The sequence below is a fragment of the Zingiber officinale genome, chromosome 4A, assembly GCF_018446385.1.
Source record: "Zingiber officinale cultivar Zhangliang chromosome 4A, Zo_v1.1, whole genome shotgun sequence".
Lineage (NCBI taxonomy): Eukaryota > Viridiplantae > Streptophyta > Magnoliopsida > Zingiberales > Zingiberaceae > Zingiber > Zingiber officinale.
Genome location: NC_055992.1, coordinates 117,350,535 through 117,494,713, shown reverse-complemented (window position 1 = coordinate 117,494,713; position 144,179 = coordinate 117,350,535). Strand labels below are relative to the sequence as shown.

The following is a 144,179-nucleotide window of genomic DNA, read 5'->3' as shown; positions in this document are numbered from 1 at the left end:
GGACACCGGAATGCTCCTGCCCGTGCATGTCATATGCAGCTTCTGCAGGAGGAGTTGTCCTCTGCTGACGCTGCGAAGATTGGGCTTTCGGCCCACCTCGCTGAGTCCCGGACTGACCAGACTGTCCTCCCGGAACAAAAACCCCGGAAGCAACATGCTGACCCTTCAGCGAACAGTCTCGGCTCTAGTGCCCAGGCAGTTTGCAATAATAGCAAACTGACTGTCCTAGGGTGCATGCAGAGATGATGTGATCTTGGGACCCACATCGAGTGCAGTGAAAGTCACCGGTGAATAGTTTCCGGTTCTGCTGAGAAGACCGGGAACGTCCTGATGAAGATCATCCTGACTTCTGGGGTCGGCCAAATGACCCAAAGTACCCTGACCCGTCTGAGTGTGATTGCTCTGCTGCTGCCCAGTAGTTTGTGGCTGCTAGATCTGTCCGGAAGTCCGATCAGTCTGCTTCCTCTTCTTGTCTACTTTCACTCTCTGATGAGCAGACTCAATCATAAGCGCTCTATCCAGTGCCTCAGTGTATAAAGCAATACCAAGACCGACAATCTTCACCTGAAGATGTCCATCTAGTCCCTGGACGAACTGAAGCATACGAGATCTGTCATCGGCAACCAACTCAGGACAGAATCTGGCCAATCGGTTAAATTCGGCATTATAATTCATCACTGAGCGGTTATTCTGTCTAAGACTCAGAAAATCCTGCCGTCGTGTCATCTGATATGCCCGGGGAAAATACTGACTCTCGAATGCCTCCCTAAATCTCGTCCAGGAAATATGCTGCTCGCCTAATATCGAGAGCTGTGTGTCCCACCAGATCTCTGCCTCATCTCGTACCTCAAGTACGCAGTAGTAGGCACGACTGGAGGGGGTGCCGGGTATACTGAAGATACAACTGATGGGAAGGCGTCGGATATACCGACGGTGGTACCAGTCGACGTAGATACCTCTGTAGTCGAAACCGTCGGGGTCTTATAATCCGACGTACCCGCAATACCCTGAGGAGTCTGTCCCTGAAGGATAGGGTTGACCCCAGCAAGTCTCTCTGGAGTCTCTGTCTCTGGAGAATCTATCGCCTTCTTACGTGGACGTCCACGTCTCGGTACCGCAACACGTGTATGTGTCATATCGATAAACAAAATGTTACCTAGACATCACTACAGGAATGAAAACTATATAATTACCAATTTACCTATTGCCGTCTGGAGATATCCTGTCACTGCTTAGCCCCCAAATAGATCCAATAGAACCTCGTCAAAATACGTCGGAATTCCGAAACGAGAAAATCGACGGAATTCGTACAAATCCGAAAACACCCAGATAAACTCGTAAACTCCAGAACGCGAGAAACAAGTATCAGAAATCCGCTCTGATACCAAATAAATTGGTATCAGATAAAATCCCAAAAATCCAGAATGCATAGCAAGTATCGTAACCTGCTCTGATACCAAATACATTGGTATCAGATAAAATCACAAATCACAAACACGGAAGCAGGTATACCTGCTCTGATACCAAATAAATTGTCACGCCCCAGGTAGGCCCTGTTAGAAAAATTTTCGACAGCATCTCCCCTGTACGGGTGACAATATGAATCCAGAATACATATATCTATACCTCGGCCACACACGGCCGGAACAATACAATACAAATAAGAAACAAACCACGCAGTTTATATCAACATTCCACACAGTTCAACAAATAATCAATCCACGCAGTTTAATATAGAAAGACGATAAAGAATCCTCAAAGATATATGTAAACATCCTACTCCACTACAACGAAGAAAACAAAATCCACGAAGTAATGAGAAAATCCGCAGCGGAAAACAAAAGTAGCAAACCCGAATGTTCAATGTCCACAATACAAACCCACAATACAAGTATATAAGCTGTAAAAGCAAAATATAATCCGACAAAGAAAATCCTCGCGATAATAGGGCTAGCGACTGGAATCTCCCGACGACCTCAACCTGAAAAATAGTAACAACGGGGTGAGTTCAAAGAACTCAGCAGGTAATCCAATAGATATGTACAACAACATATAACCACCAGTAACATCCTATGGTACAGTACACTAAACCATAGAGCCTACAGTACAGTTTCCTAACAGTACAACCTACGGTACAGTCTCCTAACAGTATAACAGATATGCATAGCTGAAATAAACTGTAATAACTAGCAATAGACATAAAATATAGTCTATAGCAAGAATAATAAGAAAATGCATAACTAAAATAAACTGTCCTCACCTGCGAGGCTTGTGCAACTGACTGTGAACATACACAGATAAAAATAGTCAGAGCAAAAGCATGTATCATGTATGCATGTCAATCATATGCAATCACCAAAATGCATCAATCATAAAGAATGCAATCCGTGCATATGATGCAATATGACATGGTCACCCCTGACGCCAGTCATTGGTCTCACACGCGATGGCGAGACCGAGTGAGTAGGGCTGTGACACCGTGCACTCTGCCATCACTACCCCTGATAAGTGACTGAGTGGACGGGATGCTGTCAGAGTACACCTATCCTCCTACCTCAGACATAGTGAGGGAGCGCAATGCTCTCATCTCCCGGTACTCGATGACGAGGAGGGATCCCGGCTGCAACCCCGCTGTATCGTGCTACCCATGAGCACCCCGGCGGTGCACCACCGAGCAACCTACCATACACACCCTGAGTGTTGTGCCACTACCCATGCAGTGGTCACGCTGTGTGCAGGTCCTCATGTAGCCGGCCAACGAGCTCAACAATAATGGAGTCGTCAATCGTCCATCATGCAATCATGCAATATGGTGCGTGCGGCTACAGTATGTCATACCTGAATATATCCTCCTCCATATACGTAGGTGCCAAAAAGGTAAACACATATATAACAGAGATATAAGCAACATAAATCCAACAACATATAACAAGTACCTACAGCAACTAATTCAGTGGAAAGTAACACTAAATGTACCTATCCATCTCCATAAACATATATATACATGACAAAAGATAAAAGCATCCAGTTCTAAAGTAAAGCAACTAACAGAAGAAGCATGTGATAGGTATCAACTAAGCTAAGACCAAGGAAGAGATAAACTACCATCTACCACTAGTAATTATATATAAACTATACATATCATAAGACAGTATTAAAAGATAAGTCAAAGGGTACCCGCCTCAAATAAAAGGTACTGATCTAGTTGTAAGAACAGGGGCCCCCCGTCCGATGGAGTCAACGCCACGTGGAAGTCAAAGTGGAAGGTGGCCGGCCGGAGAGGGGTGGGTTCGACCGGCCAGGCGGCCGGTTGGTGTCCAATTGATGGTTAAAGGCGCCCTGTCGAAAGTCAGGGTTCCGACGCTCAGCAGACAAGATCGCAGGGCCGATCGGACTGCACGCTCGGCCAAAGCCATCAGGTAGCATACTGCTAATAGTCTCCGCAAAGCACGTGATTGAGAATCTCCCTAAGTAAACCACCGTATACGTCCGGCCGGATGTCGCGGAAGCTGGCCGGCCGGACGCCCTCCAGGGAGTAAGGGCAACAGGACAAGTGACATCTTTTTCTGACAGCGGGTATGTTCCACATGTAGGCCATACTCCAAATCTTATGACAGGGGGTTCCGCTGTCCCATCGAGGACATGCTTGGACTGTAGCAGTATGGGTCAGGTAAGCTCACTGACAAGCCCTTACGGGGGTATGGGCCACGGACACGTGTACACCTCGGTATGTGTACACTCGCTTCTCCGCTGCCCTATATAAAGGCCCTCATCCTTCGCCGGAGGTACGCGTTCTAATATTTGGAGAGCCACTTTTTCACTGCTTGCTTGCCTGACTTGAGCGTCGGAGGGTCGTCGCTGGGAACCCCTTCCCGGCCCGACTTTTGTGCAGGCTCGACGGAGATTCGTGCGACCAGACGGAGGCCTACGTCATTGACTAGGAGAGCGCCACATGCCCAACGTCCGTTGGTTCAGCGATTCGGACAGGATCAATTTGGCGCCGTCTGTGGGAACGCTCCTGCATCCGAACGGAAACAATGGACGAGGCTGGACGACAGCACACAGTGACGCTTTCCACGGAAGAACTTGATGCTCTGATCGAGTTGAGGGCCGCCAATCTTGTGGAACAAAAACATAAGGCACTAGCCGAGCAGCCTGAGCAGCAAGTCACATCAGCCTCAGGTGGCCGAGCGGAAGCCCCACCGGCCACGGTTCCATTCCATCGAGCTCTATTCCGCACCCCTGAAGCCGCAGCAACTAATCGAGATCGAGGATCATCTTCGGATGAAATGCCAACACGAGATAGCAGAAAAGGAAAAGCCCCCCGAGCGGACGCATCACCCGAGCGAATCAACCGCCAATTTTCATATGCTATTCTAAGAGACCCTCTGCCCAAGCACTATGTGCCTCCGACGATTGGCGAGTACAATGGAACCAGCGACCCGGATGATCATTTAGGTAAATTCGATAACACTGCAACTCTGCATCAATACACAGATGGGGTGAAGTGTCGAGTTTTCCTCACCACCCTTTCCGGATCGGCTCAACGATGGTTTCGGAGGTTGCCGGACGGATCCATCACAAGCTTCAAGGACTTTCGAATGGCCTTCCTCTATCATTTTGCTAGCAGTCGGCGCTATCAAAAAACCAGCGTTAGTCTGTTTGCCATCAAACAAGAAGCCCGCGAATCGCTCCGAGCTTACATCCAACGGTTCAACAGAGTGGTCATGGACATTCCAACGACCACCTCGGAGACCATGATGAATGCCTTCACACAAGGCCTCGTGGATGGGGATTTCTTCCGGTCACTCATTCGGAAGCCGGCCCGAGACTACGACCACATGCTGCACCGGGCCAACGAATACATCAACGTGGAAGAAGCGCAAGCGGCCCGGAAAAAAGAAGCTCTAGCCGAGCGGGCTCCTCCTGCCGAACGGAAGCCGCACGCTGCTCATCAGCCACCCAGAGGACCATGGGTCGAAGGAATCCGCTCCCCCCTTGCTAGGTCCCACGTGCAAGAGGTAGCTGCCGCGCGGCCCAGGCCAAAGAAGAGATGGACCCCGATGTTCTGCTCCTTCCACCGGACGGACACACATAACACCAGGGATTGCCGTAGTCTTCCATTAATCGCCCACCCCATTCCCAGAGGTGGCGGTCGTCGGTCGCCATCAGCCGACAGACGACCGAAGCCTAGTGAAGCCGAGCGGACGGTAGCCGACAGACGACAACAACAAACTCCCGAGCGGCATCGCTCTCCGAGGCGGGAGAATCTCCGGATGTCTAGGGAGCGGCCTAGACCGTCCGCCCGGGAGGAAGAGAATAGAAACAACACTTCCCGGGGCAAGATCAACATCATAGTAGGTGGGCCGACCGGAGGAGATTCTAACCGAGCAAGAAAGGCGAGCGTCCGGCAGCTCCAGATCCATGCAGTTGCCTGCAGTCGAGAACGGGCGAGTGGACCCGAAATCAGTTTCAGGCCCGGGGACTTGGAAGGAGTTGAAGTGTCCCACGACGACGCTCTGCTCATCAAGCGGTAATAGCCAACTACACTATTCACCTTGTTTTTATTGACACAGGAAGCTCGGTCAACATCATATTCAAAAAGGCGTTCGATCAACTACAAATTGACCGAGCCGAGCTGTTGCCCATGACAACCCCCTCTACGGGTTCACGGGCAATGAAGTCCAGCCGGTCGGACAAATACGGCTGGCTATCTCACTGGGAGAAGAGCCGCTCAGGAGGACACGGACAGCAAACTTCGTGGTGGTAGACTCTCCCTCATCATACAACGTCATTTTGGGACGACCGGCGCTCAGCGAGTTCCGGGCGGCCGTCTCCACTTTCCACCAGAAGATCAAGTTCCCCGTCGAAGACAAAGTGGGAGAAGTACGGGGAGATCAACTGGCAGCTCGGCGATGTTACATTGAAATGGTCCGAGCAGAAGCAAATTCCGCTCGGAAGTCGCCACGGATCGAGGTGAATGCTATAGCTGAAAAGCCTCCCTCTTTAGTTTATGAAGAAAAAGAGGAAGTGCAGATACACCCAACCCGATCTAAGGCCACGACATTCATCGCGTCCGATCTGGAGGCGAATCAGAAAGAGGAGGTGATCCTATGCCTCCGGAGAAACCATGATGTTTTCGTCTGGTCGACACATGAGCTGCCCGGAATTTCACCAAGTATAGCGCAGCATGAGCTCCACGTCCGACCGGACGCTCGGCCAGTGAAGCAAAGAAAAAGGGACTTCAGCGCCGAGCAGAATGCCATCATCCGAGCAGAGGTGGAGAAACTCTTGGAGGCCGACCATATATGCGAGGTCCAGTTCCCGAGCTGGCTGGCGAATGTGGTGCTAGTTTCCAAGCCTGGCAACAAGTGGAGAGTGTGCATCGATTTCCGGGACCTTAACAAGGCGTGCCCAAAGGACTTTTACCCCTTGCCCCGAATCGATCAACTGGTGGATTCTACGGCCGGCTGCAAGTTGATATGCATGCTTGACGCCTATCAGGGATATCATCAAGTACCGCTCGCCCGGGAAGATCAAGAAAAAGTTAGTTTCGTGACGGCCGACGACACCTACTGCTATAATGTGATGCCGTTCGGATTGAAGAACGCGGGAGCCACTTATCAACGCTTGATGAACAAAGTGTTCAAGGAGCAGATCGGGCGAAATCTGGAAGTTTATGTGGACGACATTCTTATCAAGTCCGTCCGAGCGGCCGATCTCTTCAAAGACATGGAGGAAACCTTCCGAACGCTGCGGAAATATGGAGTCAAGCTAAATCCTCAGAAGTGCCTGTTCGGAGCAAAAGGAGGGCGTTTCTTAGGTTACATAGTGACCGAGCGGGGTATCGAAGCAAATCCCAGGAAGGTGAAAGCTCTACAAGACATGCCGCCTCCACGAAATACGAGGGAAGTGCAGCGTTTGACCAGTCGGATAACTGTCTTGTCCAGATTCATATCCAAAACTGCCGACCGGAGCCTTCCTTTTTTCAAAATCTTGCGCAAGGCCACTAAGTTTCACTGGGACGAAGAATGCGATCGAGCGTTCGAAGATTTGAAGGCATATCTGAACTCTCTCCCGGTATTAGCCAAGCCGGCTGCGGGTGAGCCACTTTATATCTACTTGTCTTCAACCGAACAAGCAATTGGCTCGGCACTGGTGAGGGCGAGCGGAGAAGAGCCTGTGTATTTTCTTAGTCATATTTTAAAAGATGTCACGCTATCTTAAAATTTAATTGGCTCCGTCCGATCTGTAATGCGATACGGCGATACTTCAAAATCAAAACATAGCCCAACTAGTTTGAATAGTCCGGATCCGGCTCATCAAATGGACGACGGAGTTAAGTGAATTTGACATCCAATACCAGCCCCGCTCGGCAATCAAAGCACAGTCCTTGGCAGATTTTGTGACTGAGGTGCAGAATTCAGAGCCGGAAGCTATGTGGAAAATATTTGTGGACGGATCATCTACTCGGCTTAGAAGCGGGATTGGAATATTGTTGCTCTCCCCTCAAGAAGAAAAGATGCACATATCCATCCGGCTGGATTATAAAGCTACAAACAATGAAGCTGAGTATGAAGCCCTCATAGCCGGCTTACAGGCAGCTCGGCATGTGGGAGCCGGATGGGTGACTATACATTCAGATTCTCAGTTGGCTGCTCAGCAGCTCTCTGGCACCTTTGAAATCAACAGCGCTCGGCTCAAGCTCTACGCTGAAGCCTTTGAGAAGCTTAAAGCCAATTTTAGAGAGGTCATTGTCCAGAAAGTACCCAGAGCGGAAAATCAAGCAGCCGATGAGTTAGCCAAACTCGCGAGCTCAATAACGCCGGTCGCCATTCAGCAGCCGATTGAACAAGTATTGTTGGTGGCGCACGTCGACCGTATGGAGGGTCTCACGTTTCCGAGCGACTGGAGGATGCCCATCATGGAGTTTCTCCGCTCGGGTGCTACACCGTCCGATCGGGATGAAGCCCAGCTACTAAGGAGGAGAGCCGGTCGGTTCACGCTCATTGGAGATCAACTATACAAGAAGGCTTTCTCCCGCCCGCTGTTGAAATGCGTGAGCTTGGAAGACTCGGCGTACATCCTCCAAGAAGTACATCAAGGATCCTGCGGAGGGCATCCGGGCGGACGATCATTAGCTAAGAAGATCCTACTAGCTGGATACTTTTGGCCGACCCTGCTAGCTGATGCCGCTCGGACCGTCGTGACGTGCTTTTCTTGTCAAAGGTATCATAATTTCTCTCACCGACCGGCGGAAGAAATGAAGGCCGCTACTGTGTCATGTCCGTTCGACCAATGGGGAATGGATATTGTGGGTTCATTTCCTATGGCGACCGGACAGCGGAAATTTTTATTGGTGGCGGTTGATTATTTTTCCAAGTGGGTGGAGGCCGAGCCGCTAGCCAAGATCACCGAGCAGATGGTCAAGAAATTCATTTGGCAGAACATCATCTGTCGGTTTGGCATCCCCCGACGACTTATTTCCGATAACGGGCAGCAGTTCATAGGAAAATTGCTTGAAGATTGGTGCAAAAGCTATGGCATCGAGCAACACTTCACATCTGTAGCCTATCCCCAAAGCAACGGTCAAGCTGAAGTAGCCAATCGGGAAATTCTTCGCATTCTGCGCGCTCGGCTCGACCATTTGGGAGGAAGTTGGGTGGATGAAGTGCCGGGCGTCCTATGGGCCATCCGAACGACTCCAAAGGAAGGAACGGGCGTCACGCCTTTTCATCTGGTATATGGCGGCGAAGCGGTGATTCCCGTCGAAGTCAGTGTTGAATCCGTCCGGATTCAGAATTACGATGAGGGCAACGTCGAGCGGAGGAACTTGGAGCTGAATTTGGTCGAAGAAGAGAGAGCTAAGGCGTCCGTTCGGCTGATGGCGTACCGGCAGCGGATGAAGCAAAACTACAACCGCCGCGTAATCCCCAGATCATTCCAGGTCGGCGACCTCGTCTGGAAGAAAGTCAAGCCGGTCGGCGACGTCAGCAAGTTGGAAGCTCCTTGGACGGGCCCCTTCAAAGTTATCGAAAAGCTCTGCTCGGGCACTTACTATTTGGAGGATGAAGACGGGAGGCAGCTGGATCGACCGTGGAACGCGAATCATCTCCAGCCATATAGAGCTGGGTAAAGGGTGCACTGATGTAACTCATTTTTGTGTATATTCTGGTCGCCCATGTCCTTGTAATGCAGGAAGCAAAAGTAATTTAAAGGATGGCTAATGTGTTCGCCGAGCGGCTGTGTTAAAGTTAGCCTTTAAGGCCGTCGAGCTCCGACGTTAAATATCGAGAGACGAGCCGACATCTATAAACCCTCCGAGCGGAAGGTCGTCGAGCTCCGACGTTAAATATCGAGAGATGAGCCAGCGTCTATAAACCCGCCGAGCGGAAGACCGTCGAGCTCCGACGTTAAAAATCGAGAGACGAGCCGGCGTCTATAAACCCTCCGAGCGGAAGACCGTCGAGCTCCGACGTTAAAAATCGAGAGACGAGCCGGCGTCTATAAATCCTCCGAGCGGAAGACCGTCGAGCTCCGACGTTAAAAATCGAGAGACGAGCCGGTGTCTATAAACCCGCCGAGCGGAAGACCGTCGAGCTCCGACGTTAAATATTGAGAGACGAGCCAGCATCTATAAACCTTCCGAGCGGAAGATGCCAACGAAAAGGATGCAGTTGCCCCAGAAACTTGCCTTCAATATCGTTAGATCATCTCTACGTTCCGCTCGGCCCAGCACCCAAAGGTACTTCATCGGTATTTAGCGAGCGATCTCTGCTATCAACGCGGAATATTAAGTATTCAACATATTACATATTAAGCCGAGCGGAAGGGCAATGCCAAATACTTAGTAACCTTTCGAATACCAGAGAGGTGATAATAGGCGAGCGGGAAACACACATATTCATCAGCAAAAGGACAGAGTACATGAAAGAAAAGCATTGCATTAAAACTAAAACTTTAGGCCGAGCGGCCTAAGTACAGAAAAGATCATTTTTTGGCCTAGCGGCCCAACTACGTCTACCGACGTCTACTCGATGCAGTCATAAAGGGTCTTGGGGATGTTATCCAAAAGCGCCACCTGATCGCCGGCCGGAATAGCAGTGGACTCCGGAAGAAGGCCCTTAGACTTCAGATAAGTGGTGGTGGCGGTCATAGCCAAGTCGAAGGCTGTGTACATCCGCTCGCAGATTTTCTCCGAGAATTCAGGCGAGCGGATGTAGCTCTGTATTAAGGCAGCGACTCGACTCGGCTCGACATCTTGATATTCTTTGAAAGCCGCCTGGGAACCAGTAAGGGCCTCATTCAGATTCTGAAGCTTCTCCGCGTCGGCCGAACGGCCCGCCTTCTCCCTGTCGAGCTGCTCCATCAGCTCCTTTACCTTCAGCTCTAGGCCCCGAGCCTCCACGTTCTTTTTCTCCAGATCGGAGATGGCCGTATTTTTTTGAGTGGTGGCTAGGGTTAATTTGGTGTCAAGCGACTTGACTTGTCGCTCGGACTTGGCCAGGGCGTAAGCCTGGTCGGCCGCCTTCTTCTGCTCGGCCGCCAACAAATCTTGAGCTTTCTTCAGCTCCTTTTGCAGCTCAGAATATGAAGGGCCTTGAGAGCCGGACGGACCGACTGCCGCCTTTAGTTGTCTCAGTTCTTCATCCACCATGGCTAGGCGGTTGGAGACTGCAATGTCCTCCACCCATCTCTGGCAAAAGAAAATTAGAGTTGTTAATGGCCGATCAGAAAGAATGCATACAAAACTTCGGAGAAAGCGAACTTACCCCCGTGGCCTCCTACATGTGGCTATTGGCCAAGTTTCGGAGGGGGATCAGCGCGATGCGCGCCCGAGCATCGGCCCACATCTCAGCTAGGGGCCCTTTCAAGGTAATGGTGTGCTCGGGCGCGGTTGGTCGGTCGGCCTCTGGCAGCAGCTCTTCAGTCGGGAGATGAAGAGTGACCCGAATCGTGTGGCCCTGACCGGGGGTCATCCGACCAGCGGTCGAAAGGGGATCAGAAGCCGGTGCAGAAAACTGGGAATGAATGGTTGAGTGCTGGACTGAGTGACGAGCGGGCGGAAGGGTGCTGACCGGAGTAGCCTCAATTGGAGCAGCCGGCTCATCCCATTCAGAAGGCGTCCGGTCGGACGAAATGGCTTCGACCTCTGGCGCCTTGCCCCGAGCAGTCGCAGTGACCCGCTCGGATGGTTGGACCGCGGAGGTAGCCGACCGAAGGGGAGTCTCCACTCGGCGCCTCTTTTGTAGAGGTTGCTCCTCTTCCTGACCGGAACCTTCCTCGGGGGCAGTTGGTTTTCCGATGGGGGTGGCTCCGCTGGCCACGTTCTGTTGTCGACTCAGCCTGAGTCCCGCTTTCTCCTTCATGGGATCCGACTGGCTGGATACCCAGCGCTTCTATTTCTTTGGCTGCCGCGGCTTCGAGCGCCGCCGCCTTTCTCTTCAGAATGCCGGCCATCACCGACTCCATGATGACGTCCGCTGCAAAGGAAAGGAGAAAAATCAGTTAGCAATCAAAGCAAACGCCGAAGTAAAATTCTTACCAAAGCCGGTCGGAAGAGGAGTCCGTATGGGACTCAGGCCGAAGATATACATCCCTCCTTCGTGAAGAAGCTTATTGATGTCGTAGACCGGCTAGCATATTTGCAGCATGGAGGTAGTCCGGTCGGGTCTTGAATTTCTTCAGCTCGGGAGTGGGGGGTAGGTTGACCTGCCACTTGGTCGGGAAGTTGGCCTGATCGGGCATACGGATGTAGAAAAAATAATCCTTCCAATGTTTATTAGAAGAAGGTAGTTTGTTGAAGAAGACTAAGCCGGGCCGAGCTTGGAACATGAAGGTGCCCAGCTCGGCATGCTTGAGATAATAGAAATAAAAAAAGACCTCCGGTCGGAGGGGGATGTTGTGAATCTTGAACAAAACAACAACACCACAGAGGAGACGAAAGGTGTTGGGTACCAGATTGCCGAGCGGAACACCGAAAAAATTACAAACATCTATGATGAAAGGATGTACAGGGAAACGCAGACCGGCGGTAAACTGGTCGCGGAAGACACAGAAAGCTTCGCGCGGCGGCCTGTGCGGCAGGGCAGAAGGACCGGCTAAAAGAAGTTCAAAATCTTCGGGGATTTCAAAATTATCGGTTAGAGTGTCAAAGTCACGCTGATCAAATCGTGACTGCATGGTAGTGTACCAAGAGCCAAGGGACTAGTCTTCAGGATGGGAAGAGCTAGCCATGGGCCGATCGGAAGAAATCAAAAAGGCAAAAAGGCAGGAGAAGAACAACAGCAAGCGAAAAGAGGTTTCAAGGATTGAAACTGGGAGAGAAATACGGAGTAAACACCGGAAACAAGAAAGAAAAGGTATAGAGCCTTACTGCGAGGAAAAAGGATCAAGGAAAAGGCGTCGGAGAGCGTCGGAAAGCAGGAATGGAATCGCCGGAGCACCGAAACACCAGAGACAAAGGTAGAAATCGCGAAAGCAAGTGAGGGGAATAGGAGAGAGCGAAGATTTTATATAGCGGGGGCCGGGCGGCCTCCGCCGTTGGATCCAGGTCACGGGAATCAAAGTGCACATCGCGCCGTCCATTTCGAATCGCCTCGATCCCATCAAAGCACCACACCGCTGCCGCCGTACGATGACGATAGTTCGCCACATGGCGTTCGGTCATTCGATGCATTTAATGAGCGCATGCTCAGCCTTAATGTCGAAGATTGGCACGGGTTATGAGGAGATCCGAGGAAGGTTGCTGTTGACTAACCTTAAAGGCCATCCCTGTGAAAAGCCGAGCGGATTAGGTGTGCCTGAAGGCGCCGCCCGGCTAGGCTAACAGTCCAGTCAGTCAGACTAATCGCCTCCTTCGACTAGACTTGAAGGGGAGGCAAGTGATCCGGTTGTAAGAACAGGGGCCCCCCGTCCGGTGGAGTCAACGCCACGTGGAAGTCAAAGTGGCAGGTGGCCGGTCGGAGAGGGGTGGGTTCGACCGGCCGGGCGGCCGGCCGGTGTCCAGTTGATGGTTAAAGGTGCCATGTCGAAAGTCAGGGTTCCGGCGTTCAGCAGACAAGATCGCAGGGCAGATCGGACTGCACGCTCGGCCAAAGCCATCAGGTAGCATACTGCTAATAGTCTCCGCAAAGCACGTGATTGAGAATCTCCCTAAGTAAACCACCGTATACGTCTGGCCGGATGTCGCGGAAGCTGGCCGGCCGGACTCCCTCCAGGGAGTAAGGGCAACAGGACAAGTGACATCTTTTTCTGACAGCGGGTATGTTCCACATGTAGGCCATACTCCAAATCTTATGACAGGGGGTTCCGCTGTCCCATCGAGGACATGCTTGGACTGTAGCAGTATGGGTCAGGTAAGCTCACTGACAAGCCCTTACGGGGGTATGGGCCACGGACACGTGTACACCTCGGTATGTGTACACTCGCATCTCCGCTGCCCTATATAAAGGCCCTCATCCTTCGCCGGAGGTACGCGTTCTAATATTTGGAGAGCCACTTTTTCACTGCTTGCTTGCCTGACTTGAGCGTCGGAGGGTCGTCGCCGGGAACCCCTTCCCGACCCGACTTTTGTGCAGGCTCGACGGAGATTTGTGCGACCTGACGGAGGCCTACGTCATCGACTAGGAGAGCACCACGTGCCCAGCGTCCGTTTGTTCAGCAATTCGGACAGGATCAGGTACAATCACGCCAAATCCAACGTCGAGACGCCTGTCTCGAATTAGAGTCCTGTGTCAAATAATATATATATATTTTATTTAGCTAAATCCAAATAAATAGCTAAATAAAATTCCTAAAACTAAATTAGGGCAAAACCCTAATCACACAACCTTATCCTATCTAATTAAATCTAACGGTCAATTAGGATTAGTTATCTAATCCCTAATCTCCCATTAGATTAGAAATCCAACGGTTGACTAGGGTTAATTACCTTAACCCTAATCATTCCATTAGACTAATTCTAAACTAAATAATTTTACACATAAACAACTAAGTATAACCCTAATTCCAATCTACACCTGTTCATGAAATCAAATCATATCTAAAACAAAGAACAAAACCTATACACCTTACCTCGATCAAGCTGCTGTAGATTGCTGAAACCAAGCAATCTGCTAGATAAGGTTGCTGCCAAAACTAGAAATGCTGCTGGACACCAAAATTACCTTCACAAATCCTCACTGGATTCACCTCACTGGATAGGTTGCTGCCGGACGTGAGGTGAGTAGCTACTGGAAACAAGGTACACCATAAACAGAACAGCAAGGTGCTTGATTCCACTCCACAATTCGGATCAAGAAGGAATCAAGCAGTAAGACTACTGATCAAGCATCAACCCCTCTAGTCTTTGCCCTCTTCCTCACAGCCCCCCTTCTGTTGATCCTTTGCCAAGATCGTTTCCACTAGCAACCAGATGAGTCGCTGGACTAAAGCACACCACCAGACACAGCTTCGTGCGACCCCAATTGATCGGAGTCGAAGGTAGAACCTAGGGCACAGGTCCGAAAAAGAAAGGGTCAATACAGAGAAGAAACCTATCCTAGATAAACCTTGAATCCACCAAAAATCCGGCGATGCCTTACCTCTAAGATCCCTCCTCGGTGGCGTCGCTCGATCCAAATCCGACGAGAAGGGAGACGCGGACTGCTCAGTGAACGAATCGTGTAGAAGGAACGGAGGGTCAATAGGCTGGGGACGACACAGATCGAGCACCTGTCATGCCCTAGCCACCTCGCTGTCGACACTCGGCTGTAGAATTCGCCTGATCAGACACGCGTTGGCCGAAGGCAACCTAGACTTTGTCGGTTCTGTCGAGCTCCGGCGATGTACTCCTCCGACCTCGGCGTCAAGTTGCCCACGAGAGAGAGACAGAGAGAAGAACGAGAAGAAGGGGGAATTCGGCGTCAGGGAAGAGAGGGAAGAGAGGAAGAAGGGTTTGGGAATCGGCGATGGGGTTGGGGAAAGAAAATAAAGGAAACATATTTATATATTAAAACATTTCCTCACTTAAATGGGTATTCCAAACAGGCTTTATCCGCACTCGCCGATTCGCCCCCTCAAAATCCTCCGTTCGAGATCCGAAAAATTCCCAGAAAATTTCTAAAAATTTCAGAAAAATTCTATAAGGCTATTTTCCAAATAACCCTATTAATTAAATTTTCCGAGATATCACAGATTGCCCTTATTTCTAAAATTGAACCTAAGACCATAGAAGAAGCCCTACCTGACCCAGGCTGGATCATTGCAATGCAGGAAGAATTAGCACAATTTGAAAGAAATCAAGTCTGGGACCTTGTACCTAAACCCATAGATAAATCAATAATAGACACCAAATGGGTTTTTAGAAACAAGTTGGATGATCAGGGTGATATAATAAGAAACAAAGCTAGACTAGTAGCCAAAGGGTTCAGTCAAGTTGAAGGCTTAGACTATGATGAAACCTATGCACCAGTAGCTAGACTCGAATCCATTAGGATTTTATTAGCCTATGCAACAAAAAAAGGGTTTAGGTTATACCAAATGGATGTTAGGTCGGCCTTTTTGAATGGGTTTATCAAGGAAGAGGTCTATATAAGCCAACCCCCAGGATTTGAAGATTTAGATTACCCAAATCATGTATTTAAACTAAAAAAAGGCTTTATATGGACTAAAACAAGCCCCTAGGGCATGGTATGAAAGATTATCTAATTATTTAATATCCAAAGGCTTTAACCAAGGACAAATAGATCCGACCCTATTTGTAAAAACTATAGAAAAAGACATCTTTATAGCCCAAATCTATGTTGACGATATAATTTTTGGCTCAACTAACTCGAAGTTTTTAAAAGAATTTGTTGGATTAATGGAAAATGAATTGAAATGAGTATGGTTGGGGAACTCAACTTTTTCTTAGGCTTACAAATAAAACAAAGCAAAGATGGAATCTACATTTATCAAACTAAATATCCTAAGGAGTTAATTAAAAAATTCTGTATGGAAAATTCAAAAATAATAAATACTCCAATGGCAACCAATATCAACATTGACTCTGACCTAGAAGGAAAACCAGTAGATCCAAAGTGTTGGTTGCTACTCGGAAAACCTATAGGTTTCACTGTACAAAAATTTTGTACAAAGGTCTGAACCTTTTCCTAGCTACCATGTGTTCTTTTAAATTAAATTTTGGATCGCCTGCGGAACTTAACACGTTTGATCCAAAACTTAATCTATTTGTTCTTTTAGGTTTTGACTTGGATCTCCTGCGGAACTTAACACGTTCGACCCAAATCACCTTAAGTTATTAATTCCATTAAATATTAATTTCCATAATTGGTTCCCAGTACTGACGTGGCGAGGCACACGGCCTTCTTGGATATGGGAGCAACCACCACTGACTAGACAAAACCTTTTATAGAAAGCTAATATTTAATTTCCTAAAATAACTTTAGGTTAACCAAAAAGAACAATCAAATCACAAGGAAAAGAAAAAACAAAAGAACACAACATCGAAAAATATATTCGAAATTCTAGAATCGTAAGCCTCTTGTATTTGGTATTATTTCCATAAATAACTAGTATGATGCGGAAAGAAAAATTACTAGTTATACCTTGTAGAAAAACCTCTTGATCTTCTACCGTATTCCTCTTCTAACCTCGGACGTTGTGTGGGCAACGATCTTCCGAGATGAGAAACCACCAAGCACCTTCTTCTTCTCCTAGCTAGGTTCGGCCAACACAAAGAAGCTTCACCAAGGACGAAGAACAAAACACCAACCAAGCTCCAAGGGATACAAGCTTTCTCTCCTTCTTCTTCTTCTTCTCCAAGTAGTATCCGGCCACCACAAGAACTCCAAGCAAGAGATAAGTTTCGGCCACCACAAAAGAGGAAGAAAGGAAGAGGATGATGATGGCCGTCCACAATAAAAATCAATGATGAAGAAATTCGACCACCACCAATGCGCCAAGGATGCTAGAGACGAGACTCGCTTTCTCTCCTTCTTCTCCTTCCTTGATCCGGCCACAAACAAGAGCTCCACCAAGAAGATAGGGTTCGGCCAACAAGAGGAGAGGAGAGAAAGGGGGCCGGCCACCACACCAAGGAAAAGAGGGAGAAAAATAATAGAGGTTGTCCACCATGAAGGCACCCCTACCCCTTCTTTTATATTCCTTGGCTTTGGCAAATAAGGAAATTTATTTATAATAAAATTTCCTTAACTTTCCTTGACAACAATTAATTAAGAAAAAATTAAATAAATTTTCCTAATTAATTGTATGTGGCCGGCCACCTCATCTAGAGCAAATAGGATAATTTTAACCAACAATTAAAACTTCCTTTTTTGTCTTTGGAAATTTTTAAAAAATAAAATTTCCTTTTAAAAATCCCTTCATGGTTGATAAAAAGAAATTTCTATAATTTTAATTTTTAACATGTGAATAATTCTTCAGAGAGAAAAAATAAAATATCTTTCCAATCTACAAATAAGGAAAGAGATCTAATCTCTTTCTTTTAATCTTTTTGTAGATCTTTTTAAAGAGAGATATTTTAATTTTAATTCTCTGTAATAAATTATATCTTCCACATAATAAAAATTAAAATTAAAATTCTTTTTAATTTAATGGGGGCCGGCCACCTAAGCTTGGGTTCAAGCTAGGGCCGGCCACCCATGAACCAAGGCTTGGCCGGCCCTAGCTTGAACCACAAGCTAGCTTGGCCGGCCCCTTTCTCATGGGTATGAAGGTGGGTATAGGTGGATATAGTACTCTATAAATAAGAGGCTACGATAGGGACCGAGAGGAGGAATTGGTTTTGGTCTCCCGATAAAATTAAGCATCCCGTGTTCGCCCCGAACACACAACTTAATTTTATCAATAATAATTCATTCCACTAGAGAACTATTATTGAACTACCGCACCAATCCCAAATTACATTTTTGGGCTCCTTCTTATTATGAGTGTGTTAGTCTCCCTGTGTTTAAGATATCGAATGTCCACTAATTAAGTGAGTTACTGACAACTCATTTAATTAATATCTTAGTCCAAGAGTAGTACCACTCAACCTTATTATCATGTCGGACTAAGTCCACCTGCAGGGTTTAACATGACAATCCTTATGAGCTCCTCTTGAGGACATTATCAACCTAGTATCTCTAGGACACAGTTTCCTTTTATAATCAACAACACACACTATAAGTGATACCATTTCCCAATTTATCGGGCTTATTGATTTATCGAACTAAATCTCACCCATTGATAAATTAAAGAAATAAATATCAAATATATGTGCTTGTTATTATATTAGGATTAAGAGCACACACTTCCATAATAACCGAGGTCTTTGTTTCTTTATAAAGTCAGTATAAAAGAAACGACCTCAAATGGTCCTACTCAATACACTCTGAGTGTACTAGTATAATTATACAGTCAAGATAAACTGATACCTAATTACACTACGACCTTCCAATGGTTTGTTCCTTTCCATTATGGTCGTGAGCTACTGTTTATAATTTATAAGGAACCGATAACATGATCTTCTGTGTGTGACACCACACACCATGTTATCTACAATATAAATTAATTGAGCAACTACATTTATCATAAATGTAGACATTTGACCAATGTGATTTTTATTTCTAGATAAATGTTTATACCAAAAGCTAGGCTTTTAGTATACACTCTAACAATCTCCCACTTATACTAAAAGACTAAGCTGCTATATCTGCTGCCATACATCTGATTCTCATCCCTTCAACATGCCTATCAAAAGCTCTTGCCTTAAGGACCTTAGTGAAAGGATCTATAGGTCATCACCTGATGCAATCTAGGCGGCAACAACTTCTCCTCGTTTATACGATTCCTCGTATTGGGTGGTACTTGCGCTCTATTGTATTTACTTGCCTTATAGACTTATGGTTTCTTCGAGTTTGCTACTGCACCACCATTATTACAATAAATTGTAATAATTTTTTGGACAAACCAGAAATCATATCTAAGTCTATCTTGAGGTTAGTGAGTCATTCAGCTTTTATGGCTATCTCATAGGCTTGCCATATACTAAGCTTCTATGGTGGAGTCAGAAAACACCTATGCTTATCACTCTTCCATAGTTATGACTTTACCTCCTAAAGTAAACACAAAACCCGAGGTTGACTTATTATTGTCCCTATCCAATTGGAAGTCAAAATCCATGCAACCCACAAGGACTAAATTAATCGCCTTGTAAGCTAGCATATAATCTCTAGTGCCTCTAAGGTACTATAATATATGCTTCTGCAGTTCACCGTCCTTGTCCAGGTAACTTTGATATCCGCCAACTATGCCCTTGGCAAAACAGATTTCTTATCTGCATAGCATTCATTAGGCTTCCGACAGCATAAAGAACCGCCTTTATTTCCTTTATCTCCTTTGATGTCTGAGAGACATATCTTTAGATAAAGTTACTCCATCCTAAAAGGTAAGAAACCTTTCTTGGAGTTTTGCATGCTTTAAAACGAGCAAGGATTTTTCCGATGTATGAAGCTTGGGATAAGTAAAATATTCTTTTCTTGCGATCCCTTATTACTTTGATCTCAAGAATATATACATTCTCCCAAGTTCTTTATATCGAATTGTTTGGACAACCATACCCTTACTTCTGACAACATTTTGATATTGTTTCCAACTACCAAAAATGTTATCTAAGTATAGTACAAGAAATACCACCACGTTTCCATCACATCTTTTGTATACACAAGACTTATCCGGTTACTAAATCCATAGATCTGGATTACTTTGATAAACCGGATGTTCCAAGACCTTGAAGCTTTGCCTCAGTCCATAGACTGATTGAGCTTACACACAAGATGCTCTTAGCCCTTTGCAATGAACCCTTCTGGTTGCTTTATATGGATGTTTTCTTCAAGACTTCCATTAAGGAATGCTGTCTTGACATCCACTTGCCAAATAGATAAAAGAATCCGGATAGACTTAAGCATGGCTACCAGTGAAAAAGTTTCCTTTTTCATCTAGCCTTGCTTTGAAAGTTTCTACCTTCCTGTCTATCCCTCTTTTCCTATTATAGACCTTTTTATACCCAAAGGCTTTTACATCATTTGGTGGTTCTACAAGCTTCCAGATTTTATTAGAATACATATATTCTAATTTTGTTATTCATTACTCTTTGTCAAGATGATGCATCTTTATCTTGGAGTGTTTCGTCATATGTCCGGAGATCAGGTTCATGTCCTCCAGGGATCGAGTCCAAAAACTCTCCCAAAACATGAATCTTTTTAGGTTGCCTAACAACCCTCCCACTACGATAAGGCACTTTCTGCAATTGTGTATCATTTGTGATACGTGTTGCAGTTTCCTTGTGGTATCTCATCTTGTACAGTTGGTACTAGATTAGACATGCCTTTTATTACTTCCTTAAGAACAAATTTTCTTATGGGCACCTGGTTTATTACATAGTCCTTTTCTAAAAATCGGTCATTGATGCTAACAATGACCTTCTGATTTTTAAGACTATAAACCTACTTTCATTTCACTAGGATAACCCACAAACAAGTGAATTCCTGTCCAACTTATCTTTGTCTCTCTTCTGCATATGTGCTGGACTACCCGAATCCGAATATGCTTCAAAATAGGCTTACGCCTATTCAGCAATTCTATATGAGTAGAGAGTTCTAACTTGGAAGGTACTATGTTCACTTTCGTTTTCAGAGTTTTATCCTTAAAACAAATTTGGTAATTTTATGAATAACTCATCATCTATCTAATTATTCCATAAGAGTCCTTTACCTTCTTTCTACTACACCATTCTGTTGGGGTGTACCAGATGCAGTTAGTTGGGATTGAAATCCAACTACTGATAAGTGACTCCTAAAATCTCTCAAGAGGTGCTTGCCACTACGTTCTTCCATAGTGACTTTTTACTTTAATATTTCTCCGCATCAACCTTGTACTCTTTGAACTAATCAAAGTACTTAGTCTTGCGGTACATTAAGTAAATTTATTTGTATCTTGAATAGTTGTCTATAAAATAGACAAAATATTCAATACTACCTCTTGTCTGGATATTTATAGGATCACACAAATCAGAATGAACCGATTTCAACATATCTTTGACTCCATACCCCTTGGACTTAAAAGCTTCTTGGTTATTTTCCTTCCAAGTAAGACTCGCAGGTTGGAAATATTTCCACTACCAATGAACCCAAAAGTTCATTAGCTACCAGTGAATCCTACTCAAGTATAACCTAGCTTTTAGATGCCAAAGATATAATTGGTTCATTTCCGAAGGTTGCTTTCTCTTAAAATTAGAAGATGTGTTACTAATTTCCATTTATTGCATCGTGGGAGTTATTGGATTATAAATTGTCAACCATCATACCAGAATAGATAACTTTCCTATTTTTCTTGATAACAACTTTGTTATCAAAATAGACACAATATCTATAATAGTTTAGAAACTGAAATCAGGTTCTTTCTAAACTTGGTACGTAAAGACAATTACTTAAAATCCATATTTTATTCTTATCAAAGGATAAACATCTCCCACTGCAATAGCTACCACTTTTACAGTAGTGTCCATGTGGACGGTGATTTACCTTTCATTTAGTTGTCGGGTTTCCTGGAACCCTGCAATGAATTGCATACATGATTAATGGCATCTTGTATCTACACTCCAGGTTCTGGTAGATAACACCACTAGACATGTTTCAACTAATGAATTAAATACACCTAAATTGTTCTTAGTTCTAAGAGGACAGTCTACCTTAATGTCCAAATTCTATTTCCAATCAATTATAATTGGGACCACTAAGTCTATCCTAAAGTATATCAGCTAGGGATTGACCATCATCCTAAGAATCACAAAAATATTTGGTTAAGACCAACTCCTTAAAAATCCCCATGAATTTTGTATGCCACGTTAGTGTGGACGTATACAAATTCAAAAAGGAAATTTTATTATTTAATTTTATTATCTCGTCAACCTTACTTTATGACGAATAAAATTAATAGTTGGTCTATCTTTAATCAAATATTTGGTCAAGACTTCTAAATTTAAAATAATATTGATTCCTCTAACAATACTATTTAAATTTACCAACACCTCAATACACCGTGAATTTTGCATGCCACGTTAGTGTGGACGTATACAAAATCAACATTTGTAAGAGGAGGGTTTTACCCATTAACTATCTTGTCAACGTAACTTTATGACAAATAAAATTATCTCAAACACCGTTAATTTTGTATGCCACATTAGTGTGGACGTATACAAAATCAATCATTTGTAAGAGGGGTTTTAACCCTTTAATTTTATTATCTTGTCAACCTAGTTTTATGACAAATTAATAGTTGGTTTCATTTGGTCACACAAATAATAACAGTGACTCCGATGGGGAGGATATTATTAGATGTGTCTAAGTGTATACCATTACTTGACACTAAGTCCATTAATAAGATTATGCCCTTCCGTTGGGGAAGATCACACGCCTAATTAACTTCCTATAGTCATCCAAAATGGAAGTCTGCTCTAGTGATCCACAAACAAGCTCATCCATTATGGAGGAAGGCACTCGAGCCAACAGCTTGTTTGCATCACTTACAAACCAAGAATGGAGACCATGGGATTTACTTAAAATCCCTCTCCCACTTAGTTATTTATTAATGAGGAATTTTAACTATGCTAGCCTACTAAACTTGTAAACTAACATGCACACACAATATAAAAGCAATAAATAGAAAATCTAATTTTCAACTATTATGGCTTTTATCTATGGTTGTCCTCCGTGTGTTGTCATCCCAAGCTGCTGTCATATTTGGCCACCGCCACCGGGTCTAGCTGTCGCATCCATCTTGCTCCTTGTTCCGCTGTGCCTCTGGTCCTTAGAAGGTTCCACGCTTTGCAAGATTCGATCCGTGACATAAATCGAATTTTACATTTTGATCCTATATTCCATAAAAGGAATGCACATGTATCTAGATCAAAAATAAAATCCTAATTAAAACTAAATACAGCTCCTGTTGTATTTTATAATACAATCATGCACACACATATAAATGCCCTTGACATGTCCAAGGGTCCAATCACACACATAATAACTAAAAGCCATAATAGTTGGATCCTGCATCCACAAAGTTAGCACATCCTACTATTAACCTGCCTAAATTATGTATGACATGTGCATAATTAAACTAATACCAAATACACAGAGGCAAAACCCTAGCTCTGATACCAATTGTTGGTTGCTACTCGGAAAACCTATAGGTTCCACTGTACAAAAATTTTGTACAAAGGTCTGAACCTTTTCCTAGCTACCATGTGTTCTTTTAAATTAAATTTTGGATCGCCTGCGGAACTTAACACGTTTGATCCAAAACTTAATCTATTTGTTCTTTTAGGTTTTGACTTGGATCTCCTGCGGAACTTAACACGTTCGACCTAAATCACCTTAAGTTATTAATTCCATTAAATATTAATTTCCATAATTGGTTCCCAGTACTGACGTGGCGAGGCACACGGCCTTCTTGGATATGGGAGCAACCACCACCGACTAGACAAAACCTTTTATAGAAAGCTAATATTTAATTTCCTAAAATAACTTTAGGTTAACCAAAAGGAACAATCAAATCACAAGGAAAAGAAAAAAACAAAAGAACACAACATCGAAAAACACATTCGAAATTCTAGAATCGTAAGCCTCTTGTATTTGGTATTATTTCCATAAATAACTAGTATGATGCGGAAAGAAAAATTACTAGTTATACCTTGTAGAAAAACCTCTTGATCTTCTACCGTATTCCTCTTCTAACCTCGGACGTTGTGTGGGCAACGATCTTCCGAGATGAGAAACCACCAAGCACCTTCTTCTTCTCCTAGCTAGGTTCGGCCAACACAAAGAAGCTTCACCAAGGACGAAGAACAAAACACCAACCAAGCTCCAAGGGATACAAGCTTTCTCTCCTTCTTCTTCTTCTTCTCCAAGTAGTATCCGGCCACCACAAGAACTCCAAGCAAGAGATAAGTTTCGGCCACCACAAAAGAGGAAGAAAGGAAGAGGATGATGATGGCCGGCCATAATAAATTTCAAGGATGAAGAAATTCGGCCACCACCAATGCTCCAAGGATGCTAGAGACGAGACTTGCTTTCTCTCCTTCTTCTCCTTCCTTGATCCGGCCACAAACAAGAGCTCCACCAAGAAGATAGGTTTCGGCCAACAAGAGGAGAGGAGAGAAAGAGAAGGGCCGGCCACCACACCAAGGAAAAGAGGGAGAAAAATAATAGAGGTTGTCCACCATGAAGGCACCCCTACCCCTTCTTTTATATTCCTTGGCTTTGGCAAATAAGGAAATTTATTTATAATAAAATTTCCTTAACTTTCCTTGACAACAATTAATTAAGAAAAAATTAAATAAATTTTCCTAATTAATTGTATGTGGCCGGCCACCTCATCTAGAGCAAATAGGATAATTTTAATCAACAATTAAAACTTCCTTTTTTGTCTTTGGAAATTTTTAAAAAATAAAATTTCCTTTTAAAAATCCCTTCATGGTTGATAAAAAGAAATTTCTATAATTTTAATTTTTAACATGTGAATAATTCTTCAGAGAGAAAAAATAAAATATCTTTCCAATCTACAAATAAGGAAAGAGATCTAATCTCTTTCTTTTAATCTTTTTGTAGATCTTTTAAAGAGAGATATTTTAATTTTAATTCTCTGTAATAAATTATATCTTCCACATAATAAAAATTAAAATTAAAATTCTTTTTAATTTAATGGGGCCGGCCACCTAAGCTTGGGTTCAAGCTAGGGCCGCCACAAGGCTTGGCCGGCCCTAGCTTGAACCACAAGCTAGCTTGGCCGGCCCCTTTCTCATGGGTATGAAGGTGGGTATAGGTGGGTATAGTACTCTATAAATAAGAGGCTACGATAGGGACCGAGAGGAGGAATTGGTTTTGGTCTCCCGATAAAATTAAGCATCCCGTGTTCGCCCCGAACACACAACTTAATTTTATCAATAATAATTCATTCCACTAGAGAACTATTATTGAACTACCGCACCAATCCCAAATTACATTTTTGGGCTCCTTCTTATTATGAGTGTGTTAGTCTCCCTGTGTTTAAGATATCGAATGTCCACTAATTAAGTGAGTTACTGACAACTCATTTAATTAATATCTTAGTCCAAGAGTAGTACTACTCAACCTTATTATCATGTCGGACTAAGTCCACCTGCAGGGTTTAACATGACAATCCTTATGAGCTCCTCTTGAGGACATTATCAACCTAGTATCTCTAGGACACAGTTTCCTTTTATAATCAACAACACACACTATAAGTGATATCATTTCCCAACTTATCGGGCTTATTGATTTATCGAACTAAATCTCACCCATTGATAAATTAAAGAAATAAATATCAAATATATGTGCTTGTTATTATATTAGGATTAAGAGCACACACTTCCATAATAACCGAGGTCTTTGTTTCTTTATAAAGTCAGTATAAAAGAAACGACCTCAAATGGTCCTACTCAATACACTCTGAGTGTACTAGTGTAATTATACAGTCAAGATAAACTGATACCTAATTACACTACGACCTTCCAATGGTTTGTTCCTTTCCATTATGGTCGTGAGCTACTGTTTATAATTTATAAGGAACCGATAACATGATCTTCTGTGTGTGACACCACACACCATGTTATCTACAATATAAATTAATTGAGCAACTACATTTATCATAAATGTAGACATTTGACCAATGTGATTCTTATTTCTAGATAAATGTTTATACCAAAAGCTAGGCTTTTAGTATACACTCTAACACAAAGTACTATAGGAGTGCCATAGGCAGCTTACTTTACCAACTGCAAGCCGACCCGATATACTATTTGCAGTAGGTATGTGCGCAAGATACCAATCCTGTGCAAAAGAGTCACACCTAACATACGTTAAAAGAATACTTAGGTACATTAAAGACACTCTAAATGTAGGACTTTGGTACCCTAAAACTTGCACCTTTGACCTCTTTGGCTATTCTGATTCGGACTATGTCGGGTGCAAATTAGACAGAAAAAGTACAAGTGGTAGCTGTCAAATTCTAGGTCAATGCCTAGTAAGTTGGTCAAGCAGAAAGCAACATTGTGTTGCTTTATCTAGCACAGAAGCTGAATACATAGCCCTAGGAGAGTGTGCATCTCAACTGTTGTGGATGATGCATACATTAAAAGACTATCAACTAGAATATAAAAATACAAAAATCTTTATTGATAATATCAGCTTAATTATTTTGACCAAAAATCCTATTCACCATTCTAGGACTAAACACATAGAGGTAAAACACCATTTTGTAAGGGATCACGTAGCTAAGGGTGAAAATGCATTCAACCATGTTGAGTCCAAATCAAACCTAGCTAACATTTTTACAAAACCCTTACCTGAACTTGAGTTCAGTGCACTTAGAAGGCAAATAGGAATGCGTTGGGTAGAATAGGTGTTTGTTTTTACTTAATCATCTTACTTTTACATGTTTTTTTAAAATTTCTAGGAAAAATAATTTTCAAAATTCCCAATTTCTTAGAAGTTTCAAAAATTGGACTTAGCCTAGGCTTTCCCCCTAGAAATCATGTTCCCCTAGATTTAAGCCAGAGCATCTCACAAACACTTAGGTATACCTTGATTGTGTTTGAAAGACATAGAACGGTGTGAGATGCATAGGGTACAGCTTGGACTCAAGAATGCTTATATTTGTACATCAATATGAGTCTGGGCGTTAAACACATAATATCATCAATCAAGTCAAATTTTCTAGCTCTAGTCAAATCTATCTGGACCAAATTGACTTAACTTGACTAATCAGGTGAAAGCTGTTGCCCTCTAGGCAATCAGCAAGTAGCTAAAGGTTTGACATAAAAGGATACTCAATTTTCAAATTAAGCATGTGTGATCTTTAGGGCTCTGATACCTCTAAAAGTAAAACTGGATAATTTGAAATCTATTGAACTTGACTCATGCTTGGACTTAAGGACCAACTAAATAACCTAAACCAAATTTTTAGCTACTTCACTCCCTCCTTGTCCTAAAATTTAATATTGTTTAAAATTAAGCTAAGTTTTTTAACCTAAGCTATAGTTTTCAAAATACAATACTTGCAAAGAGCTTACCTAAGGTCCAATCTTTATTTTCAAAATTTTAAAACTTAGCCCACAAAAATGTTTTCTTAAAAATCACTTGGCTCCAAATATTTCACTAACAAATTTTCAAAATCTAAACAAATACTTCTCTACATATAGTTTTACTAGCTTTTCCAACTTAGTTAAAGACTGTCAAAAGGTTCCACCTTCTAGTGGTTTTCTAATTTTAACTAAGTTTCCAAAGAGCTAACATCATCTTTTCACTTAACTAAAGGTAAGATATGAAGATTATAAAATGTTATGTGTTGTCAAAATCTTGTTACCCCTCTTTAAAAATCAAATGACTATTTTTGATTATTTTTGATATATGGCAAAGGGGGAGAGTAGCAAATTGCAAATTCAAATACTCAAATAATTATAAAATTCATATTTAAAATAATGAATATTAAAGGGGGAGTAACAGTTAAGGGGGAGCCTAAACTTGATGCTATACCTTAAATTCATAGAGTTTACTTTAGCAAAATTGCTAAGCTTGCTTTAAATGTTTTCATCTATTCGTTATTTGATATCTGTTTACTTAACTTTGAATTTGGGTTGCCATAATCAAAAAGGAGGAGATTGTTGGTGTGGGAAGCATCCGACGATCGAACTCGTGTTTTGATAATGGCAAAGGATTCAAAGTTAAAGTGTTTTGTGAGTTAACAAGTCTACTTGTTCAGGAAAGTCCTAGCTGCAGTTAGGCAAAGGGAAAACCCTAGGGGGTGGTAACCCTAGGTCATAGGGGGTGGTAACCCTATGCGGAAAGTCTTGGCAGGTCGATGGCTTCAGGCAAAAGTCCTAGGGGGTGGTAACCCTAGGTGAAAAGTCCTGGTGTGGCGAACCAGGTGAAAAACTGGACTAGCCGGGAAGCGGATGTTTAAAGCGTCAAGTGCTGAGCAAAAGTCCAGTCGATCTGGAGGATCGCACTGACAACAGGTAAATCTCCTGAGTGGAGTAGGTGATGATGCGTTCCCCGTAGAGGGAACAGTAGGCGTCGGGTCGACCTAGGGTTCCGGACGGAAATCCGAAGTCAGACCCGGATAGTCCGGAGACTGTCATTACTCTGTTATCATATTTTTCTGTTGTATTGTGCTAACTTTCGTTTGCAGGGTATGTGTTTGGGACTAATACTGTTGCAGGACCAAAGGAGCACAAGTTAACCTCGGATGAACAGTGTCCGAGGCGCCTCGATGGGGCTTGGAGGCGCCTCGGGTGCAAAGCTGGAGCTGGCTGGGAAGCACTCTGGAGGCGCCTTGAAGGAATCATAAGGCGCCTTGGATGAGGCATAAGACGCCTTGAGCAGATAAAATTCGACCAGTTCAAGCTTGATCCACGCGGGTGACTCGGCAGCATGGAGGCGCCTTGAATAGCCTTCAATGCGCCTTGAACACCCTTTATAAAGGGGTTTCAAGCAGCATCTTCATTCATCAGATTCTAAGTAATCCTCTTACTGCGTGCTGCTAAATCGACGACCCGGAAGTGCTACGACTTGACACCGACGACCCGGAGCTCCGAAACTTGTGATTTCTATACTGTTGTCGGTATAACTGTGTTTCTTTTTATTGTACTTATTTGCAATACTTGTACTCTATTCGAACTTATAGTTGTTGCCCACGGAAAGCGATCAAGGATCGCGGGCCTTCGAGTAGGAGTCGTCACAGGCTCCGAACGAAGTAAATTCCCCTGTGTTTGTGTGTTTGTTTTTATTCCGCTGCGTTTTAACTCCGATAGTTTTGCGATTCGAAAAGTGTGAAAGCCGCGAGCGCTATTCACCCCCCCTCTAGCGCGTCTCGATCCAACAGAGGCTTCTCCACCTGAAGGAGAATTTAGTGTGTTTCATTTCCTTGGATTAACAACCTCCTCGGTTGTAACCAAGTAAATCCCCTGAGTCTCTGCTTTTTCAGTTTATTTAATTATTTTATGCAAGTATTATTTTAATTCCGAGAAGGGTTTATTTTATTTTTGTGCAAGGATATTCAACCCCCCTTCTAGCCAGCCAACGATCCTAATAATAATGGATTAGGAAATGGAGTTAATGAGAGAAAAAAAAATTTGGGATTCAGTCGATCTTCCTCTTGGACGAAGGGCTATTGGGAATATGTGGATTCTAAAAATCAAGATGAAAGCAGATGGATCGATTAATCGATACCAAGCTCGACTAGTTGTAAAAGGATACACACAAATGGAGGGTATTGTTTTTGAAGAGAAGCTAAGTACATCTTAGGAGTGAAGATCACGAAAGATCGATCAAAAAGGCTTATATCACCAAGATACTTGATGTGCGTAGATTATATACTCTTTTATGCATGTTTTTACGCACATTTACATACTTTGAGCATGCTTGATCTATGCACTTTTATACTTCCAGCTTTCCTTTTAGCATATTTACTCTTTTGGTTCGGAGATATGCTTTTTGTGCATTTTCTATACACAGGAGTCGAAATTGGTGAAGATTATGCATCCTCGGGCAAGCTTGGAAGGAATTGAAGGGAGAGAGCATCAGGCCGTGTACCACACACGGTCGTGTAGTTTTAACAGGAAGGGAAGAGGACATGGCCGTGTGAATATCACACGGCCGTGTCTTGATTTGAAGAAATTAGAGCAGATGCCTTACATGGCCGTGTAGATCTACACGGCCGTGTGAGGTTTCCAGAGGCCAAGCAGGTGGTGGCCGTGTGCACCACACGGCCGTGTAGCATTTCCAGAGAACAGAAGGGTCCTGGCCGTGTGAGTCACACGGCCGTGTAGCTTTGGCAGAGAAGGAACTGGACATGGCCGTGTGAATCTCACACGACCGTGTCATGGGGCCGTGTGGCACCCGATTTCCTCCTCTATTTAAACCCTCCTTCATGAATTGAAAGGGGATCTCTCCCCCTTTGGGAGAAGGCAAGATTTGGTGGTATCCTCCCATTCTTGGGAGGATTTCTGGGCGATTCGAGGGAAGTTTTTGACGATTTCGACTCCGGAGCAAGGATTGGATCCGAAGACGAGGCTTCTTCGTAGATAAGTTTTCTCTTTCCCCCTTTTCTTGGTTTCTTGGATTGAGGATTTAAGAAATGCTTGTAATCTTTATTTCTACGGGTATTCTTCCTCGATTCATGGAGTAGATCTTGTATTCTAGGATTAAGGGAGTATTTGTATGATGGATTGATGTAATCTCTTATGGATTTGCCAATTTCTTGTTTCAATGACATTGTCTTGTTTGTATCAATTAGATCTTGAATGATTAATGGTGATTTGTGCTTAATTCTCATTCTTGATCGATTGTTTGGATTTCTTATGGACTTTGTAAAGATAAACTCTCACTCGATCATCCGAGGGATCCACGTGACAGGTGCAAGCCCGTGTAAGGACGCTTGAGAGATAATCTTGAAGAGGAAATAGGAATATTCAAGAGAGTAGGATGGATCTTGTGATTAGTTTCTTGTATCTTGATAGATTAATAAGTTGTGGGCTTCTATGTTGATATCCGAGGAAGGCATAGTAATAGGTGTGCTTCTGTGTAAGGACAACGTATGTTCACATCTAATTGATCATATTTAGATACATTTCTCAGTCCTTAGCTGGTTATCTATTGCAAGAGAGAACCGGCAACTTTCTACAAGTGTTTGGCAATTGAGGGATAAGAATTGGTGAACCATTTACATTCAAGAAATCTTACAAAGAAACTGAAACTCCTAGAATCTCCCTTTATCATAACCCAAAACACTAAACTCTTGTTTGTTGATCTTTAATATTAGATTTGTTTACCTTCACTTTGCATTTGAAACAATTGGATAGTTGTTTAGCTAATTCGCATTGAGACATTTCTAGTGCTTATTCCAGTCCCTATGGATTCGATAATCTTTTATATTACTTGCGACATTTCCGTACACTTGCGGAGCGTAACAAGTTTTTGGCGCCATTGCCGGGGACTGCGCTATAACATTATGAATTATCAATTGAGTTAGACTAAACATAACATTTGTTTTCCTTTCATATTGCATAGTTGTAACTAATCATTAGATTTCTGTTTTTACTTTCCGGTATAACTTTTACTTCTTGTTAATTCTTTTTGTACAAATTCAATTCTGCATTTTTGATTCTTTTATTTTTCTTTTTCTGTTGAATTGTCATTTGCTACCTTGTTCTTGTGTATGCGAAGATCTAACTTTGCAGGGGAATTCTTTCCTTTTGACCCTGAGATTGACAGAACTTTCCATAAAATAAGAATTTTGCAAAGGCAAATAGAAGAACAAGAATATCTAAACATGGTGTTCAAGTCACTAGGAGATTATGGAGCTCCGAAGTCTGCAAAACAAATGGGAGCAATTGTTTACCCTAATATACAAGCAAGAAATTTTATACTCATACCATCTTTTGTTTCCATGGTTCAGAAAACTCAGTTTGGAGGATTGGAGATTGAGAACCCTTATTCCCATTTGATGGAGTTTTATAGATATTGTTATACTTTGAAATATGAAGAAGTTTCATCTGATATTGTTCAGCTGCTTGCTTTTCCTTTTAGTCTGAAGGATGCTGCAAAAAGATGGTATAATTCTCTAAAGTCTCATAGTATCAAAACATGGGATGAGTTAGAGCAAAAATTCCTTGAGCAATATTTCCCTCCAAGGAAAACTACTTATTTGAGAAGTCAAATTTTAAATTTTAAGCAATTGGATGGAGAAAAATTATACCAAGCCTGGGAAAGATATTCTTCTCTTCTGCAGTTATGTCCACATCATGGAATTGAGAAATGGTTAATTATGCATTTGTTCTATGTTGGGCTTTCTTTCTCAAATAAGAATCAACTAGATTTAGCATCTGGAGGATCATTTTTGAAAAAAAAGTCTAGAAGAAACTTTTGAGATAGTTGGCAGAATTACGCAAAATTCCAATGATTGGGCAGAGCAAGATAGCTCATTCTTAACAATGGATATCATTAGAGAAAAGGATGATGTTGAAAAAGGGCTTATCTTGAATCCAAATGATTTCCAAACATTATTTCCTTGGTGCTGTGAATCATTATCAAAAATGTTTGGTGAAAAAGCATTTTCAACAGAAAAGGGGGTATGTCTTGGTGATCATAAGGAGGATGATCTGTCTTTAGATAATGAAGAGTTTTTAGAAGAAAGCTTGGCTAAGGAGGAGACTATGTTGATAGAACAAGAGCCAGTTTTACCAGAAATAGTACCACCTCAACTTGAACTTAAACCATTACCACCAAATCTTAAGTATGAATTTCTTGGGCCGAATTCTACTTATCCAGTTATAATTAATGCCCAGTTAAATGAGTTTGAAACAAAGAGACTGTTGGATGAGTTAAGGTTGCATAGAAAGGCCATTGGATATACAATTGATGATATAAAAGGAATTAGTCCATCTCTCTGTATGCATAGAATTTTACTTGAAGAGGGGTACAAGAACTCGATTGAGCATCAAAGGAGACTAAATCCAAATTTAAAAGAGGTAGTGAAGAAGGAAGTGATTAAACTTCTTGATGCAGGGATTATTTACCCAATTTCGGATAGTGAATGGGTGAGTCCAGTCCACGTGGTTCCAAAGAAAGGAGGAATGACTGTTATCAAGAATGAAGAAGATAAGCTAATTTCAACACGAACAGTGACGGGGTGGCGAATGTGCATTGATTATCAGAAGTTGAATAAAGAAACAAGGAAGGATCATTTCCCTTTACCATTTATTGATGAAATGCTTGAAAGATTAGCTAAACATTCCTACTTTTGTTACTTGGACGGATATTCTGGATTTTTTCAAATTCCAATTCATCTTCAAGACCAGGAGAAGACTACTTTTACTTGTCCTTATGGTACCTTTGCTTATCATCGGATGCCATTTGGGCTTTGTAATGCTCCAGCCACTTTTCAAAGATGCATGATGGCAATTTTTTCAGATTTAATAGAAAAAATTATGGAGGTTTTCATAGATGACTTCTCAGTTTATGGAAATGACTTTGATTCTTGTTTGTCAAATCTTTCTACTGTTCTAAAAAGGTGTGAAGATACAAACCTAGTGTTGAACTGGGAAAAATGTCACTTTATGGTTAAGGAAGGAATAGTTTTGGGGCATAAAATTTCAGAGCATGGTATTGAGGTAGATCAAGCAAAAGTGGAAGTAATAGACAAATTACCCCCACCCATCAATGTAAAAGGAGTTAGGAGTTTTTTAGGACATGTTGGTTTCTATAGACATTTTATTAAGGACTTTTCAAAGATTTCCAAGCCATTAACTAATCTATTGATTAAAGATGTTGAGTTTTGTTTTGATAGCGAATGTATTGAAGCCTTCAATAAAATCAAGAGTGCTCTTACAACAGCTCCAGTCATTCAAGCACCTGATTGGGATCTTCCTTTTGAAATAATGTGTGATGCTAGTGATTTTGCTGTAGGAGCAGTTTTGGGACAACGAAGAAATAAGATTTTACATGCGATCCATTATGCAAGTAAAACACTTGATGCAGCCCAAGTAAACTATTCTACTACAGAAAAAGAATTATTGGTAGTGGTATTTGCTATTGATAAATTTAGATCCTATCTAGTAGGATCAAGAGTAATAGTATATACTGATCATGCAGCTATTCGGTATCTACTTGGAAAGGAAGACGCTAAACCTAGGTTAATCAGGTGGATTTTACTTTTGCAAGAGTTCAACCTTGAGATTAGGGATAAGAAAGGAGCTGAAAATGTAGTAGCGGATCATTTGTCTAGAATATCTCAAAAGTCAGAAAATGAGGTGGATTTTGATTTACCTATTGATGACATATTCCCGGATGAACACTTATTAGCTTTATCAAGTGTGAAAACTCCTTGGTACGCAGATTTTGTGAATTTCCTTGCTAGTGGAGTGTTACCTCTGGATTTTTCTCATCAACAAAGGAAAAAGTTTTTTTCAGAAGTTAAGAATTATGTTTGGGATGAACCTCTCCTGTATAAGAAGTGCAATGATGTGATTTATCGAAGATGTATACCTGAAGAAGAAGTTAGAGATATCTTGTTTCATTGCCATTCTTCGTCCTATGGAGGACATTTGGGTAGTTCAAAAACGATTACGAAAATTCTTCAAGCAGGATTTTATTGGCCAACCTTATTCAGGGATGCTAAGTTGTTTGTTCAGTCTTGTGATCAATGTCAGAGAACTGGGAATATAACTAAAAGAAATGAAACGATGTTAAATTACATTCTTGAGGTTGAGTTATTTGATGTTTGGGGAATTGATTTCATGGGACCTTTCCCTCTTTCATATGGGAATAGGTATATTCTTGTGGCGGTAGATTATGTGTCCAAATGGGTAGAAGCTGTGGCATCTCCTACGTGCGATGCGAAAACAGTTATCAAATTATTTAGGAGTATTATCTTTCCAAGATTTGGGGTGCCAAAGGCAGTCATTAGTGATGGAGGATCACATTTTATAGAGAAACAGTTTGAAAACTTACTTAGAAGATATGGAGTGAAGCATAAAGTAGCAACACCTTATCATCCTCAAACTAATGGGCAAGCTGAGATATCTAACCGGGAAATTAAGTCCATATTGGAAAAGACTGTATCCACTTCAAGAAAGGATTGGGTATTGAAATTAGATAATGCTTTATGGGCATATCGAACTGCTTATAAAACTCCTATTGGGATGACCCCATTTCGATTAGTTTATGGTAAGCCTTGCCATCTTCCAGTTGAACTAGAACATAAGGCTTATTGGGCAATTACAAATTTGAATATGGATTTAAAGGAAGCAGGGGAGAAAAGGAAGCTTCAGTTGAACGAACTTGATGAATTAAGGATGGATGCATATGAGCATGCTAAATCTTACAAAGAAAGGACGAAGAAATGACACGATCAGCACATTCTTCGTAAAGACTTTAATGTAGGAGATTTGGTTTTGTTGTTCAATTCAAAATTAAAACTTTTTCCTGGGAAGCTTAAGTCAAGGTGGAAGGGTCCATATGAGGTAAAGAAGGTTTATCCTTTTGGAGCTGTAGATATTTGGAACAAAGATTTTGGGATAATTAAGGTAAATGGTCAACGTTTGAAAAAATATATTCATGGTACGAAAATAGAAGAGGTACAAAGGTTGTATTTTTCTGAACCTCGCCCTCCAGATTGAATTCTTTTAGCTAGTATAAATTCATTTTGTTGGTTTTTACTTGTTTTTTATTTTGTTTTCAGGTTAGGTGCAAAACAGAGCCCGGCCGTGTGCTATAAACGGCCAGGCAAAGGTTGCTGAGAAGGGAAGTGCTTGGGCCGTGTCATCCAGACACGGCTGTGTAGGATCTCCCGAGGAGAAAAAGGTCTAGGTCGTGTCCCAAACACGGCCGTGCAAAGAATCCCGAGGAGAAAGATGGAGAGGCCGTGTCCCAGACACGACCCGTGTCTGGAATCCAGAGAAGAAAGAGAAGGGGGCCGTGTCACAGACACGGCCGTGCGATGAGAAATGAATATGGCCGTGTGATATCACACGGCCTGATCCACATCTTTTTAGGGAATTAGGGCACGGGGTGCGGGCGGCACACGACCGTGTACCGCCGCTCGTTCCTCTTTCCTATTTTCCCATTTCTAAAGGTTTAAACTACTTCTTCTAATTTTTCTTTCTCATTCTTCTTAAGGAGATTTGATTTTCTTCCATGGAAAACGTGATTGAGGAGATTTCGGCCATAAGAAAAGGGAAGGAGAAGGTGGTTGCAAGAAAGGAGAGGAATGTTTGCTTTAAAGGTATTTCTAATGACTTTGGTATTGTTTTCTCTAGTGATGAGCAACGGTATAGACATTCTTCTTTATGTAAACGACCTCTTTTAGGCACTAGGTTTCTTGATGTTGAAACTTAAGAAACTTTGGGGTTTAAGGATGATTTAGTTTGGTTATTTGAAAGGATAGGATGGAGTGGTTTAGTGAACATAAAATATCCTACTTATCCTAGAATTGTTTTTGAATTTTTAAGCTCAATAGAGGTTGATAATGTTCAAGGTGGGGGGAAGGTTAAATTTCGTTTGTTTAATGAAAGTTATGAATGGACGTTGGGAGATTTTAATACTTGTTATGAATTGCCAAAGAATGATGTGTGTGTGATTTTGCCCCAATTTGAGAATTCACATTTTTGGCGACAAATTTCTGAACAACCGCTATTTGATCCTCATAATTCTAGAGTTTTCCAAATTATCAATCCTATTTTTAAATATGCTTACTTATTCATGAAAAATACTATATTTGGAAGGGAGGACAAAGAGGGATCAGTAAGACTTATAGATTTGTATTGTTTGTGGGCAATGGTCGAAAATGTTCAAATTAATTCTGGTTATTTCTTTCTTAAACATTTGGCAAAATTAGGGAAATCGAATTCTATCACACCTATTATTTTGGGGGGATTACTTACTCAATTGGCCTTAATATTAGGATGTGATTTGAGTGAATTAAAGGTGGTGGAGAGTTCTTGTACATTGGATTTGAATTCATGTTTAGCAATGAAAATGATTAAGCATGAAGAGCATGGATTTAGTTTATTCATTAAAAATGGTTTCCCTTTAAAATTGCCCAATCACGATTTCACTACAATTCATAATAAAGAGAATTGGTGTTTAAAGTTAGCTAGGCAACAATCTAGAGCTTTGTCATCTTTTACTCCAAGAAATGTTTCTAAGGGTAACCAAGAGATTCATAGTTTTATGTTTCAAGAACTTAATTCTGCTTTAAAGAATATTCATAGTGATTTAGATTCAACTAATGAATTTCTTGAGAATAAGAAGCTTATGGAGGAGGAACTATTTAAAAAGTTACAAGATTGTTTTAAGAGTGAAAGAGAATTGTGTGATAAGATTTCTAAAATGATGAATGCTTATAAGGCTAAAATGGAATTTCATGAAGATCTTAGAGGTTTTATGAGATTTGTGCAGGATGATATTGATAAATTGTTTGAGTATCATAATTTTTTCAGAAACGAAGTTAAATGGTTTGTTAAAGATTTTGCATTTTTCTTCCCTGATTTTCCTGATTTTCCACCTCCTCCACTATATTGATTTCATCGGGACGATGAAAAGTTTAAGTCTGGGGGGGTGTCATGTACTGTTTAGTTTGGTTTTCAGTTTTTAGTTTTTGTTAGTTTTTCATGTTGGTTCTTATTTTCATTACTTGTTGCTTTATTTTGCTTGTTTTTGAAATAATCATGGCAAAAAAAAAAAAATTGAGAACATCAAATCTTCACTTATATGCTTTCTTGGATTCAAGTGAAATGTTAGCACGATTATTGTCTTGATTCATGATGTTCGAATGATGCTAGTAGTAAACTTTGTGTAGTTCTTTTTTCTATCTTGGGAAGTATTAATAAGCTAAAAATCTTATGGTGATGAGTTTTAGTTTTGGTTCAACCTTAAGGATTTTATCTTCACTACACTTGTGCTTGATGCTTGAATAGTTGATGTCATTGAAATAGTCATGATTCATCTTGTTTGCTTAGTACTTGGTTTCCATGGTGATTTCTCAACTTTCATTTTGGTTACTGGATGAGGCTCAAATCATTAAAGCTCATTTGGAAAAATCAAAATATCCCAACATGTGTGCTAAAAGTACATTTGTGAATAAGTTTTGCACAATGCAAACACTTATAAAAAAAAAAAAGGATATAAAAAACAGTTGTCATGAGTGGAATCTAGCAAGTCACCCCTTTGAGACCGAGTTAGGTTACTGGGGAAATGATTGCTTAGCTTCCCTTGAGATTGAGCACACCTTTGAGACCTTGGGTTAGTTGAGAAATATGAACCAAGTGAATGGTGAGTAAGTGCCTATCACTGGTTACTTGTCTTTCACTGGAAATACTAGGAATTCAAATTTGATGACGACTTGACTAGGACATGGATTGAAACTTGAAGGGTGTTGAGTTACTTTTACACTGTGCACAAGATTCTTATGCTTGAACCATACTTTACTTGTTTTCATGATCACGCTTGTTAATGAAACTTTTTGATAGAGGTAGGAAAGTGCACTAGGTTTTATGAATGTGTTGTAGAACATATGAATTTAGACTGCAGCATTTGCTTGAGGACAAGCAAAGGTTTAAGTTTGGGGGTGTGATGTGCGTAGATTATATACTCTTTTATGCATGTTTTTACGCACATTTACATACTTTGAGCATGCTAGATCTATGCACTTTTATACTTCCAGCTTTCCTTTTAGCATATTTACTCTTTTGGTTCGGAGATATGCTTTTTGTGCATTTTCTGTACACAGGAGTCGAAATTGGTGAAGATTATGCGTCCTCGGGCAAGCTTGGAAGGAATTGAAGGGAGAGAGCATCAGGCCATGTACCACACACGCGTGTAATTTTAACGAGGAAGGAAGAGGACATGGTCGTGTGAATCTCACTGCAGTGTGTCTTGATTTGAAGAAATTAGGCGGATGCCTTACATGGCGTATAGATCTACAGTAGTGTGAGGTTTCGAGGCTAAGCGGTGGTGGCGTGTGCACCTGGCAGTGTAGCATTTCGAGAGAAAGGTCTGGCCGTGTGAGTCACTGCAGTAGCACTGGCGGAGAAGGAACTGGACATGGCCGTGTGAATCTCACACGACCGTGTCATGGGGCCGTGTGGCACCCGATTTCCTCCTCTATTTAAACCCTCCTTCATGAATTGAAAGGGGATCTCTCGCCCTTTGGGAGAAGGCAAGATTTGGTGGTATCCTCCCATTCTTGGGAGGATTTCTGGGCGATTCGAGGGGAGTTCTTGACGATTTCGACTCCGGAGCAAGGATTGGATCCGAAGACGAGGCTTCTTCGTAGATAAGTTTTCTCTTTCCCTCTTTTCTTGGTTTCTTGGATTGGAGATTTAAGAAATGCTTGTAATCTTTATTTCTACGGGTATTCTTCCTCGATTCATGGAGTAGATCTTGTATTCTAGGATTAAGGGAGTATTTGTATGATGGATTGATGTAATCTCTTATGGATTTGCCAATTTCTTGTTTCAATGACATTGTCTTGCTTGTATCAATTAGATCTTGAATGATTAATGGTGATTTGTGCTTAATTCTCATTCTTGATCGATTGTTTGGATTTCTTGTGGACTTTGTAAAGATAAACTCTCACTCGATCATCCGAGGGATCCACGTGACAGGTGCAAGCCCGTGTAAGGACGTTTGAGAGATAATCTTGAAGAGGAAATAAGAATATTCAAGAGAGTAGGATGGATCTTGTGATTAGTTTCTTGTATCTTGATAGATTAATAAGTTGTGAGCTTCTATGTTGATATCCGAGGAAGGCATAGTAATAGGTGCGCTTCTGTGTAAGGACAACGTAGGTTCACGTCTAATTGATCATATTTAGATATATTTCTCAGTCCTTAGCCGATTATCTATTGCAAGAGAGAACCGGCAACTTTCTACAAGTGTTTGGCAATTGAGGGATAAGAATTGGTGAACCATTTACATTCAAGAAATCTTACAAAGAAACCGAAACTCCTAGAATCTCCCTTTATCATAACCCAAAACACTAAACTCTTGTTTGTTGATCTTTAATATTAGATTTGTTTACCTTCACTTTGCATTTGAAACAATTGGATAGTTGTTTAGCTAATTCGCATTGAGACATTTCTAGTGCTTATTCCAGTCCCTGTGGATACGATAATCTTTTATATTACTTGCGACATTTCCGTACACTTGCGGAGCGTAACAATACTATAGCACTTCAATATGTTGGGTTGCAACATTATATCCTAAGACTCCTGAAAAAATAACTGAAATGAAGAAAAAATCATATGTCAATGCTATTAGTAGTTTAATATACACTATGTTGTGTATTCGGCCTAATATAAATTATGTTGTTGGCTTAATTAGTTGTTTCCCAGTCAAACCCAAGATCAAGATATTGGAAAGCAGTGAAAAGAATATTCAAATGTCTTAATGGAACAACATATTATTGTATCTATTTTTGAGGATCTAAGATAAGCCTGAAGGGTTATATAGAAGAAAATTGCGCGGGAAACCTTGATGACAGAAAATCCACATCTGACTTGCTAAATTGAGGTGTCATCTCATGGAATAGCAAGAAGCAGACTTATGTAGCCTTGTTGACAATGAAAGCTGTGTGGCTTGGCTTATATAGCCTTGTTGACAATAGAAACTATATGGATTGGCTTGTGTAGCCTTGTCGACAATGGAAGTTGTGTGGTTTACACACCGGATGTGAAAGAAGTTGTCTGGTTGAAAAGGTTTCTGAAGCATCTAAAGATTGATGAAGATAGTAGAAGTCTTATTACAATGTACTGTGACAGTCAGGCTGCTATACCTTTTTTCAAAGATCCCAAATATCACAACAAAGGCAAACATATAGAAATTAAGTATAATTTTGTAAGAGATATTGTTGACAAGAAATAGATAGCTCTTGAGTACAACCTGTAGGTCCCATGTGGCTGACAAAAGGGGGATAAATTGCCCTAAAAAGACAATAATACCCTTCTCGAGAATTTTGACTTTAATTAAGACAAACACTTTAATAAATGAATAATATATTGCATAAATTAAAAAAGACTACCGAGTTTTACTTGGTTACAATTGGGGAGGTTGTTAATCCAAGACGTTGAAAGCACTAATAAAATTCTCCTTTCGTTGTAGGAGGAAAAGCCGCTTACAAGCGTTGGAAGCACAAAACTTTAAAAATGGAATTGAAATTTGAAGTATAGAAAGTATTGTAATGAATCTCGAGCACTAAGGCTCTTTTTATCGGTTCACTAGTCGAAGTGACTATTTAATGACGTGGCGTGATTTGGGCGCCTGGGCCCTATTTGGCCACCCCCAGCTGGTCGCCCAGCTAGCCATCTCAATCCACTTCGCAATGGCAAAGGGATAAGAATTTATCCTCTCCTAGGCATCCGGACCTGCTCTGGGCGCTCGGACCACTACTGACGTGGACCCAAAGTTGATCCACTGCATTGAGGCGCGCTTTTGGCACCAAACTGGTCCAAGCACTAGGACGGTCCGGGGGTTTAGACCAACTGGTTTGGACACCCAAATCGATCAGTCATTCACTGACCGTCCGACGCATTCTTCAGTCGCTGCCATTTACTACGGATGCTTGGATGATCTTTCGGCCTATCAAAATTGAGCTCACCCGAACCCAACTCCGGCCTTCTCCTCAAGAAGTCTTCTGCTTTGGCTTCTCGTCCTTCGGAAGCGTCGCACGCATCCTTCTCGTTCCACTTGTATACTCTTCTGTCGTACCTCGTCCCTTGGATGCACCGAGCCCATCGACTTGCTTCCTATGTCATTCTTCTAGCTACTTGTGTCTTCCGCTCGATTTCTTGTGTTCCTAAGTTGCTGCACACTTAGACACATGGATGAAAACACCACATGACCTAACTTAACCAGGTTAATCAAATCAAAACATACTCGGAGTACTTAAAATCTTTCCCTTTTGATAAGCATCAATCCCAGTTAAAGTTAGTGTAAAATAGATATAAAAAATTTATTTAACAAAAAATATTGACATGAATCAAGCAATTTAAGTTCAACTAAAATTTTATAAATAAGTCCTAACTTTTCCCCTCTAATTTCCCTCCCTTTAATCATATTAAAAATAGGGGTAAATATTAAAAATAAATTTTAAAAAAATTCTAAGGGATACATAAATAGTGACTAACACTCTGAAAAATTTTAGAAATTACTTTCCAAATATTTGAATTTTTTTTACTTAAAAACCATTTTTTAAAAAAAAATAATTTTAAAATGTATTTTATTAATTGAAACGTTCTTAAAATTTTTGCCATGGTCAAACACAATAATCCATAATGGTGATAAAATTTTCACTAATAACCATGATTCATATAAGCTATTAAATTATTTTGTTGCCCTTAGGGCATAGCGCAGATGGTGGATGCATAATATCTCTAACGTAATGGCCAGGGGTCAATTCTCAAGAACTGATGACCAGGGGTGTAAAATACCGAAAATAGGCGAATATTGATAAGAGAATTTTTCGGAATTTTTGAAAATTTTCTGGGAATTTTTTGGAGATCGTATGGATGAGTTTACGGGGATAAAACTGGGCCCCGGGAAAGCATGTTTAAGGTACCCCATTTAAGTGAGGAAAAGTTGTTTTTCTTTTCCTTTTTATTTGCTTTTTCTTTTACTCTTATTTCTTTCCTCCTCCGCCGAATCTGTGCGTGCCCTAATCTCTTGACGCCGTCTCCTCCTAGTCGGCGCCGCACTTCCCCTCCTCCTCCTTTCCTCTCTTCCTCCGCCGGTTCTCCCATTCCTCTTCCTCTTCTGGCCGACGCCGTTTGAGCCCTAGCCATCTTCTCGGTCGCGGCTTCTCCACTCGACGGCGTCGCCAACCGCAGTGCCGCCTGCCTCCTCCAGCCGCTGTGCCCTAGATTTTTCTTGCCGCCGGTCGAGACTTCTTCCTGCACTATCCAGCGTAGCGACGCCAAGCGATTGTCGGCCGCCTCCTCTGTGCTCGTGCCTTTGCTAGTCACCGGCGCCTGTTGCCCCTCACCGTGGAGATCCCAGTGTCGCTGCTCCTCACTGTGCCATAGTTCTTCCTCTGCGCGCCATTGCCGATCGCCTCCTCTTGGCCTTGACCACGCCAGCGCTGAGACTCTTCATCACCGGCACAGCCACAGCAGGCTCCACCTTTCCAAGCTCTAGCACTGACCCTCACCACGATTTGACATTGACCCAGGGTGGTTGTGATTTTGCTGGCAGCCATATCAAGCATAGTCTAAATCCTAATTCAGCGGGCTCGTCGATTTGCCGTGAGCTATCGCCGGAAAGGGTTAGGTATTGTTAGATCAGGTACAACTTTAAATTTATCGGAGTTCTGGGTGATTGATCTATACTTAGCTGGCTGTTAATTTTGGTTTGATTTGGAATATAGGAATTATATTTGGAGAATTTTAGTTGGATGACAGCAGCTCCATTTGGTTTCGGCTACCCTTTCTGGCAGCAATTCATGAAGGGCTATGTGTAGAGATTGAGGCGAGTTTTATTCAGCTTTCGGGTTGATGTAGAGTGATGACACCTAGTAGTTAATTGTTCTGATTTGATTGAGGAGTTAGATGCTCCAAATTAAGATTTATAATTGGATTTGGATTTAGATTAGCTTCTCGGAGATTGGATCTAGCTAATTAATTTATATGTAATTAGCTAAATCGGTATACATGTATTACAGGACTTTGACGCGAGACGAGCATCTTGACATCGGATTGTACAGGATACGATCCTCTTATTGGAGGCGGGTACCTCTTGACTTATCATTTATGATATTGTCTTTGGATATGCATAGTACTTTATAACTACAAGCAATGAACATGTTTGTCTTTGGTATGTCACTGTTTGATATCCATAGCATGTTAGGTTTGTCGCCTGTGATGTATTCGTGCTTATATCACATGATTTGTTGCCATGAGTATCTTATTGCCATGAGTACTTTATTACCTTATGTATCTTAGTTTCTAGAGTAAGTGACATACCATGTTTTACTGAGATTAGGACTAGGTTCTGGATTAGTTTTAGTCATGTGTATCTAGATTATCTGATACTTAGGTTTTTATGCCATGACTGGCTTGTGTACCTATGTTTGTTTGTCATATATGGTTCGTGTACCTAGACCTTGTTCTTTGATCTGTGCATATTGTTGGTACATAGGTTGTAGAAGGGGGATATGTTTAGGATCTAGGTTGTTATACCAGAGAGGACCTGTATATCCTGGATCCGTGGATTTGACCTACTGATACTGTGGTACCCATATTATATATATATGGATTTTTCTATGCTGATCAGGATATACCATACTTGTTATGTTCGGGACATATGCTTTGATATTCTATCTGACCTGTGTACTCTAGATTTTGGTATGTGACCATCGCTTTTACAGTACCCATTTTGTATATATGGATATGGTTATGTTGATCAATTTTTGCTATGCATACTGACATGCATCATGATTGCATGCTGTGCGATTGTCGGCTCCACTATGGTTGAGCCCATCGCCAGTTACATATACTGCACACACCCCCACTCATGGTTTAGTGGTATATCAGGCAGGTGTGTGGCGGTTCTTTTGCCCGTTGGTCATATGACTCGGTAGCCGTGATCCGATTCCTCTGTTCGGCATTTAGTGTAGCGGTGGTATGGTGGACTCTGTTTGGCTCCGTTGGTCGGTGACTCAGTGTGGCCGTGATTTCCTCCCGTCATCGTGTCTGGAGATGAGCATCGAGCTCCCCATTTATGATTTGGGGTCACAGGACTACAACATCCCGTCCACTCGGTCACTCATCGGGGGTAGTGACGTCATAGTCCTACCCACTCGGTCTCGCCATTTGTGTGAGAGGATTGACTAGCACCGGGACCCATCATTAGCATCATATGCATTGATTGCCTTTATTAGTTTGTGTTTGCTGCATTTTGGTGGATGCATTTGTTTGACATGCATACAGGAGACATACTGCGTATCGGTTTGATGACCCTTTAGATCAGGATAGGAGTTCCTGGTGAGTACAGCTTCCTCAGTTATTTTTCAGTTTTGCATCTTTCCTATATATATGATTAGGAAGCTGTATTCCATGTTTATTGTTGTTAGATATATCTTACTAGGCATGTCTATTGGTATTCGCTGAGTTGTTGAACTCACCCCCGTGGACACTATCTTTTCAGGTACCAGGTTATTTATGGTGTCGCTTGGAGCATCCTGTCTGCTGGTCCCCGCGTCACATCAGAAGACATATCGCTGCCTTTCTGTTGTTTTATCTTGGTATATGAAATTTCTGTATTTCGATTTATGTTCTGATTTTGTTTCCGGGTGTTATGTTGTTGGTTGTGTAAGCCTAGCCGGCTAGCAGTTTTGTGTTTGGTTTATGTCAGTTTTTGTTGTGTTTTGGTTTTGGTACAGCCGAGGCTGAATTTGATATTAACTGCGTGGTGTTTGTTTTCTTTTATTGTTATGATTCCAGCCGCATGTGGCTGAGGTATATTATGTCTGTAGAAATGCTTCAGATTGTCACCGGTACAGGGGAGGTGCTGCCGAAATTTCTTCGGGCAGGGACTCCTCTGGGGCGTGACAAGGGGTTTACCCCACCATGCACCTATGACATGTATACCTGCATTCACCTCTCTCCATATCTGTGTGGTTAGTACTAAGGAGTCACTAAGGTAACGGATCTACTTTTTTTTAATTATTATTAAATTATTTTGTCTAGTCAGATGTAATTTCTATAAAAAATATTTAAAAATTGATTTTTTTGCTCAATAAATCTTATAACTTTTTCTATGTATATAAAATCATGATTTTATCAGTAGAAAAAATTAAATTTTCAAATAATGACTTTTTGAGAATTTCTAATATTAAAAGTTAATATTTTGATAAAAATTTTGTAGAAAATAAATTATTAGTCAGAAAATTTTGAAATAATTTCTGTTGAGAGAGGACAAAATATTTTATCAGACAAAAATTGAATATTTCAAAAATGAATTCGAGAAAAATTCATGAAAAATAATATATTGCTCAAAAAAATTTAAAAACTTTTTTATTAGTAGATCATATTACTATTTGTCATAGATAAAATTTAGAGTAAAAAATTATGATCAGAAAGTTAATGAAATAATTGATTTAAAAAAATAAATCAATCAAATTAATTTTCTAGCCTGCATAGAAATTAAATTATTGAGTTAAGCCAGACTTTGATATCCAAAATAAATTATTTTCTACTATATTAACTAAATATTTTGCAAAAGTAAATCAATCAATATATTTAAGAAAAATAAATTGACATGAATCAAGCAATTTAAGTTCAACTAAGATTTTACAAATAAGTCCTAACTTTGACCCCTCTAATTTCTTCCCTTTGATCACACTAAAAATAGGGGTAAATATTGAAAATAAATTTATAAAAAATTCTAAGTGATACATAAATAATGACTAACACTCTAAAAAAAATCTGAGAATTAATTTTCTATCTACTTTTGTAATTTGGCCACTATGGTTTTGTAAATACCAATTAAGTCTTTGATGATATTTAAAATTTCTTTATGGATCATGTAAAAAATTTGAGCATAAATTATTCTTTTCTAGAATTTCTATTTTATCTTTTAATTTTGTATTTTCAACTATTAATTTCTTAAATTCTTCTTTTAGGCATGTGTTGTCTATTTTGCTTTCTAAGTCAAGATTAACCTTTTTCAAGGAGACAACCTTGGTTCATAATTTACATAGGGATTTACTTGGCATTTTAATACACTCAAATATTTGAACAAGAGGAAGCTGACATACCTTACATACCATGTCAATTTAGTTGTCCGACGCTCCCGCTATCATGTTGCTTTCTTCTGACGTAACTCCCCCTTCGTCGATGCTCATCTCGGGCGAGCTTTCTTTGTTGTCTTCAGGTAGATATTTAGCTATTAATGATAGTTCGGCAATCTCCTCGTCTCAGACTCTTCTAAAGATGAATTAGTATCCATCGAGGAGTCGGATTTGACTTCTTTATGTAGCTTTAAGAATTTTTCCCACAGTTCTTTTGTACTTTTGTAGTTGTCGATTCTGTCGAGTTCTTGAGCATGCAAAATGTTCATAACGTGGAACTCAACCTTACCATTAGCCATAAAATTGTTGTGCGACTTTTCAGTTCATCGATGCTCCTCAAGTTATTTTCCTTCTTCGATTTTGGACATTTCAAAATCATACTTAATCATTAGTAAAATATTGAAATCAGTTTTAAAGTATATCTTCATTCGATGTTTCGAAATGTGAACTCCCCCTCTAACACTAGTGGGTAGATGTTAGCTCCGGCCATTTCTTATTTACTTCGGTCGATGGCTAGTCCTTCTGAAGAGTCCTGACTCTGATACCACTTGTAGGCGCCATGTGGCTGGCAAGTGGGGAGGTGAATTACCTTGAAAAGATAAGAATACCCTTCTTGAGAATTTCAACTTTAATTAAGATAAACACTTTAATAAAAAAAATATATTCCATAAATTAAAAGAGGCTACTAATTTTTACTTGGTTATAATCGAAGAGGTTGTTAATCCAAGACGTTGAAAGCACTTATAAAATTTGTTGGAAGCACAGAACTTTGGAAACAAAATTGAAATTTGAAGTACAGAAAATGTTGTAATAAATATCGAGCACCAAATCTCCTTTTATAGGCTCACTGGTCGAAGTGACAATTTGATGATGTGAAATGATCCGAGAGCCCCTAGGTGGTTGTGTAGATGGTTGTCTCATTCTGTTTAACAACTATAAAGGGATAAGAATTTATCCACTCTCGGACGCCTGGACCCGTTCAGAGCGCTCGAACTGCTATTGACGTGGACCCAAAGTTGATCCACTATGTTGAGGCGCCCTTTCGTCACCAAACTGGTCTGGGCACCAAGATCGGTCAACCATTTGCTGACCGTCCGACACCTTCTCCGGTTGCTGCCTTCTTCTCTAGACGTTTGGGTGATCTTTTGGCCTTCTAGAATTGAGCTCACGCGAACCTAACTCCGACATTTTCCTCGAGCATTCTTCTCTCCGACTTCTCATCCCTCAGAAGCGCCGCTCATGTTCTTCTGCTCCACCGGTGTACTTTTACATAGCACCTCATCCGTCAGATGCACTAAGTCTGTCAACTCACTTCCCGTGTCATCCTTATCGCTAGCTGTGTCTTCCACTCGACTTCTTGTATTGTTAAGTTCCTGCACACTTAGATACAAGGATCAAAATACCACAGGGCTTAACTTAACCCAGTTGATCACATCAAAACTTATTTGGGGTACTTATACCGTAATATTCTTGCAAATCCTTTTACTATGTCAATGACTAAAGAGTCATTTCAAGGATATGGAAAGTCTTTGTGACTTCATAAAATGTAACATGTTGTAAAATGTTATGATCTATTCAGTGTATACTTTGTTACCTTGTGGATTAACGTCTCGATGAGCATGTTTGCAGGTTGAGATTGGTCCACTCGCATGGATATTTGCTAAGTATAAATAGAGGTAAAACCGTTACTTATGAGATAGCTTATGTAGTTATGAATATAGACATACACATAAGTTAAGTCACCTTAATAATTGTGTCAAAATTAGATCATTTATGTAATGATCAAAGTAAATGAATCCACCATTTATTGAATCTGTTTAAGGTCAGATTGAAATGCATATGTTGTATTCAGGATTAGACATTAGATATGTCTAGATCGAAATTTGTACGATGTTAAATTTTTTAGAAAAACATGCTCTCTTTTTAGATAGCATTTGGTTTAGGGTTTGGGAATGAGGGAATGGATTTATTCCTAAACCTTGTGTTTGGTTGATGAGAATGAAATTAAAATTTTGAAATGAAATCTAAAAACTTGGCTATTGATAAAACTCACCTCCTCCATTGGGTTTTGATGGGAATAAGAATTAAAGTTTAGATGAAAATATCCTTAATATATTTATTCATTTTTTCTTTCATATCACTTTATCTCTCTTTGTTCTCTCTCGTCATACTTTCTCTCTCCTTATTCTATCATCACACTTTCTCTCTCCTCAATCTCTCTCATCATACACTCTCTCTCCTTATTTTCTCTCATAATACTTTTTCTCTCTTCATTGTCTCCCATCATACTTTTCTCTTGTTAGGGTCAATTTGTAACTAGAGGGGGGTGAATAGCTCGTCGCGCACTTGTTGACTTACTTCATGATGATGATATGCAACAGATATAACTCGAAGCAAAACTTACAACGCTAACACAAGGACTTACTTGGTATCCACCTCAAGAAGAGTAGACTAATCCAAGATCCACACACGACACAAACTCCACTATCAAAATACTCCTTCTCAGTAACTACCGGAGGTGGAGAAATCTCTTACAATCTCTTCACAACAAGATGCACTCAAACAAGATGAAAATACACAAGTGTATAAATAAAAACCTTTCCTTTGCTTGATCTTGTTGAAGTAGATCGCCCCTTGTCTCTTGGAAGTGTAACAACACTTATCCCCAAGAAGCTTCGAGAACTAGCAGAAAGATGGTGAGAGCTCGTGTGAAGATCGGGAAGAAGAGATGCGAAGAAGAAAGCTTGCCACGACTTTATACTCTGCTCTCCTAGGGCTCTCAATCGATTGGACTTGCTCCCAATCCATTGTCATGTCAGATTAGTGCCATCCCAGTCATCCATCGCTCACTTCCTGTGGAACGGTCATATCCCAATCAATTGGGGAGGCTTGAATCGATAGACCGATCGATTCAGAGTGCCTCTGTGCTCTCGCTGGAAAAGGCCTGAATCGATTGATCTATCGATTCAACCTTCCTCACGTCCACGCGAGAAATTCAGCTCCAATCGATCAGCTGATTGATTGGGGATGACCAATCGATCTACTGATTGATTGGGAACCCCTCTGTGCTCGCGACATTGCTTCCCAATCGATCGATTGATCGATTGGGCCAGCCTCCACTCGCACTACACTCCCAATCGATCGATTGATCGATTGGGCTCCAGTTCAATCGATCAATTGATCGATTGACCAACCTTTGACTTGCCTAATTAAAGTCTGAGGTTTCCAAACCCAACATCCAGTCACTCATGATCTGTGAGGACTCCTCATGCCTAGCATCCAGTCAACCTTGATCTGCTGGGACTTCTTCACTAAGTGTCCGGTCAAACTTTTGACCCACTTGGACTTTTCACCTTGTGCCAAGTATCCAGTCAATCTTTTGACCTATTTGGACTTTCCAACACTAGGTGTCAAGTTATTCTTGACCAACCAGCTGGATTTCCATGTGCCTAGCTTAACTCACCAGGTCTTTCCATCTGCCTAGCTTCACTCACTAGGACTTTCACTTGGCTTTACTCACCAGGATTTTCCTTAACTGCCTGACTTCACTCACCAGGACTTCCAACTACCTGGCTTCACTAACCAGGTCCTTCCATCTGCCTAGCTTCACTTAGTAGGATATTCACCTAGCTTCACTCACCAGGATTTTCCTTCTACCTAGCTTCACTCACTAGAGCTTTATCCTGGCTTCACTCATCAAGATTTTTCTTAACTGTCTGGCTTCACTTACTAGGACTTCCACCACCAAGTTTTCGGTCAACACTGACCCACTTAGATTTTCAATTTCTGCCAACCTTCCTATTGGACTTACTTTTGCCTAACCTACAATTCGGATTATTGCTCCAGCAATCTTCAATCTTGATCATATCATCTCCATGTATTGCCAAATATCGAAACCCAAATATCACGACTCAGGCTTGAGTCAACTCAAGCTTAGTCTCCTCAACAGTCTCAACCTGGTCAACTTTGACCAGAGCGATATTACATCAACAATCTCCTCCTTTTTGATATTTGACAATACATTTAAGTTAGGCTAATCCTATAGCATCAACTTCTTCTTCATGCCAAAGCATGAATGAGGGTTTTCTTCATTCTCTCCCTATCCTAGAGGGCAAACTCCCCCTTTGGGTAACAAAGGCCTAACTTAAGCCCTACATTCTCCCTCTTTGGCACACATCAAAAATTCTTCCCCTGAAGAGTTACTCATACGTTGTTCACAACCTCGCATGTTGTTCATAACACTATGATGAAGGTTTCATACCCTCCATTGTCTCCAATGCTCACCCTTGATCATTAACCCTCTTCAAAATGCTCATCCTAGAGCATTCACCACAATGAAGGTTTAACTCCCTTAAAAAGTTTGTGAGAAATAGGTTTTCATGTCTTTAAGGAGTAGCTTCCCCTCCAAAACACGCTTCAAACTTATGTCATTACACCAACAATGACTTGAAGTTCGTAAAACTTTAGGAAACCTAAACTTTTGAAGTTTTGAGGTTCAAATATCAATATTGAAACTAAATCTCATCCTAAACTCTAATTTAGTCTTCCTTAATCAATCCATTCTTGTTTTCATCATGAAAACTCCCCTTAAATGTATATAAATGTATTTTAAGGGGTTAGGAATGATTAACATGACTGAAAATAGCTTAACGAACTGAAATCAGACTTTTACAGTCAAATTCAGCCTTCTCAATCGATTGAAGTTGAGACTCAATTGATTGAAGCCTATTCAATCGATCCAATGATCGATTCTGCGAGCTTCTGTTCGCGAAAAAGCTACTTAAATTGATCGATCCAGTAGAGTTGAATCAATCAGCTGATTGATTTCACGAGCCTCTGCTCATGAGAAACTCAATCTCAATTGATTGGTTAATCGATTGATACCTCCCAATCGATCGGCTGATCGATTGGATTTCTAATTTCCTGAAATCCAATTTCAACAAAATTCAGAAATACCCCAAAAATTCTATAAAATTTTAAAAAAATCATGAAAATTCTTGTAAACATTATATAAGGCATACATTTTCATGGAAAAATTACTTTTTTTAAGAAAATACATCTTATTTTCAAAGATTAACACAAAATTAGAAACTTGTAAAAACTTTAATGTTTCTTCCAAGTTTATGTTTAACTATACAATGGTGATTACTATCAAAAAATTGCCTTCACCAAGGTTTTCCAAAAGTATTTTAAAATCATTTTCAAAACTAATTTCTAACCATATTCTTTGGGCTAAATGCACATAACTTGTACATTAGCTTTCCCAATGATTGGAAAACACATAACTATGTTTTTGATAAACCTAAAACTCAAAAAGATACACTAAATTAGAATCTTGAGTTTTGTTCATCATCCTAGCATCTCACTTTCATCTAATGTGTATTAAACTACATACAAGTCATCTTATGATTCTTTATGAGATGTAGATTTTGATTTTGCCCTAACTAGGGGTTCATGCATATTTATCTAGGCATTTTAAGACTTATGAACATTGAATGGCCTTTGCCCTAACTAGGGGTTCATGCATTTTAAGACTTCTTAGTCTTAGGTTTGTATCCCAAACCTCTATAACCATTGAATGGCCTTTGTGTTCCTATGCCTAGGTTATGCTCATTTTGACCCTTAAAAATATTTTCAATTCTCTTTAGGGTCTTCTCCAATCTATCAAGCCTTAACCTCAATGTTGGGACCAGTAGGGCTAGTAAGAGGGAGGTGATTTTATCTATCAAAAATTAAAACATCACCTTTCTCAACCGTTCAACTTAAATTAGCAGCAATAGTATAGTTAAAATAAACAACAAGAAAAATGGAGGAAGAGGCACGGGTTTTACTTGGTTACAACCTAGGTGGATGTTAATCCAAGGATAAATGAAAGCTCTAAAAATCTCCTTCGGTGAAGGCGGAGAAGCCTCTTGTACTCGTTAATTACTCAGACTATTACTAGGAAAAAAATACAGGAGTTGTGTTGTATTTCCAAGGTCCAGGGGTATTTTTATAGCCCCTGGAAAATCTTATCCGTGCCTTGAAGGCACCTTCCATAGGGCTAGAAGGCGCCTCCAATGAGACGCCAAAGGATAAAGCTTTATCCTTTGGTACTGGCTAAAATCAGCCTGGTCAAAGGAGCCTTTCATAGGGCTGGAAGGCGCCTTCGTACTGTTCATCGAAGGCGCCTTCCAACCATAAAAGGTGCCTTCCACAGTGATGATGCGGAGGCGCGCGGAGTGTAACGACCCACCTCCTACTGACTAGGCTACGAGGTCGATCGTTACATTATGCTGTGCTAAATTACTATTGCGGAAATATGGATTTATTAAAATTTTGCTAAACTGATTACTGGAAAATCTGAACTTAATATTCTAGGTGTACCTAGGAGTTGTACACATGCTAGGGAAGATAATCTATGCCTCTCGGATGTCCTACTAGCTGTAATCAGGCATTTCAATCGATCCATGGATCGATTGGGCTGTCGGATCGATCCCGTGATCGATCCAGCTTGATACTGGCACGGAAGAAGGCTCTGGATCGGTCGGCTGACCGATCCATAAGTTATAAAGCTTCTGTATGCGGCTGGATCGGTCTACTGACCGATCCAGGAGCACACTGATCGGTCGGCAGATCGATCCAGTGTCTCACTGATCGGTCGGCTGACCGATCAGTGAGCGTCTGTGCTCTCTGTTCGCACATGGATCGGTCGGCTGACGGATCCATAACAGACGCCAACTCTCTGTTCGCGCATGGATCGGTCAGCTGACCGATCTAGTGGCAAAACTCGACTCCAGATCGATCTGTAGATCGATCTGGGTTCTGATTTCACCCTGAAACTCTGATTTCAGCACTCTGGCGTGCCAAAACCTCACACAACAAATTCTAAAATCAATTGGAATATATTCTAGCAACTATTAACCAGCATTCTAACATAATTACTAACAAACTAAATAAATCTCCCATGGTTTAAACATTCTAAGGTCTAAAAATGCATGAAAGAAGAATACTAAGAATTCAACTATTTAAGCTTGCTAAAACCCCTGAGGATCTTTTATTCCAGTTCCTGCCACACACACCATCTTTGCATTAAACTCTAGCTTCCTCTGCTAGTCCATTTTCCCTTTACCTTTATCTGCAGTACAAGGAAAGTAGAATCTGTAAGCTTAAAGCTTAGTAAGAAACCAACTACCCCACTAAAACATGCAATGATGCAAACATGCCTTTAAAGAATGCTATTTGAAAACATGTACTGGCATGGCATACTCTGGTTGCAAGCATAAACTGAAATAACTGAACATGTAAGCTGAAACATGGCATAGCAAGCTAATCACATAGAACAATAATAGAGAACTAAGCTAACTGAAGCTAACCTGAAGCTGAAATCAAACTCAACTAACATAACTGATTTTATGAGTTTTGAAAACTAATAGCATAGTAGATCAAAATAATAATCATGTGCTGTTGGGCCCGGCATCCCTAACTAAACCCGGGTTTGCAAATCCCGAATTTAGTAGGGTTTACTAGGTTATCTGAACCTAGGGACAACTGTGGGAGTCCAACCCAATGGATATCTAATCCGGTACAGTGCCAACTGAAGAGTAAAATACTGAGTATAGTAAAACTGTTCTAAATTGCTGTTTCTAGGTTATCTGAACCTAGAGCTAGGTTGTCTGAACCCAGAGGCGACTGTGGGAGCCCACCCATTGGACCGTAGTCCCATATAAGCTAGAATAAACTGATTTACTGATTTAGATGCTTCTAATGCATTCAACTAAGCTGTTAAAATGCCTAATTTACATTTTTACTTAACTAGCTATTTTATCGAACACTTAGTGTGCCCCAATTCTCCTCTCTATTAGGGAGACCACTTCTAGGCACCCGACAACGTCTAGAAACCCCCACTGAAGAGGGATTACGTGTCTGGCCCATCTAGAAGTGCTCACTAAATTCCTAAACCTGCGAGGAGGGTCAATTTCACGCTATGCGTCGATAAAAATCAGCATATAGCTAAACTAATGCCTAGAAAACCCAAACGGAGCTACTTATACTGTAGGTGAGGGGTTTCTTACCTCGTACGCTAATTTCCTTACAATTCTATTCGCTAGAATTCCGGTGGAGACGACTTCTCGACGATCTTCTCGCGTCTAAGCGTTCCCCTCGCGAAGGAGAGTGTCCTCGTGCCAGAGTTATCGCCGGAAGATGTTCTTGGGGCCCTAGGGAGAGAACCCTAGGTCTTCCTTGTGGTTGGCGCCGAGAGAAGGAGAGAAGAAGGGTGTTCGGCGTGAGGGTTTGGAGGGGAGGAGTTTGCCGAACCAAATTCTAAAATAAACCAAACCCAACCTAACTCTTCTATTTATATTAAGTGGATAATTGAACCCAACTCTAATATAAATATAATTGATTCCTCTTTCTTTCAGCACGACCCTGCTAGGTTCACCGGTTACTAAGGCTAACTAAAAGTTATCGGATCCGAGGGGTTCCGGGTTCGATTCCCGCCTAAGCTATTTTGCGATTCTAATTATTTTTGCTGCTTCCGCTACTCGGAAAATTCCGGAAAAATATCTAAAAATCCCAGAAAAATCATACTATATTTCTAAAATAGTTTTGAGAATTTTCGAGCGTTACACGGAGGCGTCTTGAAGGAGCCTTCAACTCCCTTTGAAGGAGCCTCCAGCAGCATTTTCAACCTTCTCTTGCTCTCCTGCTGTTCCGATCACCTGGGTGATGTCGGCCAACCAAAATAGGGCTCACCTGAACCCAATTTACGGTCTTCTCCTCGAGCAGGCTTTCGCTCCAACTTCTCATCCCTCGGACAGCCACGCGCACCCTTCTCGTTCGCCGGTGTACTCTTTTGCAGTTCCTTATCCCTCAGAGGCAGCTCGTCGGCTCTCTCCCATGTCGTCCTTCTCACTAGCCACGTCTTCCGCTCAACTTCCTATTCTCCTAAGCTCCTGTACACTTAGACACATGGTAAATACTAATAGGACCTAACTTAACTTGGTTGATCACATCAAAACTATCACGGGGTACTAACAATCTCCTCCTTTTGATGTGATCAAACCTAAGTTAAGTTAGGAAAAATTTCTAAATTTTTGTAAGTAAGAAAAATTTGCAAGTAAGAAAAATTTTCTATGTAAAATTTGCTAGAAAAATTTTACAAAAGAATTTTTACAAAAAGATTCTTTTTCAAAAAAGAAAAAAATAACCTTTTTGCAAGTAGAAAATTGTTCTATACTCCCCCTTTTGATCACATTAAAAATGGGATTCATTTAAAAGTTAAAAAAAAATTCTAACTATTTAAAAAGATGAAAATTAAAAACCATTTAATTTATTTTTTACAGAGAATTAAGGAGAATTGTTCTCTACTCCCTCCACTGCTCCAATTGATTTTGCTTGACTTCTTCAGATGTTGAGTATCTCTCAATTTCTGAGTCCTCTTCCTCTTGTTCCAATGAGTCGCCCTCTTTAAATTCCTCTTGAATTGGTGCAGTGGAGGGTTCTTCATGAATTTTATCCAATTTTCTCCATACCTCCTTGGCATCTTCAATGCTCAGCAAAATGTTGACCAATAATTTCGTCACTTTGTTATTAGCCTCGCTTCTTTGAATATGCTCCTTGCTCCATTTTCTCTTCTTAAGAGTTTATCCATCATGAAGAAGTTTTTTATTCTTGATTTCCAAGAATCAAAGCTTGTCGATGTGTATGATGGAGGCATCATTGTGTCATATCCGAATCCATATCGGAATTCCATTTGAAATTAAACTCTTTTGAAATCTTTGACTTGTTGAAATTCGGCTTCAACTTTTTCAACCTCTAGCTCATTGCCCTTTCCGGCGATGATTCTGATGAAGAGTGACCTCGCTCTAATACCACTTGTTAGGGTCAATTTGTATCTAGAGGGGGGGGGGGTGAATAGCTCGTCGCGTGCTTGTTGACTTGCTTTGTGATGATGATATGTAGTGGATAGAACTCGAAGCAAAACTTACAATGCTAAAACAAGGATTTACTTGGTATCCACCTTAAAAAGAGGTGACTAATCCAAGGATCCACACACGACACACACTCCACTGTCAAAACACTCCTTCTCGATAACTACCAGAGGTGGAGAAATCTCTTACAATCTCCTCACAACAAGATGCACTCAAACAAGATAAAAATGCACAAGTGTATAAATAAAAACCTTTTCTTGCTTGATCTTATTGTTGTAGATCACCCCATGACTCTTGAAAGTGTAACAACACTTATCCCCAAGAAACTTAAGAACTGGCGAAAAGATGGTGAGAGCTCATGTGAAGATTGAGAAGAAGAGATGCGAAGAAGAAAGCTCGCCATGACTTTATACTCTGCGCTCCTAGGGCTCCCAATCGATTGGGTTTGCTCCCAATCGATTGTCACATTAGATCAGCGTCATCTCAGTCGTCCATCAGTTGCTTCCTGCGCAACAGTCATATCCCAATCGATTGACCAATCAATTAGGGAGGCTTGAATCGATCGACTGATCGATTCAGAGCGCCTCTGTGCTCTTGTTGGAAAAGGCCTGAATCGATTGATCTATTGATTCTGCCTTCCTCGAGTCTAGGCGAGAAATCCAGCCCCAATCGATCGGCTGATTGATTGGGGATGGCCAATCGATCTGTTGATTGATTGAAAACCCCTCTGTGCTCGCGACATTGCTTTCCAATTGATCGGTTGATCGATTGGGCCAACCTCCATTCGCAGCACACTCCCAATCGATCGATTGATCGATCAGGCTCCAGTTCAATCGATCGGTTAATTGATTGACCAACCTTTGACTTGCCTAATTCAAGTCCAAGGTTCCTAAACCCAACATCCAGTCACCCGTGATCTGTTGGGACTCCTCATGCCTAGCATCCAGTTAACCTTGATATGTTGGGACTTCTTCACCAAGTGTCCAGTCAAACCTTTGACCCACTTGGACTTTTCACCTTGTGCCAAGTATTCGGTCAATCCTTTGACCTACTTGGACTTCCCAACACCAGGTATTCGGTCATCCTTGACCCACCTGGATTTCCATGTGCCTGGCTTCACTCACTAGGTCTTTTCATCTGCCTAGCTTCACTCACTGGGACTTTCACCTGGCTTCACTCACCAGGATTTTCCTTAACTACCTAGCTTCACTCACCAGGACTTCCAACTACCTGGCTTCACTCACTAAGTCCTTCCATCTGCCTAGCTTCACTCACTAGGACTTTCACCTGACTTCACTCATCATGATTTTCCTTGGTCCTATCTTCACTCACTAGGGCTTTCACCTGGCTTCACTCACTAGAATTTTCCTTAACTACCTGGCTTCACTCACTAGGACTTCCACCACCAAGTGTCTGGTCAATATTGACCCACTTGAATTTTCAACTTCTGCTAACCTTCCTGCTGGACTTGCCTTTGCCTAACCTCCAGTTCGGACGATTGCTCTTGCAATCTCCAATCTTGATCATATCATCTCCATGTATTACCAAAAATCGAAACCCAAACATCACAACTCAAGCTTGAGCCAACTCAAGCTTGGTCAACCTTGACTTGAGGGATATTGCACCAACATCTCTCTCCTTATCCTCTCTCGCCATACTTTTTCTCCAATCACACTCCGTTTTTTCATTTTTTTCTCATCACACATTCTCTCTCCTTAATCTCTCTCATCACACACACTCTCCTCATTTTATCTCATCACACTTTCTCTCTCTTCATTCACTCTCATCACACTTTCACTCTCATCATATTTTCTTTCTCATCCTCTTTCATCATGCTCTCTCCCATCACAGCCTCTATTCTCATTTTTCCTCATCACACTTTCTCTCTTTTTATTCTTTGCTATCACATTTTCTCTCTCATCATACATTCTCATCATATTTTTCTCTCACATTCAACTTTCTCTCACATTTATTTTTTTCTCTTATTTTCCTTTAAGGGTAAAAAAGAAAATTTTAGTTTATTCTGATAGAAAATATTCAACTAACCAAATATTATTTTTAAGAGTGATATCCATGCTCATACTCATTTCTATTCTACAATACCTTAATTCTCATTCCCATTCCCATTCCTAAGAAAGAACCAAACGTCACTTTGTAAAGAGAATAACATCGTAGCATGTGATTCATACCACATATGCTATACTTATAATAAGGGTAGTAGGAGAATGGATTCCTACTTCTCTACTATGTGAGACCCTTGAGATTATAAGTTAATCTCAATCTTATCTTAAGTGACTATTTAGCTATCTACTTGAAGTTCTAATCAGTGTTTACTACTTTAGTATGTTTACTATTGGCTATGGGTGATTTGGCCTATAGAGCATAACTAGGAAAGCGACTGATTAGAATGAATATATTCTAACTTAAAAGGAAAATGAAATAGATTTATATCTTTTGATGTTATTCATTAGTCGACCTATTTTTGTTGTGTATAGAAATGTTTGTAAATATTTAAATATGGAATATGTTCTTGACATAATAGTCATTATGAAAGATTAGAGATATTTATATTGATGTAAATGAAAATAATTTAATCTAGGTAAAGACAAGTTATTGATGTCTCTGATTTATTCTATAGAGCAACTATGTAAGGTGTAATAATCTTTTTAGCAATAATTGCTCACTATGCTTGTTGTCGCACAAACCATTTTTCCTAAAGTAAGGTTTAGATGTTCTTATTTAGTCTTTGTAACTAATTAGTGTTTTGCTCTGCTCTTTATGACTTGATTATAATATAGTCTATGTGACTTATATGGTCTTTGTGACTAGTTAACCTTTATGGATTGACTTGGACGAGTGTGAGATATTAGAGTTCGTAAGGTAAGAAGGTACCCCTTCCCCTTACTCTTCCAATCCATTCACCTTCCTCCATCAATAAAGAAAGGGGAAGAGACCTTCTACACCTATATAAGGTCATCCAAAGCAATCTAAAGAAGTTGATCATAAGAGTGAAGGAAGAATACAAGAGAAGGCTTGGGATTTAGTTCATGGAATCTTGAAGAGCTTTCTGATTCGTTCGTGATCGTTCTTCCGAGGACAAGCGAAGATCAAGATCTACTACGGGAGATCACTGTGAGTTTTACATATTTCATATTTCTATATTTCATACTTTAGAATCAACAACATCACCACCAACCATCATTAGGCTTTATCTTCACTACCCACTCGATCAATATCTTGATCTTCCTAAAAGTAAGGTAAATCCTTCTTTGTTTGAACTAAAGCATTTAAAATATCTTGACTTAAGCTTCAACAACTTCTCATCCCTGGCGCCTAGTATGATTTCCTCGCTTGTCCATTTGGAACATCTTAATCTATCTTGTGTAAACTTTGATGGATTAATTCCTCAACAATTGGGAAATCTTTCTAATCTATGCTTCCTCGACCTTAGTTGTTACGATTGCTATTCTTCACTATGGTCAAATAATCTAGGTTGGCTCTCCCACCTGACTTCTCTAGAATATCTAGATATGAGTTGTGTTAATCTCTCTTCAATAAATAGTTGGATTCACCAAATTAATTACAATAGCCTAGAGCATCTTGCTCTGTCAAATTGTTTGTTACAAGATAAAGTAGGAGTTAATGCAAATATGATTGATGCAGATATATTTATGGGGCCCAAGGGAAATTTTGGAGAAGAAGAGGTGTATTTTGGTCTTTTGATAGAGGAAGAGGGGCTACTGCTTCTTCTGGGGAGGTGGAGGCCGCCGCTAGCAGGAGGAGAGGATTAGGGGGTTTTTCTGGATTTGAACGAGGCCACCGCTAGAGGAGGGTTTTGGAGGTTGTCCACCATGTTGACGGTAATCGGCAACGACATCTCCGCTCCTCCTCTCTTCTCTCTCACGAGCGTCCTCCTTGCTCCACAGCAGTTTGATACCCGCCCCTCAGCGTCGCTGTAGGCCACCCTCGACCCACCCCAGCGCCAAGGGCTCCGCCATCGCATTCCTGGGCCAATAGCTTTTGTGCCACGACTGGCCTCTGCCATCGTGCCACAGCTGACTACCTCACGCACAGGGATCTGAGCTCACGCACACTGTCATCGCCGACTATGCCGACACCCTCAAGTCCTCCGTCGACCAATGACGCTCCTTTCCTCCCCCGTATGCGGGCCGCCAGCACTACAAGTCAAAGTAGTAAGATCTCACCGCCGGCTTAGGCCTCTGGGGTGCTGTAGCCATGCACCCCCTGCGGTGCTGTAGCCATGCACCCCCTGCGGTGCTTTGCGCTAACTACGCCCCCTTCCGGCCACCACTTCTAGCTACAGCCATTGGATGACCCACGACTTTCACCGATCGCACAACGCCATCACCGCTGTTGGCACCCCTATCGCTAGATATAACTATCCAACGCCGCTGCCATGTTTGCGGTGCCTACCCAGCTCTTGATCTGCACTGTCATACACTTTCGACGCTGATCCAATATTTAATCCATGTCAATGTACGGTTTCAGTGCTGATTCGGCCCTCAGACCACTACTGATTTGGCCTTCGGGGCACTGCTGTTGTACTATGCCTCCGTGATCTGTGTTCTGTCCTGCATGCTGTGTTCCAACTATCAAGTCATTATGTTTCAACCTTCACACTATTATTATGATTGCGAGCTATTGGTATTATCTGGTCTGCGTGCCGCTTTCATATTCCGGTCTGTGTGCCATTGTCATATTTTGGCCTACGTGCCGCTGTTATATTCCGACTATGTTGACTTTTCGATCTATGCTGCATTCGGCTCCGTGCCATCACCTCCGGATCTAGCTCCTCATCCGACTCACATTTACCTACCCTTCTGGATCACGATAACTTGATCATCCTTATGATCAACTCACTAATCTACCAGAGGGTGCCCCCTTGGGCCAGTGTACGCCATCGTACTCATTGTTTATTCATTTCATTGCTCAATTATTTATCTTGTTCCTTATATATTCGTGGGATTTGCCTCGAGCATCAGGGTGCCAGGGACCGAGGCAACCCGGACCCTACTTGTAGGTAGCATTGACCAGATATCTTTTGACGGCTTGGTCAACATAAAAGACAGCTCATCACACTCCCCTTTAGGACATGATGACTTGGTCAACACTCCAACCACATCATCACCAGCAGTTCTGTCTTCTCAGATTCCTGATAGGATCATATTGGCGCCATCTGTGGGAACTATGCATGATCTGCAATGTGAAGATGAACGACGCCGAAAAACACTATCATCATTATCATCCCGGTGGTTTTTGCCGGACATATCATATTCTCCTCACTCCACAGATATTCGGGAGTCAAGGAACTGAGTCAGATCCTTAGCTGCTCGACATGTCAGTTTTTTTATTATATTTTCTCCTTCGGTCGTAGGATCTGCCACAACTCCCTGATTAGAAATGAGCTGTACAAGTCTCCGATTAGGATCTCGGGGCCTAGCTCTCTGATCATAGACTAGAAGTCAAATGATGACTATAAATCCTTGAGTCAGAGACTCCCGTGTCGATCGACCGGGATTGAGTTATATTAGAGACACGAGCTCTAGAAGTCGAGTGGCGACTATAAACCCTCGAGTCAGAGACTCCCGTTCCAATCAGTCGGATTTGAGTTATATTAGAGCCACGGGCTTTAGAAGTCGAGCGGTCTTCACTGGTCTCATACCAGCTTATCGGATCCTCTATCTCCTCTGTTCATGGTCTAGCGGTCGTCATTGGTCTCGAACCAGCATATCAAATCCTTTATCTCTCCCGTTCGGGGTCAAGCGATCGTTACTGGGCTCGGACCAGCTTATCGGATCCTTTATCTCTCCCATTCGAGGTCTAGCGATCGCCACTAGTCTCATACCATCATATCAGATCCTTTATCTCCCCTGTTTGGGGTCAAGCGGTGGTCAATGTGTTGGTGTGGTTAGCACTAACGGTCTAACTCAGGTTTTGATGAATGATAAATCAGGTTAAGTTAGGTTCGTCGTTATCTAACACTCTGATCGAGTGTGCAGGATAAGTCCAGCTAGGTCGACGGGCTGACCGGATAGCTGGCGAGAAGTCCAAGCGGGTCGACGGGCTGACCGGACGCTTGGCGAGAAGTCTAGCTAGGTTAACGGGCTGACCGGATAGCTAGTAAGAAGTCTAGCTAGGTCGATGGGCTGACCGGATAGCTAGCAAGAAGTCCAGCTAGGTCGACGGGCTGACCGGATAGCTGGCAAGAAGTCCCTGACCGGACGTCTGGCAGGTAAGTGAGGTAAGTCACTGGAGGGGAGTGACTGCGAGGACGCGTTCCCGGGAAGGGAACATTAGGCGTCGATCCGACTTAGATCCATTTCGGATGTCTAAGTCGAGATCGTGACTAGATTCCGGTCTCGGAAAGACGGAATCTAAGTCATACTAACGTATGCTAATTCATACTATTATAAATGTGTTAATAATCTGTTTTGCAGGATATATATTGCCTCGGACTAACTTTGTTTTGCAGGAAAAAGGAGATTTCTGGAACAAGGTGGTCCGGGCGCCCGGAAGGCAAATTATATCCAGCCGAGTCGTCGCCACGTGGAGCATCACGGTTTGTGCAGCTACGTCGCATTCCAGGCGCCCGGAAGGGATCCAGGCGCCCGGAACAGCATATAAAAGAAGCCCCAGGCAGGAGCTTCATCAACAATTCATCTGAGAACTCTTCTACTGCTGGTCTTGCTGCTCGACGTTCAGTGCGACGCCAACAACGCTCCGACAAAGTGCTCCTTCAGTTTTTATTTAATTTCCTTGTCGGTATTGCTTTATTTTCACTAGCATTTTCTGTATTCATTCTGTAATCATATTTCGATTTGTTAGTGATTGCCCAACGAAAGTGGTCAAGGACCACGGGCCTTCGAGTAGGAGTCGTCACAGGCTCCGAACGAAGTAAAAAACATTTGTGTCTATTTTACTTTTCCGCTGCGTTTATACTCTAAGTTTTCGAATCGATATTCACCCCCCCTCTATCGAATCTAATGGTCCTACAAGTGGTATCAGAGCAGGTACCGCTCTGATTTGGTGCAACCACCAATCAGACTGGGGGTGAAATTCTTTCTTTTTCCGGTCTTCAGTTTTACACTCAAAACTCCAAACTGGTTTATAATTTTCTATAATTTTTTCTTGCTAAATTGGTGCAACACCAATCTAGATTTTTTTTATTTTTCCCGCACTACTAATCCAAGACCAAGTCTTGGGATTTTTTCTGGTTATCTATCTGTGTACAGGATGTCCCAACAAAAAGGCTTCAGCACAGTACGACCTCCACTTTTCAACGGGGACAATTTTTCGTACTGGAAGAAGCGCATGGAGGTCTACCTCAAAACAGACTTCGACCAGTGGATGAGCGTTACGAGGCCCTACAAAATTCCAGCAGACACTTTCGGGAATATACTGGATCCTGAAGACTGGACAGCTGATTTGAAGAAGAAAGCATCAACAGAAAATAAAGCAATCAACACTCTACAGTGCGGATTAACAAGAGAAGAACTAAACAGAGTCGGTCCACACAAAAACGCTAAAGAGCTGTGGGACAAATTGCACGAGGGAACGAGCGACGCCAAGGTAACCAAACGAGACTTGCTCTTGAATAAAATTTTTAATATAAAAATGCAGGAAGGTGAAACGGCGAATCAGCTCCACGCGAGGATCAAGGATATCCTCAACGGGCTTCATGCGATAGGCCACCAGATGGATAATAGAGACTTAATAAGGTACGCATTAAACGCCTTTCCACGTAATAGTTTGTGGGCATCAATAGTGGATGCCTACAAAATTTCTAAGAATCTTTCTAAATTAAAATTAGATGAGCTTTTCTGTGAATTAGAATTACACGAACAAACTAATACTGGAGCCGAGAAAGGTGTAGCTTTATTTGCAGGTTCCTCCAAAGAAAAGAAAAGCAAGCCTGAATTTGAAGAAGACTCCAACCAAGACTCCGAAGACGAAGAACACCTGGTGAACTTGGTAAGAAAAATGTTCACCAGGAGAAAGAGGAGCTTCAGTAAAAAGGATCTTCAAAAGATCAGTTCTCCTTCAGAACAAAAGAACGTGACTTGCTACGGCTGCAATAAAAAGGGACACTACAAGAACGAATGCCCAAAACTGAAGTTCGACAAACCAAAGCCAACCAGAAAGAAGGCACTCAAAGCAACGTGGGACGACTCCTCGGACGAATCAGAGGAAGAAGAGTAGAAACATCAGAGCCACCTCGCACTGATGGCCCGCGAAGACCAAACAGAAGACGAGTCGGAAGATGAAGACGGGTCTGAACCCGAAACAAGCCATGAGTCCATACTCGTTTCCGAAGGCCCGAATGAGGTATATTTTAATTTAAACAAAATTTTTTTTAGAATTATTTCCTGTTTAAATAGTAAATTAACCAAAATAGAAAATGAAAACAAATCACTTCTTGAGGAAAATCAAAACCTCAAGGAACAAATCAAAAATTCAAATCCAACTCAAGATCTAACACTTGAGGAGGAGAATTTATCACTAAAAAATTAGATCAACAGTTTAAAAGGAATGTTAGAAAAATTCACAACAAGATCAAAAAATCTTGACTTAATCCTGAACAATCAAAAAGCATGTTATGATAAAACCGGACTCGGATACAAGTCAAACTCAAATAAAACTTTTAAGTCGTTAATAACTCAATACAAATCAACTAATCAAGCGTGGGTTCCGAAAGCGTGCTTAACCACACAAGTAGGACTCAATCAATATTATATACCTAAAGAAAAAATACATTATAAACCAAACCAAAATCCAAAATACAAACCTAAATCAAATTCAAAATCTAAACAGTTTAAAAATCAACAAAATTATCACAAGTTAACCATGACTATAAAAAGAATCGACACAAGCCTAAAATCAAAATTTATTAAAGGCCAATAATTCAGGGGGAGGCTCCAGAATAGCTGGCACCTCCAAAACTAACTTACCCGACAGGGTAACCCAAAATTTACCAACCCGGCAGGGTAATTAGGATTAGTTAAAAAGAGACCAAGTTTAACTTGAATCATGGTACTGGTAAAATTTTTGGATGATAGTACGTTAGGGAAGCTTGGGCATCGCATGTCTAGAAAGATATGGCTTCGATCTGGTGCATTTGGCCAAGTGGAACTGACCGAAGCTACCCTTAAATGAATCCTAACTAGTTAGACCAAGATTGAGTACTAAGTTCTGTGGATAGGACTATTCGGAAAACCTCGAAAGGTTGGTTACTTCTAATGATGTCCATGTGACTCACCAAGCTTAGAAGTTTATCCAAAGAATGCCTATTTGTGGAAACCAAAACTAAATCTGAATCTAACACACGTTAAACCAAAACTCCATAATTAAAAATCCAATTTCATCTCACGAAATCATAGGATTCCCTGATTGAAAATATAGATCGGGTGAGATGAATAAGGCTTCAAAATTTTAATTTTAAACTTAAAAATTAATTTCAAAATTTTTAAACTTAAAAATTAATTTCAAAATTCTAATTTTAAACTTAAAATTACTTTCAAAATTTTAATTTTAAAATTAAAAATTAATTTTTTTTTAAAATTTTAATCTTAAAAACTTAAAAATTTTATTTTTAATTAATTTCAAACTTAAATTAATTTTACACTTAAGTAATGCATGCTCAAAAGACTAACTTTAAATCCTACTTACTGTAGGAAACCAAGTGAATTTTGGACAGTGGTTGCTCCAAACATATGACTGGAGATCACACCAAGTTCACTCAACTCACTTACAAAAGTCTAGGAACAGTTGCCTTTGGAAACAACGGCAAACTCAAGGTAATTGGTATAGGTAATATTGAATTAAAATTAGACTTTATAATTACAAATGTTTTACTTGTTGAAAATTTTAAATATAATCTTCTAAGTATAAGTCAATTGTGTGATACTAGGTATAAGGTCAAATTTCTATCTACAGAGTGTTTAATCAAACATCTAGATAATCCTACCATAAGCCTAAAAGGTTTTAGAAAAGACAACATCTATGCCATCAACCTAACCATTTCTTCCATTAAGTGTTATTTAACACAAAAAGAAGAAACTTGGTTATGGCATAGGAGGATGTCTCACACCAACTTTAGAAATATAAGTAAACTAAATGGACTTGTAAAAGGCTTACCAAAGCTACCTAACTTAGATTCAACTATATGTAATGCTTGTCAACAAGGCAAACAAACTAAATCAACCACAAACAAACAAATCAACCACAAACTAACTCAATCTTAGAACTCCTACATTTAGACCTTTTTGACTCCCATGGAGTCAAATCTATAAATGGAAACTTATATTGCTTAGTAATTATAGACGATTATTCTAGGTTTACTTGGGTAAAATTCTTAAAACATAAAGATGAAACTTTTGAAATTTTTACAAATTTTTGTAAATTGAAAACGAAAAAGATATTAAAATTAAAAGAATTAGGAGTGACAACGGGGGAGAATTTAAAAATCACAACTTTAACAGTTTTTGTCTAGAAAATGGTTACCATCATGAGTTCTCATGCCCTAAAACCCCCCAACAAAATGGAATTGTAGAAAGAAAAAATAGAACCTTACTTGAAGCTTCTAGAATAATGTTAAATGAGTATAACCTACCTAAATACTTTTGGGCAGAAGCCGTTAGTACAGCCTGCTATGTACAGAACAGAACAACAATAAATAAAACTCATAACAAAACATTCTTCGAAATGTTTTATAATAAACAACCTAATATAAAATATTTTAAAGTATTTGGGTGCCCAGTCTTTATCTTAAATACAAGAGAACACTTAGGAAAATTCACCTCTAAAATTGAAAATGGAATTTTTGTAGGATATTCCCTAAATAGTTGAGGCTACAGAATTTACAATAAGGTTATCTTAAAAATTGAAGAAACTACTAATGTAAAATTTGAAGAAACTAAACAAGACATAGAACCTACACAAATACCTAAGTTTGTTCCAGAAACCAACCAAACTCTAAGTCATGAAGAGGAGGAACAACATCAAGAGAGTCAACCCCCTAGAACAATAAGGGTCAACCCAAATCATCCATTTGATCAAATAATCGGTGACCCAGACTTAAGAGTTCAAACCAGATCATCTTTTCGAAACCTAAGTCAAATTTTATTAATTTCAAAAATTGAACCCAAAACTATGGATGAATCCTTACTAGACCCAGATTGGATTATAGCTATACAAGAAGAACTAGCCCAATTTGAGCGTAATGAGGTTTGGGACCTAGTCCCACCACCTAAGAATAAGAAAATAATAGAAACAAAATGGGTATTCAGAAACAAACTAAGTGAAACTGGGGAAATTACTAGAAATAAGGCTAGGCTGGTTGCCAAAGGATTTAGTCAAGTTGAAGGACTTGACTATGATGAAACATATGCCCCAGTAGCCAGATTAGAATCCATCAGAATGTTACTAAGTTATGCAGCCCATAAGGGATTCAAACTATACCAAATGGATGTTAAGTCTGCCTTTCTTAATGGACTAATTAAAGAAGAAGTTTATGTAGGTCAGCCTCCTGGGTTTGAAAGTCTAGAATATCCTGATTATGTTTTTAAATTAAAGAAAGCACTACATGGACTTAAACAAGCACACAGGGCATGGTATGAGAGGCTAACATCTTACTTAACATCTAAAGGATTCAAACAAGGTCAAATTGACCCAACCTTGTTTGTTAAATCATTAAATACAGACATATTTATTGCACAAATATATGTAGATGATATAATATTTGGCTCAACAAATTCAGAATTTTTAGAAGAATTTATTAATCTAATGGAAAAAGAATTTGAAATGAGCTTAGTGGGAAAATTAACCTATTTCTTAGGATTACAAATCAAACAAACAAATGAAGGAAATTATATTTATCAACATAAATACACCAAAGAATTACTTAAAAAATTCGGAATGGAAAATACAAAAGAAATAAAGACACCTATGGTAGTAAACACAATCTTAGACAGTGACCCAAATGGAAAACCAATTGATTTAAAACATTATAGAAGTGCAATAGGTAGCCTACTGTACTTAACTGCAAGCCGACCTGATATTTTATTTGCAGTTAGTTTGTGTGCTAGATACCAAACCTGTGCTAAGGAATCTCATTTGACACAAGTCAAAAGAATTTTTAGATATCTTAAAGGAACAACAAATTTAGGAATCTGGTATCCTAGGACAAATAATTTTGAACTAATAGGGTATTCTGACTCAAATTATGCTGGATGCAAATTAGACCGCAAAAGCACAAGTGGTGGATGCCAATTATTAGGTTCATCACTTGTTAGCTGGTTTAGTAGAAAGCAACATTGTGTTGCTCTATCTACAACTGAGTCAGAATACATAGCTATAGGCGAATGTGTTGCACAACTATTATGGATGATGCATACTCTAAAAGATTTCAACTTAAATATCACAAATGTAAAAGTATTAATTGACAATATAAGTTCAATTAACTTAACCAAGAATCCTGTGCATCATTCAAGAACCAAACATATTGAAATTAGGCACCACTTCATCAGGGATCATGTTACTAACGGTGATATTGAACTCAAATACATTGAGTCCAAATCAAATTTAGCTGACATTTTTACAAAACCACTCCCTGAAAGTGAATTTAGCAACTTACGGCGACAATTAGGGATGTGCCTAATAGACTAGGATTTTTTTTTAAACTACTTTTAAAATAATTTTTTTTAACTTATAAGTTAAAACTGTATGTTTTCAAAACTTTCCATTTTTAGATTTTCAAAAACAGCTTTGGCCTTAGACTAGTTTCGAATCCATAGAAAGCATGTACCCATAGGTCTAGTTTTTGAGCATCTCACCAACACCTTAGGTTTACCTTGCTTGTGTTTGACAAACATAGAAAAGGGTGAGATGCATAGGCCAATTGTCTGGACTTAAGATGCTTATTTCAGCGCATCAGCATAAGTCTGGACGTTAAATACAACTCAGATATTAATCAGATTAAGTTGATCAGTCAAGTCAACTTAATCTGACTAACCAAGTGAAAGCTACTATCTTCTGATAGTCAGTTAGTACCTAATTGGCTAGACAGCTGGTTAAATTTAAGTATCAAGTTCAGGGGGAGAGTTAACTAAAATTTGTGTGTTTGAAAAATGTTTTATGTTTACAAAAAGTTAAACTTAACTAAGTGTTTGAAAAACTTGGAAGATTAATTCCACCTAATTTCCAAACCTGATTTAAAAAGTTGACTATTAAACTTTACAAATTTAGCTTTTATCAAATTAGCCTTAAAAATTTATTTTGGCAAAATTTAATCTCACTTAATTTTTGCTTTGTTTTGAAAAAGTGAAAAGTAAAAGTAAATGTTACTTAAACCAAAATTTTTTTTTTGAAAAGTTGAAAAACCTGATTTAAAAATTTTTTCTTGAATTTTTGAACCGAACTCAGATATTTTTCAAGATCAGCTGTTTTACAGTAACTCTACACTATGTGTACCTTTTTTTTTTTTTTTGATGAATGCCAAAGGGGGAGGGTTAGGTGGTTAAGTTAGAGCAACTAAATGCAAACTTGAAAAACTAACTTAAAAACCTCAAAAATCATGCTTGATTTTTGCATATATTTATCACAAACTTAACCAGGTTGTCATTCCATCAAAAACGGGGAGATTGTTGGTGCGGTTAGCACTAACGGTCTAACTCAGGTTTTGATGAATGACAAATCAGGTTAAGTTAGGTTCGTCGTTATCTAACACTCTGATCGAGTGTGCAGGATAAGTCCAGCTAGGTCGACGGGCTGACCGGATAGCTGGCGAGAAGTCCCAGCGGGTCGACGGGCTGACCGGACGCTTGGTGAGAAGTTTAGCTAGGTCGACGGGCTGACCGGATAGCTAGCAAGAAGTCTAGCTAGGTCGATGGGCTGACCGGATAGCTAGCAAGAAGTCCAGCTAGGTCGACGGGCTGACCGGATAGCTGGCAAGAAGTCCAGACAGGTCGAAGGGCTGACCGGACGTCTGGCAGTTAAGTGAGGTAAGTCACTGGAGGGGAGTAACTGCGAGGACGCGTTCCCGGGAAGGGAACATTAGGCGTCGATCCGGCTTAGATCCATTTCGGATGTCTAAGTCGAGATCGTGACTAGATTCCGGTCTCGGAAAGACGGAATCTAAGTTATACTAACTTATGCTAATTCATACTATTATAAATGTGCTAATAATCTGTTTTGTAGGATATATATTGTCTCGGACTAACTTTGTTTTGCAGGAAAAAGGAGATTTCTGGAATAAGGTGGTCCGGGCGCCCGGAGGGGATCCGGGCGCCTGGAGGTCCGGGCGCCCAGAAGGCAAATTACATCCAGCCGAGTCGTCGCCACGTGGAGCATCACGGTTTGTGCAGCTACGTCACATTCCAGGAGCCCGGAACAGCATATAAAAGAAGCCCCAGGCAGGAGCTTCATCAATAATTTTATCTGAGAACTCTTCTACTGCTGGTCTTGCTGCTCGACGTTCAGTGCGACGCCAACAACGCTCCGACAAAGTGCTCCTTCAGTTTTTATTTAATTTCCTTGTCGGTATTGCTTTATTTTCACTAGCATTTCCTGTATTCATTCTGTAATCATATTTCGATTTGTTAGTGATTGGCCAACGAAAGTGGTCAAGGACCACGGGCCTTCGAGTAGGAGTCGTCACAGGCTCCGAACGAAGTAAAAACTATTTGTGTCTATTTTACTTTTCCGCTGCATTTATACTCTAAGTTTTCGAATTGATATTCACCCCCCCCCCCTCTATCGAATCTAACGGTCCTACACAATGGTCTCGAACCAGCTTATCGGATCCTTTATCTCCCCCGTTCGGGGTCTATCGGTCGTCACTGGTCTCGAACCAGCATATCGGATCCTTTATCTCCCTCATTCGGGGTCGAGCGGTCGTCACTGGTCTCGGACCAACATATCGGATTCCTTATCTTCCCCGTTCAAGGTCGAGCGGTCGTCACTGGTCTCGGACCAGCATATCGGATAACTTTTCTCCCCCGTTCGGGGTCGAGTAGTCGTCACTGTTCTCAGACCAGCATATCCGATTCCTTATCTCCCCCATTCGGGGGTCAAGTAGTCTTCACTAGTTTCAGACCAACATATCGGATCCCCTATCTCCCCCGTTCGAGGTCGAGCGATCTTCACTGGTCTCGGACCAGCTTACCGGATCCCTTATCTCCCTCGTTCGATGTCTAGTAGCCGCCACTAGTCTCAGACTAGCTTATTATGGTATTTATCCCCCCCGTTCGGGGTCGAGCTGTCTCTACTAGTCTCGAACTAGAGTATCTCACGGGATCTACGCCCGCTAAGCTCACAACTTTCGCTTTAGTGCGCCTTCAATTTCACGGGCTACGCTCTCGTTCAATTATCGGCCTCTATGCCCGCTCGGCTCATGACTTTTCACTTTCATGCGCCTTCGATTTTACGGGCCACGCTCTCGTTTAGTTGTCAGGCTCTATGCTAGCTCGACTCATGACTTTTGCTTTCGTTCGCCTTTGATTTCATAGGCTATGCTCCCGTTTAATTGTTAGGCTCTACGTCACTCGGCTCACGACTTTCACTTTCGTGTGCCTTCGATTTCACAGGCTACTTTCCAGTTTAGTTGTCAAGTTCTACGCTCGCTCGGCTCACAACTTTCGCTTTTGTGCGCCTTTGATTTCACAGGCTAGCTCCAATTCAGTTGTTGGGCTCTACACCTGTTTGGCTCACGACTTTCGCTTTCATGCATCTTCTATCTCACGAGCTATGCTCCCGTTCAGTTCTCAGGCTCTATACCCACTCGAACAACGACTTTCACTTTCGTTGCCCAATCTCCTGTTTAGCATTCGTATGCTCGACATCACTTGGCATTCACTGGTCGCCTTCTTGGCCTCACTCATTGCTCTGTCGGTACCTGTCTCATTCGACATTCGGGCAGCGCTAGTTTTTACCATTCTCTCATCATCGCTATCGTTGTTCGATTGGCATCGCTCTTGTCACTTGTTCAACACCGCTTCTGTTGCTCGATCAACATCGTCATAGATACGAGCTTGACATTACATGACGAACCTAGCGATCTAACTCTGTACTCAAGAGCGATTCAGCCTTTGCAACATACTATCTAGTCAGTCAAATTCACGCCTCATTTGACTAGACTTGAAGAGGACACTAGTGATGTGGATATATTTATGGGGCCCAAGGGGAATTATGGAGAAGAAGAAGGGTATTTCGATCTTTTGATAGAGGAAGGGTTTTGGTTTTTAATGGCTACTGTGCATCGCGTGTAAAGAGAGAGGAGTGGGGGTGTTTCTTCTTTTGGGTAGGAGATCGCCGCTAATGGGAGAAGAGGATTAGGGTTTTTTTTGGATTTGGTCGAGGCCGCCACTAGAGGAGGGGTTTTGGAGGCTCTCCACCATGTTGCCGTTAGCCGACAACGACATCTCCACTCCTCCTCTTTTCTCTCTCATGAGCGTCTTCCTTGCTCCACAACAATTCGATAGCTGCCCTCAACGCCGCCGCAGGCCACCCTCAACCCGCTCCAGTGCAAAGGGCGTTACCATCGCACTCTAGGGCCGTAGCTTTCGTGCCCGACTGACCACCGCCTTCGTACCACAGTTGACTGCCTCACGCATAAGGATATGAGCTCATGCACACCTCCGTCGCCGACTACACCGATGCCCTCAAGCGAGGGCTCCACCGTCGGCCGATGACGCTCCTTTCCTCCCCCGTATGAGGGTCGCCAGCGCTACAAGCCGTAGCAGTCAGATCTCGCCTCCGCCTTAGGCCTCCGGGGGTGCTACAACCATACAACCCTTTCGGTGCTTTGCGCTAACTCCGCCCCCTCCGCCCCCTTCCAGCCACCGCTTCTAGCGGTAGCCATTGGTCGACCCACGACATTCGCCAACCGCACAGCGCCATCGTCGCTGTTGGCACCCCTATTGCCAGATCCGACCATCTAGCGACGCTGCCATGTTCGCAGTGCCTGCCCAGCCCTCGATTTGTGCAGCCATACACTTCCGACGCCAATCTGATATTTGATCCATGTCGATGTACGATTTCGGCGCTGATCCGGCCCTCGGGCCACTACTGATTCGGCCTTCAGTCCACTGCTGCTGTACTCTGCCTCTATGATCTGTGTTCTGCCCTACATGCTGTGTTCCGACTATTGAGTTGTTATGTTTCGGCCTTCACACTATTATTATGATTGCGAGTTATTGGTATTATCCGGGTTGCGTGTCGCTTTCATATTTTGGTATGTGTGCCACTGTCATATTCGGCCTACGTGCCGTTGTTGTATTCCGACTATGCTGACTTTCGGATCCATGCTGTATTCGGCTCTGTGTCGTCACTTTCGGATCCAACTCCTCATCCGGCTCACATTCACCTACCCTTCCAGATCACGACAACTCGATCATCCTTATGATCAGCTCACCGATCTACCAGAGGGCACCCCTGGGCCAGGGTATATCATCATACTCATTGTTTATTCTTTTCATTGTTCTACTATTTAGTTTGTTCCTTATATATTCGTGGGATCTGCCTCGAGCATCGGGGTGCCGACAACCCGGACCTTGCTAGCAGGTAGCATTGACCATAGATCTTTTGATGATTTGGTCAACATAAAAGACAACTCATTACAATCTTCCTCCAGGACATGATGACTTAGTCAAACACTCTAGTCACATCATCACTGATAATTTTGTTTTATCATATTCTCGATAGGAAACTTAAAAATTCGTTAAGTAATATTTCGATGAAGGTAAATAAGAAGTTGAAGCATTTGGATTTTGCTTGTAATTCTTTAACATAAGTTCCAATTTATATGGAAAGTTTTATCCATCTGGAGTATCTAGATTTATCTTGGAATTATATAATTGGAGAGATACCTTTGAGCATGAGCAATTTTATCCACTTGATGCATTTAGATTTGTCTCGGAATCATATCACTGGAGAGATACCTCCGAGCATGGGCAACCGCTTCTTACATTTGGATTTGTCATCTAATGGATATTTTGGATGCATACCAGATTTTTTGGGCAACCTCTCTAGCTTGTTACTTTTGGATTTGTCATATAATGAATTTTCTGGACGCATATCGGATGCTTTGTGCAATCTCATCTATTTGGAGGAGTTATTACTATCTGATAATAATATTTTTGGTCAAATACCAGAAAACATTAGCAATCTTATACATCAATGAATAACTTGATGGGGCAAGTACCATTGAGTTTGGGTGATTATGCAACTTTGAGACTTGATTTGTCCTTGAATAATATTGGTGGAGAACTAACAAATCTCCTTGAGCATTAATGGCAATAAGTTGAGTGAGTCAATCCCTTCCGGTCGCAACTAGACCCATTAAAATACTTGGAGCTAGTAAATGGAATCAAACTTCACTTCTAATAAAAATAAATATAATTGGCAATTTATTAATAATCAAGCTTCCTAACAAGATCGACTAAAATTCGAAATCAATAAGCTAAACCTAATGCATCAACGACTCATTATGCCTTCGTTTTGCAAGCCAACCGTAGAGGAACCGGTGGATCCGAGAATTTTCCATCCACAATTTGTTGAAAAATCCATTTGTTGGCGGCGTCAGTGTAGTGAACTCCATCCCAAATGATCCTCTTCGATGGATTCTGGCATGCCTTCCCAACAATCACCTCTTTTCCATTTCTTGTCACTGTCGATCCGCATCCTATATTCATATTGTAGTTGTACTTTCCTCCATGCCCACAACATGCTACAAGTGGCAACTCAAATCCTAAAAAAAAAATCATATTTATAAGAATTTAAAAGTTAAAATTTAAGGTTTAATTGTAATTCTTATGAACCATGCTGGTGCGGATGGCTTAGGAGCTCGCGCTTGACCGAGAAAATATCCACGTAGGTGAAGACACCGAGTGGGAGATCCTTTCTCAGTCGACTCAAAGTCTGATTTAGCTTTTGGTTGAATAGCTGGGCTACGTAGTTGAAGGGGGCCCCACAGCCAAAACGGTCCACCTCTGGCGCTTTAAGGGTGAGTCGGTCTAAAACATAAGGGAGGCAGCCAAAAGGCCCAGTGTTATGAATCCAAAAGTACCTCCCTCCCTCCGAATAAATACTCTGCAAACACCCAAACAAAAATAGACAAAACAAAACACTCCCTAGCATTAACATTGATATCTCAAAAACAAACAAACTATAAAAGATTAAGAAATTAAATCCACCTGAATGGCGAGAACAAACTTATCCAAGATATCAGGAATGGCTGATTTGACTTCGTCGGTGGTCCAGTTTCTAAAATAACTCTCCGTGAGGTCGTTCTGGCCAATGTCGATCGTGTATAGGGCTTGAGAGAAGTACTCTTCCTTCGGCAGTTGATCCTTGAACAATCCTACACACAAACGATAATTTAATTTCTGTATTATGAATTCATACATTAGCTAGTAGATTTTAGATCTGCAATGCAAGAGAAGCCATCAATTTCATTAAAAAAAAAGTTAAGTACAATATATGAATTGTATTATGAAGTGAATAAGTGATTAAGTTATATTATAAAGAATAAATAAAGAGTTTTTAGTATTATTGTGTACCTTGCTGTATGAGTGCTTGGGAGCGAGACTTGAACTGGGAGAACTCCCAAGTCTGGACATCCATGGATATGGGGCTGAAGCCAGACTGACTTAGTGTGGCGTAAGGCTGCCTGATCGTTGACCCGGCCGTGGCAAAGTTTGCACCGTGAGAGAAGTTGGTGCCAATAGAGTTGAGATAAGCGCTGAGGAACGGGAGGCCCAAGCTACTTGCTGCAATAATATTATGGTTTTACAAGTGAGATGATGGAAGAGTATCAATTGCCATAATTGAGATTGAAATAATGAACGAATATACCTATGAAGTCGACAATGAGACGGCCGTCAGAGTACCGGCCGACCGGCTTGCCAAAAAAGGACTCGCCGTAGGGTGGCGGGGCCGCCCCGAAGGCGGCTGATAGCCCGCCAGTGTCAGAGTTGGAGTCACCGAAGTTAAAAATGGCTGGGAAGTGACAAGAATCAGAGGAGGCAGCTACGGTGAGAAAGGCTTGGACAAGAAGGAGCCATTGGAGGCAGCTAGAAGCCATGTAGAAGAAAGAGAAGAAAATTGAGTTAATTGGAATAGAATTCGTGTGGTATAAATAGAGGGAAAGGGAGCATACAACGTATATATAGATAAATGTATCATTGACTTTTTCATAATTTTATCTATGGAAATAGCTTATAGATTATCTTTTTGCTAATGCTTTTATCTTATGTAAATCATTATCATAAATTTCTTATCCTTAGTTAGACAATTAAAGATAAAGATAGCTTATTTTTATTAGATAAGATTATTAATAGATGGCTTCGTCTTTAATATTTTCTATTCTTAATTTTTTATTACATATCCATGAATCATTCTATTTTTTTCCTTTAATTATTTATTTACTTATTTGCATTATTCATTTATAAGGATAAGCAATCGTTTAAAAATCAAACTAAAGAAATCAAAAATAATTAAATCGAATTGTGTTAGAAAAACCAAATTGACTGAACTTTCTTATCAAAATCAAATAAACCAAACAGAATAAAATCGATTAATTCGGTTGATTAACACCATCAATTGATTAATATTAAGTATATGAATTGAGCTGGGTAGTTGTTGTCTTAGATATATTAAGCAGTAAGCTGATGATATTTCAATTTAAATTGAACCAAATAAATTTTTAAAAAAATATTTTAAAAAAGTCCAGTGGGTCAATACCTTTCAGTCTTGGGCATATCTCTACTGCAATTCTTGTATAGCTCACGGAATTTATTACAGGGCATCATGAGTGACGCTTACTTCTCAAGCTCACTGACTTAAGTGATTTGGATACATCTTATAACTCCTTGAATTTGATTTTATCATACGATTGGCTTCCTCCTTTGCATGCTGAGATGATCCATATGAGCTTTTGTCATTTGGGAACTAAATCATTCTTGGATTTAAACACAAACAACTTTGAGAGACTTATCTTTCTCTGAAGTTGGACTTTATGGAAATATTCCAAGTTAGGTGCTTGGATTTCATTTTCAATAATTCACAATTTCAACTTGACATAAGCTCAAATAATTTGAATGGTTAGTTACTGATACGATGATGAGGGGACAACTAAAGATAGCTAAGAACGGCTGACGTAGAGGTTAAGGTCAAAATAGTCAAAGGATCCAGATGACAGATCGAGTGGAGTCAGCCGAGCAAGCATATGAGGTCGGGCGGACACAGTTGTCCAGATGGCCATCTTCTGAGGAGCTTGCACTGAGGATTAGAGACAAAAGCAAAGAGCTCAGACTGCCATCCCGGGTCCTGTCCGATCAGACATCATGACCAATCAGACGAGAAGTAGCTCTTCGAAAGTCATACGGCCAAGTGAGGGAGAGCAACTCCAGTCAAGAGGACCTAACGGGGGTGCCCCAGCCAAGTGGACGTCGATCGGTCTACAGTGGGACCCATCTACGTATCTCAATACATTCTTGTAGGAGTTTGTGCCGCTGACATCAGAACATGTCTAGTAGGCAAATCGTACTTTGAAAGATTTCAGCTATCACATTAGATAATTACATATCCGCTTAAGGAAAGGTATCAGAAATACTTTTTGACTTTTCTTTTCTAGGATGCTTTGGGAAGCATGCACATACTTGGAGATGCGTGCATAGTCGCTACAATTACACTATAAAAGGAGGAGTTTCATTCACCAGCGGAGGTATGTGCAACTTTTCTATTCTACATGCTCTTAGCTACATCATTTTCACTATTCTTTGGATCGATAGCTGACTTGAGCGTCAGAGGACCAATGCCAAGAACTCCTTCCGGACCCGACATTCATGTTCTTACTTGTGCAAGACAGCGAGGAGTCTTCGCTTAGTCAACAGTAGTGTCATATCCCCAGCCAACCGTCTTCTCCGCTTCTGGATAGGATCATATTGGCACCGTCTATGGGAACTCTACCTGAATCTGGAACGTGAAGATGGAGGACGCTGGATGATTTACCACGGTAACACTAACACAAAAAGACTTGGAGATGCTAATACAAGCCCGGCCTGTGAAGATGGTGGAGTAACAGAAAATAGCAGTCGACTGCAAAGCAACCGACCCCGTAGCGTCGATGATTGGACAACAAGTTGATCCCAAAGTCTGAGCGGAAAACCTCGTCATTGGCAAGACAAACAACGGGGCGGCCGACGCCTCACGAGAAGCACCAAACACACCCATCTCCTACCATCACTCATTATTCCACATACCCTCGGAAGAGGGCGTGCTCGTCCTGGACGAGTGAAAAGACAAAGCGCCCAGACTGGATGACTCTCCTGAGTGGATCAACAGGTAGTTCTCCCAAGAAATTCTAGATGATCAACTGCCTCTTCATTACAGGCCTTTGACAATCGAAGAGTACACAGGGGCGACAGACCCGGAAGATTATCTCATCAAATTTGATAACATGGTCACTCTCCATCATTACACCAAGGGAGTAAAGTGCTGGATATTCGTCACCACACTCTCCGGATCGACGTAGAGGTGGTTTAGGCGATTGTCGATCAGGTCCATAAGCAACTTTAAGGACTTCCGAACGACATTCCTCCAACACTTTGCAAGCAAACACCGCTATCAGAAGACGAATGTTAATCTGTTCAGAGTCAAACAAAGGCCCAAGGAAGCATTGCGAGCCTATATTATGAGGTTTAATCAAGTGGCCATGGAGGTCCCTTCGGCCACTCCAGAAATCTTGGTAAGCTCCTTTACCCAAGGACTGACGGAGGGCGAGTTCTTTCGCTCGCTCACCCATAGGTCCTCTAGAAACTTCGACTATCTACTCGGGCAGGCCATTGAGTACATCAACATCGAGGAGGCCCAAGTAGTTAGGAAGAAGGAAGTGATTCTTGAGCTAGCGAATGTCTTGGAGCGTTGAGTGGCCCATGCACACCAACCACAGAAGGGGCCTTAAGCTGGACAAGCACAGCAACACCAAGAGGCCCGCACACATGCCATCCAGCATGTGGAGGCCGATCAACCCAAGCATACAGAGCCCCGACCATGAACCCCGCTCTTCTTCTCGTATCACTGTTCGGCCACCCATAATACTAGAGACTACTATCAGTTCAAACCGAAGCCAGGTAGACCAATATCTCTAAGATTTTACCGCAGATCCCCATCTCTCGATCACACCATTCCAGCCGATTGGGGGGGAATTAGGGGTGTAATCGAGCCGAGCCGAACTCTTGGATGTTTAATTTTGACTAGTTTATAATCGAGCCGAGCTCGAGCTTTATTTAACGAATATATTCATGGCTCACGAGCTTATTCGAGCTTTTATCGAGCCTAAACGAGCTTAATAAATATAAATTATAAATTTAAATATTTATTAAAAACTAAATTATATATTTTAAAAAAATTATAATATTCTTGTTAAAATTTATAATTTTATTTTAATAAATAAATTTAATATATTTGTCTATGTTTTTCATAAGTAGAGTGTAAAATCTATAAATTCAATATCAAAACTATTATTTTTTTATTTAAAAGTTGATTTATGAGCTTAACAAACATGTTCACGAGCTAACGAGCAGAATATTGTGAAGCTTGAGCTTGGTTTGTTTCTTTTAACGAGCCTCATTAAACGCGCACAAACGAGTTTTTATCGAATCGAGCTTAGAATAGCTCACGAGCGGCTTGACTTATTTACACCCCTAGGGGACATCACGAGGAAGATCGGACGGCAAGGGAATTGTAAGTACCCTGTGGTAGTTTTGATGTGATCAACCAAGTCAAGTTAGGTCCTATTGTGGTATAACCCTTGTGTCTAAGTGTGCAGGAACTTAAGAGCATAGGAAGTCAAGCGAAAAACATAGATAGCGAGAAAAACGGCACGGGAGAGAGTCGACAGGCTCAGTGCGTCCGAAGGATGAGGCGCTACGGAAGAGTACGCCGACGGACGAGAAGGAGGCGCCAGCGTTTCAAAGGGATGAGAAGCCGGAGCAGAAGGTTGCTCATGAAGGCCAGAAAATGAGTTCGAGTGAGCCCTATTCCAGATGGCCGAAATCACCCAAGCAAGCGGAGCTGGAGTGGAAGACTCGGAACCAAGCGAGCGGAGCCAGAGTAGAAGTCTTGGATCGAAAAAGTCAACTGGAGTTGACTTCTTAGTTTGTGCGCAAGGACCACCGGGGGCAGCCAGGGTTCCCCCGGTACTCGCCCTGGCCGAGCCCTAGTTTAGCCTAGTCCAGACGCCCGAAGTTGGTCCAAGCTCCCGGACCAAAAAATCTATTGACATGCCAGTTGTAGTGATTCGTTGCGACGTGAATAAAACTTTATCCACATCCAGACGCCTGGAACCCTTCCAATCGCTCCGATTAGGGCTATAGATACAACCATGATCTCAGTAGCTAAATATAACACTAGCAAACGATTCTCTTTGTGTTTAGCTTTGTAATTGAGTGCTTTAATTGTTGTAAGAGACTTCTCCAACTGAAGAAGATTTTTAGTGAGCTTTAATTTCCTTGGATTAGTAATCTGATTGCAAACCAAGTAACTCTTTATGTGTCTCTTCCTTTTAATAACTTCTTAATTATTTTATGCAAATATTTATTTTAATCAAGCTATAAGATCGAGATAGGTTTTTTTGTTTGTTTTTATTGTGCAGGTAATTCACTCTCCTTTTGTCGACCGTCAAAAGACCAACAAGTGATATCAGAGTCCAACCGCTTCAGAAGGATCAACCTGCTGATCGAAGTATAAGAAATAGTCGGAGCTAATATCTATCTACTAATATTTGAGGGGAAGTTCTTATTTTGGAAATGAAAAATAGAAGTATTTTCCGAACTGATTTTGATATAATATTTTTTATGAAATTTAATTTTGATGTCCAATAGTGAAATGGAAAAGAACTCGAGCTTTTGACTTTAAAAAAAAAGGGTAAACTATAAGAGTATTTAAATAACATTTGTAAAAATACAAAAGACAAGATATTAATAATGGAACTACAAGAGACATCGGTCAATGAATGTATAAGTAAAATAATATTGTAATATGAAATTCTTTCATCTCTCTGTATGTATAAACATATAGTTAAAATGAAAAAGAATAGAGTATCACACAGTTAAAGATACGGTATCATTCTTCACTCTTTAAGTTCTTAATAAATAATTTATGTTTTTGTTAGTCGTTTTCATTTTCAGAAAAAGGTGAAAAATTTTATAAATGAAATTTCAACTAAAGATAAGTTTGTGATAATTTATAAAATTTTATTGATTGAGCTAAACTGTATTTTATTCGTAGAGGATTATATTTTGAAAGAAATATAATTAGTTGAAAGAAAAATTACTACTGATTGGTTCTCTATTACTACTGATTGGTTGTAGGCACGTTGGAATTATGGTGCCACAAGACTTGGACTAAACAAAGCATTAATCAAAGGAGATTTTTATTGGATATAATTATTTTTATTAGATGATTTATTTGTAAGTTGTATATGAATACCATCTAAATTTTTTAAAATGATCTAATTTAAATTTATTGGATTCGGTTATTGGATGTAAACCTTGTATGTATAGAACCTTTAGTCTCGCATCTATTATCATTTATATGCTGATAATAGATGCTCAGTATATACATGGACTTATAGTTCCATATCTATTATCATTTATGAACTGATAATAGATGTCCACTATATATAATGTTGGCCCCAAGGGCTTAGGATAATAATCTTGACATAGTTTATTGTTCCTCATTGACAAGAAATTTTACGACGTCTAAAAACAAGTATATGGATATGACTTTTCAATCAGTCATTGTCCATTATATTTATGTATTTATTTTTCTTATGATATGTTTAATTGATGAAACGAAGATCAATGCTCATATATTCTTGTATTTTCTATATGTGAATTTTTATACGATTCTTAGAATCCATGCGGCTAGGTTTTACAAGAACTATCAATTGGTATCAGAGTCACGATTTTGTTTCATTGATTTCATAGTTTAAAGTTTAATTTTTTATCGATCTTTTGACTTTTATGCTAGATTAGGTTTTATTTGTATAAATAGTATTTGATCGTCGAAATCTTTTATATAAAAAATCTAAAAAAGACTTGAGTTTTCATGTAGTGATGGTTTAATTAATTGATATGTTCGACAATTGATTATTAATTAATTATCAAATCTGAAACATCGAATCAAATTCATTGGTAATTGATTAAATTTATTTTTAATCGATTATAATTTTTTCTTAATCGATTGAATGTTATTTTTAATCGCTGAATTTAATGATGGCATGATTTCATAAAATAATATTACTGTTACATAAAAAAAATATTGTTTCAACATGATGAAATGTTTCAAAAAAAAATGGTACCACTGTTTAAAAAAACCATTAGTTTTTTTTTAATGTTCACGTTGAAAGAGTATTAAAAGTTTCTTTTATCAATCGATTAATAAGTCTAATTTTATATTGTTAAGGTTGATTAATTAATTTTTGTTCGAATAAAGTTCTTAGGATTTTCTTGAGTCTATCCATACAACATGTTACTAAGTTGAACTAATGTGTCGGCCCAAAGGAATGCACCTTAGGTAGGTTTAGTGCATTTTGTGTTGGTAGACGTATATCTATGCTAAAAGTAATTGGCCCAAAGGAAGATTACTTTTATGTTAGATATATGCATAAGGTAGCTTACAACTATAGAACAAAATATTATTTTGTTCAGATCATGCACATAATATATCGGCCTAAAGGAAAACATATTATGTGGCTGATTAAGGTTGTTGTGAGTTATGGACTAAAATATAACCCATATAAAGTATCATATTATGTGTACAATGAGTTGACCCAAAGGAAGACACATTGTGTAACCAATTAAAGTTTGAATTATATTAAAGAGTATCACTAACAAATAATATGTCGGCCCAAAGGAAGGTATATTATGTTGTATTTGGTATCTCATAAAGAGCTCATTTATATACATTAAAAAATTTTATTTTATTTGCATAATTTTATATATTACTTATATGTTTTTGGCTTTAATTAAATAATGAGCTTAAATAAATTTCTCTCTTTAATTTCAGTGTAATCTGTAACTGCCAGCATTAATAATATCCCAACACTAATTAGTTCAAATTTTGTTAAATGGAAAGAATACGTGACCGTTGTCTTAGGTTGTATAGACTTAGACTATGCATTAAGGAATGATCATCCCGCACCTCTGACCAGTGTTAGCACTATGGAGCAAGGGGCTGAATTTCAGCTGTGGGAGAAATCAAATCGCATGTGTCTAAGTATCATGAAGCTTTCTATACCAGCACCGAGGGCTCAATAACAAAGGGAGGAGATTCTAGGAGTTTCTTGGACCAATTAGCAAACCGATTCACCTCAAATGAAAAGGTCGATACTACCACACTTCTTACGAAGTTGGTAACCATGTGGTATAATAGTAAATGAAACATAAGGGATTACATTATATAGCAATAAACCTGAAAACACTAAAACTCGATATGTCTGAGGATATGTTAGTGCATTTCGTCTTGATGTCTCTGCTTGCATGGTTCACTTCTTTTAAGATATCGTATAATACTCAAAAGGAAAGTGGACATTGAATGAGCTCATTGCTCAATGCGTGCAAGAGGAAGGGAGACTAAAAATTGAGACATCTGAGAATACTCACTTAGCATCTAGTTCTCAAAGTACGAGCAAGAAATGAAAGAGGATCAATAACAAAGGAAAAAGAAAACAAACTGTAGATTCTGGAGGTAATGGCCATAAGAAGGACAAGAAGCAGGATAAGGAATCTATTTGTTTTTTTTTTGAAAAAAAGGTCATATGAAAAAAGATTACCTCAAGTACACCAACTGGTGTCTAAAGAAAGATAAACTTCTCAACTTTGTTAGTTCGAAAGTCAATTTACCTATTATACCCATTGACACTTGGTGGATAGATACCGGTGCTACTACTTACATAAGTATCACTATGCAGGATTGTCTCAAGAGCCGACTTTTTCTTGATGGTGAAAGATACATCTATACAGGAAATGGAAAAAAGGCTAAAGTCGAGTCGATTGGTGTTTTTAGGTTTTGTTTAGTAACCAATGCCTTTCTGGATTTAAAAAGTATATTTATTGTACCATCTTTTCTATGGAATTTAATTTCAATTTCCTTTTTGGACAAATCAAGTTATTCTTGTTCATTTAGAAATAGAATTTTCAGTATTTTCTTTAATTCAGTATTGGTTGACAATGGTTCCTTGGTTGATAAGCTTTATAAATTGAACACCTTTACTCCTACAGTTGACAACATGATAATGCATAGTATAGGTATAAAACGTGAATTGACCAGGGTGTAGCACAGACGGTGGGCGCATGATATCTCTAGCGTAATGTGTAACCACCCACCCTTCTTACTTCTACTCTCTAAGGGCGAATGTTACCTAACTACAACCCTCTATCTAGTGTCACTGACGCTATTATTAGAGTCAGTTAGATTTATCACGGTTTAGAGGAATTCCTACCGAAAAATTTCGACAGAGTCTCCCCTGTACCGGTGACCAAATCTATAATACACAAGAAATATATGCAGCCACATGCGACTGGATCACATTTTATTCACAACCACGCAGTAATAAATTCATATTATAACCAAAAGACTAGTCTAACAACAAGAACTAAACACAATCTCCCAGAATGGAACATATTAAGCTACAATCCGAATCAAACTCAATCACAACCTCATAATTTTCATAACAATAATTAAAGAAAGGAATTAGAGCATAAACTCTAAATAACTAAGTCCTGCAGGTTTGCTAGAGCCCTCTGGATCTCTCCATAGTCCAGTCACCACACACATTCATCATCACCACCACCCGGTCGCCTCCCTTCATATCTTAGCTTTTCCTTTATCTGCAGTAGGAGGAAAGAAAACAAAACTATAAGCGAAAATGCTTAGTAAGTACTAATCTATCTCACAAAACTCGAAGTGCATAAAAAGTAATGCAATAATACTGAAACTGAAATGCTAAAGCAAATCTGCATGTGCTCATGGTGAAACTGAATATTAAACATGCTCACTATCTAACAGGATAATAAGAAATTAACACTGTAAGCTTAGAATTAAAGAAACTAACTTTTTATTTATTCTAAGCATAAAACTTGTTTCAATTTCTTATATCCTTGTAATAGAAATTAATCTTTTAATTTCTATCTTTTACTTTCTTCTTCTTTCTTTCTTCTTTTTAACTTTTCTTTTCTTTGGGCCCAGGCTTAGTACCATCTTTGTTTTGTGCGCTCTCTAATAGTGACTGAGGTAGCGAACCTCTAGTCCTATGAGGTAAATACCTTGGTCTTACTAGGGCCAAGACCTTGGAATTGGTCACCTGGATTTATTTAACGACAACCTTGGAAGTCGGGTACTAACCTCTTACTTTAATTCACTAGTTATCTCTTTTTTACTAGACTCTAATCTTTTCTCTACTCATATTTCTCATACTCTTTTATTAGAGCTTATTAGAGTCCTGTAGATGTATCTAACAGGTATAGGATTACAACTAACTAAGCATGCTATATATAAATACACTAGGGAAATCAGTTTGAACCCTCTAAGCATGTTATAAAACCAAATCAAGGAGAGTGACTTTGAACTTACTAATCATGCCATATAATAGAGCAAAGGAAAGTGATTTTAGGCTTTCTAAACATGCTGTAAAAACAGATTTAACTACTAGGAACGCAATGGAATCAAGTTAAGCATACTGTGAAGCTCAAGCTGTGAAAGTAAAATACATTCAACTACTGCTCATGCTTAAATCTATAGCAAAGAAATAGGACATGAAGTCTGATCATGCATGTTCAATAGCAAAGGGAAAAACTAAACAATACTACTCAAGTTTTACTAATAGAAAAATTAGCAATCTGCTCATTGGAATAAAACTCTACTGCTGTGAAAAGAAGTTTTCATGCCCGGTTGCTGGAAATAAACAAGTTTAGGGCTGCATATCAAAAGAATACCACTCCTACTTAGTAAACCAGCAAGAAGAAGAGTCTAAAGCTGATCTGAAATCTAGGGGTTGTTCTTGTTCGGATCTTAGCAAGAAATCTGCAGCTGAAATGCTAAACTAAGCCACGAAAGTATCTAACTAATTCATGCTCATTGCTTGGCAACAAAACTAAATTCCAAGGATACATATACATAATCCGGAAATGGCATCTCCACAAAGCATGGAAGAATTGAAGAATTCAACCTACCTAGCACTACACGACACATAACATCTCATGTTCATTGTGACAGCAAGGAGAGAAAATTGAGCAACGACACTAACCATGGCAATTCCACACAATCAGGAACAAAACTTAAGAAATCTCCTCCTTCTATTTCCCCAACCCTTCTCTTACGGCAGTATCATCAAACAAAAACCCAATCCTCCCTCAAAGAGCTCACGGTAGCAATGAAAAGATCTCAAAATCCATACTACCTCAATTTCAAAAGCCAAGAAATCAAAGTAATACTCGGAACTACTCCTACTACAGGTGAGTAGTACTTACTCTTGCTTGTATGACTTACAGCCGACGGAGGAAGGTGACCTAGGGTTCGAAGGCTTGGGATTCTCGGCCTCTTCTCCTGCCCGTGCATTCGCCTTGCCGAGAGGAGCTTGGGTTTGTGTAGAACCCTTGAAGAAGAACACTCGCCGACTGCCGGAATGAAACCCTAAATTCGGCTTCGCCTTCGTCCAAGCAACGCCGCCGCTGTCGCACGCGAGAACGCAAGGGAGAAAGGAATTCGGGAGAAAATGTTTGGTTTTTTGGAAAAATCAAAACCTAATTCCCTTTAATATATTCGGGTTTAACCAAAATCATGCTATAAACTTAATTCTCTCCTTATAAGGTTAACAAAATCTTGTAGCTCAGCTGGTTAGGCCGGTTTTGGCCGTGGGTTCGAACCTCACCTTCCACAGTTTTTGTCAAACTTTCTTTCTTTTTGTAAACATACTAAATGACATCCAAAAATTGTGTAAAAATACTCTAAAAATTTCTAAAAATCTCTAGAATATTTTAAAGGCATTTCCAAATATTTCTATGGACATTTGGAACTCAGAATAGGAAAAATTGGGTTGTTACATAATGGCTAGGGGTCAATTCTCAGGAACTGACGACCTGGGATTTACTCCTCATGCGCATATAGTCTGTGTGCTTGTTTGAACCTCCCTCCATATCCGTGGGGCCTGCACTAGGGGGTCGCTAAGGTAGCGGATCTACCTTTTTTATATTAAATTATTTTGTTACCCCTAGGGCATAGCGCAGATGGTGGACGCATGGTATCTCTGGCGTAATTACTAGGGGTCAATTCTCAGGAACTGAGACATGGGATTTACCCAACCATGCATCTATGACTTGTATACCTGCATTTACCTCCCTCCATATCTGTGAGGTCGGTACTAGAGGGCCGCTAAGGTAACGGATCTATCTTTTTTTAATTATTATTAAATTATTTTGTCTAGCCAGATGTAATTTCTATAAAAGAATATTTAAAAATAGATTTTTTTTGCTCGAAAAATCTTATAACTTTTTCTATGTATATAAAACAATGATTTTATCTATAGAAAAAATAAAATTTTCAAATATTGACTTTTTGAAAATTTCTAATATTAAAAATTAATATTTTGACAAAAATTTTGTAGAAAATAAATTATTAGTCAAAATTAGAAATAATTTCTGTTGAGAGAGGACAAAATATTTTATCTGACAAAAATTGAATATTTTAAAAATGAATCTGAGATATAATTTTAATTTTAAAATTATAATTTTTCTTGAAAATTTCATAAAAAATAATATATTGCTCAAAAAATTTTAAAACTTTTTTATGAGTAGATAATATTACTATTTGTCATAGATAAAATTTAGAGTAAAAAATATGATCAGAAAGTTAACGAAATAATTGATTTAAAAAATAAATCAATCAAATTAATTTTCTAACCTAATTAGAAATTAATTTATTGAGTTAATCATGACTTTGATATCCAAAATAAATTATTTTATGCTATATTAACTAAATATTTTGCAAAAGTAAATCAATCAATATATTTAACAAAAATAAATTGATATGAATCAAGCAATTTAAGTTTAATTAAGATTTTACAAATAAGTCCTAACTTTTACTCCTCTAATTTGTTTCCCTTTGATCACATTAAAAATAGGGGTAAATATTGAAAATAAATTTATAAAAAATTTCTAAGTGATACATAAATAGTGACTAACACTCTAAAAAAATCTGAGAATTAATTTTCTATCTATTTTTGTAATTTGGCCACTATGGTTTTGTAAATACCAATTAAGCCTTCGATGATATTTAAAATTTCTTTTTAGAGCATGTAAAAATTTTGAGCATAAATTATTCTTTTCTAGAATTTCTATTTTATCTTTTAATTTTGTATTTTCAGCTATTAATTTCTTAAGTTCTTCTTTTAGGCATGTGTTGTCTATTTTGCTTTCTAAGTCAAGATTAACCTTTTTCAAGGAGACAGCCTGGGTTCATAATTTACATAGGAATTTACTTAGCATTTTAATACACTCGAATAATTGATCAGGACGAAGCTGACATACCTTACTTACCATGTCAGTTTAGTTGTCCGACGCTCCCCTTGTCATGTTGCTTTCTTCTGAAGTAACTCCCCCTTCGTCGATGCTCATCTCGAACGAGCTTTCTTCATTGTCTTCAGGTAGATATTTAGCTATTAATGATAGTTCAACAATCTCCTTGGTCTCAAACTCTTCTAAAGATGAATTAGTATCCATCGAGGAGTCGGATTTGACTTCTTTATGTAGTTTTAAGAATTTTTCCCACAGTTCTTTTGCACTTTTGTAGTTGTCGATTCTGTCGAGTTCCTGAGCATGCAGAATGTTTAGAAGGTGGAACTCAGCCTTACCATTAGCCATAAAATTGTTGTGCTACTTTTTAGTCCATCGATGCTCCTTCCTTCTTCAATTTTGGACATTTCAAAACCGTACTTAATCGTTAGTAAAATATTGAAATAGATTTTAAAGTATATCTTCATTCGACGTTTCCAAAATGCGAACTCCCCCTCGGACACTAGTGGGTAGATGCTAGCTCCGACCATTTCTTGTTTGCTTCGGTTGATGGTTAGTCCTTCTGAAGAGTCCTGACTCTGATACCACTTGTAGGTCCCATGTGACTGGCAAGAGGGAGGTGAATTACCCTGAAAAGACAAGAATACTCTTCTTGAGAATTTCAACTATAATTAAGATAAAAACTTTAATAAATAAAAATATATTCCATAAATTAAAAGAGGCTGCTAATTTTTAGTTGGTTACAACCGGAGAGGTTGTTAATCAAAGACATTGAAAGCACTTATAAAATTTGTTGGAAGCACAGAACTTTGGAAACAAAATTGAAATTTGAAGTATAGAAAATGTTGTAATAAATCTTGAGCACCAAAGCTCCTTTTATAGGCTCACTGGTCGAAGTAACAATTTGATGACGTGGCACGATCTGAGCGCCCAGCCCCTATCCAGGCGCCCCAGGTGGTTGTGTAGTTGGTTGTCTCATTCTGTTTCACAACTATAAAGGGATAAGAATTTATCCCTCCAGGGCGCTTGGACCCGTTCCGAGCGCCCGGACCGCTGCTGATGTGGGCCCAAAGTTGATCCACTATGTTGAGACGCCCTTTCGTCACCAAACTGGTATGGGCACCAAGATCGGTCAACCATTCGCTAACCGTCCGACACCTTCTCCAGTTGCTACCTTCTTCTTTAGACATTTGGGTGATCTTTTGGCCTTCCAGAATTGAGCTCACCTGAACCTAACTTTCGTCTTTTCCTTGAGTAGTCTTCTCTTCGACTTCTCGTCCCTCAGAAGCGTCGCTCATGTTCTTCTGTTCCACCGATGTTCTCTTACGTAGCACCTCGTCTGTCAGATGCACTAAGCCTGTCGACTCGCTTCCTGTGTCATCCTTCTCGATCGCTAGCTACGTCTTCCACTCGACTTCTTGTGTTCTTAAGTTCCTGCACACTTAGATACAAGGATCAAAGTACCACAGGACTTAACTTAACCCAGTTGATCACATCAAAACTTATTTTGGGTACTTAGACATCCCTACACGTAATATTCTTGCAGATCCTTTTACTAAGTCAATGACTAAAGAGTCATTTCAAGGATATGGAAAGTCTTTGTGACTTCATAAAATGTAACATGTTATAAAATGTTATGATCTATTCAGTGTATACTTTGTTACATTTTGGATTAAAGTCTCGATGAGCATGTTTGCAGGTTGAGATTGGTCCACTCACATGAATAATCATTTCTATTTGCTAAGTATAAATAGAGGTAAAACTGTTACTTATAGGACAACTTATGTAGTTATGAATACATACATACACATAAGTTAAGTCGCCTTAATAATTGTGTCAAAATGAGATCATTTATGTAATGATCAAAGTAAATGAACCCAGCATTTACTGAATCTGCTTAAGGTCAGATTAAAATTCATATGTTGTATTTAGGATTAGACATTAGGTATGTCTAGATCAAAATTTGTATGATGTTAAATTTTTTAAAAAAACATGCTCTCTTTTTGATAGCATTTGGTTTAGGGGTTTGGGAATGAGGGAATGGATTCATTCCTAAACCTTGTGTTTGGTTGATGGGAATGAAATTAAAATTTTGAAATGAAATCCAAAAACTTGGGTATTGATAAAACCCACCTCCTCCATTGGGTTTTGATGGGAATAAGAATTAAATTTTGAATGAAAATACCCTTAATATATTTATTCATTTTTTCTTTCATATCACTTTATCTTTCCTTGTTCTCTCTCATCATACTTTATCTCTCCTTATTCTATCATCATACTTTCTCTCTCCTCAATCTCTCTCATCATACATGTTAGAGTGTATACTAAAAACCTAATTTTTTGTATAAACATTTATTTAGAAATAAGAATCATATTGGTCAAATGTCTACATTTATATACTAAGTGCAGTTATTCAATTAATTTATATTGTAGATAATATGGTGTGTGGTGTTACACACGGAAGATCATGTTATCAATTCCTTATAAATTATAAATAGTAGCTCACGACTAAGATGGAAAGGAACAAACCATTGGAATAGTCGTAGTGTAATTTGGTATTAGTTTATCATAACTATTAAATTACACTAGTACACTCTGAGTGTATTGAGCAGGACCATTTAAGGTAAGTTCTTTTTATACTGACTACATAAAAGAATAAGACCTTTGTTATTATAGAAGTGTGTGCTCTTAATCCTGATATAATAACAAACACATATATCTAGTATTTATTCTTTGACTTATCAAAGGGTGCGATTTAGTTCGATAAATCAATAGGCCTGATAAGTTGGGAAATGATATTATTTATAGTGTGTGTTGTTAATTATAGAAGGAAACTGTGTCCTAGTAATCTAGGTTGATGATGTCCCCAAGAGGAGTTCATAAGGATTGTCATGTAAACCCTACAGGTGGACTTAGTCCGACATGACGATAAAGTTGAGCGGTACTACTCTTGGAGCTAGATATTAATTGAGTTATCAGTAACTCATTTAATTAGTGGGCATTCTATATCTTAAACACAGGGAGACTAACACACTCATGATAAGAAAGAGCCCGTATAGTAATATGAGATTGGTGTGGTAATTCAATAATAACTCTTTAGTAGTATGAGTTATTATTGATGAACTCGAGTTGTGTGTTCGGGGTGAACACGAGAAGCTCAAGTTCATCGGGAGACCAAAACCAATTCCTCCTCCCGGTCCCTGTCGTAGCCTCTTATTTATAAATTATTATACCCACTCATATCCACCTTCTTCCCCACCTTAAGGTGGCTGGCCAAGCCTAGCTTGGAGCCCAAGATAGGGCCGACCAAACCAAGGTGAGTTGGCTCCATTGGGTGGTCGACCCTAGCTTGAACCCAAGCTTAGGTGGCCGGCCAAAATAAAATAAAAGGGATTTTATTTTTTAAAATTTTTCTTATGTGGATGTCATGGTTTTAAAAGAGAGTATAAAATTTAAATCTTTCTTTTTATAACTTTCTACAAAAGATTAAGAGAAAGGTTTAATATCTTTCCTTATTTGTAGTTAAAAGGAAGATTTTAATTTTTGATAAAACTTTCCTTTTTTGTAACCATCTTCATGATTTAAAAGAGAGTTTAAAAATTAAATCTTTCCTATTATAGTTTCTACAAAAGATTAAGAAAAGATTTGATATCTTTCCTTATTTATAGATTGAGAGGAAGATTTTAATTTTAGAGAAAACTTTCCTTTTTGGAAATCATCCACATATTTTAATAGAGATATTTCAATTTATAAAGTTTCCTTTTATGACCAACCATGAAGGGAATTTTCAAAAGAGAAAATTTTATTTAAAAATTTCCGGAAACAAATTAGGAAGTTTTAATTTTGTGTTTAAAACTTTCCTTATTTGGAGGGATTAAGGTGGCTGACCATTAGAGGTTTAATAAGGAGATTTTAATTAAATTTTCCTTTTTAAATAATGGCAAGGAATATAAGGAAGTTTTTATTTATAAAACTTTCCTTATTTGCCAAGACCAAGGAATATAAAAGAGAGGGTAGAGGTGCCTTACCTTACAACATATCTTCTATTATTCCTCTCTCTTTTCTTCCTTGGTGTGGCCGGCCCTATTCCTCTTCTCCTTTCTTTTTCTTGTGGTCGAACCACATAATCTCTTGGAGCTCTTGTGGTGGCCGGATTTTGTTTGGAGAAGGAGAGAAAGGAGGCTTTGTTTCTAGCATCCCTTGGAGCTTGGTGGTGGTGGCCGAACCTCATCCTTTCTTGGAGTTATTGAGGTGGCTGAATCTTGCTTGGAGAGGAAGGTAGCTTGGGTGTATTCTCGTCTCGGTAGATCATCGCCCACACGATGTCCGAGATAAGAAGAGGAATACGACAGAAGATCGTGAGGTCTATAAGCTATTAAAGGTATAACTAGTTATTAGTTTCCGCATCATAACTAGTTCATCCTTTTATTTAGATTTTGAAATACCAAACACAAGAAGCTAATGAATCTAGGTAATCTAATTTATGTTTTCGATTTTGTGTTTCTTTTATTTTTTCGAATTTGTGATTCGATTGTTCTTTTTGGTTAAACCTAGAGTTACTATAAGGAAATTAAATATTAAATTTCTTTAAAAGGTTTTGACTAGGCGGTGGTAGATGATCTCATACCTAAGAAGGTCTAGTACCTCGCCATGCAGTCCTGGAAGCTAATTTTAGAAATTAATATTTAATTGAATTTGTAACATGGGCGGATTTGGATCAATAATGTTAAGCATCATTTGCGATCCAAGTCTAAACCACCAAGAATAGATAAGTTAAATTTGGAATCAATAATATTAAGTTCTGTTTGCGGTTCCTAATTTAATTTCTAAAGAACACAATAGGTTGTTAATAAAGGTTCAGGATTTGTACAAAATTTTTGTACAAGAGAACCGGTATAATATTCCGCATTGCAACCAACAATACACTCTCTCTCCTTATTTTCTCGCATAATACTTTTTCTCTCTTCATTCTCTTCCATTACACTTTTCTCTTGTTAGGGTCAATTTGTAACTAGAGGAGGGTGAATAGCTCGTCGCGTGCTTGTTGACTTACTTCATGATGATGATATGCAACGAGTTCTATAGAACTCGAAGCAAAGCATACAATGCTAACGCAAGGACTTACTTGATATCCACCTCAAGAAGAGTTGACTAATCCAATGATCCACACATGACACACACTCCACTATCAAAATACTCTTTCTCGGTAACTACCGGAGGTGGAGAAACCTCTTACAATCTCTTCACAACAAGATGCACTCAAACAAGATGAAAATACACAAGTGTATAAATAAAAACCTTTTCTTTGCTTGCTCTTGTTGATGTAGATCACCCCTTGACTCTTGGAACTGTAACAACACTTATCCCCAAGAAGCTTCAAGAACTAGCAGAAAGATGGTGAGAGCTCGTGTGAAGATCGGGAAGAAGAGATGCAAAGAAGAAAGCTCACCACGTCTTTATACTCTGCGCTCCTAGGGATCCCAATCGATTGGACTTGCTCCCAATCCATTGTCACATCAGATCAACGCCATCCCAGCCATCCATCGCTCACTTCCTGCGCAATGGTCATATCCCAATTGATTAGGGAGACTTGAATCGATCGATTCAGAGTGCCTCTGTGCTCTCGCTGAAAAAGGCCTGAATCGATTGATCTATCAATTCAGCCTTCCTCACGTCCACACGAGAAATCCAGCCCCAATCGATCGGCTGATTGATTGGGGATGGCCAATCGATCGACTGATTGATTGGGGATGGCCAATTGATCTGCTGATTGATTGGGAACCCCTCTGTGCTCGCGACATTGCTTCCTAATCGATCAGCCGATCGGCTGATCGATTGGGCCAGCCTCTACTCACAGCACACTCCCAATCGATCGATTGGGCTCCGGTTCAATCAATCGATTGATCGATTGACCAACCTTTGACTTTCCTAATTCAAGTCCAAGGTTTCCAAACCCAACATCCAGTCACTCGTTATCTATTGGGGCTCCTCAAGCCTAGCATCCAGTCAACCTTGACCTGCTGGGACTTCTTCACCAAGTGCCTGGTCAAACCTTTGACCCACTTGGACTTTTCACCTTGTACCAAGTATCCAGTCAATCCTTTAACCTACTTGGACTTCCCAACACTAGGTATCAGGTCATTCTTGACCAACCTGGATTTCCATGTGCCTAGCTTAACTCACCAGGTCTTTCCATCTGCCTAGTTTCACTCACTAGGACTTTCACCTGGCTTCACTCACCAGAATTTTCCTTAATTGTCTGCTTCACTCACCAGGTCTTCCAACTACCTAGCTTCACTAACCAGGTCCTTCCATCTGCCTAGCTTCAGTCACCAGGACGTTCACCTAGTTTCACTCACTAGGATTTTCCTTCAGCCTAGCTTCACTCACTAGGGCTTTAACCTGACTTCACTTATCAGGATTTGTTCTTAACTGCCTGGCTTCACTCACCAGGACTCCCACCACCAAGTGTCCGGTCAACACTGACCCACTTGGATTTTCAATTTCTGCCAACCTTCCTGTTGGACTTACCTTTGCCTAACCTACAGTTCGGATGATTGCTCCAGCAATCTCCAATCTTGATCATATCATCTCCATGTATTGCCAAATATCGAAACCCAAACATCATGACTCAGACTTGAGCCAACTCAACCTTGGTCAACCTGGTCAACCTTGACCAAAGCAATATTATACCAACAATCTCCTCCTTTTTGATATTTGACACTACATTTAAGTTAGGCTAATCCTATAATATCAACTTCTTCTTCATGCCAAAGCATGAATGAGGGCTTCCTTCATTCTCTCCCTTTCCTAGAGGGTAAACTCCCCCTTTGGGTAATGAAGACCTAATTTAAACCCTACATTCTCCCTCTTTGGCATACATCAAAAACTCTCCCCATGAAGAGTTACTCATACGTTGTTCACAACCTCGCATGTTGTTAATAACACTATGAAGAAGGTCCCATATCCTTCATTGTCTCCAATGCTCGCCCTTGAGCATTAACCCTCTCCAAAATGCTCATCCTAGAGCATTCACCACAATGAAGGTTTGACTCCTTTAAAAAGTTTGTGAGAAATAGGTTTCCATGTCTTTAAGGAGTAACCTCCCCTCCAAAACACGCTTCAAACTTCTGTCATTACACCAACAATGACTTGAAGTTCGTAAAACTTCAGGAAACCTAAAATTTTGGAGTTTTGAGGTTCAAATATCAATATTGAAACCAAACCTCATCCTAAACTCCAATTTAGTCTTCCTTAACCAATCCATTCTTGTTTTCATTATGAAAACTCCCCTTAAATGTATATAAATGTATTTCAACGGGTTAGGAATGATTAACATGACTAAAAATAGCTTAACGGGCTAAAATCAGACTTTTACAGTCAAATTCTGCCTTCTCAATCGATTGAAGTTGGGACTCAATCGATTGAAGCCTATTCCATCGATCCAATGATCGATTCTGCAAGCTTCTGTTTGCGAAAAAGCTGCTTAAATCGATCAATTGATCGATCTTGCAGAGTTGAATCAATCGGCTGATCGATTTCACGAGCCTCTGCTCGTGAGAAACTCAATCTCAATCGATTAGCTGATCGATTGATACCTCCCAATCGATCGGTTGATCGATTGGATTTTTGATTTCCTGAAATCCAATTTCAGTAAAATTCAGAAATACCCCAAAAATTTTATAAAATTTTAAAAAATTATGAAAATTCTTGTAAACATTATTTAAGGCATATATTTTCATGGAAAAAATATTTTCTAAGAAAATACATCTTATTTTCAAAGATTGACACAAAATTAGAAACTTGTAAAAACTTCAATGTTTCTTCCAAGTTTGTATTTAACTATACATTGGTGATTACTATAAAAAAATAGTCTTCACCAAGGTTTTCGAAAAGCATTTTAAAATCATTTTCAAAACTAATTTCCAACCATGTTCTTTGGGCTAAATGCACATGACTTGTACATTAGCTTTCCCAATGATTGGAAAACACATAACTATGTGTTTTGATAAACCTAAAACTCAAAAAATGCACTAAACAACATTTTGAGTTTTGTTCATCATCCTAGCTTCTCACTTTCATCTAATGTGTATTAAACTACATACAAATCACCTTAATTATGATTCTTTATGAGATGTAGATTTTAGTTTTGCCCTAACTAGGGGTTCATGCATATTTATCTAGGCATTTTAAGACTTATGAACATCCACCTAGGATGTCAGTGTTAGGATCTTGTTGCTAAACACACGGAAGCACAACAGAAATTAACTAGATCCTCTATCCAGCAGATCCATGCGAAGGGAATAAACATTGCATATAAACAATCTATACTAAGTTACATGATAGGATTATACCTTTGTTGCGTGCCCTTCGCAATTCCGACAACAACCTTTTCTTTGGATCCAGATCTCAGCACGTTCAAGCATCCGCGACTCTACGGTATCCACACGAACATATCCTTCGTTCGTCACACGAACGAAGCCTTCGGAGAAGAACCATCTTCTTGTGCTAGCAAGAAACATGATTCAGCCAAAGAGGAAGATTCGGCCATGGAAGGAAGAGGAAGAAGAGGGAGATGAAGAGACACCATTCTCTTCACTTCTCAACACTTATGAAAAATTCATTACAAAAGGCTATTTATATTTATCCCATGAATACCAAAGGTCTTTTGTCTCTTTGTATTTCTCTTAATGGATTGGATTTATTATATTGGATTAACCATTAATCCAATAACCCAATAAGTCTAACCCATTGAGTCTAATCCATTAATTCAATGTGTCTAATTCAGATTGGACTCAATCCAATGAGTGGGTTCATTTGAGTCTAACTCAATGAGTAACCCAAAAGGCCTAATCATCTCATGATTGACTCTTAGGGCTAATTACTAATAATCTCCCACTAGTACTAGTGTCAATCACCACTAAGATGACACCAACACTTTGGATTTACCCATTATTCTTAATATCCTTAATATTTTAGTCAAACTAAAATACCCATCTCTAAATCAATATATTCTTTGTGTGTGACCCTATAGGCTCTCGTAATGTTGGCAATGTATCCAAATCAACATTTACGATACATAAACAATGAGCGGCATCTAGCAATGCATCATTACTACCCAAGTGACGAGAAAGTCGAGATCCGACCTAACCTGTCCGTGACTATTATCTTGTATGACTCAGTCCCTCTATCATTGATATCTAGATTGATCAATGAGGCATAGATCATGTTATCCTGTTATCAATCTTTGTGTTTCTTGATCTCTAAGTAGACACACTCAAACAAATGAGCTCAATATCTCATATTGACTCATTTGAGTATGGTCATACATTCTTGTGCCCTACTAATCAAGGGGCCCACAAATATCACTTCTGTTATATGGAAGGGATAGATCCCATCTACATCACTCACATCCCTCCGTATAATTTATTACATACCCAGTGATCGACTTTATAGTCCACCCTATTACGGGTGACGTTTGACGATATCAAAGTATACAACTCCTTATGTAGGGAACCGTAGTGACTTTAGGTCTAAGGACTATTTATATCAATAGTCACATGAGAATGTTTATGACACTCATATAACGATCCAAGAAACATCTCATGGCGGGTCATTCAGTATATATTCTCTAATATATACCCATGTATCAACCTGATATCTCATATCCATGACTTGTGAGATCAAGTCATCCGTTGACCTACATGCTAGTCTCAACGCATTAATATAGTCCTTGTATATTAATGCTTGACTAGGAACAGTTAAGAGTAGTGTTCTCTACAATATCTCACTATCAATTCAACCAATTGATATACTGTAGATAAGAACCTACTACCCAAGGACATTATTATACTTATTCATTCGATACTGAACTAAAGTAAATATAATAACCATAACCTTTCCCTTCTAATGATATAATGAAATATGATACAAAATGTCCTAAGTCAATCAACTCTTGATTGCCTCTTAGGGGTTACACTAACAATCTCCTTATGTCACTAGTGTCAATCACTGAAATATCTAATATCCATTGACCTAGTGTGACCATCATGCTTTCTCGGTGCCAAAACCTTGGTTAAAGGATCCGTAATATTAGCATTTCTTGGTTCTCTGCATGCATATCATCATATCTCATATATCGATAATCCCTCGAATCGTTGTAGTATCCAATACCCAAGACCACCATTTATGTAAGATACATGTCCTAACTGCGATCTAGAATCATCCTTGTCAATTTGGAAGCTTACTCCACTGTAACCCTTTACAGTAATAGCTGTAACCCTTTACAGCAACAGCTGTAACCCTTTACAGCAAGCTCTTCATCGCCTCCAAAGATCATGAAATAATCTTGAGTTCTTCTCAAGTACTTAAGAATATTCTTGATTGTTGTCCTATGGCATTCACCTGGATCTGACTGGTATCTAGTCGTCATGATTAAAGCATATGAGACATCTGGGTGAGTACAAAGCATGGCGTACATGATAGACCTTATAGCTAGTGCATAAGAAATCTGATCCATGCGGTCCCTTTCTTCCTTAGAAGAAGGACATTAAGTCTTCGAAAGACACACACCATGTGACATCGATAGGAATTCCTTCTTAGAATTCTGCATGGCAAAACGTTTAAGCACCTTATCAATATATGTACTCTGGCTTAGAACAAGTCATCTCCTGGATCTATCTCTATAGATCTTGATGCTAAAAATATAGGATGCTTCACCTAAGTCCTTCATTGAGAAACAATTTCCAAGCCAAGTCTTCACTGACTGAAGAGTAGGGATATCATTTCCAATATGAGAAAAATGACTGTGCTCCCACTAACCTTCTTGTAGACACAAGGTTCATCTTCATTCTTAATGAAATCAAATATTTTGATCGCATCATCAAATCGAAGATTCTAGCTTTTAGAAGCTTACTTTAATTCATAAATGGATTGTTGCAACTTACACACCTTTCCAGCATCCTCTGGATCGACAAAAACTCTCAAGTTGTGTCATGTACACATCCTTGAGTAGATTTCCATTAAGAAATTCAATTTTGACATCCATCTGCCAGATCTCATAATTATAGCAAGCAGCAATAGCAAGCATGATCCGAATAGACTTGAGCATCATAACTGGAAAAAAAGTTTCATCATAGTCTATACTATGAATTTATTTGAATCATTTATCTACCAATCTACCTTTATAGGTATATGCCTTTCCATGTCAATCTTCACCTTGAAGACCCACTTACACCCAATGGGTTTGATCTCTTCAGGTGGATCAACCAAAGTCCATACTTGGTTAGTGTACATGGATTCCATTTCAAATTTCATGGCCTCTAGTCATTTCTCAGAATTTGGGCCCTGTACAGCTTCCTGATAAGATGTAGGCTTGTTAAGATCAACTTGCACTACATCACCGTTGTCAAACAAGAGAAAAGAATATCTCTCAGGTTGACGACGGGTCCTATCAGATCTGCGTAGAGCTTGTGCTACTTGAATAGGTTGTTGTTCCATAACCTCTTGTGGTGTAACAAAATCCTAATCCACAACATCTTGTGGTACCTGTTCAATTTCCATCATGGTGTCAGTGCTAGTTTGTGTATCTTGAATTTCTTCAAGATCGACTTCACTCCCTCTAGTTTTTCTAGAAATAAATTCCCTTTCTAGAAATACACCTATCCTGGCAACAAACACCTTGCCTTAGGTGGGATTATAAAAGTAATATCCCTTTGTTTCCTTGGGATATCCAACAAAGTAGCACTTATCTGATTTGAGTCTTAGTTTATCTGAGACTTGTCGTCAAACGTAAGCCTCACAACCCCAAATCTTCATAAAAGACATCTTGGGACTCTTCCCTATCCATATCATATATGGTGTCTTTATGACGACCTTGGATAAAACTCGATTAAGTGTGAAAGCGACGGTCTCTAGAGCATGTGCCCGGAAGGAAGTAGGAAGACCTGTATGACTCATCATCGATCGTACCATATCTAATAAAGTACGATTCCTTCTTTCTGATACACCATTCCATTGTGGTGTTCCAGGTGAAGTGAGTTGAGATATGACCCCACACTCAACAAGATGGTCATGAAACTATTAGCTAAGGTATTCCCCACCTCGATCTGATCAAAGCATCTTAATACTCTTACCAAGTTGGTTATGTACTTCATTCTTGAATTCTTTGAACTTTTCAAAGGATTCTGACTTGTGTCTTATCAGATACATATAGTCGTATCTATTAAAATCATCAGTGAAGGTAATGAAGTAATAATAGCCTCCTCTAACTGCTACTCTGAAAGGGCCACATACATCAGTATGTATGAGTTTTAACAAATCATTAGCCCTTTTGTCGTGTCCACTAAATGGAGTCTTTGTCATCTTGCCTTGAAGATAAGATTCTCATGTCTCATATGATTCAAAATCAAATGAGTCCAAAAGTCCATCCTTATGGAGTTGGGATATGCGACTCTCATTTATGGGAACTAAGCAATAATGCTAGAGATATGTTTGATTCAAATCATTAGACTTGAACCATTTGATATTTATGTTATAGATTTGGTTGTCATAGTCTAGAACATAGAGTCCATTCATAAGACGTGCACTACAATAGAACATTTCATTGAAATAAACAGAACAACATTTGTCCTTTATTACAAATGAAAAAACTTTCTTGTCCAAACAAGAAACAGAGATAATGTTCTTAGTTAAGGTAGGCACAGAACAACACTCTTTAAGTTCTAAAACAAGCCCAACAGGCAAAGATAAGGAATATGTTCCTACAACGACAACAACAACTCTTGCACCATTGCCTACTCGTAGGTCCACTTCGCCCTTTCTCAATGTTCTACTATTTCTCTTCCACTACACATTAGTATAAATGTGTGATGCACACTCTGTTGGTTAGTCCTAGAAAAATGTACCGGTTCCACTGTACAAAAATTTTTGTACAAGTGTCGAACCTTTCCTTAAATAACCTATTGTGTTCTTTAGAAGTTAAATTAGGAATCACAGATGGAACTTAATATCATTGATTCCAAATTTAACTTATCTGTTCTTAATGGTTTAGATTTGAATCGCAAGCGGAACTTAACACTATTGATTCAAATCTACCTAAGTTATTAATTCCATAAATATTAATTTCCAAAATTGGCTTCCAGGACTGCATGGCGAGGCACATGGCCTTCTTGGATATGGGAGCAACCACCATCGCCTAGGCAAAGCCTTTTAAGGAAAGCTAATATTTATTTCCTTAAATAACTCTAGGTTAACCAAAAGGAACAATCGAATTACAAATTCGAAAAAGAAAAAAAAAACACAAAATCAAAAAATAAATTCGATAAACTAGATCTAATTGCCTCTTGTATTTAGAATTCTTACAAAGAAAATAACTAGTATGATGCGGAAGAAAACTATTAGTTATACCTTCTCTTTGTAAGCTAATGACCTCGAGATCTTTTGCCGTATTCCTAGCCTCGCCTTGGACATTGTGTGGGCGACGATCCTCCAAGATGAACACCACCCAAAAGAGTCCTTCCTCTTCCTCTAAAATTCGGCCACCACCACCACCAAGGAGAATAGAGCAAAGGGAAAGGGAGAAGGTAGAGGGTCGGCCACCAAAAGATCTCCAAGCAAGAGAATAAGAGTTGTATCTCATGAAGCCCCCTCACCCCTTCTTTTATATTACTTGCCCAAGGCAAATAAGGAAAAACTTTTAACAAAAATAAAATCATCCAAGAGTTTTTCCTTTTCCCTTTTAATTTTTCCTTTCCTTTCCTCTTGATTGAATCAATCTCCAAATCAATGGTTGTGATCAATCCTATATGGTTTAGGATTAAGTTTGGCTGGCCCCTTGCTTGGGCACCAAGCAAGGTGGCCGACCACCATATTTAGTAAAGAAAAATAATTTTTATAAAATTTTACAAGAAGAAAAAACTCTTATAAAATTTTACATGCTCTCTTTCCTAGAGTTAAAAAAGGAAAGTTCTAAAAATTAAAAACATGTTTTAAAATTTAAAACTTCTCTAATAAATTTTTTTTTTTTAACATGATGATAGAAAATTTTAATTTTAAAACTTATCTCCCTTTTTTCTTAAACCATGAGGATGGTTAAAAAGGAAAGTTTTAAAACTTTTAAAAATCTCTATTAAAACATGTGGCCTAATTCAAATAAGGATAGTTTTAAAAATTAAAAACTCTCTTTTAAAACTTATAATTTTTTTCAAAGAGAAGATTTAAAAAATTCAAAACACCCCTCCTATTTGAAATAATTGTGGCCGATCCTTACATGCTTGGTCACCAAGCAATAGGGCCGGCCCTATTAAGAGGAGATGTGGCCGGCCATTGCTTGGTCACCAAGCAATGGGTCGGCCCCCTTCTTGTACATCAAGACGGGCCTTTCTTTGGATGGACTTGAGGCTTTAATGAGGCTATGACAGGGACCTAGAGGAGAAATTGGTTTTGGCCTTCTGATGAGCTTGAGTATCCCATGTTCTCCCCGAACACACAACTTAAGTTCATCGATAATAACTCATTCCACTAGAGAGTTATTACCTCACTACCGCACCAATCCCAAATTACATTATGGGCTCCTTCTTATCATGAGTGTGTTAGTCTCCCTGTGTTTAAGATTACGAATGCCCACTAATTAAATAAGTTACTGACAACTCAATTAATATCTAGCTCCAAGAGTAGTATCACTCAACTTCATTGTTATGTCGAACTAAGTCCACCTGCAGGGTTTAACATGACAATCCTTATGAGCTCCTCTTGGGGGCATTCTCAACCTAGATAACTAGGACACAGATTCCTTCTATAATCAACAACACACACTATAAGTAATATCGTTTCCCAACTTATCATGCATATTGATTTATCGAGCTAAACCTCATCCTTTGATAAATTAAAGAAATAAATATTAAATATATGTGTTTGTTATTATATTAGGATTAAGAGCACACACTTCCATAATAACCAAGGTTTAGTTCTTTTACTAAGTTAGTACAAAAAGAACTTACCTAAATGGTCCTACTCAATACACTTAAAGTGTATCAGTGTAATTTATTAGTCAAGATAAACTAATACTTAATTACACTACGACTATTTTGATAGTTTGTTCCTTTCTATCTTAGTCGCGAGCAACTGTTTATAATTTATAGAGAACTGACAACATGATCTTCTGAGTGTGACACCATACTCCATGTTGTCTACTATATAAATTAAATGATAATTACATTTAACAAATAAATGCAGATATTGACCAATGTGATTCTTTTATTTCAACAAATAAATATTTACAAAAACTAGGCTTTTAGTATACACTCTAACACACTCGGTATCTAATAACCGTGAAGAATAAATAGACAGATTGACTTCTATAACATATATAGCTGAGGCAGAAGTCTCACTTCTCTTCCTTTTCAGTTCCTCTAGGTATAACTTGCAGTTCCTCTTCCAGTGCTTGGTCTCACCGCAGTGGAAGTAGGTTCCTTCCTTAACAACCTCACCTTTGGATTTCAGTGCATGAGCCTTGCCCTTGCCTTTGGCTTGGGTCTTACCCTTACCTTTAGGCTTCCATTTGCCTTTGCCTTTAGATACCATCAAAATAGAACTAGGTTTTGCCTTCTTAAGATTGAGTTCAGCAGTTCTCAATATGCTTAACCTCTCAGGTAGTGGTTTGTCAATTTCATTCATGTTGTAGTTCATGATAAATTGACTATAGCTTTTAGGCAATGACTACAAGATAAGATCAGTGGCCAATTCTTGGCCTAGTGGAATCCCAACCTTTGTAGATTTTCCACATACCTGATCATTTTGAGTACATAAGGCCCTACGGGACTTCCTTCTTACATTCTGCATTGAAACAGTGCTTTAGATATCTCAAATCTCTCATGCCTTACTTTTCCTTGATATAGTTGTCTAAGATATTCAACCATATCATAACCATCCATGTTCTCATGTTGCTTCTAAAGCTCAAAGTTCATGGTGGCGAGCATAAGGCATGACACATCTAATGCATCATCTTGATGCTTCTTGTAAGTATCCCTATCAGCTCTAATGGCAGTGGCAGGGGGTACTTCAGGAATAGGCTGCTCTAGGACGTATATTTTTCTTTCTCTCTTGAGAACTATTATCATGTTTCTATACTAGTCTAGGAAATTAGCTCCATTGAGCTTGTCCTTATCAAGGATAGATCGTAGAGATAGTGTCTTCTACGTACTAGATAACATGGTGGTCTACAACAATAAAATGCAGAGAAGTATCATACTCAGATCATTTAATTAGGACTTTAATTAAATGATTCTCCCACTGAATTCTAAAGTTTGATAGGAGCAAGTCATTACTAGCTCTAAACCCAATCGCAAAGACATTCAAGTGGGGCAAGATCCACATTATACCTCATCTTGAGTTAGCTTTGGCTAATCGCCCAAGACTTAGTAGAACTTAGATAGACAACGTTTACCAATTACATCCTATGTAACTCTTGTATCTATAGGTGAACAAGACTATTTGTTCGTTTTACCATCTTATGAAATCCATACTATTACTCATCTTGAGTTAGCTTTGGCTAATCGCCCAAGATTAGTATAATATGATTTACATCTTATGGGATATGCCTCTAAGTTCTCAACTTAGTTAGGTCACACCCAACGTCCAATAGTCGGACATTACAATTGTCCATTCGTACTCTACCAAGATAAAACGAGTCACTTTGCTTTGGCAAACCTGACTACAAATGATTGAGGTAGTAGTGAGTACCAAACTTTGGTAGGCATATGTAAAGGACCTAATTATGATAGCTACACATGCATCACATACATTTATGGCATATCATGGCATATATCCACAAATTTAAACGTGGCATGGTTATGGCTCCCATAAACAACGATCTTCTCAAGCCAATGAGAAGAGCGATAAGTCAACCTAGGTCTAAGCTGCTTCTCCAAGCACTTCCTTGGTTGTTGTGTGTTGTTGTCCTTCCTTCCTTTTCACCCATCATCCAGAAGACTAATGTTGGTGCGGGAAGCATCCGACGATCGAACCTAAGTTTTGATAATGACAAAGGGATTCAAAGTTAAGATTCTTTGTTATCTAACATGCTTAAATAAGGTTTCAGGAAAGTCCTAACTGCGGTTAGGTAGGTGAAAATCCTAAGGGGTGGTAACCCTAAGTGGAGTAAACCCTAAGGGGCGGCAACCTTAGGTCCTAGGGGGCGATAACCCTAGGTGGAGGAAAACCCTAAGGGGCAGCAACCTTAGGTCCTAGGGGGCGGTAACCCTAGGTGGAGGAAATCCCTAAGGGGCGGAAACCTTAGGTCCTAGGGGGTGGTAACCCTAGGTGGAGAAAAACCCTTGGGGGCGGTAACCCTAGGTCTTAGGGGGTGGCAACCCTAGACGGAAAGTCCAGTCGGTCTGGAGGACCGGACTGGCATCAGGTAAATCTCCTGAGTGGAGTAGGTGAGGACGCGTTCCTCGTAGAAGGAACAGTAAGCGTCGGGTCGACCTAGGGTTTCCGGTAGGAAATCCGAAGTCAGACCCGGACAGTCCAATGACTGTCAAACTTCATGTTTATAATATTATATGTGCTAACTTTTGTTTTGTAGGATATGTTTGTGTTTTGGGTCTAACATGTCTTGCAGGTACGAAAGAACAAAGTTAAGCCTCGGATAAACAGTGTCCGAGGTGCCTCCATGGAGCTTGGAGGCGCCTCGGGTGCAAAACCTGAGTTGGCTGCGAAGCAAGCTTCAAGGCGCCTTGGAGAGGCTGAAGGCGCCTTGGAGAGGTTGAAGGTTCCTTGAACAAGATAAAGTTTGACCAGGTCAGTTCTGATCCACGCGGGTGACACGACCAGCCTGGAGGCGCCTTGGAGGGGTTTAAGGTGCCTTGAACACCCTTTATAAGAAGGGGTTCGAGCAGCAGCAACATACAACAAAATAAAAATCTTCCTCGTGCTGTGTTCTGCTCAAGTATTGCTTCCGAAGTGCTGCTGCAACATTCCGACGACCCGGAGCTCAGATTTTTCTACCACTGTTGTCGGTATAACTTTAATTACAGTTACATTTGTAATTAGTTTGTAATAATTATACGAGCTTATAGTTGTTGCCCACGGAAAGCGATCAAGGATCGCGGGCCTTCGAGTAGGAGTCGATCTAGGCTCTGAACAAAGTAAATCTCCTATGTCTCTATTTGTTTCTTTATTCCGCTGTATGTTTTAACTCCGATAATTTTACGAATTGAACGAAATAGTCGTGAGCGCTATTCACCCCCGCTCTAGCGCTTCTCGATCCAACAATTGGTATCAGAGCAGGGTCGCTTTGAATAGGTGAAACCACCATTCAAGTTTGTTTTTTGTGGCTTTTTTCATCTTTTTAGGCAAAAAATAAAACCTTACACCTTTCGTTTTTTCCCTCCAAAACTATTTTCAAAAAATTCATTTTCATCTTTTGACAATTGATTAGGATTAACAAAATATCGCATTTAGCAAATTTTGAAATAATATTTTTTATATTATTTTAATAATATTTTTTATTATTTTATTATTTTTTTTTCAAAATTTACAAATTTTATTTCTATCTTTATTCTGTACTACTAATCCAGGATTAAGTCCTGGGACAAGTTTTTTGTTTACCTTTTCGTGCAAGATTCAATGGCTCTCTAAGAAGGCTATAGCACCACTTGTCCACCGCTCTTCTCCGGCGAAGACTTCAGATACTAGAAAGACCAGATGGAGCACCAATTGAAGACCGAAGCAGAAATATGGACTATAATCCATATTGGATTTATTCTCCCCACCGAAGAAGGTGTACCCATCACTTGCGACAAGTGGGATTCACAAACCATAAGAACATTCGAGGCAAATGCAAAAGCAACATGGACTCTCCTATGCGGCCTAACAAATTTAGAACTTGATCGAGTCAGAAAATTCAACAATGCTAAGGAGCTTTGGGAGAAATTGCTCAAGCTTCATGAGATTCCTTCAGAGTCAGAACATCAAGATAAATCAGAGTTCGAATTCGAACACGACTTTCCGGAATCAACCTCTGAACCAGACTCAGAAGAATCAGATCAGACCGATTTCATAGCACTAATGGCCACAGAAGAAATTGCTAAATCTGAGTCTGAATTCGAGACGGCAACAGTCAAGGGGGAGGATCTTATCACAGATCTAAAAGGTAAAATTATAAATTCAAATAGTAAATTTCTCATAATCTGTTTTAAGTGTAGGGAGAGAGGGCACTATAGAAACCAATGCCCCACTCATAAGACTCGACCGGCACAATCGGAGGAGAAGGAGAAAATGATCAGGAGAGGGATGAAATACATTAAATGCTCCAAATGCAAACAAATGGGTCACTGCAAAAGACAATGCCCAGAAAGAAGACCCAAGAATCCAGAGGGAGAAATCAAGGTTAGTACATTTACATTATATGAAAATCCAGTTTTTGCAACACATGATTGCACTAGTTTAACTAATCCTGCTTGCTCAAGTATAGATGTCCCTTCAAAATTAGATATGCATGCTAATAATGTAAAAAATAGAATTAATTCAAATAAAAATAAGAAATTAACTCTTAGAAAATTAGAAATACAAAACAATATTTTAAAAGATAAAATTGATAAATTAGAGAAGATTGTTAATAATTTAGTCAAATCACAAAACCTAGACTTAGATTACAAGTCTAAAGTAAAACTTAAACACTACGAAACAAGCTAAAAAGGAAATAAAATCAAATTAAATCAAATTAAGATCCAAAGGAAGGCTTTAGAATAGCTGGCACCTCCGAAATTAATCCACCCGATAAGGGTAAACAAGAGTAGACTACCCGGCAGGGTAATTAAGGGTAGATTAAGAATGAGCTAGGTTTAACTTGACCCACGGTACTGGTGAAGTTTTTGGATGATAGTACGTTAGGGATGCTTGAGCATCGCATGTCTAGGAAGATATGGCTTCGACCTGGTGCATTTGGCCAAGTGGAACTGACCGAAGCTACCTTTAAATAGATCCTAACTAGTTAGACGAAGGTTTAGTATTAAGTTCAATGGGTAGGACTATTTGGAAAACCTCGAAGGCATGGTTACTTTAATGAGTTCCTTGTGACTCACCATAGCCCACAAGTTTATCCAAAGAATGCTTACTTGTTGAACCCAAAACTAAACCTGAATCTAACACAAAGTTAAACATAATCCTAAAATTGAACCTCAACTCATCTCACAAAAATTATAGAATTCCTTGATTGAAAAATTAGATCGGGTGAGATGACTAAAGAATAGAGATTCATAATTATAATTAATTCAAATTAAATTCGTAATTAATATTATTTTTTCAAATGAAATTAATTTCAAAATTATTTGAAAAATTATTTAAAAATCTTTTAAAACCTCATTTCAAAATTATTTGAAAAAAAATATTTTAAAATCATTTCAAAATCTTTTAAAACTTCATTTCAAAATTATTTGAAAAAAATCTTTTGAAAATCCCTTCAAAAATCTTTTAACTCCATTTCAAAATTGTTTGAAAAATCTTTTTAAAAATCTTTTAAAACTTCATTTCAAAATTATTTGAAAAAATCTTTTGAAAATCACTTCAAAAATCTTTTAACTTCATTTCAAAATTGTTTGAAAAATATTTTTAAAAATCTTTTAAAACTTCATTTCAAAATTATTTGAAAAAATCTTTTAAAATCGTTTCAAAATCTTTTAAAACTTCATTTCAAAATTATTTGAAAAGTCTTTTGAAAATCACTTCAAAAATCTTTTAACTTCATTTCAAAATTATTTGAAAAATCTTTTAAAAATATCTTAAAAATCTTTTAAAACTTCATTTCAAAATTATTTGAAAAATCTTTTAAAAATCTCTTAAAAATCTTTTTAAAATCATTTCAAAATCTTTTAAAACTTCATTTCAAAATTATTTGAAAAATCTTTTAAAAATTACTTGAAAAATCTTTTAAAATCTCTTCAAAATCTTTTAAAACTTCATTTCAAAATTATTTGAAAAAATCTTTTAAAATCCTTTCAAAATCTTTTAAAACTTCATTTCAAAATTTTTTGAAAAAATCTTTTGAAAATCACTTCAAAAATCTTTTAACTTCATTTCAAAATTGTTTTAAAAATCTTTTTAAAAATCTTTTAAAACTTCATTTCAAAATTATTTGAAAAATCTTTTAAAAATCTCTTAAATATCTTTTAAAAATCTCTTAAAAATCTTTTAAAAATCATTTCAAAATCTTTTAAAACTTCATTTCAAAACTATTTGAAAAAATATTTTGAAAATCATTTCAAAAATCTTTTAACTTCATTTCAAAATTGTTTGAAAAATCTTTTAAAAATCTCTTAAAAATCTTTTAAAACTTCATTTCAAAATTATTTGAAAAATCTTTTAAAATCGTTTCAAAATCTTTTAAAACTTCATTTCAAAAATTATTTGAAAAATCTTTTAAAAATCATTTCAAGATCTTTGAAAAATCATTTTAAAAATCTTTTTAAACTTAATTTCAAAATCTTTGAAAAATTATTTTAAAAGTCTTTTTAACTTCATTTCAAGATATTTGAAAAATTATCTAAAAATTATTTAAAAATCTTTTTAAACTTAATTTCAAAATCATTTAAAAATTATTTGAAAATTAATTTCAAAATATAAATTAATTTAAAGGGGTTTAAAAATCTTTAATTTTCAAATCATATCATCAAATTCTAATTGCTAATGTTAACTCCAATCAATTTTCAACATATTCTCAAAAGTTTAATATTTACTCATTTGGAACTTAAATTTTCAATATTTTCAAATATTAAAATTAATTTCGTCTCACACTCACTCATAAGCTGAACATGCTTGATAATCTAGCTTGGGTTAGATGGAATTAGGATTATATAAAGTTCTTCTTATGCTTGTACTCTAAGACCCTAAGGATTTAATTTGGCATTAATTAAGGGGAGTAAGCAAAGTCAAGCTAATTATCGAGTAATTCTTGAAAAGCTTTTCAAATTTAGCTAAGTTTTTCAAACTAAAGCTTTTCAAATTTAATTAAATATCTTTCTAAAAACTTTTTAAATTTAGCTTAGTAGTTTTCTAAATGGTCTTTCAAAACTATCTCAAATTTGGCTATATTTTTTTTTAAAAACAAAAAGGCTTATTTTTATCCCCTCTCAAACTCCCTACTTTTCAAACTAAGGATTTAACTAAGTATTCCTTTTTAGAAAAATTTCTTGTTCTAATTTAAAAAGTTAACTAACTTTCAAGAAGTTTTTTTTAATTAAGCTAAATATTTTTCTAAGTGTTTTGATATCACAAAATTAGTTAAGTTATTTTTCAAGGTCAAAATAATTTTATCTTAGCTAATTTTAAAAGAAAAAGGCATACTTTCAAAATATATGACTTCAATATTACAAGCAACTTCTAAAAGCTAAGTATTTATCGAAGTATCTTTAGAGCCCTATATTATTTTTATCTTCTTGGTATCTAAGTGTTTACTTAACCCTCTATTATGAAAAGTTCAGTTTTTACAAAAACAAAACTAAGGCCTATATAAACTAATATCTTGTTTATTTTGATATATGGCAAAGGGGGAGAGTATAAGAAAATTCAAAGAATTAAGGAAAATTCAAAGAATTTAAGAAATTCAAATTTAAGGTGAGCTTTTATCAAGGGGGAGTCTTTATACTTATGTTTCTCACTAAGGGGGAGCTCTGCACTTAATTTAAGCTCTGCACTTAATTATCATTATGCTTGTATTTTCATGCTTATATTTTTTGTGGCATTATTTTCTTAACTTTGAATTTTTGTTGCCATAATAAAAAAGGGGGAGATTGTTGGTGCGGGAAGCATCCGACGATCGAACCTAAGTTTTGATAATGACAAAGGGATTCAAAGTTAAGATTCTTTGTTATCTAACATGCTTAAATAAGGTTTCAGGAAAGTCCTAACTGCGGTTAGGCAGGTAAAAATCCTAAGAGGTGGTAACCTTAGGTCCTAGGGGGTGGTAACCCTAGGTGGAGGAAAACCCTAAGGGGCGGCAACCTTAGGTCCTAGGGGGAGGTAACCCTAGGTGGAGGAAAACCCTAAGGGGCGGTAACCTTAGGTCCTAGGGGTGGTAACCCTAGGTGGAGAAAAACCCTAGGGGGCGGTAACCTTAGGTCCTAGGGGGTGGTAACCTTAGGCGAAAAGTCCAGTCAGTCTGGAGGACCAGACTGGCATCAGGTAAATCTCCTGAGTGGAGTAGGTGAGGATGCGTTCCCCATAGAAGGAACAGTAGACGTCGGGTTGACCTAGGGTTTCCAGTCAGAAATCCGAAGTCAGACCCGGACAGTCCAATGACTGTCAAACTTCATGTTTATAATATTATATGTGCTAACTTTTGTTTTGCAGGATATGTTTGTGTTTTGGGTCTAACATGTCTTGCAGGTATGAAAGAGCAAAGTTAAGCCTCGGATAAACAGTGTCCGAGGCACCTCCATGGAGCTTGGAGGCGCCTCGGGTGCAAAACCTGAGCTGGCTGCAAAGCAAGCTTCAAGGCACCTTAGAGAGGCTGAAGGCGCCTTGAACAAGTTGATGAAGGTGCCTTGGAGAGGTTGAAGGCGCCTTGAACAAGATAAAGTTTGACCAGGTTAGTTCTGATCCACACGGGTAACACGACCAGCCTGGAGGCGCCTTAGAGGGGTTTAAGGCGCCTTGAACACCCTTTATAAGAGGGGTTCGAGCAGCAGCAACGTACAACAAAATAAAAAGCTTCCTCGTGCTGTGTTCTGCTCAAGTATTCCTTCCGAAGTGCTGCTGCAACATTCCGACGACCCGGAGCTCAGATTTTTCTACCACTATTGTCGGTATAACTTTAATTACAGTTACATTTGTAATTAGTTTGTAATAATTATACGAGCTTATAGTTGTTGCCCACGGAAAGCGATCAAGGATCGCGAGCCTTTGAGTAGGAGTTGATCTAGGCTCCGAACGAAGTAAATCTCCTATGTCTCTGTGTTTGTTTCTTTATTCCGCTACGTGTTTTAACTCCGATAATTTTACGAATCGAACGAAATAGCTGTGAGCGCTATTCACTCCCCCCCTCTAGCGCTTCTTGATCCAACAACTAACTCTTTCTAATTTTGTACATTACAAAATCTAAAGAAACTCGAGTTACATTCAAGTGTAATCTAATTACAACAAGAATAAAAGGGATAAAGGCACGACACGCAGGCCGTATTATGAATTACAACATTACACACATCCAATCACATTGGGGTTAAAGGATCATAACCATGTACCATGTCACATATATTCACAATATGCTTATGACATGAATTTACTATGATTTCAACAATAAATTATGAGCAGCAACGCCACGGCGGTCCCGCTACCCATAACCATGCACCATGTCATCCAATCATTTTATGAGTTGCTGCTATACCCGAGCCCCTACTACCCATAATACCAACTATGTTTTGTTCTAAACAAAACACCTCTTACCGAGACCTTGTTGGTCACACACCAACTATGTTTTTTCCCAACAAAACACCCATTTCGGTCAAGGCTCAGGATTTGGCCGAGACACAAAATCTGGCCAAGACTCATAGTCTGGCCGAGATTCACAATCTGGCCGAAACCTTGTTTGGCCGAGACCCATAATTTTGCAAATCATAGTAAACCTATCATGCAATTTCTATATCATATATAAAAATTCTCATAACTTAGTATAGCCGTTCACAAGTGGCTCTGATACCATTGTTAGGATCTAGTGTGCGATAAATGCGGAAGCACAGCGGAAATTAACTAGATTCTCTATCCAACAGATCTATACGAAGCGAATAAACATTGCATACAAACAATCTATACTAAGTTACATGATATGATTATACCTTTGTTGCATGCCCTTCGCAATCTCGACAATAACCTTTTCTTTGGATCCAGATCTCAGCACGTTCAAGCGTCCGCACCTCAACGGTATCCACACAACATATCCTTCGTTTGTCGCACGAACGAAGCCTTCGGAGAAGAACCATCTTCTTGTGCTAGCAAGAAACATGATTCAGCCAAAGAGGAAGATTCGGCCATGGAAGGAAGAGGAAGAAGAGGGAGATGAAGAGACACCATTCTCATCACTTCTCAACACTTATGAAAAATTCATTTCAAAAGGCTATTTATATTCATCCCATGAATACCAAGGGTCTTTTGTCTCTTTGTATTTCTCTTAATGGGTTGGATTTATTATATTGGATTAACCATTAATCCAATAACCCAATAAGTCTGACCCATTGAGTCTAATCCATTAATCCAATATGTCTAATTCGGATTGAACTCAATCCAATGAGTGGGTTCATTTGAGTCTAACTCAATGAGTAACCCAAAAGGCCTAATCATCTCATGATTGGCTCTTAGGGATAATTACTAACAGTCACTTGTTAGTAAATGTCATTGTCCATAATTTACAAGGAATTTAAAATAATGCATGATGATTTATGGCATACATCAACATAAGTAATTTTTCAAAAGAAAAATATGCTTTAGCTATATGATGTATCAGTGACATGACATGGTATTTTTTTATATTTTTCATAATGACAATGAATGCAACACATGATGTCATGGCATATGATGGGCAATAAGTCATGTTAAATTAGCATAAATAAAATATACCTAAATAATCTATCTAAATATCCTTAATTCTTAGCTAAACTTAGAATTAAATCTAAATTGCCCCTCATCTTCTTCAAGAAAATGTTAAAACCCAACTTATCATTTCTTTTACTATTGATTAGTTGCGTCAATTTAAATTAAGTCCAATTCCTTAAATTTTGGCACTTTTTTACTCTTCCAAAGATTAAGCATTTAATCCACTTCATTTTCAAAGGTTAACACAAACCTTGAAAATGCCTCCAAGTGTCAACTACACCAAGGTTGGGTTAACTACACTTCCAATTAGAGTTGACACTCTCTAAACCCATCTAGGGTGTAGAGAATATGCTCCTAGGAACCCAAAACCTATTGGTGCTCCTTGGATATTCTAGGTATTCATTAGAGATAACTTCTCTAGTTACCTTCCTAATGTCTTTTCTAGGCTTCTTAGAAGCCTTGGTCACTTCCTCTAAGTTGACTCTAGGGGTAGCATCCCTTGTGACCTTCTTAGTGACTTTGCTTGGCTTTTTAGAGGCCTTAGTCACGTTGGTCTTTGCAAAAATACATCTAGAGATAACTTTCCTTGTATCTTTGACTTGACTCTTAGACCTAGGATTAGTTCCTTAACTATATGGAGCTCTATGGTATGAGGCTATATCCTTCTTAGTCTTAGGTTTGTATCTCAAACCTCTATAACCATTGAATGACCTTTGTGTTCCTATGCCTAGGTTATGCTCATTTTGACCCTTAAAAATATTTTCAATTCTCTTTAGGGTCTTCTCTAATCTATCAAGCCTTAACCTTAATGTTGGGATCGGTAGGGCCAGCAAGAGGGAGGTGATTTTATCTATCAAAAATTAAAACAACACCTTTCTCAATCGTTCAACTCAAATTAGTAGTAATAGTATAGTTAAAATAAACAATAAGAAAAATGGAGGAAGAGGCACGGGATTTACTTGGTTACAACCTAAGTGGTTGTTAATCCAAGGACAAATGAAAGCTATAAAAATCTCCTTCGGTGAAGGCGAAGAAGCCTCTTACACTCGTTAATTGCTCAAACTATTGCTAGGAAAAGAATACAGGAGTTGTGTTGTATTTTCAAGGTCCAAGGGTCTTTTTATAGCCCCTAAAAAATCTTATCCGTGGCTTGAAGGCACCTTCTATAGGGCTGGAAGGTGCCTCTAATGAGGTGCCAAAGGATAAAGCTTTATCCTTTGGTACTGGCTAAAATTAGCTTGGTCGAAGGAGCCTTCCATAGGGATGGAAGGTGCCTTCATACTGTTCATCGAAGGCGCCTTCCAGCCATGGAAGGTGCCTTCCACAATGACGGTGTGGAGGCGCGCGAAGGCACCTCGAAGGAGCCTCCAACTCCCTTTAAAGGCGCCTCCAGCAGCATTTTCAGCCTTCTCTTGCTCTCCTGCTATTCCGACCGCCTGGGTGATGTCGGCCAACCGAAATAGGGGTCACTTGAGCCCAATTTACGGCCTTCTCCTCGAGCAGGATTTTGCTCCAGCTTCTCGCCCCTCGGGCCGTCGCGCGCGTCCTTCTCGTCCGCCGGTGTACTCTTCCGCAGTTCCTCGTCCCTCAGACGCACATGTTAGTTGCTACTCAGAATATCGTACTGGTTCCCCTGTAAAAAAATTTTGTACAAGTCCTGAACCTTTCCTAACAACCTATTGTGTTCTTTAGAAATTAAATTTGGAATCGCAAACGGAACTTAACATTATTGATTCCAAATAAAACTTATATGTTCTTAGAGGTTTAGACTTGGATCGCAAACGATGCTTAACATTATTGATCCAAATCCACCCATGTTACAAATTTGATTAAATATTTATTTCAGAGATTGACTTCCAGGTTAAACATGGCGAGGCACTAGGCCTTCTTGGTTATGGAGAATCCACCACTTCCTATACAAAGCCTTTCAACGAAATTCAATATTTAATCTCCTTATAGTAACCCTAGGTTTAACCAATAAGAACAATCGAATCACAAGATCGAAAAATAAAAGAAACACAAATTCAAATCATAAATCCGAAACCTAGAATCATAAGCCTCTTGTGTTTGGTATTTCAAGATCTAAACAAAAGGATGAACTAGTTATGATGCGGAAACTAATAACTAGTTATACCTTTTGTAGCTTATAAACCTCACGATCTTCTGCCGTATTCTTCTACTTATATCGGACGTCGTATGAGCGATGATCTACCAAGATGAGAATCCACCCAAGCCTCCTTCTTCTCCTTGCAAGTTTCGGCCATCAACAATCTCCTAGAGATGAAGAACTTCGGCCACCAACCAAGCTCCAAGGGATGCTAAGAAACAAAGCCTCCTTTCTCTACTTCTTCTCCAAGCAAAGTCCGGCCACCAACAAGCTCCTTGAGAGTTGATGCCACCGGCCACCAAAGAAGAAGAAAAGGAGGAGAGGAAGAAGATGAGGGCCGACCACCATCAAGGAATTGAGGAGAGGAATAATAGAAGTCTTGTTATTAGGTGAGGCATCTCTACCCTCTCTTTTATATTCCTTGGTCTTGGCAAATAAGGAAAGTTTTAATTAAAACTTCCTTAATTTCCTTGCCAATGAAAGGAAAATTTAAATAAAAATTCCTTAATTCTATTAATGTGGCCGGCCCCTACAACTCCTCCAACCAAGGAAAGTTTTAAGCACAAAATTAAAACTTCCTAATTTGTTTTCTGAAAATTTTATAATAAAAAATTCTCTTTTAAAAATTCCCTTCATGGTTGGTTATAAAAGAAAACTTTTATAAATTAAAATCACTCAATTAAAACATGTGGATGATTACAAAAAGGAAAGTTTTCTCTAAAATTAAAATCTTCCTTTTAACTACAAATAAGGAAAGATATCAAATCTTTCTCTTAATCTTTTGTAAAAAGCTATAATAGGAAAGATATAAATTTTGAAACTCTCTTTTAAAATCATGAGGATGGTTACAAAAAAAAGAAAGATATATCAAAAATTAAAATCTTCCTTTTAACTACAAATATGGAAAGATATTAAACCTTTCTCTTAATCTTTTGTAGAAAGCTATAAAAGTAAAGATTTAAATTTTAAACTCTCTTTTAAAACCATGACTTCCACATAAAAAAAAGATTTTAAAAATTAAAATCCTTTTATTGTGTTGTGGTCAGCCACCTAAGCTTGGGCTCCAAGCTAGGACCGGCCACCACTTGAACCATCCAAAGCTTATCTTGGTCGACCCTTGCTTGGGCTCCAAGCTTAGCTTGGCCGGCCACCTAAGGATGGATAAGAAGGTGGGTATATGTGGGTATAACACTTTATAATTAAGAGGCTACAACAGGGACCGAGAGGAGGAATTGGCTTTGGTCTCTCGATGAACTTGAGCTTCCCGTGTTCGCCCCGAACACCCAACTTGAGTTCATCAATAATAACTCATACCACTAAAGAGTTATTATTGAACTACCACACCAATCTCATATTACTATATGAGCTCCTTCTTATCACGAGTGTGTTAATCTCCCTGAGTTTAAGATATAAAATGTCCACTAATTAAATGAGTTACTGACAACTCACTTAATTAATATCTAGCTCCAAGAGTAATACCACTCAACCTTATCGTCATGTCGGACTAAGTCCACCTGCAGGATTTACATGACAATCCTTATGAGCTCCTCTTGGGGACATCATCAACCTAGATTATTAGGACATAATTTCATTCTATAATCAACAACACACCATATAAATAATACTATTTCCCAACTTATCGGGCCTATTGATTTATCGAACTAAATCACACCCTTTGATAAATTAAAGAAATGAATATTGAGTATATGTGCTTGTTATTATATCATGATTAAGAGCACACACTTCTATAATAACAAAGGTCTTGTTCTTTTATGCAGTCAGTATAAAAAGAACTTACCTTAAATGGTCCTGCTCAATACACTCAGAGTGTACTAGTGTAATTTTATAGTCAAGATAAACTAATACCAAATTACACTATGGCTATTCCAATGGTTTGTTCCTATCCATCTTAGTCGTGAGCTACTGTTTATAATTTATAAGGAACTGATAACATGATCTTCTGTGTGTGATACCACACACCATGTTATCTACAATATAAATTAATTGAACAACTACACTTAGCATATAAATGTAGACATTTGACCAATGTTATTCTTTTTTCTAAATAAATGTTTATACAAAAAGCTAGGCTATTAGTATACATTCCAACAATCTCCCACTTATTCTAAAAGACTATGCTACCATATACCCTGCCATACATATGATTCTCACCCCTTCAATATGCCCATAAAAAGCCTTGCCTTAAGGGTCTTAGTGAAAAGATCTTCCAGGTTATCATCTGATGTAATCTAGGTGACAACAATTTTTCCTCATTATACGATGTCTCGTATTGGTTGGTACTTGCGCTCTATGTGTTTGCTTGCCTTATGGGCTCGTGGTTCCTTCGAGTTTGCTACTGCACCACTTATTATCACAATACACTATAATAATTTTTGGGCAAACAGGAATCACATCTAAGTCCATCATGAAGTTTCTGAGCCATACAACTTCTATGGCTACCTCAGAGGTTACACATATTCAGCTTCCATGGTGGAGTCCGAAAAGTACCTATGCTTAACACTCCTCCATTGTTATGGATTTACTTCCTAAAGTAAAACACAAAACCCCGAGGTCGACTTACTATTATCCCTATCTGATTGAAAGTCAAAATTCATGTATCCCATAGGGAGCAAATCATCTACCTTGTAAACTAACATATAATCTCTAGTCCCTCTAAGGTACTTTAATATATGTTTTACGACAGTCCAATATCCCGGTCCTGGGTTACTTTGATATCTGCTAGTCATGCCCATGGTAAAACAGATATCTAGTCTCGTGCATAGCATATATTAGGCTTCCTACAGCATAAGGAACTGCCTTCATTTCTTCTATCTCTTTTGATGTCTTCGGAGACATCTCTTTAGATAAAGATACTCCATGTCTAAAAGGTAGAAAACTTTTCTTGGAGTCTTGCATGCTAAAACGAGCTAGGATAGTATCGATATATGAAGCTTGGGATAAGCACAACATTCTTTTCTTGCGATCCCTTATCGCTTTGATCCCGAGAATATGTGCGCATTCTCCTAAGTCCTTCATATCGAATTGCTTGGACAACCATACCCTTACTTCTGACAACACTTTGATATTGTTTCTAACTATCAAAAATGTCATCTACGTATAGTACAAGAAATATCACAACGCTTCCATCACACTTCTTGTATACACAAGACTCATCCAGACACTCAATAAATCCATAAGACTGGATTACAACTAGATGTTCTAAGACCTTGAAGCTTACTTCAGTCCATAGACCGATTGAGCTTCTATACAAGATGCTCTTTGCCCTTTGCAATGAATCCCTCTGGTTGCTTCATATGGATATTTTCTTCAAGACTTCCGTTAAGGAAAGTTGTCTTGACATTCATTTGCCAAACCTCATAATCCATATGAGCAGCAATAGATAAGAGTATCCGGATAAACTTAAGCATAGCTACTGGCGAACCTCATAATCGATTCCCTCTTTCTGAGTATACCCCTTCGCAACAAGCCTTGCTTTGAAGGTTTCCACCTTCCCGTCTGCCCCTCTTTTCATTTTGTAGATCCATTTACATCCAATAGCTTTTACACTATTTGATGGTTCTACTAGCTCCCAAACTTTGTTAGAATACATAGATTCTATTTCTGAATTCATTGCTCTTTGCCAAGATGCTGCATCTTTATCTTGGAGTGCTTCATCATATCTCCGGGAATCAGGTTCATGTTTATCAGGGATCAAGTCCGAAGACTCTCCCAAAAACATGAATCTTTCAGGTTGTCTCACAACCCTTCCATTACGATAAGGCACTATCTGTGGTTGTGTATCATTTGTGATACATATTGCAGTTTCTTGTGATATTTCATCTTGTACTGTTGGTACTAGAGTAGACATGTCCTCTCTCATTTCTTCTAGAACAATTTCACTTATGGGCTTATGGTTTATTACATAATTTTCCTCTAAAAATCGAGCATTGGTGCTAACAATGATCTTCTGATTTTTAGGATTATAAAATAAACCACCTTTTGTTCCTTTAGGATATCCCACAAACAGACAAACTTCTGTACGTGATTCCAACTTGTCAGTATCTCCCTTCAGCACATGTGCTGGACTACCTCATATCCAAAAATGACTCAGACTAGGCTTATGCTCATTCCACAATTTCATGGGATTAGAGGGTATTGATTTAGAAGGTACCATATTCAGAATGTACACTGTTGTTTCCAGAGCATATCCCTAAAACGAATTTGGTAATTCTGAATAACTCATCATCGATCTAACCATTTCCATAAGAGTCATATTCCTTCGTTCTGCCACACCATTCTGTTAGGGTGTACCAGGTGTAGACAATTGGGATTGAATCCCAACCTCTGATAAGTAATTCCTAAACTCTCTAAAGAGGTATTCGCCACCACGATCAGACCGTAGTGTCTTGATACTTTTACCATAACGTTTCTCCACATCAGCCTTGTACTTTTGGAACTCATCAAAGCACTTAGACTTGTAGCACATCAAGTAAATATTCCCGTATCTCGAATAGTCATCTATAAAAGAGATGAAATATTCGAAATCACCTCTTGCCTGGATAGTCATAGGTATAAATCAGAATGAACCAATTTCAACACATCTTTGGCTCTATACCCTTAGGTCTTAAAAGGTCTCTTGGTCATTTTCCCTTCCAAGCAAGACTCACAGGTTTGGAAAATTTTTTTCCACTACCAATGAACCCAAAAGTCCATCGGCTATTAACCTTTGAATCTTACTCAAGTTAATATGACCTAGCTTTAGATGCCAAAGATATGTTTGGTTCATATCCGAAGTTTATTTTCTCTTATTAGAATTAGAAGATGTGTTATTAATTTTCATTTATTGCATCATGGGAGTTATAGAATTTAAAGTATACAAATTGCCAACCAACATAGCAGAACAGATAACTTCCCTATTTTTCTTGATAACATCTTTGTTATCAAAATAGATAGAATATCCATCCTTGTATAGTTTAAAACTGGAAACAAGTTCTTTCTAAAACTTGATACGTAAAGATAATTTATTAAAACTAATATTTTATTCCTATAAACATCTCCCATTGCAATAGCTACTACTTCTGTAGCATTGCCCATGTAAACAGTGATTTCTCCTTCGTGTAGTTGTCGGGTTTCCTGAAACCCCTACAATGATTTGTAGAAATGATCAGTGGTTATCATATCTACACACCAGGTACTGGTAGATAACACCACTAAACATGTTCCAACTACTAGAGAATAAGATATACTTATATTGTTATCTTTCTACGAGGACAATCCGCCTACAAATGTACAGACTGCTTGTAAATGAAGCATTTGCCTTTCGGCTTCTTCATTCCTACTTTTAGTCCAGTGCCTAGAGATCATACAGTCTTTCCTGTCAGCCCGATTCTAGTGTCTGAAAAGTTCCTTGAGATTGTACATCATGTCATGGCCAGTAGGCATGGTCTGATGCTGATGTTGCAGCACATTTGATATAAAAGCCAAATGTAACTCCGCGCCATCTCCTCTTCACTAGAATCGCTATTAGGCATATTAAGGCAGACCTCTAACAGTACAAACTTGTAGCCTTCAGCAGTTAGGACAATATTCAGGTTTCTTTTCCAATCTATGTAATTGGGACCAGTAAGTTTGTTCTCTTTCAGTATAATAGCAATGGGTTGAAAGTCATCCTAAGAATCATAAAATAAACTTTGGTCAAGACTCTAAATTTAGAATAATATTGATTTCTCAAAACAATACTATTTAAATTTACCAACACCTCAAAACACCATGAATTTTGCATGCCACGTTAGTGTGGACGTATACAAATTCAAACATTTGCAAGAGGAGGTTTTACCCATTAATTTTATTATCTTATCATCCTAACTTTATGACAAATAAAATTAATAGTTGGTATCCCTTTGGTCACACAAATAATAGCAGTGACTCCGTTGGGGAGGATACTATTAAATGTGTCTAAGTGTATACCATTACTTGATACTTAGTCCATTAAATAGGATTGTGCCCCTTCAGTTGGAGAAGATCACACGCTCCTAAATAATTTCCTATAATCATCCATAAAGGAAATTTGACCTAGTGATCCTCAAACAAACTCATCCGTTGTGGAGGGAGGCACTCAGAGCCAACACGTAAGTTTTTTGCATCACTTACAAACCAGTAATGGAGACCGTGGAATTTATTTACTAATCCCTCTCCCACTTAGTTATTTAAGGTGAGGAATTTTAACAATGCAAACACACATCACAGTAAATAAAAGAAATAAATATGGAAATATAATTTTCCAACTATTATGGCTTCTTCCATCACTGTCCTCCGTGTGTTGCCAGCCCTAGGGTTCATGTCGTCAGGTCCATCGAGCTTCCTTTTCTGCTGCGCCTTTGGTCCTCCAATAGTACCACACCTTGCAAGGATATGATCCGTGAAAAAAATAGAATTTTATGTATATCAATCCTATATTCCTCAAAGGAATGTACATGAAGTCTATATCGAACAAAAAAGTAAAATCCTAGGGCTAATACAGCTCCTGCTGTATTTAATAAATACAATCATGCACACAGATAAAATGCCCTTGACATGCCCAAGGGTCCAATCACACATAATCACATTAAGTCATAATAGTTGGAGTCTGCAACCACAGAGTTAGCATATCCTACTATTATCCTGCCTAAAATATGTATGACATGTGCATAATTAAACTAAAAACCAAACATAGAGAGGCAAAACCTAGCTCTGATACCAATTGTTGGTTGCTACTCGGATATCGTACCAGTTCCCCTGTACAAAAATTTTGTACTAGTCTTGAACCTTTCCTAACAACCTATTGTGTTCTTTATAAATTAAATTTGGAATCGTAAACGAAACTTAACATTATTGATTCCAAATTCAACTTATCTATTCTTAGAGGTTTAGACTTGGATCGCAAACGATGCTTAACATTATTGATCCAAATCCACCCATGTTACAAATTTTATTAAATATTTATTTCAGAGATTGGCTTCTAGGTTAAACATGACGAGACACTAGGCCTTCTTGGTTATGGGAGAATCCACCACTTCCTAGACAAAGCCTTTCAACGAAATTCAATATTTAATCTCCTTATAGTAACCCTAGGTTTAACCAATAAGAACAATCGAATCACAAGATCAAAAAACAAAAGAAACACAAATTCAAATCATAAATCCGAAACCTAGAATCATAAGCCTCTTGTGTTTGGTATTTCAAGATCTAAACAAAAGGATGAACTAGTTATGATGCGAAAACTAATAACTGGTTATACCTTTTGTAGCTTATAAACCTCACGATCTTCTGTCGTATTCTTCTTCTTATATCGGACGTCGTATGAGCGATGATCTACCGAGACGAGAATCCACCCAAGCCTCCTTCTTCTCCTTGAAAGTTTCGGCCATCAACAATCTCCTAGAGATGAAGAACTTCGGCCACCAACCAAGCTCCAAGGGATGCTAAGAAACAAAGCCTCCTTTCTCTACTTCTTCTCCAAGCAAAGTCCGGCCACCAACAAGCTCCTTGAGAGTTGATGCCACCGGCCACCAAAGAAGAAGAAAAGGAGGAGAGGAAGAAGATGAGGGCCGGCCACCATCAAGGAATTGAGGAGAGGAATAATAGAAGTCTTGTTATGAGGTGAGGCACCTCTACCCTCTCTTTTATATTCCTTGGTCATGGCAAATAAGGAAAGTTTTTAATTAAAACTTCCTTAATTTCCTTGCCAATGAAAGGAAAATTTAATTAAAAATTCCTTTATTCTATTAATGTGGCCGACCCCTACAACTCCTCCAACAAAGGAAAGTTTTAAACACAAAATTAAAACTTCCTAATTTGTTTTCTGAAAATTTTATAATAAAAATTTCTCTTTTAAAAATTTCGTTCATGGTTGGTTATAAAAGAAAACTTTTATAAATTAAAATCTCTCAATTAAAACATGTGGATGATTACAAAATGGAAAGTTTTCTCTAAAATTAAAATCTTCCTTTTAACTACAAATAAGGAAAGATATCAAATCTTTCTCTTAATCTTTTGTAAAAAGCTATAATAGGAAAGATTTAAAATTTGAAACTCTCTTTTAAAATCATGAGGATGGTTACAAAAAAAAAAGAAAGATTTATCAAAAATTAAAATCTTCCTTTTAACTACAAATAAGGAAAAATATCAAACATTTCTCTTAATCTTTTGTAGAAAGCTATAAAAGGAAAGATTTAAATTTTAAACTCTCTTTTAAAACCATGGCTTCGACATAAGAAAAGATTTTAAAAATTAAAATCCTTTTATTGTGTTGTGGCCGGCCACCTAAGCTTTGGCTCCAAGCTAGGGCTGGCCACCACTTGAACCAACCAAAGCTTATCTTGGTCGGCCCTTGCTTGTGCTCCAAGCTTGGCTTGGCCAACCACCTAAGGATAGGTAAGAAGGTGGGTATGGGTGGGTATAACACTTTATAATTAAGAGGCTACAACAGGGACCGAGAGGAGGAATTAGCTTTGGTCTCCCGATAAACTTGAGCTTGGGTGTTTACCCCAAACACCTATCTCGAGTTCATCAATAATAACTCATACCACTAAAGAATTATTATTGAACTACCGCACCAATCCCATATTATTATATTGGCTCCTTCTTATCATGAGTGTGTTAATCTCCCTGAGTTTAAGATATAGAATGTCTACTAATTAAATGAGTTATTGGCAACTCACTTAATTAATATCTAGCTCCAAGAGTAGTACCACTCAACCTTATTGTCATGTCGGACTAAGTCTACCTGCAAGGTTTACGTGACAATCCTTATGAGCTCTTCTTGAGGACATCATCAACCTAGATTACTAGGACACAGTTTCATTCTATAATCAATAACACACCATATAAATAATATCATTTCCCAACTTATCAGGCCTATTGATTTATCGAACTAAATCGCGCCCTTTGATAAATTAAAGAAATGAATATTGAGTTTATGTGCTTGTTATTATATCATGATTAAGAGCACACACTTCCATAATAACAAAGGTCTTGTTCTTTTATGCAGTCAGTATAAAAAGAACTTACCTTAAATGGTCCTGCTCAATTCACTCAGAGTGTACTAGTGTAATTTTATAGTCAAAATAAACTAATATCAAATTACACTACGACTATTCCATTGGTTTGTTCCTATACATCTTAGTCGTGAGCTACTGTTTATAATTTATAAGAAACTGATAACATGATCTTCTGTGTGTGACACCACACACCATGTTATCTACAATATAAATTAATTGAACAACTATACTTAGCATATAAATAGAGATATTTGACCAATGTGATTCTTATTTTTAAATAAATATTTATACAAAAAGCTAGCCTTTTAGTATACATTTCAACACCATAGAGCCCGTCAGCTCTCTCCTGTGTCGTCCTTCTCACTAGCCGCATCTTCTGCTCGACTTCCTGTGCTCCTAAGTTCATGTACACTTACACACATGGTAAATACTAATAGGACCTAACTTGACTTGGTTGATCATATCAAAACTACCACAGGATACTAACAATCTCCCCTTTTTGATGTGATTAAACCTAAGTTAGGAAATTTTTCTAAATTTTTGTAAGTAAGAAAAATTTGCAAGTAAGAAAATTTTTCTAAGTAAAATTTGCTAGAAAAATTTTACAAAAGAATTTTTACAAAAAGAAATTTTTTCAAAAAAGAAAAAAAAACCTTTTTGCAAGTAGAAAATTGTTCTCTACTCCCCCTTTTGATTACATTAAAAATGGGATTCATTTAAAAGTTTAAAAAAATTCTAACTATTTAAAAAGATGAAAATTAAAAACCATTTAATTAATTTTTAACAGAGAATTAAGGAGAGTTGTTCTCTACTCCCTCCACTGCTCCAATTGATTTTGCTTGACTTCTTCGGATGTTGAGTATCTCTCAACTTCTGAGTCCTCCTCCTCTTGTTCCAATGAGTCACTCTCTTTAAATTCCTCTTGAATTGGTGCAGTGGAGGGTTCTTCATGGATTTTATCCAATTTGCTCCATAGCTCCTTGGCATCTTCAATGCTCGGCAAAATGTTGACCAATAATTTGGTCACATTGTTGTTAGCCTCGTTTCTTTGAATTTGTTCCTTGCTCCATTTGCTTTTATTGAGAGTTTTACCTTTGCTATTTGTTGGAGTTTCAAATCCCTGCATTAGAGCAAACCATTGTTCTATCTCCATCATGAAGAAGTTTTTTATTCTTGATTTCCAATAATCGAAGCTTGTCGATGTGTATGGAGGAGGCATCCTTGTGTCATATCCGAATCCATATTGGAATTCCATTTAAAGTTAAAACTCTTTTGAAATCTTTGACTTGTTGAAATTCAGCTTCAACTTTTTCAACCTCTAGCTCGTTGTCCTTTTCGGCGTTGATTCTGATGAAGAGCGACCTCGCTCTAATACCACTTGTTAGGATCAATTTATATCTAGAGGGGGGGGGGGTGAATAGCTCATCCCGTGCTTGTTGACTAGCTTCGTGATGATGATATGCAGCGGATAGAACTTGAAGCAAAACTTACAATGCTAACACAAGGATTTACTTGGTATCCACCTCAAAAGAGGTGATTTATCCAAGGATCCACACACGGCACACACTCCACTGTCAAAACACTCCTTCTCGGTAACTACTAGAGGTGGAGAAACCTCTAACAATCTCCTCACAATAAGATGCACTCAAACAAGATAAAAATGCACAAGTGTATAAATAAAAACCTTTTCTTGCTTGATATTATTGATCACCCCTTGACTCTTGGAAGTGTAACAACACTTATCCCCAAGAAACTTCAAGAACTGGCGGAAAGATGGTGAGAGCTCATGTGAAGATCGGGAAGAAGAGATGCGAAGAAGAAAGCTCGCCACGGCTTTATACTCTGCGCTCCTAGGGCTCCCAATCGATTGGGCTTGCTCCCAATCGATTGCCACGTCAGATCAGCGTCATCTCAGCCATCCATCGGTCGCTTCCTGTGCAACAGTCATATCCCAATCGATTGACCAATCAATTGGGGAGGCTTGAATCGATCGGCTGATCGATTCTGAGCGCCTCTGTGCTCTTGCTGGAAAATGCCTGAATCGATTGATCTATCAATTCAGCCTTCCTCGTGTCCACGCATGAAATCCAGCCCCAATCGATCGGCTGATTGATTGGGGATGGCCAATCAATCAGTTGATTGATTGAGAATCCCTCTGTGCTCGCGACATTGCTTCCCTATCGATCGACTGATCGATTGGGCCAACCTCCACTCGCAGCACACTCCCAATCGATCGATTGATCGATTGGGCATCAGTTCAATCGATCATTTGATCGATTGACAAACCTTTGACTTGACTAATTCAAGTCCAAGGTTCCTAAACCCAACATCTAGTCACCCGTGATCTGTTGGGACTCCGCATTCCTAGCATCCAGTTAATCTTCACATGTTGGGACTTCTTTACCAAGTGTCCGGTCAAACCTTTGACCCACTTGGACTTTTCACCTTGTGCCAAGTATCCAGTCAATCCTTTGACCTACTTGAACTTTCCAACACTAGGTATTCAATCATCCTTGACCTATCTGGATTTCCATGTTCTTGGCTTCACTCACCAGGTCTTTCTATCTGCCTAGCTTCACTCACTAAGACTTTCACCTGGCTTCACTCACCAAGATTTTCCTTAACTACCTGGCTTCACTCACCAAGACTTCCAACTACCTGGCTTTACTCACCAGGTCCTTCCATCTGCTTAGCTTCACTCACTAGGACTTTCACCTGGCTTCACTCACCATGATTTTCCTTCGGCCTATCTTCACTCACTAGGGCTTTCACCTGGCTTCACTCATCAGGATTTTCTTTAACTGTCTGGCTTCACCCAATAGGACTTCCACCACCAAGTGTCTGGTCAACACTGACCCACTTAGATTTTTAACTTCTATTAACCTTCCTGCTGGACTTGCCTTTGCCTAACCTCCAGTTCAAACGATCGCTCTTGCAATCTCCAATATTGATCATATCATCTCCATGTATTACCAAAAATCGAAATCCAAACATCACAACTCAAACTTAAGCCAACTCAAGCTTGGTCAACCTTGACCAGAGGGATATTGCACCAACATCTCTCTCCTTATCCTCTCTCACCATACTTTCTCTTCGATCACACTCCCTTTTCTCATTTTTTTCTCATCACACTTTCTCTCTCATCATAATTTCTCTCTCCTCAATTTCTCTCATCACACACACTCTCCTCATTTTCTCTCATCATACTTTCTCTTTCTTCATTCACTCCCATCACACTTTCACTCTCATCATATTTTCTCTCTCATCCTCTTTCATCATGCTCTCTCCCATCACAGTCTCTATTCTCATTTTGTCTCATCACATTTTCCCTCTTTTTATTCTTTGCTATCACATTTTCTCTCTCATCATACATTCTCATCATATTTTTCTCTCACATTTAACTTTCTCTCACATCTAATTTTTCTCTCTCTTATTTTCTTTTAAGGGTAAAAAAGAAAATTTTAGTTTATTCTGATAGAAAATATTCAACTAACTAAATATTATTTTTAAGAGTGATATCCATGCTCATACTCATTTCTATTATACAATACTATGATTCTCATTCTCATTCTCATTCCTAAGAAAGAACTAAACGTCACTTAGTAAAGAGAATAACATTGTAGCTTGTGATTCATAGCACATATGTTATACTGATAATAAGGGTAGTAGAAGAATGGATCCCTACTCCTCTACTATGTGAGACCCTTGAGATTATAAGTTAATCTCAATCTTATCTTAAGTGACTATTTAGCTATCTACTTGAAGTTCTAATCATTGTTTACTACTTTAACATGTTTACTATTGGCAATGGGTGATTTGGCCTATAGAACATAACTAGGAAAGCGACTGATTAGAATGAATAGATTCTAACTAAAAAGGAAAATTAAATAGATTTATATCTTTTGATGTTATTCATTAGTCGACCTATTTCTGTTGTGTATAGAAATGTTTGTAAATATTTAAATATGGAATATGTTCTTGACATAATAGTTATTATGAATAATTAGATATATTTATATTGATGTAAATGAAAATAATTTAATCTAGGTAAAGACAAGTTATTAATGTCTCTGATTTATTCTATAGAGCAACTATGTAAGGTGTAACAATCTTTTTAGCAATAATTGCTCACTATGCTTGTTGTCGCACAAACCATTTTCCCTAAAGTATGGATTAGATGTTCTTATTTAGTCTTTGTAACTAATTTGTGTTTTGCTCTGCTCTTTATGACTTGATTATAATATAGTCTATGTGACTTACATGGTCTTTGTGACTAGTTAACATTTATGGATTGACTTGGATGAGTGTGAGATGTTAGAGTTCGGAAGGTAAGAAGGCACTCCTTCCCCTTACTCTTCCAATCCATTCACCTTCCTCCATCAATGAAGAAAGGGGAAGAGACCTTCTACACCTATATAAGGTCATCCAAAGCAATCTAAAGAAGTTGATCATAAGAGTGAAGGAAGAATACAAGAGAAGGCTTGGGATTTGGTCATGGAATCTTGAAGAGCTTTCTGATTCATTCGTGATCGCTCTTCCGAGGACAAACGAAGATCAAGATCTACTACGAGAGATCACTGTGAGTTTTACAGATTTCATATTTCTATATTTCATACTTTAGAATCAACAACAGCACCACCAACCATCATTAGGCTTTATCTTCACTACCCACTTGATCAATATCTTGATCTTTCTAAAAGTAAGGTAAATCCTTCTTTGTTTGAACTAAAGCATTTAAAATATCTTGACTTAAGCTTCAACAACTTCTCATCCTTGGTGCCTAATATGATTTCCTCGTTTGTCCATTTGGAACATCTTAATCTATCTTGTGTAAACTTTGATGGATTAATTCCTCAACAATTGGGCAATCTTTCTAATCTACGCTTCCTTGACCTTAGTTGTTACGATTGCTATTCTTCACTATGGTCAAATAATCTAGGTTGGCTCTCCCACCTGACTTCTCTAAAATATCTAGATATGAGTTGTGTCAATCTCTCTTCAACAAATAATCGGATTCACCAAATTAATTACAATATCCTAGAGCATCTTGCTTTGTCAAATTGTTTGCTATAAGATGAAGTAGGAGCTAATGAAAATACGATTGATGCGGATATATTTATGGGGCCCAAGGGAATTATGGAGAAGAAGAGGGGTATTTTGGTCTTTTTGACATAGGAAGAGGGGCTACTGCTTCTTCTGGGGAGGAGGAGGCCGCTGCTAGCGGGAGGAGAGGATTAGGGGGGTTTTCTGGATTTGGACGAGGCCACCGCTAGAGGAGGCGTTTTGGAGGTTGTCCACCATGTTGACGATAGTTGGCAACGACATCTCCACTCCTCTCTTCTCTCTCATGAGTGTCCTCCTTGCTCCACGGCAATTTGATACCCGCCCCTTAGCATCGCTGCAGGTGACCCTCGACCCACTCCAGCGCCAAGGGCGCCGCCATCGCACTCCTGGGCAATAGGTTTTGTGGCACGACTGGCCTCCGCCTTCGTGCCATAGTTGACTGCCTCACACACAGGGATCTGAGCTCACGTACACTGTCATCGTTGACTATGCCGACACCCTCAAGCGAGGGCACCTTCGTCGGTCGATGACGCTCCTTTCCTCCCTCGTATGCGGGCAGCCTGCACTACAAGTCGTAGCAGTCAGATCTCACCATCGCCTTAGGCCTCTGGGGTGTTGTAGCCATGCACCCCCTACGATGCTTTGCGCTAACTCCGCCCCCTTCCGGCCACCACTTCTAGCTGCAGCCATTGGCTGACCCACGGCTTTCGCCGATCGCACAGCGCCATCGCCGCTGTAGGCACCCCTATCGCCAGATTTGACTATCCAACGCCGCTTCCATGTTCGCGGCGCCTACCCAGCCCTCGATCTGTGCAGTCATACACTTCCTACGCCGATCTAAGATTCGATCCATGTCAATGTACGATTTCGGTGATAATCCGACCCTCGGACCACTACTGATTCAGCCTTCGGGCCACTGCTGTTGTACTCTACCTCCGTGATCTGTGTTCTACCCTGCATGCTGTGTTCCGACTATCAAGACATTATGTTTTGGCTTTCACACTATTATTATGATTATGAGCTATTGGTATTATCTAGTCTACATGTCGCTTTCATATTCCGATCTACGTGTCACTGTCATATTTTGGCCTACGTGCCACTGTTGTATTTCGACTGTGCTGACTTCTGGATCCATGCTGCATTCGGCTTCGTGCCATCACCTTCGGATCTAGCTCCTCATCTGGCTCACATTCACCTACCCTTCTGGATCACGACGACTCGATCATCCTTATGATCAACTCACTGATCTACTAGAGGACGCCCCCCTGGGCCATGATACGTCATCGTACTCATTGTTTATTCATTTCATTGCTCTACTATTTATCCTGTTCCTTATATATTCATGGGATTTGCCTCAAGCATCGGGGTGCTAGGGACCGAGGAAACACGGACACAACTTGTAGGTAGCGTTGACTAGATATCTTTTGACGGCTTGGTCAACATAAAAGACAACTCATCACACTCCCCTTCGGGACATGACGAGTTGGTCAACACTCCAGCGACATCATCACCAGCACTTCCGTCTTCTCAGATTCCTAACAAGATCATATTGGCGTCGTCTGTGGGAACTACACCTGATCTGCAATGTGAAGATGAACGACGCCGAAAAACACTATCATCATCATCATCCCGATGGTTTTTGACGGACATATCATATTCTCCTCACTCCATGGATATTCGGGAGTCGAGGAACTGAGTCAGATCCTCAGCTTGTTGATAGGTCAGTTTTTTTATTATATTTTTTCCTTCGGTCGTAGGATCTGCCACAACTCCGTGATCAGAAATGAGCGGTACAAGTCTTCGATTAGGATCTCGGGGCCTAGCTCTCTGATCATAGACTAGAAGTCGAACAACGACTTTAAACCCTCGAGTCAGAGACTCCCGTGTCGATCAGCCGGGTTTGAGTTATATTAGAGACATGGGCTATAGAAGTCGAGTGGGGACTATAAACCCTCGAGTTAGAGACTCCCGTGCCGATCAGTCGGAGTTGAGTTATATTAGAGCCACGGGCTTTAGAAGTCGAGCGGTCTTCACTGGTCTCAAATCAGCTTATCGGATCCTCTATCCCCCCCCCTCCGTTCAGGGTCTAGCGGTCATCACTGGCCTCGAACCAGCATATCGGATCCTTTATCTCCCCCCTTCGAGGTCAAGTGGTCGTTACTGGTCTCAGGCCTGCTTATCGGATCCTTTATCTCCCCCATTCGGGGTCTAGCAATCGTCACTGGTCTCATACCAGCATATCAGATCCTTTTTCTCCCCCGTTTGGGATCGAGCGGTGGTCACTGGTCTCGGACCAACTTATCGGATCCTTTATCTCCCTCGTTCGGGGTATATCAGTCATCACTGGTCTCAAACCATCATATCAGATCCTTTATCTCCCGCATTCGGGGTCGAGCGGTCGTCATTGGTCTCAGACCAGCATATCGGATAACTTATCTCCCCCATTCGGGGTCGAGTGGTCGTCACTGTTCTCGAACCAGCATATCCGATTCCTTATCTCCCCCATTCGGGGTCGAGCAGTCTTCACTGGTCTCAGACCAGCATATCGGATCTCTTATCTCCCCCGTTCTAGGTCGAGCAGTCTTCACTGGTCTCGGACCAGCTTATCGGATCCCTTATCTCCCCCGTTCGAGGTTGAGTAGCCGCCACTGGTCTCGGACTAGCTTATTGTGGTATTTATCTCCCCCGTTCGGGGTCGAGCTATCTCTACTAGTCTCGAACCAGAGTATCTCACGGGCTCTACGCCTGCTGATCTCACAACTTTCTCTTTAATGCGCCTTCGATTTCATGGGCTACGCTCTCGTTCAATTGTCGGGCTCTACGCCCGCTCAGCTCATGACTTTCGCTTTCATGCGCCTTTGATTTCACGGGCTATGCTCCCGTTTAGTTGTCGGGCTCTACGCCCGCTCGACTCATGACTTTCACTTTCGTGTGACTTCGATTTCACGGGCTACACTCCCGTTTAATTGTTAGGCTCTACAGCGCTCGGCTCGCGACTTTCGCTTTCGTGCGCCTTCGATTTCACGGGTTACTTTCCAGTTTAGTTGTCAAGTTCTACGCTCACTCGGCTCACAACTTTCGCTTTTGTGCGCCTTCGATTTCACGGGCTACGCTCTAGTTCAGTTGTTGGGCTCTATGCCTGTTTAGCTCACGACTTTCTCTTTCGTGCATCTTTGATCTCACGAGCTATGCTCCCGTTAAGTTCTCAGGCTCTACGCCCGCTTGAACCACGACTTTCACTTTCGTTGCCCAATCACCTGTTTAGCATTCGTATGCTCGAAATCACTTGGCATTCACTCAGTCGCCTTCTTAGCCTCGCTCATTGCTCTGTCGGTACCTATCTCATTCGACACTCAGGCAGCGCTATCTTTTACCATTCGCTCATCATCGCTATCGTTGTTCGATTGGCATCGCTCTTGTCACTTGTTCAACGCCGCTTCTGTTGCTCGATCAACATCATCATAGATACTGGCTTGACATTACATGATAAACCTAGTGATCTGACTCTGTACTCGAGAGCGATTCAGCCTTTGCAACATGCTCTCTAGTCAGTCGAACTCGCGCCTCCTTTGACTAGACTTGAAGGGGAGACTTGTGATGCGGATATATTTATGGGGCCCAAGGGGAATTATGGAGAAGAAGAAGGGTATTTCGGTCTTTTGATAGAGGAAGGGTTTTGGTTTTTAACGGCTACTGTGCATCGCATGTAAAGAGAGAAGAGTGGGGGCATTTCTTCTTCTGGGGAGGAGGCTGCCGCCAGCGGGAGGGGAGGATTAGGGGTTTGTTTTGGATTTGGATGAGGCCGCCACTAGAGGAGGGGTTTTGGAGGTTGTCCACCATGTTGCCGGCAACGACATCTCCATTCCTCCTCTTTTCTCTCTCATGAGCATCCTCCTTGCTCCACAGCAGTTCGATAGCTGCCCCTCAGTGCCACCGTAGGCCACCCTCAACCCACTCCAGCGCCAAGGGCGTCGCCATCGCACTCCAGGGCAGCAGCTTTCGTGTCGGACTGACCACCGCCTTCGCGCCACAGCTGACTGCCTCACGCATAGGGATATGAGCTCATGCACACCTCCGTCGCCGACTACGCTGACACCCTCAAGCGAGGGCTCCACCGTCGGCCGATGATGCACCTTTCCTCCCCTGTATGTGGGTCACTGGCGCTACAAGCCGTAGCAGTCAAATCTCGCCACCGCCTTAGGCCTCCGGGGTGCTACAGCCATGCACCCCTTGTGGTGCTTTGCGCTAACTCTGCCCCCTTCCGGCCATCGCTTCTACTGGCAGCCATTGGCCGACCCACGGCTTTCGCCAACCGCATAACGCCATCGCCGCTGTTGGCACCCCAATTGCCAGATCCGACCATCTAGCGACGATGCCATGTTCACGGTGCCTGCCCAGCCCTCGATCTATGCGGTCATACACTTTCGACGCCGATTCGATATTCGATCCATGTCGATGTATGGTTTTGGCGCTGATCCGGCCCTCGGGCCACTACTGATTTGGCCTTCAGTCCACTGCTGCTGTACTCTGCCTCTGTGATCTGTGTTCTGCCCTACATGCTGTGTTCCGACTATTGAGTTGTTATGTTTCGGTCTTCACACTATTATTATGATTGCGAGTTATTGGTATTATCCTGGTTGCGTGTCGCTTTCATATTCTGGTATGTATGCCACTGTCATATTCGACCTACGTGTCATTGTTGTATTCCAACTATGCTGACTTTCGGATCCATGCTGTATTCGGCTCTGTGTCGTCACTTTTGGATCCAGCTCCTCATCCGGCTCACATTCACCTACCCTTCCGGATCACGACGACTCGATCATCCTTATGATCAGCTCACCGATCTACCAGTGGGCACCCCCTGGGCCAAGGTATATCATCATACTCATTGTTTATTCATTTCATTGTTCTACTATTTAGTTTGTTCCTTATATATTCATGGGATCTGCCTCGAGCATCAGGGTGCCAGGGACCAGGGCAACCCGGACCTTGCTTGCAGGTAGCATTGACCAGAGATCTTTTGATGATTTGGTCAACATAAAAGAAAACTCATTACACTCTTCCTCCAAGACATGACGACTTAGTCAGCACTCTAGTCACATCATCACTGATAATTTTGTTTTATCATATTCCCGATAGGATCAACGATAAAACTTAAAAATTCGTTAAGTAATATTTCGATGAAGGTAAATAAGAAGTTGAAGCATTTGGATTTTGCATGTAATTCTTTAACATAAGTTCCAATTTATATGGAAAGTTTTATCCATCTGGAGTAGATTTATCTTGAAATTATATAATTGGAGAGATACCTTTGAGCATGAGCAATTTTATCCACATGATGCATTTAGATTTGTCTCGGAATCATATCACTGGAGAGATACCTCCGAGCATGGGCAACCGCTTCTTACATTTGGATTTGTCATCTAATGGATATTTTGGACGCATACCTGATTTTTTGGGCAACCTCTCTAGCTTGTTACTTTTGGATTTGTCATCTAATGAATTTTCTGGACGCATACCGGATGCTTTGTGCAATCTCATCTATTTGGAGGAGTTATTACTATCTGATAATAATATTTCTGGTCAAATACCATAAAACATTAGCAATCTTATGCATCAATGAATAACTTGATGGGGGCAAGTACCATTGAGTTTGGGTGATTATGCAACTTTGAGACTCGATTTGTCTTTGAATAATATTGGTGGAGAACTAACAAATCTCCTTGAGCATTAATGGCAATAAGTTGAGTGAGTCAATCCCTTCCGGTCTCGGGCAACTAGACCCATTAAAATACTTGGAGCTAGTAAATGGAATCAAACTTCACTTCTAATAAAAATAAATATAATTGACAATTTATTAATAGTCAAGCTTCCTAACAAGATCGACTAAAATTCGAAATCAATAAGCTAAAACCTAATGCATCAACGACTCATTATGCCTTCATTTTGCAAGCCAACCGTAGAGGAACCGATGGATCCGAGAATTTTCCATCCACAATTTGTTGAAAGATCCATTTGTTGGCGGCGTCAGTGTAGTGAACTCCATCCCAAATGATCCTCTTCGATGGATTCTGGCATGCCTTCCCAACAATCACCTCTTTTCCATTTCTTGTCACTGTCGATCCGCATCCTATATTCATATTGTAGTTGTACTTTCCTCCATGCCCACAACATGCTACAAGTGGCAACTCAAATCCTAAAAAAAAAATCATATTTATAAGAATTTAAAAGTTAAAATTTAAGGTTTAATTGTAATTCTTACGAACCATGCTGGTGCGGATGGCTTAGGAGCTCGCGCTTGACCGAGAAAATATCCACGTAGGTGAAGACACCGAGTGGGAGATCCTTTCTCAGTCGACTCAAAGTCTGATTTAGCTTTTGGTTGAATAGCTGGGCTACGTAGTTGAAGGGGGCCCCACAGCCAAAACGGTCCACCTCTGGCGCTTTAAGGGTGAGTCGGTCTAAAACATAAGGGAGGCAGCCAAAAGGCCCAGTGTTATGAATCCAAAAGTACCTCCCTCCCTCCGAATAAATACTCTGCAAACACCCAAACAAAAATAGATAAAACAAAACACTCCCTAACATTAACATTGATATCTCAAAAACGAACAAACTATAAAAGATTAAGAAATTAAATCCACCTGAATGGCGAGAACAAACTTATCCAAGATATCAGGAATGGCCGATTTGACTTCGTCGGTGGTCCAGTTTCTAAAATAACTCTCCGTGAGGTCGTTCTGGCCAATGTCGATCGTGTATAGGGCTTGAGAGAAGTACTCTTCCTTCGGCAGTTGATCCTTGAACAATCCTACACACAAACGATAATTTAATTTTTGTATTATGAATTCATATATTAGCTAGTAGATTTTAGATTTGTAATGCAAGAGAAGCCATCAATTTCATTAAAAAAAAGTTAAGCACAATATATGAATTGTATTATGAAGTGAATAAGTGATTAAGTTATATTATAACGAATAAATAAAGAGATTTTAGTATTATTGTGTACCTTGCTGTATGAGTGGTATTATTGTGTACCTTGCTGTATGAGTGCTTGGGAGCGAGACTTGAACTGGGAGAACTCCCAAGTCTGGACATCCATGGATATGGGGCTGAAGCCAGACTGACTTAGTGTGGCGTAAGGCTGCCTGATCGTTGACCCAGCCGTGGCAAAGTTTGCACCGTGAGAGAAGTTGGTGCCAATAGAGTTGAGATAAGCGCTGAGGAACGGGAGACCTAAGCTACTTGCTGCAATAATATTATGGTTTTACAAGTGAGATGATGGAAGACAATCAATTGCCATAATTGAGATTGAAATAATGAACGAATATACCTATGAAGTCGACAATGAGACGACCGTCAGAGTACCGGCCGACCGGCTTGCCAAAAAAGGACTCGCCGTAGGGTGGCGGGGCTGCCCCGAAGGCGGCTGATAGCCCGCCAGTGTCAGAGTTGGAGTCGCCGAAGTTAAAAATGGCTGGGAAGTGACAAGAATCAGAGGAGGCTGCTACGGTGAGAAAGGCTTGGACAAGAAGGAGCCATTGGAGGCAGCTAGAAGCCATGGAGAAGAAGGAGAAGAAAATTGAGTTAATTGGAATAGAATTCGTGTGGTATAAATAGAGGGAAGGGGAGCATACAACCCATATGTAGATAAATGTATCATTGACTTTTTCATAATTTTATCTTTGGAAATAGCTTATAGATTATCTTTTTGCTAATGCTTTTATCCTATGTAAATCATTATCATAAATTTCTTATCTTTAGTTAGACAATTAAAGATAAAGATAGCTTATTTTTATTAGATAAGATTATTAATAGATGGCTTCGTCTTTAATATTTTCTATTCTTAATTTTTTATTACATATCCATGAATCATTCTATTTTTTTCCTTTAATTATTTATTTACTTATTTGCATTATTCATTTATAAGGATAAGCAATCGTTTAAAAATCAAACTAAAGAAATAAAAAATAATTAAATCGAATTGTGTTAGAAAAACCAAATTGACTGAACTTTCTCATCAAAATCAAATAAACCAAACAGAATAAAATCGATTAATTCGGTTGATTAACACCATCAATTGATTAATATTAAGTATATGAATTGAGCTGGGTAGTTATTGTCTTAGATATATTAAGCAGTAAGCTGATGATATTTCAATTTAAATTGAACCAAATAAATTTTAAAAATGTCCAGTGGGTCAATACCTTTCAGTCTTGGGCATATCTCTACTGCAATTCTTGTATAGCTCATGGAATTTATTACAGGGCATCATGACTGACGCTCACTTCTCAAGCTCACTGACTTAAATGATTTGGATACATCTTATAACTCCTTGAATTTGATTTTATCATACGATTGGCTTCCTCCTTTGCATGCTGAGATGATCCATATGAGCTTTTGTCATTTGGGAACTAAATCATTCTTGGATTTAAACACAAACAACTTTGAGAGACTTATCTTTCTCTGAAGTTGGACTTTATGGAAATATTCCAAGTTGGTGCTTGGATTTCATTTTCAATAATTCACAATTTCAACTTGACATAAGCTCAAATAATTTGAATGGTCAGTTACTGATACGATGATGAGGGGACAACTAAAGATAGCTAAGAACGGCCGACGTAGAGGTTAAGGTCAAAATAGTCAAAGGATCCAGATGACAGATCGAGTGGAGTCAGCCGAGCAAGCCTATGAGGTCGGGCGGACACAGTTGTCCGGATGGCCATCTTCTGAGGAGCTTGCACTGAGGATTAGAGACAAAAGCAAAGAGCTTAGACTGCCATCCCGGGTCCTATCCAATCAGACATCATGACCAATCAAACGAGAAGCAGCTCTCCAACAATCATACGGCCAAGTGAGGGAGAGCAACTCCGGTCAGGAGGACCTAACGGGGGTGCCCCAGCCAAGCGGACGTCGATCGGTCTACAGTGGGACCCATCTACGTATCTCAATACATTCTTGTAGGAGTTTGTGCCGCTGACATCAGAACATGTCTAGTAGGCAAATCGTACTTTGAAAGATTTCAGCTATCACATTAGATATTTACATATCCGCTTAAGGAAATATATCAGAAATACTTTTTGACTTTTCTTTTCTAGGATGCTTTGGGAAGCATGCACATACTTGGAGATGCATGCATAGTCGCTACAATTACACTATAAAAGAAGGAGTTTCATTCACCAGCGGAGGTATGCGCAACTTTTCTATTCTACATGCTCTTAGCTACATCATTTTCACTATTCTTTGGACCGATAGCTGACTTGAGCATCAAAGGACCAATACCAGGAACTCCTTCTCGACCCGACATTGACGTTCTTACTTATGCAGGACAGCGAGGAGTCTTCGCTTAGTCAACAGTAGTGCCATATCCCCAGCCAACCATCTTCTCCGCTTCTGGATAGGATCATATTGGCACCGTCTATGGGAACTCTACCTGAATATGGAACGTGAAGATGGAGGACGCTGGATGATTTACCACGGTAACACTAACACAAAAAGACTTGGAGATGCTAATACAAGCCCGGCCTGTGAAGATGGTGGAGTAACAGCAAATAGCAGTCGACTATAAAACAACCGACCCCGTAGCGTCGATGATTGGACAACAAGTTGATCCCAAAGTCTGAGCGGAAAACCTCGTCATTGGCAAGACAAACAACGAGGCGGCCGACGCCTCATGAGAAGCACCAAACACACCCATCTCCTACCATCACTCATTATTCCACATACCCTCGGAAGAGGGCGTGCTCGTCCTGGACGAGTGAAAAGACAAAGCGCCCAGACTGGATGACTCTCCTGAGTGGATCAACATGTAGTTCTCCCAAGAAATTCTAGATGATCAACTGCCTCTTCATTACATGCCTTTGACAATCGAAGAGTACACAGGGGCGACAGACCCGGAAGATTATCTCATCAAATTTGATAACATGGTCACTCTCCATCATTACACCAAGGGAGTAAAGTGCTGGGTATTCCTCACCACACTCTCTGGATCGACGTAGAGGTGGTTTAGGCGATTGCCGATCAGGTCCATAAGCAACTTTAAGGACTTCTGAACAACATTCCTCCAACACTTTGCAAGCAAACACCGCTATCAGGAGACGAATGTTAATCTGTTCACAGTCAAACAAAGGCCCAAGGAAGCATTGCGAGCCTATATTATGAGGTTTAATCAAGTGGCCATGGAGGTCCCTTCAGCCACTCCGGAAATCTTGGTAAGCTCCTTTACCCAAGGACTGACGGAGGGCAAGTTCTTTCGCTCGCTCACCCATAGGTCCTCTAGAAACTTCGACTATCTACTCGGGCAGGCCGTTGAGTACATCAACATCGAGGAGGCCCAAGTAGCTAGGAAGAAGGAAGTGATTCCTGAGCTAGCGAATGTCTTGGAGCGTTGAGTGGCCCATGCACACCAACCACCGAAGGGGCCTTAAGCTGGACAAGCACAGCAACACCAAAAGGCCCGCACACATGCCATCTGTTAGGACCAAAAGTAGCTAGAGGGGGGGTGAATAGCTCGTCGCGTTCTCTCGATGCTCGGCGTTGCTTGGCGTTGCTTGTTTCTTCAAGAATATGCAGCGGAAAATACAGAAACAAATGCAACAACGCTAACACGGTTGGTTTACTTGGTATCCACCTCACAAGAGGTGACTAGTCCAAGGATCCACACCACGCACGCACCCTCCACTATGAAAACACTCCTTTTCGGTAACTACCGAGGGCGGAGAAGCCCTACAAGACTCTCAGTACAAGAAGAAAGGAAAGGGAAACAAAATACAAGCGCAAAGGTTACAATGAGTACAGAAAAACCCTAACCCTAGCTTCTCTTCTTGCCTTTGATCCGCCTCTTGACTTGGAAAGCTTCCAAGATCCTTCAAGAACTGGCGACCTGATCTTTGAGAGCGCTGTGGAGGAGTAGGCGAGAGCTCTGGAGTGAATCGGAGAAGTTCTTGCGCAGCCATCGAACGCCTGCAGCTATAAACGACGCCAACGGTCGGATCCCGATCGATTCGAATGTTCCCAATCGATCGGGGAGGCTTTGGATCGATCCACGGATCGATCCAGAGCGCCTCTGTGCTGAAAGCGCTGGATCGATCCACGGATCGATCCGGCGCTTATCGCGCGAAGCACCTCAATCGATCCGATCGATTGGGACATCTGATCGACCGATCGATCCGAGGCTCACCGGTTCGGTCGGCGGATCGATCCACTGATCGATCCAGAGCCTGGATCGATCCACGGATCGATCCAACACTTGGTTTTTGTCCAAAACCAAGTCCCAAACATCCCTAACCAACATTCGGTCAACCTTGACTTGTTGGTATGTCATGCCTAGCATCTAGTCACTCCCTTGACCTGCTAGGACTCCCTTACCAAGTGTCCGGTCAATCCCTTTGACCCACTTGGACTTTTCTCTGTGCCAAGTATCCGGTCAATCTCTTTGACCTACTTGGACTTTTCTTTCATGCCAAGTATCCAGTCAATCCTTTGACCTACTTGGACTTCCCAGCACCAGATGTCCGATCATCCTTGATCCATCTGGATTTTCCCTTGCCTGGCTTCACTCACCAGGGCTTTCACCTAGCTTCACTCACTAGGGTTTTCACTCTGCCTAGCTTCACTCACTAGGACTTTCTTCTGCCTGGCTTCACTCACCAGGACTTCCTTCTGCCTGGCTTCACTCACCAGGACTTCCTTCTGCATGGCTTCACTCACCAGGACTTCCTTCTGCCTGGCTTCACTCACCAGGACTTTTCTTCTGCCTGGCTTCACTTACCAGGACTTTCATTTTGCCTAACATCCCAGTTAGGACTTCCCAGTCAAGTATCCAGTCAACCTTGACCTACTTGACTCTTCTTCAATCAATATCTTATTGTCAAACATCTAAACCCAAACCAAGACTCAGCTTGGTTACCCAGGTCAACCTTGACCTGAGGGATATTGCACCAACAATCTCCCCCTTTTTGATGTTTGACAATACCACAATAACACTTACAATCCCATATGTAAGTTAGGCTAATCCCATAGCCTCCTTCTTCATGCCACTAGGTAATGAAAGCATAAATTAAGCTCTTCATTCTACCCAAGAGTGCAAACTCCCTCTAGGTAATGAAAGCCTAACTTACTCCCTTTCATGAGTCCTTTCATTCTCCCCCTATGACCTTCCCATAGGTAATGAAGGACTAAGCTTAACCATACATTCTCCCCCTATTGGCACACATCAACCCATCGTTGGACACACATCAACCTATGCTCCAATTCTGGGCACACTTCAACAAATCCATTTGTTGAAGACTCTCCCCCTGAAGAGTTGCTCATCGTTGTTCACAACATCACTCGTTGTGATCAACACGATAATGAAGGTCCCATACCCTTCATTTATCCTTAACCTCTCCCTCAATGTTGACAAATACCCAACCTTGAGCATTTTCAACCACTTGAGTGTCCACTTGAAATAATGAGGATATCCACTCCCCATTTTTCCCATTTCAAGTTTAAATGCTCAACATTGAGCAAGTTCACAACAGAAGGTTAACCACCTTCCAAGGTTCATGAAAAATAATTTTCATGTCTTTAAAGAGTCCCTCCCCCTAAAGACATGGTGGTAACTTCTGTCATTGCACCAACAATGACTTGGAATCCCTAAACCTTTAGGAAACCCAAATTTAGAAGTTTTGAGGTTCAAATATTCAAAATTTGAAACAACCTCAACGAAACTTCTACTTAGTCTTCGTTAACCAATCCATCCTTGTTTTCAACATGAAAACACCCTTTGTATGTATACAAATGTATTTAAGGGTTTGGAATGGTTACCTAGACTCAAAGAGGTTCAAAGATGCTGAAATCGGCCTTCCCGGCCAAAATCAGCAACTTGGATCGATTGAGTTGGGTTCCAATCGATTGAACCTTTCTCGAATCGATCCACGGATCGATTCAGACTCCTGATCGATCGGCTGATCGATCCAGCGAGCTTCTGCCGGGAATTGCCGTTTGAATCGATCCATGGATCGATTCATGGAACTCAATCGATCCATGGATCGATCGAGTCTCGATAGTTGCTGAAATTCCATTTCGGTCAACTGAAACCCCTATAAAATTCTACAAAATCCAAAAATTATGAAATTTCGTGTAGACATTATTTAGGCATACTTACTCATGGAAAAATAGCTTTCTATGAAAATACATCATATTTTCAAAGATTGACACAAACTTGAAAGCTTGCAAAAACTTTAGTGTTTTTCTTCAAGTTTGTGTCTAACTATTCAATGGTGATTACTATCAAAAGATAGCCTTCACCAAGGTTTTCCAAAAACATTTTAAAAACATTTTCAAAACCAATATCCCATCATGTTCCTTGGGCATAATGCACATGACTTGTACATTAGCTTTCCCAATGATGGGAAAACACATAACTATGTGTTTTGATGAACTTAAAACTCAAAAGAATGCACTAAATCAACATCTTGAGTTTTGTTCATCATCCTAACATCTC

The 144,179-nt window shown here is 39.7% G+C and overlaps 2 protein-coding genes across 2 annotated transcripts; both read right to left on the bottom strand.

Annotated features, from left to right (window-relative positions):
• Positions 1–74,818: 74,818 nt before the first annotated feature.
• LOC121972680 (GDSL esterase/lipase At3g26430-like) lies at positions 74,819–131,424 on the bottom strand. The gene is made up of 7 exons (XM_042524327.1): positions 131,349–131,424; positions 86,054–86,116; positions 76,188–76,361; positions 75,893–76,102; positions 75,527–75,693; positions 75,152–75,422; positions 74,819–75,081 (listed from the first exon to the last, which is right to left on the bottom strand). The coding sequence occupies exons 1-7, from the start codon at positions 131,422–131,424 to the stop codon at positions 74,819–74,821; spliced, it is 1,224 nt and encodes a 407-aa protein (XP_042380261.1).
• Positions 131,425–136,627: 5,203 nt separating this feature from the next.
• On the bottom strand, positions 136,628–138,255 carry LOC121972679 (GDSL esterase/lipase At3g26430-like). Its single transcript, XM_042524326.1, has 5 exons — positions 138,027–138,255; positions 137,732–137,941; positions 137,338–137,504; positions 136,963–137,233; positions 136,628–136,892 (listed from the first exon to the last, which is right to left on the bottom strand). The coding sequence occupies exons 1-5, from the start codon at positions 138,253–138,255 to the stop codon at positions 136,630–136,632; spliced, it is 1,140 nt and encodes a 379-aa protein (XP_042380260.1). The 3' UTR covers positions 136,628–136,629.
• Between the last annotated feature and the right edge of the window lie 5,924 nt (positions 138,256–144,179).

Coding starts and splice junctions, on each gene's coding strand:
- LOC121972679 (XM_042524326.1), bottom strand. CDS start 138,255: ATGGCTTCTAGCTGCCTCCAATGGCTCCTTCTTGTCCAAGCCTTTCTC. Junction 137,505..137,731: donor CCAAGCACTCATACAGCAAG/GTACACAATAAT, acceptor GTTTGTGTGTAG/GATTGTTCAAGGATCAACTG. Junction 137,234..137,337: donor AGTTTGTTCTCGCCATTCAG/GTGGATTTAATT, acceptor GGGTGTTTGCAG/AGTATTTATTCGGAGGGAGG.
- LOC121972680 (XM_042524327.1), bottom strand. CDS start 131,424: ATGGCGCTGTGCGATCGGCGAAAGCCGTGGGTCAGCCAATGGCTGCAG. Junction 76,362..86,053: donor GCTTAACTTGATTCCATTGC/GTTCCTAGTAGT, acceptor TTCTCACCGTAG/CTGCCTCCTCTGATTCTTGT. Junction 75,423..75,526: donor AGTTTGTTCTCGCCATTCAG/GTGGATTTAATT, acceptor GGGTGTTTGCAG/AGTATTTATTCGGAGGGAGG.